At 41.4% G+C, this 144179-nt stretch overlaps 4 protein-coding genes and 1 pseudogene across 7 annotated transcripts in view; 2 read left to right on the forward strand and 3 right to left on the reverse strand.

The window, feature by feature from the left end:
• Window positions 1-1488: 1488 nt before the first annotated feature.
• LOC131893825 (E3 SUMO-protein ligase RanBP2-like) lies at window positions 1489-13391 on the reverse strand (the record flags this gene model as incomplete). Its single annotated transcript, XM_059243913.1, has 7 exons — window positions 1489-1994; window positions 2359-2693; window positions 2941-3214; window positions 5194-5339; window positions 6858-6959; window positions 9491-9692; window positions 13191-13391. Coding segments are annotated over 7 exons (1566 nt in total), but the record flags the coding sequence as incomplete, so codon positions are not given.
• A 162-nt stretch (window positions 13392-13553) lies between these two features.
• LOC131893826 (E3 SUMO-protein ligase RanBP2-like) lies at window positions 13554-55977 on the reverse strand. The gene is made up of 23 exons (XM_059243914.1): window positions 55801-55977; window positions 48476-48543; window positions 46730-46841; window positions 45194-45346; window positions 42222-42452; window positions 41737-41882; window positions 39027-39219; window positions 36536-36623; window positions 34717-34926; window positions 32618-32799; window positions 32359-32534; window positions 32079-32202; window positions 30521-30682; window positions 30165-30302; window positions 29942-30088; window positions 28489-28668; window positions 28309-28392; window positions 24739-24874; window positions 22677-22771; window positions 17059-21862; window positions 14646-14816; window positions 13659-13751; window positions 13554-13564 (listed from the first exon to the last, which is right to left on the reverse strand). Exons 1-23 carry the CDS (start codon window positions 55870-55872, stop codon window positions 13554-13556), a joined length of 7776 nt encoding a protein of 2591 aa, XP_059099897.1. The 5' UTR covers window positions 55873-55977.
• Window positions 55978-68368: 12391 nt separating this feature from the next.
• On the forward strand, window positions 68369-69440 carry LOC131893828 (BTB/POZ domain-containing protein KCTD20-like; annotated as a pseudogene).
• Window positions 69441-80331: 10891 nt separating this feature from the next.
• Lims1 (LIM zinc finger domain containing 1) overlaps window positions 80332-144179 on the reverse strand; it is a 112295-nt gene continuing 48447 nt past the window's right edge. Inside the window, exons 1-10 of one of the 4 annotated variants that reach the window (XM_059243802.1) lie at window positions 138034-138163; window positions 110500-110659; window positions 98228-98294; window positions 96451-96571; window positions 95337-95486; window positions 92905-93055; window positions 91148-91240; window positions 89221-89269; window positions 87176-87251; window positions 80332-83886 (exon numbers count right to left, since the gene is read on the reverse strand). In XM_059243802.1, coding sequence (XP_059099785.1) covers window positions 83772-83886; window positions 87176-87251; window positions 89221-89269; window positions 91148-91240; window positions 92905-93055; window positions 95337-95486; window positions 96451-96571; window positions 98228-98294; window positions 110500-110659; window positions 138034-138143 — 1092 coding nt within the window. In that variant the 5' untranslated portion in view covers window positions 138144-138163 and the 3' untranslated portion in view covers window positions 80332-83771. Of the gene's footprint in view, window positions 83887-86842; window positions 87006-87175; window positions 87252-89220; window positions 89270-91147; window positions 91241-92904; window positions 93056-95336; window positions 95487-96450; window positions 96572-98227; window positions 98295-110499; window positions 110660-115228; window positions 115589-138033; window positions 138164-144179 lie in introns of those variants that run through there. The other 3 variants (XM_059243799.1, XM_059243801.1, XM_059243800.1) reach the window with 3 other exon arrangements.
• Window positions 95806-96078, forward strand: LOC131893696 (small ribosomal subunit protein eS27-like). Its single transcript, XM_059243803.1, has one exon. The coding sequence runs from the start codon at window positions 95821-95823 to the stop codon at window positions 96076-96078; it is 258 nt and encodes an 85-aa protein (XP_059099786.1). The 5' UTR covers window positions 95806-95820.

A 144179-nucleotide genomic window follows, 5' to 3' on the forward strand; every position in this document is an offset into this window, starting at 1 on the left:
CTCTGTTATTAATGCCAACCCTGGAAAAGTTAGTTTAACACACCATTTTGTCAAGTTTTTGAAAGATCTTTAATAATCCTAATGGTCTGAAAAAGCAAAGTAAGTGTAAAGTATCTCTTAAAAAGCATTTGCTACCATGCACACTAAGTACATGCCTGTAATCCCAGTAGAGGTAGTGAGATCAAGAAGAGTTGAAAATCCAGCCTCAGCTACAAAGCAAGTTCAAGGTAATCCTGGGCTATAGGAGATGACTTTTTTAAGAAGACATTTCCATTTTACTTAGATTAAAATGATGGCATCAATTTCTCAGCTGAAAAGTTTCAATACTTTTACATGAGTTTATATTACACAGGTTTCCAAAGAAGTCACTAAATGTGCATGATTTTCTTTACAAGGCCAACTTGAGGTAGGTTTATTTCATGTACCTGGCTGTGGAATAAGCATTTCTTAGTGATGATATTCCATAATTCATTACACAAGCCATAACCTTCCTTGCCCTCTTCTAATAGTTGAACACAAGAAAATAAAAAGGACTGGAGACTCACTTGGAAAATAGAGACTTTTAAATCTAACTGGATTCCTTAGTTCTATACCGAGTAGGCCCATGAGAACATGCTGTTCCTTTAACAGTTTGCCTGTTTGACACAAACCACGTCCAAGTACATTTTCAGGTTTATCAGTGCTGGCCTTTAACAGATCTCATTTTCCATCTAATCACAGAACGAACAGACAACTTAGATGCACAAGGAATGAATGTTTTAAATGTCATGGCTGTTACCAATTATCACTTTATTTCTGCTACAAAATTCACCAGAAAAAGGTACTGCAACAATCTAATATAAAGCAAATCTTTAACCAAAGAATATGGTATAGATCTTTTAAAAATATTCATACTTTATCACAAGAACTAGAGAAAAATTCAATTCTATCATCAGGACCAAGCTGAAGTTTCTGAGGTAGTAGAGACAGGTAACAGAAAAGTGAATGGAAAGAAGGAAGAAAAAAGGAAGGGAAGATGGGAGGATGGGGGGAGGGGAGCTAGCTAAGGAAATGATCAACTTATTTATAATGTAAAAATCAATGTCTTCCAAAGGGAACTACATATCTTAAGAAAAGACAGTATTCTACTTCAAAGCTAACTGTTAACTATACAGGAGCATAAAAATTACAGAAGAGCACTTTGGTTAACTCCTATCTTCTGTGGCTCTATCCATTCAGAAATGAGTCTATACATAAATGAGCACACGGATAGTTAAGATTACCATATATATATTTCAATTCTAAAATAAAATTATCTGAGTTGTGGTCCCCTTATTCAATGGTTAAGTACCATGCAGGAAATCCAAATATCTTAACAGGAATTAAAATAAGATTGCATATATCATATTCCTTCAATAGTCTGAGAAGCTCTATTGCTTTTAACAAAATTAGTATTAGCCATTCTAATACAGATATGTCAGGAGTACATAAACACAAGTACACCTGAAATACACCAGTGTTTAAACTTTTATTTCATACCATGCAAGATCAATTATCACACATTAAAAAGTGACAACAGCTATAAGCTACAATTTTACATTTATACATTGGAAAGATCTGTTTTCAAAAGGTGAACATAATTACCATATTGCCTGTAACAAGCATCAATTCAACTGTTTATATAGATTAAATTCACTATGAAAATTACTTTATAGCTGTCCACATTCTGTGATACTAATTCTTCGACTAACAGACCCTTTAGGAGAACCAAACGATTCAATCTTTCTCACAGTATCCATGCCATCCTTAACAAATCCAAATACTACATGCTTAAAGTCCAAATGTTCTGCTTTCTTCAGTGTTATAAAAAATTGAGAATTGTTGGTATCCCGGCCCCTATTGGCCATGGATAGTAAGCCAGGACCAGTGTGTTTCACATTAAAGTTTTCATCTTCAAATTTATCTCCATAAATGGACTGTCCTCCTGTTCCATCATGTTTGGTGATATCTCCCCCCTGTAAACAAAAAAAATCTTTCGGTTAATACTGACTAAAACATTAAAATACACAGAAATCATGACAGAGTAAATCCCAAATGCCCTATTTCTTTAAAAATACACTTTGAAAACTAAGAAATACATGTTTTGAGGGGAAAAGGTTTTTCCCTCATTCTGTTTCTAGTATGTACCAAACATTAGAAATCTGGAGCCTGTCAGTCTGAATGTCTGAAAAGGAATCGAGTGTCAAGTTCAATGCCAACTACGGTGTGGGAAAGCTGAAAATTCCCAAGATGAGAATGAGGGCAAGAAGAAAACCTTCCTAAGTTGGTGTGGTCTAGTCCTAGCAGATTTAACTATGATGGATGTATAGTGATACTCACTTGGCAAACAAAATCTGGAACTACTCGGTGAAAAATAGAGTTCTTGAAACCAAAGCCCTTCTCTCCCGTGCATAATGCTCTGAAGTTCTCGGCAGTTTGAGGAACGATATCTGAAAATAATTCCATGATTATCCGTCCTAGAGGTTCACCATCCGCACAAACATCAAAGAACACCACAGGATTGGTCTCCTTTGATAATTCTGCTGCAAGGGATACTTGTCCATTTTGGAGTTTCAATATATTTTGTTGACATTCTTCAAATTTTTTCTTAAAACACTCAGTCATCTCCTTTGTTTTAAATCTCACTGCCAGCTGTTCTACTTTTGCTTCTCCGTCTATTGGGGGGAGGAAGGAAGAGAGACCTTAATACTGAAGTAACTTACAAAGCACATATATCTTATAGATTTCAGAAAAGTCAATTGTAGCATGAATCTTAAAAGGTCTTATTAATGAAAACAAACCTGGAGCCAGGTATTGGGGTGAACGCTCCCCAGATAAGTTTATTAGGATGCACAATGTATCAGGGAACACAATATCACCATAGTCAATGAAATTAAAAGGCATTTGAAGGTAGTAACTCACCAGCATAATCCGAAGCAGTCCACACTAAAGCATTATTTGAAACATTTAAAGGTTTTAACTCCATGGCTTTGGTAATAACATGGTTTGCACACACTTTAAAAACTTGGTCTCTTCTCATTAGGATCCGATAATAATTCTTCATTGTATGCCAAAGAATCTTTATATCTCCAATACCTCTCTCTTTCCACTGACTGACATCTCTATCCCATCTATAAAGTTTGGCTCTTTCTTTGAACAGAATTTCTTCATCTTCTTCTCCAGACTTCACTTCTACCTATGAAAACAAATGAGAACAGCTATTATATAAACAGCTGTTTTATAACAAATTCCATTAACCAATGCCAACAGGTTTTACAGTATCATGGTAACTAACAACACCCTAGACTAGTAATATATCTGACTTGGTTAAGCAGTAAAGATGTGATTTATCATTAAATATTTTTCTATTATATAATATCTTACTTTTTGTGAAAATAAAATGCCTTTAAAGGTCAGAAGAGGTTTCAAAAGTGCTGGTTCTTGCCGGGCGGCAGTGGCACACACCTTTAATCCCAGCACTCAGAGGCAGAGCCAGGCGGATCTCTGTGAGTTCAAGGCCAGACTGGTCTAAAGAGCGAGATCCCAAGACAGGCACCAAAACTACATGGAGAAACCCTGTCTCAAAAAACCAAAAAAAAAAAAAAAAAAAAAATAGTGCTGGTTCTTACCAAGCATGGCAGTATATACCAATAATCCTAACACTTGGGTATGGAAGCAAGAGGATCAGAAGTTCAAGGCAAGCCTGGGCTATATGAGACCAGAGGAGATGTGGTTCTTTGCATCATGTGCAGCAATCCTAGCACTCCAGAGCCTGAGAAGCAGGAAGATGACTACAAGTTGGAGGCCAGTCTAGGGTACACAGTGAATTACAGGCCAGCTAGTGCTATGTAACAACATGCTGTCTCAAGAAAAGGCCAATTCTTTCTGTTTTTATACCATTTATTTTTATTTTATGTGTACGGCTGTTTTGCCTGCATGTGTTATCTATGCACTGCATGTGTCCAATGCCCCCGGAAGCCAGAGGAGGGTATCAGATCCCTTGGAAGCAGAGTTATACACAGTTGTTAGCTACCGTATGGGTACTGGGAATTAACCATTGAGCCATCTATCCAATCCTTTTATTATTTCTTTAAAGATGTATTTTATTTTTGATTCTGTGTGTGGAGGGGGGTGGGGGGGTGGGGGCTATGTGTACGTGAATGCAGGTGCCTACAGAGGCCAAAGGCATTGGACCCCGCTGGAAATTGAGCTGCATGGCATGGGTGCTGGGAACCAACAAGAACAGAACACATTCTCTACCCCTGAGCAGATCTCTGCAGCCACAGCAATGATGATTCTTAAAGTGTAATAGTAACTACTGAGATTGAAAATGAACATGATAATTTTCCTAAAACCACACTCTTCTCTATTTTGTCCCTAAAATTATTTTATGAAGACAAACATGATCTCCTAATGGCATAATAAAAATGCTTATGGCTCAGCAGGATGGCCAGTTAGTACACATACTTGCAATCCTGACAACCTGAGTTCAAACCCTGGAAAGCTATCCTGACCTCCACATAGCACCATGGCATATACATACCTGCTTCTATTCTCTAATACTCACTGTGGTATATGCACACCTACTTCCTTTCTTCCTCCCTCCCACCCCACTATCTAAACATATACACACATAGACGCACACAAAATAAAAAAACTAAAAAGAAAAAACAAAAATATTTCTAACAACTGCATAAACAACTTACACCAAGCATCATTTACGTAAAAACTCCAGGGCAAAGCTGAGTGCACACTTGAGTGGTGTTTGCTAACATGAGCGAGCAATGGATTAAATCCCCAGTACTACACATGAAAAAATTCAAAACAATTTCTATTTAAAGTCTGGAAACCTGGGCTAGAGATATGACTCAGCAGTTAGTAGCATTGGCTGCTCTTCCAGAGGACCTGGGTTCAATTTCCAGCACCCATTTGGAAGTTCAAACCATCTGTAACTCCATCTGTATGTAACTCCAGTCCAAGGGGATATGGCCTCTGCAGACAATAGGCACACAGGGCACACAGACAGGCATGCTCACAAAAGGCTCATAAACATAAATAATAATTTTTAAAAATCCTGAACATCTCATGTTTACCTGTTCTGGGAAGAAATGTAGGCAGCAGTATTAAAAAGAGAAATGAACTCAGGGCAAACGTGTACACTTAGGCTCCACTCACCTCTGGCAGGGAGACTATGGGTTCAAAATGAATGTCTTCGCTGTGGACCACTTCCTCATCACTGCCGTCCTCATCTCCACCACCTTTACTTGTTGACTGTGTGCCAAACACAGCTGCTCCAGTATTTGCCCACTGGAAATTTTTATCTGATAAATAAATTAGGCTATTTAAACTGTGAGCTTTAATTTTTGTTTTACATTTTGTAGATTTTGTAGATTACTTTCCAATTATTTCATAGGCACATCAAGTTTTCAACAATGTCTTAAACACACCTATTTGAGTTGTTTAAGGTAATAATATTCTGACAATTTCAACAACTATGGAACACAACTGATGGCAGCACATTTACAGGATAAAATACTACTTTAAGAAAGTACAACCAGGCATAATGGTGCACACTTTAATCCCAGCACTCAGGAAGCAGAGGCAGGTGGGTCTTTGTAAGTTCAAGGCCAGCCTAGCACATAGGAGCTCTAGCCAGCGAAGGACACATAGTAAGAACCTGTTTCAAAAGACAATTACTCGGCATAAGTAAAACTATAAATTCTAACGTAAAATCCTGTCAATCATTTCTAGAAGTTTAATGTGTTTCTATAAGTAGCATGACCTGTAAAATATATAAATACATGAACTAAATTTTAAATTGTACTATTTTAGTATTCTTCAACAACTTTTCTTCTCCAAACATCTTATACAATCATTTAAATGGTGCTATATTCACAATATGAAAGATCTTATGTGTAAATATAATGAAGTCTAATGCTAATAAAACTTGAAACACGGATCTCTGTGAGTTCGAGGCCAGCCTGGGCTACCAAGTGAGTCCCAGGAAAGGCGCAAAGCTACAGAGAAACCCTGTCTCGAAAAACAAAAAAAAAACCTTGAAACAAATAGCACCCACATGGCAGCTCCCAACTAACTGTATGTATGTAACTCTAATTCTAGAGGATTTGCCCGCTAAGGGCACTGCATGCATATGGTGAAAATACATACATACATGCAAGCAAAACACACACACACACACACACACACACACACACACACACACACACACACAGAGAAATACATCTTTTTTTGTTCTTTTTTTTTGAGGCAACATTTCTCTGTGTGACTGCCCTGGCTGTCCTGGAACTCACTCTGTAGACCAGGCTAGTCTTGAATTCACAGAGATCCACCTGCCTCTACCTCCCAAGTGCTGGGATTAAAGGAGTGCACCACCAGGTCCAGCAAATAAATAAATCTTAAAAAATAAACACCACTGATAAATGAAAAAGAATACTAATTAGTAACTTACTCTAGCACAATTTACACAACCTAATACAGAGATCCAACTTGTCTTAAAAAAATACACTCACAAATCCTGAAATACTAACAAATCAAATTTAAGAACACAAACATTTAAAGGATCAGTGCTAAGTTGGGGTTATTCCAAAACTGGAAAACATACCTGTATATGAGGAAAGGAAAGGCTAACAGCATTGACTTAAGTTAATAGAAAAGCCTTATAGCTATTATCATCAGTAATAGACTGTATAAGTCTAATTACTAAAACACTAAGCAAACCAAGGACAGGGCCACCCCACTCAGTCACACCATGGAAAGGACTGCCTTTTTCAGTTACACTTGGCTGACATGATCATTAATGTCTTTCCTCTTGATCTTACCTTTAGTACCAAAAGCAAAATCCCCAGAATTGCTTGAAGCCAAGTCTGCAAATGACAGCCCTGTACCACTTCCAAATCCAAACAAAACAGTCTTACTTTCCCCTGCAAAAAGGAAAAAAAAACATTTCCTATTTAAGTTAAGATAGACTTTAAGATATACATCAAAACCTTACCTAAGACCCAGAAGTAAAAGGACTCTCTGTACTTCAAGTGAAGGGATGTTATAAACTACATTTTTAAAATTTAGTATTTATTCTTCTAAAATGCCTTCAAATTCAAGACAAATTTTTGGGTTATTTTTTACAAACTACATTTTAAGTTACAAAATACATTCAATTCTAAGCTTGTTTAATAACATTGAACTTACAGGTTCTATTCGCAATCAACAGGAATTCTAAACCAAATTCCCTCAAAAACCACCGCACTGCAGAGCTGCCCACACTGAGCTACGTAACGGGACTAAATAGTTTCTGCTTTGACAAGTTCTTCTACTCTCAAACAAGCAAAGGCAAGGTCTTCAAAGAAATCTGTACCAAACATTGTTTAAAGATTGATTATTTTTAATTATGTGTTTATGTGTGCCTGTGTGGGGGTAGATGTTCATCAGTGCAAGCTCCCGAAAAAGCCAGAGTGAGGGTACTGAATCGGCTGGCCTGGAGGTATAGGTGAGCTGCCTACCACGGGTGCTGGGAAGTGAACTCAAGTTCTCTGTAAGAGCAGTAGACACTTGTACTAAATTTTTATGTTTTCTTTACTATAAATATGCCCACAGATTTGCTCATCTGAGGTTTGGAGGCCTTCTCTGAACTCCACCAATGCAGTTTCATGATCTCTGAAAATGTAGAGGTTTTGGTTGTGAAATTACTTTTTTGTCCCAGTATATTAAGATTCTTAGGTGCCCATAAATGTACTATTGGTGACCTAAGTTGGGACTACTTCTGGAAAAAAAACAAAAACAGAAACAGGTAGTATAGATAAGGTCCACATATAAAGAAATACAATTCACATACAGTTCGATTGGCTTTGAAAATTATAAATTTATAAACTCAAGATCCATTTACTTTTGGAATACCATCTTACAAGGACTCCAATTTGCAATAAGGCTCGTTAAGGAAGGGAATGGCTCAGTTGTCTTTAGCCTACTGGCTATGGGTGGGTTAGGACTTCTGTTGGTCTTTTCTGTGTCGAACACAAAGATTGCAAGCCCAGAGCCACTTTGAGATCTTTGGCAGCAATTAACTCTGCAGCTCACACACGATTGAGCCTGTATGATAATGAGTATTCAGAGACGGGTAAGGTGACCTGTTGACGTCACATGCAACCTAAGTCAGAAGCTCATTTTCTAGTAAAAGGGGTACCTGTAGGGTCCTGGCCACTGTTTTGGGTAACTGTTGCCTTGCTTGCTGACCTTGACCTTGATATCCTCCCTATGCTAATTCCCTCCCGGGTTCCACCCTCCTGAATGCTTAAGGGAAGTCCTTGTCTGTGTATCCTGCCTAATGGGCGTTAACAGCTTAGATGCAAGATTGTAAAACATCGGTAGCGAACTTCTGCCCTCCAGGGTTTTCCCATTGTGCTGTAAGCCTGTATTTAAGACCTCCTCGCAGGGCGGTGGTGGCGCACACCTGTAATCCCAGCACTCGGGAGGCAGAGGCAGGTGGATCTCTGCGAGTTCGAGGCCAGCCTGGTCTACAGAGCTAGTCCAGGACAGGCTCCAAAGCTACAGAGAAACGCTGTCTCAAAAAACAAAAAAACAAAAAAACAAAAAAAAAAAAAAAGACCTCCTCCCTCCTTCAATAACGGCATTCGGCAGAAAAGAAAAAGAAAAAAAAAAAAAAAAGAAGAAGAAGAAGAAGAAGAAGAAGAAGAAGAAGAAGAAGAAGAAGAAGAGAAGTATACACACACTACCACCAAAAAATTAACAGGAAAAAAAGAAAAGAAATACAATTCACAAAGACACTTCTTCCAACTTAGAAAAACTGCGACACATAGTAATACAAATAGTAATTACTGTAATTGACAAATTAGTAAGTTTTGAGGCTTGTACATATTTTAATATCATAAAAATATTAAGCTCCTACTATAATGATTCATAACTAAAGCACTGTGAATATGAGTAATACTAATATAACTCAACAGTCAATTAAAAATATTATATAACACCAAGAAAATGACCATGCAAGCAAATTATTCTCTTTTATGCAGACCGGTCAATCATAAGGCTTTGTATTCCCTAATAGCTTAAAATCAGATGATAGGCTGGGTGTGGCAGTGCACACCTTTAATCCTAGCACTTGTAAGGCAAAGGCAAGTGGATTTCTGTGAGTGTAAGGCCAGCCTGGTCTGCATAGTGAGTTCCAGGCCATCCAGGGCTATACAGAGACCCTGTCTTTAAAAACAAATAATAATAATGAAATAAATAAACCAAATAATAAAAATGTTGTTATTTAGTGTTTTATTTATTGAGAAGGTAATGACTTGATTACTGTGACAAATACATTATGCCCCTATATTCACCTTAAACATTTTCAGCTAAGTTCTTAGATTCAAACCTATCTTTAAAAGTCTATTTTCTCAAACATACAGGCAGTATCTTATATATTGCAAAATATAAACACATGACCAACTCTTACCTTGGCTTGGGAATTCCGTGTCAGTTTCTTTTCTAGTACACAAATCTACAGGCTTGTCCACAGTCCCAGAAACGGGGGATGAGCTCCCAGACTTGGTGTTAGAATCAGGTTCTTCAGACTTACAGACAAAAGAGCTTGTCACGCCAGTCTCACCTGCAGACTCATTACCGACTACATCAGTCACTTTCTCACTCTGGGATTTCTGCACAGAGGAAAGAATAAAACGCTTTACCATTAAACCATCCCCTCCTCCCCACAAAAGAAACACAAACAGAAAATTAGTAAGTACTTCTATAAAGTGTGGTGTGTGTTTTTAATCTTTCCAGTAATCACTGAAAAGGAGGAAAATGAACAGTCATGAAAACTAGGAAGGGACAGGGAATCTAAAACTAATCAGTAAACTTTGACCCAATCCACCTCACTGATTAAATGAATGTCAAATGGTCTAAGCACTAGTAAAAAGATTATTCAATCAGGGTTGTTTTGTTTTTAATACAAAAACCACCAGGGGTTGGGGATTTATGTCGCTAGCAGAGTGTTTGCAGAGCAATTGCAGGGCCCTGGGTTTGGTTCCATGGAAAAGGAACACACACAGGACATTAACAGAATGATGCTCAGGGTCTAGGAGGAGGATAGGAGGTTGGAGGGATTGGGAGCCTAACAACACAGACAGATAAAAGGTTAAAAAAAGTAATATATCACACACATACACAAAAAGAAGGCTGTATCTTTATCAAACAAAGCAGATTTCAGGAAAAATTCAAGATAAAAAAAAATGATCAAGATGAAAGATCAATTTACCCTCCTAGAATGGCAGGGTACGAACCATCTCAAATATTTTTCTCCATGAAAACACAGAGAAAGATGACCAAAATGAACTCTTTCCTCTACTCTGGGAATTAACCAAAGAACCACAACAATCCAAGGAGTTCTCACCCAACTCTGACCTGGAGTTAAGGGAAGGCCAGCTTTTGTAGCACTGGCCTACTCTTGCTCCCTTTTCTGTCCACCCAACCCCTCATCTCAGGCCTGCAGCAGTTTATCAACCAAGAGCCAGACAAGCATGAAAAGACGATGTTTGCCAAGCATTTGGGCATGACAGAGGAAAGGGGCTGACTGACAGAACATAGAAGGTTTTTAAAGCAATTAAATCGTTCTGTAAGATATTAATCATTAGATATTTGTAATAATTCATAAAAAAGCACATGGAGCAATGTAATTATATAAACTATATATACTCATAGACCATAATTGAATTAAGCTATGAATCACTAAGAGAATGCTATGTACAAAGTCACCATTTTCAAATGGCATACAACTGTCTAATGCATGGGTCAAAATGAATTGCAAGTATTCTGACCTGAATAGAAATGACAACAATACACCTAACTAGTGCTTAAGGGACAAGATCATTTGTATAAACAATGAACATGCTCTGAAATCTGTACTCATGCTTCCACATCAGAGAAAAAGAAAAAGAGCAAAGTAAACCCAAGGCAAGAAAGAAATAATAAAGAGCAGAAATCAATGGAATTCAGCAAGGGGGAGAAATGAAGCCAAAGTCTATTTATACTGTGGGGGGAGGGGGTCAAGAGCCACAGAAAAGATAAAGAGCAGGAATGGGGAGAGAGCAACATAATAGAACAGAAAACAAGACAAACTCATGAAACTGATGCACTCTCTACTAGATCAATGAAGAAATAGCAAAGAAGGTAAGGTAGTTCAATACTGAACCTTCCAGCACTGGAAGGACTGACGATGGAGCTGGGTGGTGCTAGCCAACACCTGCAATGCCAGCCCTCTAAAGATGAGATGAGAAGGTCCCAGGAAGGTCAAAGCCAGTCTGTACTACAATGTGAGGTCCTGTCTCCAATACCAAAATTCATAAGCCAAAGTTTAGTCTACAAGTCTACAAATTTCAATTTGAGAATTCCTTCAAAGTCATAATCAGAACTCATTCAGTAACAGAGAGACAAATAACCTAAACAGACATTCCAAACAGAACCTTCCATTTATTCGTTTTCAAGGTCTTAAGAAAACCCCAGTCCTAGTATGGTTCCTTTAGTTAGAACTATCAAACACTTAAGGGGAAACAACATCAATCAGACAAAAATCTCTTTTAGAAAATAGTTGCACAGAAAAGTACTTCCCAACCTATTTACTATATACCATTAACTTTCTTTTTAAAGGTGAGATTATGTTGCCCTGACTGGCCTGGAATTCAGAGATCCACCTACTTCTACCTAGAATTAAAGGTGTGGATCACCACTCCCAGTCCAGTATTAAGTTTTAATTTTTACTTGCATTGTATGTGAGAGATTATGCACAAGTGAGTTCAGATACCCACAGAGGCCTGAAGAGGGTACTGAGCCCCCTGGTAGTGTTGTGTAAGCTGACTGGCGTGGATGGGTGCTTTGACTGAACTCTGTCTATCCAGCCCTGATACTAATTTTTATAAGGAAGCTAAAGTTAATACCAAAAAACTACTCCAACAGTATTTATTACCTGTGAACATTCATTGTAAAAGTAGCAACAAAATTTACACAAATAGAAACTAAATGATACAAAACTGTTCTATACCATAACCAGATGAAGTCTTTCATAGGAATGTCAGAACCATGCACAAACTGAATGAAAAGATCTGTATCACTTCAGCAAAGACAGACAGTAAGATGGCACGCCATTCATTATTCACTTAGGGTTAAAAACTCTTACTCAGAGACTCTGGAACACTCAGCCCTAAGCAGGGTGTCTCTATAAAATTCCTTCTCTCAGGGCTCAGGGAACCCTGCAGAAGAGGAAGCAGAAAAAGCCTATGAGCCAGAGGAGTGGAGGACACCAAGAAAACAAGGCCTTCTAAAGGAACAGGATCAACCCACTTAATGACCTCAGAGACTGAGACAGCATGCCCAGGGCCTGCAAGGGTCTGCACTAGGCTCTCTTGCATCTCCATTACGGCTTCCAGTTTCGTGCTCTAATGGGATTCCTGAGTTTGAACAAGTGGGTCTCTGCTGCTTGTGCCTTCTCCTGAGCTCTTTTCCTTTTGTTTGTTTTTGTCCAATTCTGATGTGTTAAGTTTTTGTTTTCTCATATTACATTTTATTTTATTACTATTCCTTAGAAGCCTGTTTGTTTTCTAACGAGAGACAGAAAGGGAGTAGATCCAGACAGGAAGTGAGTGGGGAGGAACTGGGGGGATGGTAGAAGGAGGGAAAAGAGTAATCAGGATATATTTTGTGAGAAAAAAAATTATTTTCAATAAAAGAGGAAAAAAATTGTATCAGCTATAATTTAACCATTAAAATTTATTTATTTATTTTTGTTTTTTTCGGGACAAGGTTTCTCTGTGTAGTTTTGGTGCCTGTCCTGGAACTCACTCTGTAGCCCAGGCTGGCCTCGAACTCACAGAGATCCGCCTGGCTCTGCCTCCCGAGTACTGGGATTAAAGGCGTGCGCCACCACCGCTGCCCAGCTAACTGTTAAATTTTAAACCAATTGGTTTATACAAAGAATCTTGGTGGTGTTTTAACTGTTATAATTTAATCTGGGGTTTGATACCGTAATGACTGAGTGCTCTCTCTTTATGTAACCCAACCCAGATGCTTGCCAAGGCCAATTGTTATCATTCGGGAGTAAGATTTTCAAATGTACTCCATCACAGAGGCAAGAGAAGCGAAAGGAGACGCGGAGCCAGTCTGACCTGTGCTTCATGCACTTTCTGAAGCTCTGACTGAAAGTCCTCCCCATTTCCATTGTCCTCATCTGTGTCGCTGCAGACTCCACAGAAGAACGTAGGTGGGAGCTTTAAAGTATCTGCTTTTGCTCTCTCTTCAACTGTTGGCTTCTTTTCCCAAACAATCACACATTCTCTGTCATTATCTGAAAAAGCCACACAACACAAGCAAAGACACAATCAGAAATCCAATCATTCCACGAGTGCAGTCTGAGGTTTTCAATGCAATTTAAAGACCTCCAAAACAAGGACCATGAATGCTCAGGAAGCCAGCCCACTGCCACCAAAATTAATCAGTGTTTTTCAGCTAGTGTTATTTTTTAAAATGTTTTAAATGAACACTGATTTAACACATAGATAAAACTGGCAATTACAGATCAAATCAGACTCAGAAGTACCTTTAAAAGATAGGACATCAAAAATGTATAAACATACCTGCTAGATTTTCTTCCAATGGTCTGTATTTTTCTAAGTCATCCAGATAGAGTTTTCCATTAAGCTTCTTGACAGCCATTTCAAAATCTTCATCTTCAAATGCAATTCATTATATTGAATAAGAGAACTTTAGTAGAACAAGGGTTTCCTAGCCACAAACCTAGAAATGATCTCCACTTTCTTTCCCTCTGTCTCCACAAGGTACTCAGTTCTGCCCATCACAGACCTTCACCTCCTCCCGGTTAGGTTCCACTGGGCTCCCCCCACCTTTGAACATTCTGTCACTTCAGCACAGCTCCAGTCCTCGGTCACCAGGCCCGACAACGGACATTCTACCACTGCCCAAATGACCTTACTGGGACTCTGAGGGTGTTACCTTTCTCCCTCTTTGACTTGAATACTTCTGGAATTATGATTATTTCCAATTTCCTCAAAAAATCTGCCTGGCATACAATAACTAACTTTTCAAAGGGCTTCTTTAATGAATGCCATTCTTCTGATTATTACATCCACTGAGTATTTTATATATGCAGGGTAAACACCTACCTCTAAAGACATCAGTCTAAGTTCTAAAAGTCTAGTTAGTTAGATTTTCTTTTCTTTTTTTTTTTTTAAGATTTATTTATTATGCATACAATGTTCTGTCTGTATGTATTCCTGCAGGCCAAAAGAGGGCACCAGATCTCATGATAGATGGTTGTGAGCCACCATGTGGTTGCTAGGAATTGAACTCAGGGCCTCTGGAAGAGTAGGCAGTGCTCTTAACCCCTGAGCCATCTCTCCAGCCCTTGTTTCTTTTTTAGAAAGAAAGTGTGACCCTATACTCGCCTGAAATTCCCCATGAATACAAACTCAGCCATCCTACCTGAGCCTATCAAGTGTTACAGGCACTGCCGTGTCTAACAAAAAGTCAAACTTTAAATAATTAAACTATACTCCCAATTACTAAGATTACCAGGAGTAATTTTCAGTTAACAAAAGACTTACCATCCTCCTCTTCTTCACTAACATAATCTGGCCTATTCTTATAACAAAAGAAAGTTGGAGGAAGCAGCAGTTTGTCTGCAAGAGCTTTCTGCTCAGGAGTGGGAGTGAGTTCATACACAATGAGAACATCAGTATCTGGAGTGAGATCTTCAGGTTTATTCTTCTCTTGTGCTGTAACCAAGTCAAAACAGCTGATCAGACAAGGTAACCAGACTACAGAGAACAGGAACCTTATCTATAGGTTAAAACAGCACACTGATAAAATAAGAACACATACTTTGGAACAAACCAAGTGCTTTAATGATCAGGAATTATAATTAGGAGCCTGGTTTAGTGTTCTATTAAAGACTCTTAGAAAATACAAGTTTTTTAAATCCTTTTACTAGTCATTGGAAATTATTAATTTCTGTAATATAAAAAGTATTGCTATAATCACACTCCATACACTAAACAGTACTTCAGCAAAGTATCCATGCATTTACACCTGAAAAAAATTATCTTCAGGATTATCCAACATAAAATTAGTGTACCCAGAGTCAACCTTCATTAGTTTCTATAAAGAAAGCAAAGAACTTTTAACTGCAAAGGATGGCAGGTAATAACACTGTATCCATTTTTTTGCATATTTCCAAGTGTAGAACTAGATAAAATTAAACAATCAATCTATAGTTATATTTTATGTATCAAGACAATTTCTGTGGCTAAAAACACCCCTATCCACTCCCACCAAACGAAAGGACAAAAATTTAGAGAGGAAAAAAAAAAAAAAAAGAACCCTATACAAGAAGTCTATTCTGATATATTAAAATTCTCTAGCTTGTAAGAACTGATAAACCAGTGCCTTACAGCAGTCATGAAATATGCATGTACCGGCTATAAGAGGGAAACATTCTCTAAAGCCACCATGTCTACTATGGGAGCCTACCCACATGTGACTTCCTAACACTTGCAAGGTAAACTAAACTAAGATGTGTTGGAAGTATGAACATGCACACTGGATTTTAATGCCTTGTCATAAAAAAAGAATGTAAAATACCTTCATTATTTTTAAATCCTGATTAAAAGTTTACTACATATATTTTGTACATATATAGTAAATTGAGTAGATCATTAAAAGTTATTTTCTTTTATGCCACCGATTTCTTTTAGTGTTTCATTTTCTATGTTGCTCACAGACAAATTTAGACACACAGATCACACTTTATTTCTACTGGACAGTATCACTATAGAGAACTGGTACCTACCCTTCTGCAAGGTCAAGATGCATTACTGGACACATTTCCCTCATTTGCTCTTAATGGGGCTTCTGTAAATTCTAAATACTAAACGTTCTAGTCAAGAAGCGACACATATCTAGAAATGATCGGCACTACATAAGGAACACAAGTTCCAGAATGGTAGCTGTAAAAGTGAGGTCTACTTTCAAACACAGTTTCTACCCCTAAAGAGACATGTTTTCTACACAGTCTACTGCCCTCCTATCTGGATACTGGCAGAGAGTAGTGACTAAAGTCAAAGATTAGGACACCAGGTCTCCATTAAACAGAGTTGAGAAGGATAAAGTTCAGTGAAGCAGATAGACAGACAGACAGACATTAAGCAGAGTTGAAAATGAGGCAAAGAGCTGACAAAAGCACACAGAGCACACCCAGATACATTCTAAAACGAGTATTAAAAGCTGTGTATTACACCAAAGGGATGCTCTGTAAAATGGCACTCTCTAGCACGCACACTGCAGTGTTAGGTACTTCAACTCAGCCAGCCACAACTCCTCGGCTAAGGACTACCGGCTGCTAGTCAGTCAGTCACCTCCCACCAAGAATGCTAGCTCTATACCTTGGCTCTCAGGTTGTGAGGGTGGGATGCTGGTCCAAAAGGTCATTGGATTAGATTTAAAAAGGCTAAAATTAAACCCTAGGAAAATAAAGAATATTTCATTTTTTTAACGTCTTATGAAACAAAATGAATGACTCTTTAATATATAAGAAGTCAGACCCCTCAATTTATACCAAGCTAGTTGTCTTACATACTCATTTATCCCCAAGGTCTTTCTTTGCTAATTTAATAAGAGATGGCAATACTAACTCATACAACATACATGTAACATCTCAATATCACATGCTTCAAGTGATTTTAAAACGAAACACTGAAGGATCGACATTTAAAAGACTGACTCAAGTGCATGAGTCTTTGTTCTTACTATACTAGGTTCTCTGGCTCTGCTTTATGACCCATGTCATACAATCTGTTAAGTTTGAATACTTTAATGAGTAAACTTCTTCAGGGGTTAAACTTGTCCGTTCCAATACTTCTGAATGTTCACTAACTAGTGTTTCTGAGACAACTTTGACTGAAACATCAGTTTTCTGAAGAGTCAAAGACACACACTTAACTCTAAAGACTGCGTACTCACCCTTTTCTGGTGCTTTAAATGTGTAACTCGGTGCAGACTCCTCCTGTGGACAGGCAACATTTCTGACTTTGCCATCTGAAGATTGTCTGATGTCAGTCTGTGGCTCACACTTGTCAGGTTCTACATTTCCTTCAGATCCACTCTGAACTGCTGAAGTAACTTCATCATTGCTATTTTTCAAAGGTGCATTAAAACTAAATCCAAACAAAGATCCAGTGGCTGAACTGTTGCCAAATGCAAATGGCTTTGATTTTTCGCTACTAAAAATGCTTTTAACAGACTCTGAGCCGAAGACAAACTTTGGAGGAGAAACCACTGCTTTTGGTGTTGTTTCAGAAGTGCTAGATGTTTCTCCAGGTTCGGAAGTTGCATCTACTACCTCCTCTCCCTGAGTTAAATCTGTCCTTTCTCTTGTGGTTTCTTCTAAAACAGCTACAGCAATTTTACCACATGGTGACTCTCTAGGAGTGCTTGGATGAGGAACATGAGGTGTTATCAAAGAATCTTTTTCTTGAGCTGTTTTTGCTTCATCAAAAATTTTCTTAAATGAATCTGCAACATCCTGTAGTTTAAAACGAACAGCTAAAAGTTCTATTTTTCTTTCTCCATCTGCAAAATCACATGCAGTCCATACCCACACTCTTTCCGTCCCTTTCATATTTTGCAAAGTCATATCTGGAGTTATTCTGTGATTGGCACAAAGTTTTAATACTTGGTCCCTTCTCATCACTATGCGAACTTGCTTATTATCATAATTCTGTAAAATCTTTATATCACCAATGCCTCTTTCTTTCCACTGACCAACATCTTTATCATATCTATAGAGTTTTGCTCTGTGACTAAAAACAACTTGTTCATTTTCCTCACCACTGGATACTTCAACTAGATCAGGTAAAGGTACAACAGGTTCAAAGTACTGTCCATCTCTCTCTTCTTCTTGAGTAACATCAGATTCTTCATCAGTGCCAACTGAAGTTCCACTCTGGTTCAATTTGGCAGGAGACTTAGATGGACTCAAAGCAGATTTGAAACTGAAGTTAAATCCTGTAGTTGACTCACCAAAGCGGAAGAGGTTTTTCCGCACAGGGCTGCTTGCCAATGGAGAAGCATGAACTGAGCTGCTGCTGACGCTGTCATCCAAGGCATCTTCCCGTAAGTCATAGTTATCCCATTCTAAGGTAGGCCCTGTGTTTTCAGGATTCTGCTTCACTGTTGGGTCTAAAGCACTGGAAGCATCCGCACCTGAACTTGTGTTCTCTTCATCAGTCACCTTTACTTGATCGTTTGTCAAAAACGTTTTGAAATCTTTCAGTCCACTCTTCATCTCCTCAGCTCTCTGTATTAACTTAGCAGCCCTGCCAGTATCTACAAGTTTATGGGGTGTCTGAAGTGGAATGTCTAAGAGAAGTCGCTGACACTCCTCAAATTTCTGCTTGAATTCTTCAGCTAGCTCTGGTGTTTTAAACTTTGCAGCCAGCTGCTCTAGTTTGGCATCACCATCTGAAAAGTCACTAGCTAGCCACATCCACGCTCTATCTGATCCTGAGAGCGGCTTCAGGTTCATTGTAGTGGTTATCCAATGATTGGCACAGACTTTGAGTACTTGTTCTCTCCGCATCAGCATTCTGAGTTTACCATTGACCTCATTCTTGAGGATTTTCAAGTTCCCCAAGCCCCTTTCTTTCCACTGACTTATCTCAGCATCAAATCTAAACAACTTCACCCTCTGTGAATACAAAACTTTTTCATCTTCTTCTCCTGTTACAAGCTCTACTTTTTCAGGCATCTGCACCACTGGCTCAAAATGGATGTCATCACTGTCCTCAGTCTTATAGGCATCATCATCTTTCTCAAGGTCAGAAGACGTATTTGCTTTCTCAGCCACTTTGCCACTTTGTGATGAGAATAATTTTTCTCCTGCACCTGAAAATCCCTTGAAATTAGGGTCTTTCTTGCCAAACTGGAACCCTTCCCCTGAAGTTGACTTTGCAAGGTCCGCAAAGGTGAAAGTACTGCTTGTCTGACCAAAGACCACGCCGCCGCTACCACTCTTGTGAGCACCAGCATCGGGAGCGTGCACACCAGCGTCGGGAGCGTGCACACCAGCATCATCGTTTCCACCAGGTTTTTCACTCTTCTTCTCTTGACTGCCCTGCTCCTGAATGCCAAATTTAAAACCATCAGCAGATACAGGAATGGAAAAACTAAATCCGTCCTTGATGGACTTAAATTCTGTATTAGAAGAACTCTGAAAGGCAAAGGAAGGTGTTTTTTCTTGATCCACATGCCCAAATTTAAATTTCTGCTCTGTAATGCCAAATTTAAAATTTTTTTCTGGAAAGTTACTTTTAAATTCTGTTCCCACTTGACTTCCTGCAGATTCATTTAACTGTGATTTTGAGCCCACTGTGAAAGCTGAAGGAGCTTCTACAGTAGACTTCTGAGTTGGCTTGGAGGCTACACAAGCCACACATTTTAGAGAAGAGCTCTCATTTTGTACAGAACAAACATTACACTCCCACTGTCCTTCCTTTTTGGCAAACAATCCTTCAAATCCACTCTTTGGAGATTTGCTTGTCTCTGAAGAGGCAGAAGCCGGCGCAGCAGTTGTAGGTTGATTTTGTTTATTTGGATTCTGACAAGCAATACACTGAGTAGCACTTGCTTCATTTCGGACTAAACACTGGCTGCAATCCCACTGTCCTTCCTTCTTGGCGAACATACCCTCAAATCCACTCCTGGGAGCCTTACTCATCTCTGGAGTACCAAACTTGAAAGAGGTGCTAGATGGACTCGGTTTAACGGGATTCTGACAAGCAACACATTTTATAGCATTTGCTTCATTTCTCACTGAGCATGAACTACAATCCCATTGTCCTTCTTTCTTAGCAAACATGTCCTCAAAGCCACCCTTTGGAGTTTTACTGGTATCTGAAGTACTGGCCTTAAAAGAGGCAGGTGATGAAACAGAAGACAGAGCCTGTTTTCCTGGGTTCTGACAGGCAACACATTTTGTAGAACTTCCTTCATTTCGGACCAGGCATATATCGCAATCCCACTGGCCTTCTTTTTTAGAAAAAACTGATCTGAAATCACTGTCAACAGACTTAGGAAGATTTCCCTGCCCAAATTTGAAAGAAGTTTGAACAAAAGAAGATCCATTTTTGTTAGCAGACTTTGTGTTCTGACATGCAATGCACCTAGATACAGTGGGTTCATTTCTTACTAAACAAACACTGCAATCCCAATGACCTTCCTTATTTGGAGTCATCAACGTAAATCCATCTTGAGCATTTTCTGGGCCAGTTTTAGGAGCAAAGCCATTTTCATTAATGAATGGTGGTCCTAGGAGCTCTTTACTGCTGGCTGGGTTTACATTTTGGCATGATACACATTTCTTAGCAGCTGCAGCATTCCTAAATGAGCAGCTGCTACAATGCCACCAAGACCCTTCCTTCTTTACAATTTGGAATTCAAAATTCAGATTTCCCCCATCTGATTTGCAAATATCCTTGTTATCAAGAGTTGTGGGTTCTTTTACAATTCTGAGAGTATGATTTGGTGCAGTAGACACATTTGTTCCTGAGGCTTTTAAAATGTTCTGGGCCTCTTCAAATTTACACTTAAATAGTGCTGCTTCCTCCGGAGTTTTGAATCTAATGGCAAGCTGTTCTGGTTTTGGCAACTCATCTGCATAATCAAGGGCATGCCATACAAAAGATCTATCTGAGCCAGCATTTGGTGTGAGTTTCATATCTGGGCTAATGTAATGATTTGCACAGATCTTTAATACTTGCTCTCGTCTCATCAGAAGGCGAATTTTACCAGATGTTCTATGCCTGAGTATCTTTACATTGCCTATCCCACGTTCCTTCCATTCTTTGGATTCACCGTCAAAACGGAACAACTTTGCACGATTGCAAAAGAATTCTTCTTCATCTTCCTCACCAGTTTTTACTTCTATCTTGTCAGGGAGAGGTACCACAGGCTCAAAGTGAGGGCCATCATCATCCTCATCCCCATGAGCACTTCCTCCATCTGTTTCATGACTCTTATTTGCCAGCTCTGAAGCAGGCGTGGCAAATATAGACTTTCCTGGACCATGAAAAGTAAACATATCATCACTTCGCCGAAAACCAGAACTCTTCTGCTGGTTTGGGCCCATGTTTTCTGTAAGTGTAATTCCAGACACATTTTTGCTTCCAAAACTGAATGTATTCCGAGACCCGACAGTCTGACCAGACACTGGTTTGGGTCCACTATAGCCATCTCCTTGCAAAGGTTTATCTGAAGTGAGAAGACCCAAGAGACTTTCACTATTACTATAAGGTGCTGAAGGAGGCTGTGTCACAACCTGTGGTGATGAAAATGTGAAGTCACCATCATTTGATTTGAAATTTGAGTTAAATTTAAAGGGAGTTGGCTGTGTTGCATGTGCTGGTGTTGTCAAAGGTGGCCTTATAACTTCACCCGGCATGGGCTGAACAAAATTGGTTTTTCCAAATTCCATAACCTTTGATTCTGCTGACCTTGAAGCATGAGCTACAAGTGGAGGCTTTGTGAAATACCCTGGTTCTGGCAAAGGTGGATTTGTGCTTGTCTGTTGAACATTGTAATTAAAGTAATCATCACCCCTGGGTGACAGAATTCCTGTTGCAGGAGACTCAAACCGCAAGGGAGGACCATACATCTCCTGGGAGAACATACAAGCAGATGAACTCTGCACTGGTGGTGTGTGCATCTGTTGTGAATAGGCATAAATATGCTGCTGGGGTGGGAGCCTATTCATGCCATAAACTGGTCCCTAAAAGAAAAAAATCAAAATATTTTATAGATTAACCATAAAACTATAAAGAGCTACATACAAATCAACTCTCACAAACCTCAAATTAGAGTATTTTCAGCAGATAGAACCAATGTACACAGAACATCAGGAGACACCAATGGTGCTACAAAGACACCCGCATATTTACTTGGCATGTACTGATAAGACAGCTCCTTAAAATCTACACTTACAATGACTAGAAAAAATACCTTCTTCATTCACTAAACGATGCTAATTAACAGTCATGATTATGACTAAAATTCACTGAGCATTTATTAACGTATCAACTGGGCACTGTTCTAAACATTTTAACTCATTTTAGGATCCTCAAAAACTGTATTAACTGTAATATTAGTCTCATTTTAAATTAGATAGCCTAAGAGGTACAGAGGTTAAAAAAATTTGCCCAAGTCACAATAAGCAGAGAAAGACGGGTCTAAATGCATCCCCAGCTCTCTGCCCTTAAAGTCTTCATTGTCCATTACTGTTGTAACATCTGGTTTGAGTCAAAGGGATGGCAATACACCAGGCTAGCAAAGCAGAAATCTATTAGCCCTATTCTTACCAAAATACAAGGATACAAGGGCTAAAACTACCAGTCCTCCTATATTTAAAATGTTCCAAATGTTTCGATTTACTGTTAAAACACAAAAACAAGATAACTAAGAAATGCCTGTATTGCGAAGGTCACACAATTTCCAATACGGAACTACTTACTCCTTTCAATTCCTTAAAAGAAACCGAAACATTTAAAATGTAAATGGTTATAAATGTAAAGTTTTTCCTTTGTTACCTTTGTGGGAGTAACATTAGCTGCTGGTCTGAGAAGATACTGGGAATTATATGCTGGTGACTGACTATAATACACTGAAGGGCCAGTAGTTGCAACTAAAGAAAAAAAAAAAAGAAAGAAAGAAAGAAAAAGAAAAGAAAGAAAAGAAAAAGAAAACAATGTTAAAAGTCTATTCTACAGTTCAAAATACTATCTAGACAAGAATTATAAATACAAAATAGGAATCAAAGAAAGTTTTATTCTGATTTTACATTTCTATACATTAAAGTAACCCATAAAGCAATCAATAAATAAAAAACTCAAAATAAAGTAAAAAAGCCCTATCAAACGACACAAAAAGTAAAAAGCTAACACTGCTACTGTCACCAGGAACAAGGCTTAGCAAGCACCCTACAGCAGGGCACAAGCGGTGTGTGCTACTTGTTCCCGCACGCACTCAGAAAGACAGGTAGATTCTCATGAGTTTCAGTCAAAGCTCCAGAGTGAGAGGTCCTCTCTCAAAAGAAAACCAAGAAGAAAGCAAATGGTCCATCTAAGACCAGCAGGATGGAAACACACAGAAGTGATCAACATTAGAAATAGAGCAGTCACAAAGGATTTAGTAACCAAAATGCATCTGATGGCCTCAAGTTTAAAAGAATTTCAGATTTCAGAATAGAAATACCATTTGAGGTATCTGTCAGGTAAAAGAGATCTATTTTTATTATTATTGCTAAGCACCTGGGGGCACTGTACAATAATACTGGCAAGTTGCTTCCAAGTTAGGGATGAAAATACCAGATCTATCACAGTAACTAGCTGTATAGTAAGTAATAGTGGACAAACTAACTAATCCTTCTAAAGTCATTTCCTCATCTATAAAACTGAGATTACCAATGTATTTATACCCTGGTACTATGATAAAATTATATACAAAATGTACTTTTGTACATAGCCAACCCACAATAAACACTACTGGCTCATTAGTGTTTTCTTACATAGTAAAAAAAAGACATCCCCATACCTACCTGCACATACACAAATGCTCATAGTAATTATGTGAAACAAGTATCATCTCCACATTTTAGGAGTTAAATTATATGGCTAAAATGTAAAAAAGAAAAACTTTAAAGAAAACTTACTATGGAGCCAGCTGTGGGGGTGCATGCCTATACGCTTTGCACTTCGGTGGAAGAGGCAGGTCTGGTCTTGAGTTTGAGGCCAGTCTGGTCTACACAGTGAGTTCCGAGCCTTGCAGACCTGTATACTGTATAATAAAATCCTATCTCAATTGACCAACAGATCGCTCATTCAATAGATAGATAGGTAGGATAAGATAGATAAGGTAAGATTAGAGAGAGAGAGAGAGAGAGAGAGAGAGAGAGAGAGAGAGAGAGAGAGAGAGGAGGGAGGGAGGGAGGGAGGGAGGGAGGGAGGGAGGGAGGGAGGGAGGGAGGGAGGGGATAGTAAATAAATAAATAGCAAGAGAACACTTATTATGGGCTTTCCTGTGAATAATCATGTTTCAAAAAAGGGCTAGAGATGAATTGGCCATAAAAGGCTAGGCTCACAATCAAAATAAATTAATTACTTCCTGTCTCTCTAAACATCATCAAAATAACTCTCAAGAGGTTTAAGTTCTTATTTATTAGGCACCTCTTAGTACATAACTATATTGGTCAACATGTTTCAATTTATGAAACATTTCACAGTTTAGCTATGATAATATATATATAAAACGATTTTAAAACATTCCTTGAGCTTTAATATATATGGAGTTAGGTAAGACTTATTTTGTTTCTGACTGGATTTATAAAATTTCAGTATACTAATTATAGAGTCTTGGCAAACATGGAAGTAGAGATACATTGGAATGTACAAAACCACAGACAAGTTAAATTCACAAGCTACATATTTAAAATGTTGGGGGGCAGACTGAGCTGGGGTACAGCTCAGAGATATAACACCTCTCTAGCAAGCACAGGCTCCAAGTTTAAGTCTCAGTACTACAAAAAAGGGGGAAATTTTAAAAAGTGGGGTAATATTTTATTGGGATCTAAGGGTTGTTCAGCTGCCAGCTTACCTGTTAGGGGAGCCCCGTGAAAAGTCTGTGAGCCCTGGTAGCCATCAGGAGCTGGGTCTTGTCCATAGTGCTCTGCAGGCCAGCGATGAGGGGACGCAGAGTTGTTGCTATTTAGCTTCAACTCTTGCATTTCTTTCTATTTAAGGGAAAAGTAAGGGAGGTTAAACATTTAATTATATAATGCCAGAAACAGTCTAGGTGGATGAATACTTAGCAAATATTTTAAAGTTAAATACTTGGTGGTACCTTTTAGAATATACTTTCCAGTGGAATCTGGGTACTGAAAACGTGATTCCTTAACTTGCTGAAATTTGTCTACTCTAATCATTCACTTTAACTCTAGCCCAAAGAACTAATTTCCTAAATCTCATTCCATTTCCATTCCATACTTAACTTACATTAATCTTCATAAAATTTAGTCCAGCCAAAACACTTACCTACTCAAAAAACTTAAGACCTACAGATAAACTTCCTTTTCTGATAATGACTGTCCTCAAGCCCTTCGAGTTACCTACTCAGCTTCTCATCATCTGGACAAGTCAACACTGAAGGTCACCTCTCAGTACCTAACCACATGGGAGGTTGACAACAAATTTCCAAGGTAATGACAAATTACTCACAGCAATTGAAATCACTATCTGCTCAAACTTTATCATGTATACATTCTTAGGCCATGTCATTAGTAAACAATATGACTCATACTGCAAATAGACATAGACTAGACAGAGGCAGGAAAAGACAGAACTGTTATCAGATCCAGATCCAACTCCAAATGTTTTCACACCAACTCTCTCCTGTCAGACAAGACACCAGACACACCACTGCCTTCTACATAGTTATCTTATCTCTGGTATTCTACTTAATGGCTAACACCCAACCCAACTCCAGAACTTACCAAACTTCCTCTTAAAATATGGGACTTGGGGTTGGGAATTTAGCTCAGTGGTAGAGTGCTTGCCTAGCAAGCACAAGGCCCTGGGTTCGATCCTCAGCTCAAAAAAAAAAAAAAAAAAAAAAAAAAAGGGACTTATCAATGAATTTCTTCTTTCGTTGTTTTGTTTTTTGAGACAGGGTTTCTCTGTGTAGCCTTGGCTGTCCTGGAACTCACCCTATAGACCAGGCTGGCCTCAAACTCAGATCCACCTGCCTCTGCTCCCAAGTGCTGGGATTAAAACAGGTGCACAAAACCATCTGGTTTTTTTTTTTTTGTTTTGGTTTTTTTAAAAAAACAGGCCAATTTTGAAAACAGCTTCAAAATTCTCTGCCTAGGCATCTAACCAATTTATAACAAATGAGATCAGAAAAAAACGTAGTAGTTCACATATATAATCACAACACAAGGGAAAGCGAGCAGAAAAACTACAAGTTGAGACCTTCCTATACTATAGCCAATGTCTCGAACACATAAACAAATAAATACAAGTGTTTCAAATATTTCCTTACCTCTGTTTTCAACTTAAAAATAGTCCCCACTCATCTTCTTACTCGACTGTCTAGAAGCTACACATCCACAAATAAAAAACAGCAGCACACAACTGGTATCTGGCCCATACTTCTGAAATTGATCTACAATATAATCCTAACTGTTGATATTAAAAGAACTCAGGAGACCGGGGCAATGACTCAGTCTGTGAAGTGCCTGATGCACAAGCGTGAAGATCTGAGTTCAGACTTCAGTGCCCACGTAAAAGCTGGGCCTGCTTGTGTGAACCAGACCTTGGCACTAGAGGAGGAAGACAAGGGATTCCCCAGAGCTCACCGGCCACTGGTCACTCCACATTCAATGAGAACAAACACAGGGGAATCAACAGAAGACAACAGAAGTCAGCCTCTGTGGCCTCCACACGGACCCACCTGCATGAACACCGACACACCGACAGACACACAGACACACAGACACACTCACACACACACACACACACACTTTTTTAAAGAACCAGGAGATGTGATGACAACTTTGAGAATGTTTCAACAATTCTCAAGCGTTACAAAACGTAAAACAGACAAAAGTAAGAAATCAGGGGCTAGAGAGATAGCTCAGCTGTTAGAGTACTGACTGCTCTTCCAGAGGACCCAGGTTCAATCCCAGCACCTACATGGCAGCTAACAACTGTCTGTGACTCCAGTTCCAGGGTATCTAACACCCTCACACAGACATACATGCAGGCAAAACACCAATGAGCATAAATTATATATTTTAAAAAAAGGTAAGAAATCAAATTGTTCAATAACATTAACTAGAGTCAGAGTTCTGTGTGGTACCCAGTCTCCCAGGCTCACCAACTAGTTCTCTATACATTTCCAAAGAATATAATACTGAATGACTAAAACCTGTACATTGAAAAAACTCTAATGTGTTATCATGGTTCATGTAACACAAAAATAATGGTACAAATTCAAAACTTTGGTATTTAACCAGTTATTAAAGCCAAACACTGCTGATTACACATACTATAATAATCACCACATAGCAAAATATCCTTAGTAAATAATTTAGTTCTTACCCAAAAAGTATGGGGGGAAAAAATCTGTATTTATAATTCTAAAATGAAGTCCCCTTAAATGCTACACTATAATTAAGCATTCATTTAAAGCATTTAAACAGAAAAAAACATTAAGTTCAGACAATTTTTCAATTCTTAGTAATAAACTTAACATACTTTAACGCTGTGGATATCGTTCTGTATAAATAAAACACTGATTGGCCAGTGGCCAGGCAGGAAGTATAAATGGGACAAGGAGAGAGAATTCTGGGAAGTGGAAGGTGGAGGAAGGAGACACTGCCAGCTGCCGCCATGACAAGCAGCATGTAAAGATGCCATGGGCTGTCGGGCTACCAGGGCTTGGCAGGGCCCAGAGAAAAAACTCCAGCTACACTTTAACAACAGCCACACTGAGAAATGAATCAAGAGAAAAAGGTATGATGGTGCACAGTAGTACAAGTCCATTGTGGGAGATGACAGGATCATACTAAGCTTTAGATAAAGGGTTTATCTTCAAAGATTCAAATCTCATATGGAAATAGATGTGTAAGTAATTTAGAAAATATGGTTAAGAGTCAAGAGATATGTAAAACACAATATATAACTGATTTATATAGAGTATAGTAAGGGCACATTTTTATTAACTGTAAGAAAGTAAGTAAATGAACCGAAAAAAGAAAAAAAGAAAAAAAATGTTAAAAAACTGGGCATGGGCCGGGCGGTGGTGGCACACGCCTTTAATCCCAGCACTCGGGAGGCAGAGCCAGGCGGATCTCTGTGAGTTTGAGGCCAGCCTGGGCTACCAAGTGAGTTCCAGGAAAAGGCGCAAAGCTACACAGAGAAACCCTGTCTCGAAAAACCAAAAAAACTGGGCATGGGCCAGACAATGGCATATGCCTTTAATCCCAGCACTTGGGAGGCAGAGGCAGGCAAATCTCTGAGTTCGTGACCAGCCTGGTCTACACAGTTCCAGGACAGTAGGGATGCACAGAGAAACTCTGTCAGTGGCAAGAAGTGGGGGAATAAGGAAATGATTAGAGAAAGAATCTCCGCATAGGAGTTTTATTTAGTCAAATTAAGTGGTTACCTTAATGGCCTCTACTTGCTGGCAGATCATCTTCAGTAAAGAATTTTGATCTTCTGCCCATCGAGGTGGGGTTTTTGGAGAATACTAAACATACAAATATACACAAAAATAATGTTCAGAGTGTTTACAACATTTAGAAAAGAACATCATGATACAATGATATGTTTCTTTCCTACTTGCCTTGTAACTTTTACTTGGTGATAGAGAATATTTGGTAGGAGACGGTGTAGAATGTTTTATCTCTGAATCTGCACTTCGCAAGCAACCATTTTTATAAAGAGTACCTCCTTCACTGTAGTCTTCAAGTTCCTGCATAACTGAGTTCAGCATCTCTTTTACAGACTCAAGGGGAACAGGCAACTAAAAACGAAAGGCTTTAGTTTGCAAAAATATTCCAAATAAGACCTTAACAAATGAAGGATTCTATTTTCTTACACTGTTCACTTTTTCCTCACTTCTTTATTTGTGAAGACTACATATGTACACCACAGATATTTTAACAAGCATTTTAATACATCTTAAGTTATATATACAAATGCATTGCAGAATCTAAAGTGGCTTCCATTACCTCTGTAAGTCACAGTAATAAAAGTGTACTTAGGAAGCTTTTCCATATGGACAAAGTTACCAATCCTTCTAAGATATTTTGAATAGAGTGAAATACAGATGCTAAAATGCACCATACAATATAAACCCTAATCTAAGAGCAGCAATAAAGTTAATAAACAAAATACTCAGAAGGAAAGCTAAACATAAAATCAGTATGAGTGTGAACTGCTGACAGCTAGTTCACAGGAAACAAGAAAAAATACTGATTCCCTTCACCAAAATTCATTAAGAACTAGTTATCATATTCATTTTGATTACATGCTAAAATGACAAAATTACTGTCTATATTAGAAACCACTATGTATCTAGATACCAAAGTTTTATTTTTTTAGTTAAGTTTTATGGGGTTTTTTTTGGGGGGGGGTTGTTAATATTCACATGTACATGTGCAGGAATGTGTGCACATATGCACATGTGGAAGCTAGAGTTTGATATCAAATATTTTCTTTGATTACTTCCAACCGTGTATACCAAAGCATGGTCTCTCATTGAACCTGCAGCTTCAGCTAGTCTAACTAGAAAGCTTACTCAAGGGATTGCCTATCATGACCTCCTGAGAATGGGAATCATAGGCGGGTGGTCATGAGCACTTGGAATTTGCTTGAGTGCTGGGTAGCCAATCTTGGACCCTCACGCTTGTACAATCTTCCCAGCCCCAACTGACAAGTTTTTGTTGGTGGTAGTTTTTAAGAGATACCAAACCTAAGATGAGAAAGTAAAGCATTCACACTACACACAAGCCCTGATATATCTAATAAGGGATACTGAAAGATTTAAGAGTTATCAAAAGTCAGTCGGAAGTGGTGAACGCCTTTAATCCCAGCACTCAGGAGGCAGAGCCAGGCAGATCTCTTTGAGTTCCGAGGTCGGCCTGGTCTACAGAGCAAAATCCAGGACAGCAAAATCGAAAACTACAACAGAAAAATCCTGTCTCGAAAAACCAAAAAAAAAAAAAGGTTATCAAAATATAAAACCCAGGCAGTTATCAATACCACTAAACTACAGACAACAACCAACAACTTACTTTCTGAACCACAGAAATATTTGAATCACTGTCATCTAAAATCTTTATCAGGTAGTCCCTAGTCTTTCTCAGATAATTTTTGCATTCTTCTTGTTCTTCAGGAGACAGGGCATCATTTTCAATGTCTTCAGCTTTCCTGTGAAAAATCTACACAAAATAGAATTAGATTTTCAAAGCAAGCAATCAATCAAACAAATATCAATTCAATTCCTGTATCACTTACCAATGCAAGATTCCAATAAGAAACTACATTTTTAATAGATTCAAAAGCAGTCATGGCATCTTCTATATTTCCATTAACAGCATCCAATATAGCAAAAGTTATGTGTGCGTCTTCTTCATAGTCTCCAATTTCAGATGCCTAAATACATTTAGTGACTGTTAGTTAAACTGCTTCAAGCCCAAATGATTTCCAAAGATTTTATCTAAACAAAATTAACATTTCATTAGTCATAAATTTTGTCAACTACATGATTTAGAAAGCAACACCATCACTAAACAGCAAAGCATTTTGCTTAAGTAGCTATCTATATGTGTATAAATTACATATGCAATTAATTCATTAGGGTTCATTATTACCTGAATATCCACACTATGGAAATGTTTAAACAGAGGATCGATAGGTTCAGGAATACTATTCTTCTTTCTGATCATCTTCAACAATGGTAAAACTTTCCTCCAATAATGAACACTTCTGCCTATGTATTCCCGTTGATCATAAAAAGAATTAAGACTGCTGCCCTAAAATAGAAAGTCAGAAGTCCACAACTTCATAAATAGCTTAGAGAAATAAAAATTTCAAATCAAAATTAAATGGAATATCAAAAAAAAGTTACTGCCTCTACTTGTTGTGAAGTATTATTTTAACTAGGCATTTGATTATGCTGCAGAATATTACTTTAACTATATGAAGGTGTGTTAACCCTTGTTTCTGCCTTTGTTAACAATGTAAAGATGTGTTACTTTTGTTTATGCTATAATTGTTTAATTATGTAAAGATATGTTGCATTTGTTTCACCTTGCCTGCCTAAGGCACCTGATTGGTCTGATAAAGAGCTGATCAGCCAATAGCTAGGCAGAGAAAGGACAGATGAGGCTGGTGGGCAGAGAGAATAAATAGGAGAAGTCTAGGCTCAGGAGGAACAAGAGAGGAAGGAGAGAATGTGGGATACACCTGGGGCCAGAAGACAGGCAGCCACATGATAAGTAGTGAAAGTAAGTTATACAAGAAAAGGTAAGCCGGGCGGTGGTGGCTCACGCCTTTAATCCCAGCTCTCAGGAGGCAGAGGCAGGCGGATCTCTGTGAGTTCGAGGCCAGCCTGGTCTACAGAGTGAGATCCAGGACAGGCTCCAAAGCTACACAGAGAAACCCTGTCTCGAAAAACCAAAAAAGAAAAGGTAAAAGGCCCCAAGGTAAAATGTAGATAAAGAGAAACAGGTTAAGTTAAAAAACTAGCCAGAAATGAGCCTAAGCTAAGCAGAACATTCAAAACTGTTAAGTCTCCTTGTCATGAATTGAGAGCTAGTTGGTAGCCCAAAAGAAAAAGCCTAGCACATCCACTAATGAGTTGCCCCAATCTATTTTTGAGAGCTGCCATTTTTAAAGTGGACATGTTGACACAAAACTGTAATCTTGGTACTTGGGATGCAGAGGTAATCAAATTAGTAGTTCAAGGTCTTTCTTGGCCCTTTTTCAAGTTCAAGGCTACGTGAAACCCTCTATCACATTCCATCTGCAGTTAATCCCCCTAAAACAAAACCTGCCATTTTCAAATAACCAAAATCTGCCCCTGGAAGTAACACTTGTTCAAAAAGCTAAACATCTACATCTAATCTAATACATAGCACATACTAAGTACTAGGAAGTATACTGCTAATTGCTTATGTGTAAATGCATTGACTTTATTATGCAAAAACACTTTGGTTTAAGGCAATGTTCTTCTCCCCCCCCCCCCCATAGTGTTTCTCTGTATAACAGCTCTGGCTGTCCTAGAACTCACTTCATAGACCAGACTGGCCTTGAACTCACAGAGATCTCCCTGCCTCTGCCTCCCAAGGTAAGCCAACGTTCTTAAATAAATAAATGAATGAATGAATGAATGAATGAATGAATAAAACTGCCCTTCCATGAACTCACTGTTTTCTGAAGACATTGTGCCCAGTGCACAAGTAGAGCAGGGTGAAGGCCATGCTTTTCCTGGCCTCTCAGAGTGTTTATTTCATGCTGAACTAGAAGTCGCAATTTTGCTGACGTTCCAGGTCTAAAACAGTTGAACAGAACTACTTTAAGAAATGCAGTTCAACAAGACTTAACATACATGCATGCTGTTACATGACAAATGAAACCTTCCCATGAAAATTTAATTAAATCCCTAGTAAAACACAGGCCGTGTTTAAAGGATTATTGTTGTACTTACACTGCCTTTCTGTGAATCAGAGTACAAACTGCATCCCACCAGGATTTCTGTCTTTCTGTACAAAGTTGTCTGCAGACAGGAAGTGGCAAACACAGTGGCTGATAGGAAGTGTGATGAGAATTACACTTCTCCTTTAACTGTAAGTGGCTAGTATATATAACTCCAAGTAAGAATACCTGTTTTATTTTTAAAAAACAGTGAGTTAGAAAAACAAATTACAAAGACTCAAAATATTTAATTAATTATAATCATTGCTTACTTCAAGATCTAAAATACATATTGATTCAGGTGCATTTGTTTCAAGCCTTGAGGTTTCCTGAGGCAAATGATGAAAGAGCTGTTTTAGCCATTTTCGAACTGCTGGTAAGGTAGGAAGTGAATTCCATTGTAAGCCAAGCCAGGTAAGGTGCTGAAGACTCCCATTATGTGCTCGAATGGCACCTGAAACAAAGGGGAAAAACTGACCATCTACAGTACATTTTCTTTGGGTCTTTAGTTTACCAAAACTTAAACAATTAAGGTAACATTAAATTTAATTGGGGGGGGGGGCGTGGGAGCGGGACAGTGGTGGCACATGCCTTTAATCCCAGCACTTGTGAGGCAGAGCCAGGCGGATCTCTACGAGTTCAAGGCCAGCCTGGTCTACAGAGTGAGATCCAGGACAGGCACCAAAACTACACAGAGAAACCTTGTCTCAAAAAAAACAAAAATAAATACATAAATTTAATTACAAGCTGCTTTTGTTTCAAAATTGAGAAATAGAATAGCAAAAATTTCACATTTTTATTGAATACATTCACACTTTATAAATTGTTTATTTTTGTTTGTTTGGGTTTTTCTTTCTTCTTCTCTACCCCTCCCCCAACCCCGCAAGACAAGGTAACAGTCCTGGAACTCACTTTGTAGACCAGGCTGGCCTTGAACTCACAGAGATCCTAAAGGTATATGCTACCACTGTCCAGCTTGTTTGGGTTTAGCCCCAGCTGTCCTGGAACTTGCTCTGTGGCCTTGAACTCAAGAGATCCACCTGCCTCTGCCTCCTGAGTGCTGAGATTAAAGGAATGTGCCACCATGCCCATATACACTTTATAAATTCTAATAAGAAAATGTGTAAATGAGAAAGTTCTTTCCAGGCCATCTGAAAATAAAACTCATCAATCAATCAATCATTTTAAAAAACAATAAAACAAATCTGACAGAACAATAATGTCTTCTTTATAAAAATTTTGATAAGATTCTCCTTCCAATAAAGGAGTCATTAAGTAACAATGGAATAGAATACCATTATATTAACTCATGAGCATTGCAAAAAGCATTTTTTTTCTTCTATAAGAAATTTAATACTGAAAAGCATATGGGCTTCTGGAAGTAAAGAAAACCAAGTTTTCTAGAAATGCTAGCATTTTGGCAATCTGCAAGAGACAAAGCTAGTAAGTACTTCTCTGACTCAGTAATTTCAGTTAGGAGTTAATTTTTAAAATATATACTATCTATTAATGAAGTTCTCTCACACTCTTCCCTTTTGGGATCGTCACTGCATATCTATAAAGACGAAGTACTTCAGGTTGTACAAGGACACTAAAAAGATCAGCAGGTCATCTACAGTGACTGGGTACAGCGACAAAAGGCTAATGGTACAACTGTTCATATGGGTATTCACTCCAGCAAGGTGGCTGTCACTGGGCTAAAGCTGGACAATGATCACAAAATATCCTACAACATTAAGTCAAATCTCACCAAGTAGGAAGACAAGGGCAAATACAAGGAAGAAAACAATCGGGAAGATGCAGGAACAGAACCTCACATACATACCACTTTCAATAAAACGTGGCGAAATGAGGCCGGCATGGTGGAGAACACCTTTAATCTCAGCATTTAAGAGGCAGAGGCAGATGAATCTCTATAAATTCAAGGCCATCTTGTCTACATAGCTAATTCTAGGCCAGGCCAGGCCAAGCAAGACTACATAGTGAGACTGTGTCTCAAAGCAAAACAAAACAAAAAAATCCTGTTTAAATAAAAAGGTCTCAGCATCATTGTATTAATAGTACAAAAAAAAAAAAATCAAAACTGTAAAATTGGAAGCTGAATAATACAAAGTACCAGACAAAAATACATACGTATGTAACGATAAATACATAACATACTATAGGATAGAAAATTCACAAAAGAAGCAAGACATATATAATATAAATAACAATTTCAAAGAAAAGATATGTGTCGTCTACACTCATACTCTTTAACTTCCATCTCCTGACAAAACAAACCTGGGAAGAATTCAATAAAGTATTAAGACTGTGCCTTCCTGGTATAAATGAATTATAATGAAGAATATTTCCTTTGGAAAAGACAACTTACCAGTATCATATCTAGCCAAGTCTTCAGGGTCTGGTACTTGTCCATCAAGGTTTCCAATATCATCATTACCAAGGAAAGATCTATCCTTGGATGATGGACTAGAAAACAGAGCATCACAGAGAGCAGACTGGCCACTTTTATTAGCAAAAGATTCCACAACCTCCTTTAAAAAGTCTTGCTTGCCACGACTTAAATTTAGCAACATGTGCCCTGAAAAACAAAAATATTTCCATCATCTTATGATGAAACACCAACTTTATTTACCCCATTGTCTCTTAATCATTGCATTGAAACACCCAAGAAGGAAACAACACAGTTATCTCAAATCTCGTTTTCTAGCCCCTGAATCACAGATGGTCAACAAAAATGGTATTTTATATAGAAAACAAACAAAACTCAGGTTTCACAGTATCTGTGTCTACATAAAGTAAAACAAAAGGGAGGAGACAAAACACATAAAAAATGCTGAAGGAATTAGTGTTTTAGAGAAGTATAGGATTTAAGTGCCCCCTGGAGAACAGCAAGAGCATGCCCTAATCCTCTGATCTGACTCAATGATGGATAAAACTGGCTTCTCAGATCCTCGCTGTTTTTAAGCAATTTTAAAGGAAGTACCTATTTCCAGGCTCGACTGATAGAAATTATTTATTCCATAAGTTTGGAGTAATGATTTGTTTCAAGGGCTGGAGAGATAGATGTCTCAGTGGTTAAGAGCACTAGCTGCCAGGCCCAACAGTGGTGGCGCACGCCTTTAATCCCAGCACTTGGGAGGCAGAGCCAGGCAGATCTCTGAGAGTTCAAGGCCAGCCTGGTCTACAGAGTGAGATCCAGGACAGGCTCTACACAGAGAAACCCTGTCTCACAGAAAAACCAAAAAGAGAGTGAGAGAGCGAGAGCGAGAGCGAGAGAGAGAAAGTGCAAGCACACTGGCTGCTCTTCCATGGGTCCTCAGTTCAATTCCCAGCAACCACAGGGTGGCTCACAACCATCTATAATGGGATCTGATGCCCTCTTCTGACACGCAGGCAAACATGAAAATAAAGCACTCATACACATAAAATAAATAAATTAATTTAAATAAAAAAAGGATTTGCTTCATGCCACTGCTTGCATTAAGTACTATTATATACTACACCATGAATGATGAACCTTTAAAAACATACTTTGGAAAATACATATTCACAAAAAACCCACATTTTAAGTAATTCCATTTAGGCAATTAAAGACTCCATCCCTATACAGCAGTTGTTTATAAGCAGTGGTGTTAAATGGTCATTGTGTTTACACACTCAAGATGAATGCTCTAGCACCTAGAGAGAGAGGTTATCTCCACTGGGAAGCTAAGTTAAGTAGGTTCTTATTTAAAGAATGCAATGGGGATTGGGTTTAACTCAGTGGTAGAGTGCTTGCCCATCAAGAACCAGGTTCAGTCCTCACCCCCTCCCCCATATAATTTTTTTTCCTAGTCCCTGCCATGCCTACTACCTTTATCTAATATGGCAAAAATAACAAGTAATTATGAAAGATTACCTCTGGATACTAGGAAAGCTTTAACCTAAGAAGCCTAGTAAAAGTTCAGATCTTGGAATGGCAAGATGGCTCAGCTGTTCAGTTAAGGGCACTTGCCACCAAGCCTGAGAACCTAAGTTCAATCCCCAGAGCCCGCACGGTAGAAGAATCAGCTCCCGTGTGATTACAGTATGGGTGCACTATGAGTGAGCACACACACAACTCATACACACATGAATAAAACATACATAACAAATGTTTTTAAGTTTTGGCCATTTTAGGATATAATCAGTTAAAATATTATTGTTACCTGATTGGCTAAGTCGATCATGGGCCATCATTTCCAATAGATTTTGTCCAGCTTCTCCTTTTATTAATTTAACCTTTGGTCTTGGAATCTGACAATTTTAAAATAAAAATAATATAATTCAATGACAGTCATATTTCTAACAGTCAGATGTTTCTTTCCATACTATTTTTAAATATTGGCCAGTTAATGATTAAATTTGATTGGAAAACAGCTAACAAGCAAGAGATTTATGTAATCTATTTAAAAAAAAAATAAACAGTACAAAGATTATTTTTATTAGTGTACAGTAGATACAGCAGAAGAACCCGCTGTGAGTTCAAGGCCTGCCTGGGCTACACATGGACTTCCAAGCACATCAGGGCTATAAAAGATCTTGTCAAATACCTACAACCCATTGAACATGGAGACGCCGAGCTGGTGCCTAACTAGAGCCTTCACCCTATGGACTGATATTCATGGTACTAGAAGATACTCTTCACAATTCCTTAAGGAGAACAGTAAACACCAACGCAGCGGCAAACCCTTCCATCTACAATGGTGACCTGCCTGCCTGCAGGATGCACTGGTGCAGCAGTGGCTCAAAGCTGGTGGGAGTGACCAGCCAACACCTGATTTGACTTAAGGCCCACTCCATGAGTTGGACCCATGTCCAGTGCTGCTTGGATAGCCAAAAACCTGAGATTAAATAGGCCAATGACCTAGGAAAAAAACAAATCCTACTGTTCTGCTAAAGAAATAGTACAATAAAATGACTCCTAACAACATTTTGCTATACTCATAAATCCTTCCTTGCATGGCTCTACTAACAGAGAAGCCATCTCCTACAGCAGATAGGAACAAACAGAGACCCACAGCCAGACAATATACAGTAAGTCAAAGACCTAGGAACAAAAGAGATGTCTCCATCAAATCTCTTCCCTCAGGACTCAGGGAACTCTGTGGAAGGAGTCAAAAAGAATATAAGAGCCAGATGTGACGAAGGAATCCAAGGAATCAAGGCCTTCTAGACACAACAGGGTTGGTGTACATATGAACTCAGAGACTGTGATACATGCACAGGGCCTGCATGGGTCTGCACCACACAGGAGCCTAGATCTGAGGTGGGCAAACATCCCATTCCTGAGCCAGAAGCTAGCTTCAATTGACTGACACTTATTTGCAAATGAAAAATTAGTTTCCTCCAAGGGAATCTCACTGGAGAAACAAATCACTTTTTCCCCCTTTCTAAGACAGGGTTTCTCTGTGTAGGCCTGGCTGTCCTCAAACTCAGATCTACCTCCTGAGTGCTGGGATTAAGGGCTACCCACCACTCAGCAAAACAAACCGCTGTTAAGGGTAGGCCCCATGCCCAGCAGTACGCACAAAAGAAACTCCAGAGCATCTCTGGAGGATATTTGTCTCGTAATATTAAGTCAGAGCAGTTTTTCGTTTCTTTTTCTACCTTACAGGTCCTTTGCATATATATATATAAAATGGCTTCCAGCTGGGGATTCCTAAGTGTGCAAATGCGTGTCTCCACATTTATACATGTTTCTTATGCTTTTTCTTTGGCTCTTTTTCACTTGGTTTTATCATATTCCAATGTTTTTGTTTTATCTTACTATTATTCCTTAGATGCCTGTTTGCTTTCTAACAAAGACAGAAAGTGTGTGGATCAAGAAGGGAAGGAAGATAGGGAGGGACTGGGAAGAGTAGGGAGAGGGGAACTGTAATCAGAATATATTGTATGAAAAATATTTTCAATAAAAGAAAAAAAGACTCTGTCAAAAGAAAACAGAGAGATGGAGGGGGGAAGAGGAGAGAAAGTGAAGACAGGAGCAAGGGGGGAGGGAATATATGGAGGAAGAGGGAGGTGGAAAAGGAGAGGAAGGGAAGGAGGGAAGAAGAGAAAGTGGGAAGAGGGGGGAGGGAGGCTATCTGGCCCATGGTAACTTTTTGAATCAACCTTGACCCACATTTAAAATTTCATCTTTAGGGGCTGGAGAGATGATTCAGTGGTTCAGAGCACTGGCTGTTCTTCTTGAGGATCTGGATTCAATTTCCAGCATCCACATGGCAGCTCTCAACTGTCTGTAACTCTAGTTCCAAGGGATTCGACATACTCATACAGACATACATGTTAAGCAAAACACCAGTGCACATGAAATAAAAATAAATCATTAATAAGAGTAATATAAATAAAACTTCATCTTTAATATTTTGTTCCTGGATATGGCCAAGCTTATAGATCAAACTCCTCAAAATAGTCTCCAAATAAGTAAGCCCAATATAGACTGTCCACAAGACTGCATCAACACCCAACACCCCGGCTTCACCAGCCTAAACAGTCTGTTCACCTTGTTATAGTTATTCATCAGACTGACTTTCATCTTAATTTTAACACAATGTTTACTCACATACTTTTATTATCAACTGTGGCATCATACCTCTATGAGAAACACAAGAAAGTCTTTCTGAAATGACCGCTGCCCCGAAAACTGGAAAGGCTTACCTGAAACGCTATGAGATAGCACAATGCAGCCAGCTCAGAGAGAGCTCGCCATTGGATGTCGCTGTGCTGACCCATCTTCAGAAGCAGAGAGCCAACATGCATGTAGAAATGGCCTTTAGTTTCTAGGAAAGTAGCTGACAGTTCATCATTTCCACCAACAGAAGATTTCACAGACAGAAGAGCACTATCAAAACTGTAAGATTAAAAGCATAAACAGGTACTCTTCACTTAATACACTGTGACTAATCAGTTTTATAACTGAATTCGAAACAAATTACTAAGGCTTATTTTAAACTTCACCTTCCACATTCACACTCCTATTACCCTTCATAGATGAAGCACCCTAGAGGTTAATCACAGATCAAACACTAGTGGGAATTTTCATCCAGCTGTTACAATACTTCAATCTTAAATGATATCCTACTCCAAAATAGCTATTAATCACAAAAGACATAATTCAAATGAACACTGATAAAATATGAATATTTAACAGTAAATGAGGACAAGACCCAGATCAGAAATTATTTTCATTTTATATTCTAATTAACATTTTGAAATCTAATGATTAATCTCTAGAAGCCTACCACTGTGTAAGGATTACTCTAAAGCAGCTTATCAAAGAAATCAGGGCAACAGATTTCCTGGCAAATCTGGTCTGAAGATTTCTATGGATTCTCAAGACCTCTTAGGAGTATCCCTAAGCTTAAACCTATTTTTGTAGTAATATTAAGAAACAAGAAACGCTTTGCCCTTTATACTCATTTTCTCACACATGTACAAATGAATTTTTTCAGAGACTTCAACATACGAAACAACATACAGAACGACATAGTTGAGAATCTAGTTGTGTTCAATTAAGGCCTGTTAGATTACAAAAATGTAAAACAATACCTCATTTTCTCAAGCTTTGTTGCTTAAGAAACTCTTATGTTTCATGAACAATGTTATTGTTATGAGCTTATCTGCTTTCATTAATTAAGTATTTTTCAACAACCCTTTACTTTCAGTTTATTTTTGTTTTTGTTAAGTTGTTTTTTTTTTGGGGGGGGGGAAGGACTTTTCAAGGCAGAGTTTCTCTGTGTAGCCCTGGCTGAACTGTAGACCAGGCTGGCCTCAAACTCAGAGATCCTCCTGCTTCTGCCTCCCAATCCACAAAGACCCAACAATCCCTTTTTTTTTTTTTTTTTTTGCTTTTCAAGACAAGCGTTTTTTTTTGTGTAGTCCTGGTCATCCTGGAACTCGATCTGTAGTATAGGCTGGCCTGAACTTCTGCCTGCCTCTGCCTCCCGAGTGCTGGGACTAAAGGCATAAGCCCACCACCACCTAGCCAATCCTCAAGAAGTGGTCCATATTTGGCCCATAAACTCCTATCAGCCCCTGTCCCTATACAAATCCAAGTGATGTTTTTATAATATGAAATTTGGTCTTAAAAAAAAAAAAAAAAAGTCTCGGGCAGTGCTGGGACACACCTTTAATCCCAGCACTCAGGAGGCAGAGGCAGGCAGATCTTTGTGAGTTCCAGGACAGCCAGGACTGTTACTCAGAGAAACTCTGTCTCAAAAAACCAAAAGAGAGAGAGAGAGAGAGAGAGAGAGAGAGAGAGAGAGAGAGAGAGAGAGAGAGGGAGGGAGGGAGGGAGGGAGAGAGGGAGGGAGGGAGGGAGGGAGGGAGGGAGGGAAAGTTTATTCATTATATTTGAATTACTTTGTCCCTAAGCGAAAATAATGTTTTCTGAAGTAGTAGTGATACTAAATGCTTATACTAGCAAGTCTGAACCTGGCCACTGAACAACAAAGAACTTTGTTACATGGTTTTTACTCAAAATTATCACATTAAAAATAAAATGTGGCCAAGCGGTGGTGGCACACTCCTTTAATCCCAGCACTCGGGGGGCAGAGCCAAGTAGATTTCTGTGAGTTCGAGGCCAGCCTGGTCTACAGAGTGAGATCCAGGACAGGCACCAAAACTACAGAGAAACCCTGTCTCAAAAAAAATAAATAAATAAATAAAATAAATAAATAAATAAATAAATAAATAAATAAATAAATAAATAAAATGTGATACACAACAACATTCATTTTGATGTACTATTAAGCATATCAAAACAAAATATTAAGCTGGAAGGCTAATTTTAAGAGAGGTACTGTAAGAATTTTCTAGGGCCGGGCAGTGGTGGCGCACGCCTTTAATCCCAGCACTCGGGAGGCAGAGCCAGGCGGATCTCTGTGAGTTCGAGGCCAGCCTGGGCTACAGAGTGAGATCCAGGACAGGCACCAAAAAACTACACAGAGAAACCCTGTCTCGAAAAACCAAAAAAAAAAAAATTTTCTAGGGAGGGCAATACAAGTCAGAAGGTAAAGGCATTTATAGCAAAGTCTGATGAGCTCATTCCCCAGGACCCATAAAAATGGAAGGACAGAACTAAGTTATCCTCTGACATGCACTATGGTATGTGACACCACATACATAAGACAATGTAATTTTAAAATTACAAAAAAAAAATCCAATTCTCTAAAAATAAGTTGCATATAATTATGTAACACTCCCATAAAAGTAATATTCTTCCAAGTGCTTTATTTTATCAACATAGGTAAATTAGAGGAATGCTAATGATGTAAAGAAACCTAGACCAATTATTGCAAAAAGGAAAATCTATCATTTGGCTATGTGTGTTCCTGGGCACACTCACACTCTCTCAACACCAACATACCTTTCCAGTAGTTCTCTACTTTCCTGCACATCTCTGGTGGAAAGTGTAAGAAGCATAAGGTTGGCATAGGCTAGGAGTAAGTCTTTAGTGGTTGCTCTCCAAGTACTTTTGTCAGAATCCAAACACTGCAGAGACTCCAAATACTCCTAATGTTTAGAAAAACACAGTAAGTTAGAAAACTTTAACAGACTCTGAGAAACTGACCATTGTATGCCTACAAATTCCTTGGCCCATTCTTATTACAACTGTGTAGAAATGACAATTTTTACACTAGCCTTATAAATAAAAACACCAAATACACACAGAGAGAGACACACACCAAATTTATTCTCCCAATCTATCCATTTAAATTGAGCTTGGCAAAAATTTCATTTTATAGTTGTGCTCTATCAATGGAAGAGATTTATATGTTCGAAAACATTTAAAAATGAAGAAATGTATAGCAACCATCCATCTAGAAATGTAGAGAAATAGCTTTCACCTACCTTAAGAGTCTGTACAACACATGAATTCCATTCTAAACTTGAACGTAAAGCTGTTTTCCTCTCTGCCTCATGGCAGTGGGCCACAGCATCCTTCAATCTTTTATTTGAACGATAAAGCTCTACTAGTCGGATATTCACATGAACATCATCAGGTCTTGCATAAAGCTCTGACTGAATCAAGTCAAAAAGTTTATTCCATCCATCTTCACCTTTACAATCTAAAAGCTGTTCCTATTTGGGAGAAAAGTCATTAAATGCTAGGTAATAGCTATACAATTTTACATAAGCCATGGTCCATGCATAACCTTCTACTATGATCAGCTCTAGAAAGGTACACTACATAAGTATCATCCCATACATAGTATTAACTCCTTCACAGTTATTTCCAGATATTAACAACTTTATGTGCAAAGGTGCACTCAACTACTACAGAGGCTGTGATTGTCCATATTCACCTCAGAGACTAGTAAGACTATTTATTATTGCTTCACATCCCTTTATACCTGTCACGACTAAAAGCCCAGGCCTACCCAATCAATCCTTACCACCAGGATCCTCACCTGCATGTTCTGTATCTCACAGAATGTGACTCAATCACTAAAGCCCAATATCTCACACTGTCCTGCTATCCTCATAATCTTCTCAACACAGTTTCCCCTCTTGATATTAAATGAACAGTGTTATGTCATAAGAGCCCTCACCAGCTCCTCATAACAGCTTCCTCTCCTAGCTGGGATTTACTGTTTCTTCACTCCCCAAACCACATGTTCTCCCACACTTTTTGTAATTCTGGGGGGAGTAACTTTTTCATCCCTAACAACTATCATTGTAATTAGCAAATGGAACATAACACTAAACAGGCAGTAGCTCAGTTACTCAGTTCTCTAATCATCTCATACGTGGTGATAAATGCTTCACTGTCATTGATACAAGTCTTCAAAGTCTGTTATCTGATCACTCCACTCTGGCCGTGTGTTCTTCCACTCCACTGCAGGCTCAAATACCCTCAGTGCCACATCTATGAAAAGTTCTTTCGGCACATTTATATTGCCAAGATTTAGTTATCCACAACACATGAATTTTCTTTCTTTTCCATCAAGCTAAAATGCAGTGATTCTTAATATTCTCGATTACTGCTTGTTTGCAAAAATCCCTTCACCTAATTCCCTCTATCTTTCCTATAAGGATCTCTCTACCATTTTCTCAGTACTGACACATAAACAGTTGAAACTGGAGGTAGGGCATACTGGAATTTAGGAAATGTCAAATTCAGGCTGATGTGACTTTCATGATCTCACACCTCAAACTAGTATTACCTGGAATAAAGTACTATTTTACTTCTAATAAATGCATATTCTCTATTCCCTAGAAAGACCCCATCTTCCTTCACCTCTGATTTTCAACCTATGACCCTGACTCACCCTTCACTGAGGAAGCTGAAGCTCTCCTGACATATGAACTCTAATTTACTTTACCTACATACTCATCTTCTATCTTTGCCTTCCAAACACAAAAGCCTCCAGTAGCAATCTATGTCTTTCCTAACCTCCTCCACCACTCTCTCCTTCTGGGTCATTTCCAAACACTTAGGACTAGTTTCTTTTATTTGCAAAAAGCAGCCCTGGCCTTTGATTATATATGAAATACTAAATTTTAAAAAAAAATATATTTTAACGGAACATTATGGTATCTCTTTCAAATTAAGTGAAAAAGTGTTAAAACTTCTAAAGAAACATGTAGCGGCGTAGTGGCACACACTTTTAATTGCAGCACTCAGGAGACAGAGGTAGGTGGATCTCTTGAGTCTGAGGCCAGCCTGGTCTACAATGTGAGTTCCAGGACAACCAGAGCTATACAGAGAAATCCTGTCTCCAGGGGGTGGAGGTGGGGTGGAAAACAAAAAAGCATATATAATAGTATTAAAAGGAACCAGCTAAAAATATATATATACATTTATAGTTCATTTAATATTGTACAATATATGCATATATCTCTATCTATATATGAAATATTTTCTCCAAGAGTTGCTTAGTGAGCTGTATTTTACTAAGTAAAGAATAACAAGGGGCACACCTTTAATCCTAGTACTCTGGAGGCTAAGACAGGAGGGCCATGAGTTTGGGGCCAGTCTAGGATACATAAGCAGGACTGTCAAAAACAAAACAAACAAACAAAAAAAAAAGTAACAGTCAAAGCTGGGTATAGTAATGCCCCCTTATAATCCCAGAACTAGAGGCCAGCCTGGACTTCAAACAAACCACACAAACAAAATAGAAACATGAATTTTCTAACATTTTTAGTAATTATTCTGAATAAGCTGTCTTTTTATTTTCTGTTGAAAACCTCACATTTCCAGTTTTTAGAACACATTTTTTTCTGCAGTTTTGAGACAAGGTCACATTACATAGCCTTGGCTGGCTTGAAACTTGCTATGTTATACCAGGCTAGGCTTGGAATCACAAAGATCTACACACACTCCTCTGCTTCCCAAGTGCTGGGACCAAAGACATGCACTGCCATGACAAGCTAGAACACATTTCTTTCTAGTCATTTTAAGCTTTCAACCTGTACATAATTATGTAACAAAGCAAAATTTTATGCCAGAATTTCATTTACCTTAGCTACACACACGTACACACACAAATCTTTATCTTCATTAATCACAAAATGATACACTCTACCATACCAACTACACTGTACAAAACTATGAAACTGTAAAAAATCACTAAAATATTATTCCAGGAGAGTAATTGAGATCATTTGTAAAGTATTACGCTGCCTAGTAAGACAACAAACACTCAGAAAGGTTTTAAAGGAATTATTTAAAGATTATTAAAGAAAGCATGTATGTGCCCCTCTGTTAAGTTTACTATTGAGAAATATTTAAGTACTTCATTTTAGTACTTCAAGGTACTAAAAACAGTTGTATCTCAGTTTTCTCCTTTTGTATGTTGCTTGGGTTGTGACTTTACCTTTAGCTTATAAACAGCAGGACTTCCTGGAAAAAGTTTGGCTGCTCTTTCAACCCAGTATTTTGCTCTTCCATCAGTCACGTCATTTTTACAAAGCAATTCTGCAATCTTTAACACAAGATCTTTTTGTGTTGGGTTTAATTCCACTGAACGCTGATATCAGAAAAAAAAAAATACCAAAAACAGAAATTATAAATTGTACAGAGGTAGAACTACATACAATCATCTAAAAAAATTTACTATATATATTAAATAGTATTTTCCTATTTTCAAAGATTTAAAAAAAAATTTAATGATATGTATGTGTACCTGTTGTGTGCATGTATGCACGTTCATGAATGTAGATACTCAAAGGGGGCCAAAGAAGGTGTCAGATCCCCTAAAACTTGAATTACAGGTAGTTGCAAGCTGTTCCATGTGGGTGCTGGGAACTGAGCTCAGTACAAGAGCAGTAAGCACTCTTAACCTGCACAGCTTTAAAAACCCTATTCCTAAACGACCTTATTTGAAAGCTGTTAAAGCATCAATATTCTTCATGGAGCGGACGTGGTTTCAGACACCTTTCATCTCAGCACTGAGGAGGCAGAGGCTGGAGGATCTCTGTGAGTCTGAGGCTAACCTGGTCTACACAGCAAGTTCTAGAACGCCCAGTACTATAGAAAATGCCCTCAAAAGACAAAACAAAAACAAATTTTTGTGACAGTAAATCAAATAAATTTTGCATTACTTAGGCAATTTTTTTTTTTTTTGTGGTTTTTCGAGACAGGGTTTCTCTGTGTAGCTTTGCGCCTTTCCTGGATCTCGCTCCGTAGACCAGGCTGGCCTCGAACTCACAGAGATCCGCCTGGCTCTGCCTCCCGAGTGCTGGGATTAAAGGCACGCGCCACCACCGCCCGGCCTACTTAGACAAATTTTTTAAAACTGCATGAGATCTTTCTCTCTGACCATTTTTGGGTTTTCCTTAGTTACGTTTTTTTATTTATTTTGTTTCCAGGGTTATAGGTACTCCTTTACCAGGGCACACCACTTAAAGTCATAGGACACTCCCTCTTTCCACCTTGTAGGTTGCAGGAATCAAACTCAGGTGATCAGGCTCGGGCATCTTTACCAGCTGGGTCATCTCCCCAGTCTACACTTAAATTTTATGTGGTTTAAATATTCAAAATTTTAAATGTGTTCCAAGCTAAGCCACTTAATAGTATTAATGCTTATTTTCACTGCACTGATAAAATTAATATGAATTATTTATTATATACCATGGGCATCACCTGTAAGGCTGTGCAAAAGTTATACTTTTTTTAAAAATATGTACCGGTTTTTAGCCTGCATGTATGTCTGTGTACCATGTGTGTGCCTGGTGTCCAGGGAGGCCAGAAGAGGACATCAGATCCCTTGGAAATGGAATTACAAATGGCTGTACACCACCATGTGGGTGCTGGGAATGAACCCCAGGTCCTCTGGAAGAGCAGCCCATGCTCCTCACTGCTGAGCCAGCTCTCCAGCCTCACACAGGCTGCACTTTAACCCTATAATTACCTTGTAACATTCAACAGCTTTGTCTGTGTTGTCTTCGACTTCATAAAGAAGACCCAAAAATCTGTGGGCTTTAGGGTCCCTCTCTTGCACATTAATATATGTAGAAATGTATCTGTTTTAAAATACAAGAATAATAGATTAAACATGTTTTAAAATACAAGATTAATCTTCAGAACATTAAACTTACAACACTACTGAAATACTGACGGAAGAGTGCATCCTAAACCAAGCAACCATCCAATTATTCTATTGTAGTTCAATTACCGGCTACTATTGTTTATTTACCATGGAGTCCAAAATAGTCACTGCAAAGCAGCAAACAATGAGACAGAGCTAACAACATATTTACTCTTTTTACAATTTTACTCAAGATGTGTTTACTTGTCGTCTGCAGGAGCAGCTGAGTACTCTTAACCAATAAAGTCATCTCTCTAGCCCCTCATTACTAGAAAGTGCTACATTTGCCAAATGATTTTTCTTCTGCTACCTACAAGAAATGAATGCATAAACTGTTTTTTCTTCCTGATCGTTTAAAGCACTAAAGAGTTTCACATAAAAATAAGCAAAATGATTATAATCTACAAACTGCAATGCAAATTTTTAAAGTGTGAATGTTTAACATTAAAATTTTCCCAAACGAAAAGAGTATATTTACCTTTTAAACAAGAAAATCCTCTCTAAGTACTATAGTCAGCCAAATCTGAGCAGAAGAAAAACTGACTTGACTAACCAAACAGAACTAATTCTCTTCTTTTTCCATCCTTCACTGGGGAGGGAATGTGGATACTGTGGTGGACACATGGAAGTGAAGGGACAATTTGTAGTTGGTTCTCTCCTTCTACCATATGGGTTTCAGGAGTCCAGCTGAGGCCATCACCCTGGTGGCGAGCTCCTTTACCCACTAAGACATCTCACCAGCCCCTAATTTCTACTTCTTGTGTCAAGCAATATTAAATCAAGTAATGAAAAAAAATAAGTTATCGTCTAGGTGCGTTAACAATGTGAGAGAAATAGACCAAAGACCAAAAGTAAGGAAGAAAACAAATTAACAAGAACAACAGTTAACAGCCTCAGTGCTGCAGCCAACAGAAGGTATTACCGACACCCCCACCCACCCACCCCCACCCCGCGCACGCACTTTCCTTCTGGGGGAGAGGCTGCTCGGGAGAGACCCAGAGGCCCTGCTCATATATCAAATCCAGAGACAAATGACTGAATGTGATTCTCTCAAGAACTGTCTAGGAAAACCAGGGTTATAGCCTTTCTCACTAGCAGTGCCCTATTCCCATCACTGCTTCTGATAATCTGTATCCCTTTTAACTTCCTCCTCTAAGCTACTCTGAGTAAGGAAATTAGACCCAGCCAGTCTTCTGTCTTGCTGGTAAGACAGCAACTACTGAGCTGTTAGGCTGGCTCTTTCCTGGCCACATTAAGTCTGTGCTTGTTGCTTCTCTCCAGCTAACTGAAGCACCAGACATTTAACCAGGAAGAAATCGACATACAGAAATGATCTCTTTCATTCTACCCAAAGGCAATTTTAGAAAGTGTTTTAAGACAAGTAATTCTGCACTAGATATAAACAGAAGATGTAAATGGGTAAGAAATACTCATTAGAGGTTCAATCTAACAAGTGTCTCAGAGCGATAAATCCCTTATACCAGACACACTTAAATAAAAATGTATTCTTTAGCAGTTCTTCCTATTACAAGGATGAAAAATTAAAACCTATTTCCAGATGGTACTTACTTTTTAGCAAGATCATATTCTTTAGCTTCATAGTACAGCTTTGCAAAATAGAATCCTTTCATTGACTTCTAAAAAGGAATTGAGTGGTTTTACTGTTCACATTTTGAAATATTGCACAACTTTTTCAAAGGACAAAAAAATGCCCTAAAAGTTTAATATTAATTTTTTCATATAAAAGTAAAAATGTTGTCTGAACATGCACATATATTCTAAGAGTTAATGAATGGCTCCAAATTTTATCAATTTCATAAAAAATGAATTCAAGAATATTTAAAACAGACATCAGAAGTTACAATTCAAAGCAGGCGATGTAGTTCACGCCTACAGTCCCAAGCACTCAGGAAGTAGAAGCAAGAGGATCCTGAGTTCAAGGCCATCCTAAGCTATATCACACTCACACATTGAGCTACATCTCTCTCTCTCTCACACACACACACAGCCTGAACTACAACACACACACACACACACACACACACACACACACACACACACACACACACGGAAAAAAAGTTTACTCAGAAGCTGGGGACAACTTAGCCATGTGTTACCCAGCATACTATGTGCTGCTTTCCTGGCATTACTTTACAGGTAAGTACACAGAAACCAGCTTTGCTGGGGAAAGGACATACACTAGAAACCTCCTTGGGAAAGCCCATTAAGGTTCTGGACATTCCTGGTCAATGTACTATTTTCTTTAAAGACCAGTATTTCAAAGGCTGAAATAAAATTTGATATTTTGTTTTGTTTTTGGAAACAGGGTTAGCCTCAGCTGGCCTGGTACACGATATGTAGAACCAGGACAGCCTCAATGTCCACTTGCCTCTGCCTCCCAAGTGCTGGGATTACAGGTGTGTGCCACACCTGACTTTGAAGTAAATCTGAATTCTTCAAATAAACCCATTTCATACCCTGGATATTTACTACCATCAACTGCCAAGTCCAGAATACAGCTTCCCACTATATATGGTCTAGAAGCAATGGCTGAGTGGCTAAGATCAGCACCCACATGGCAGCTCTCCACCTCTGTCACTCCAGTTCCGGGGATCCACCCTCTTCTGACTTCCAAAGGCACCAACCAAGCACATGAGTGGTATAGACATATATGTGAGCAAAACACTCATACACATAAACTAAAAGAAGCCAGTGGCTTAGGACATTCAATATTCCCGGAGACTTTTGTTTTGAAGGGGGAGGCGATCTTCCTGTGTTTGTTCTTCCTCTTTCTGTGACGGATAATTTAGCTCTCTTTGGACTGTTACTAACAGAACTGGTTCAGACATTCGTGAGACCAATTAGCTTTACTCTGCTACTGACAAGCTGTTTTGGTAATTATCCTTCAAAAAGTGGGTTTGGGAACTAAACTGAAGTTTCTGGTGTCTGAGCTAACAAACTTAAACCAGTATAAATTCTGATACTTAGAATGCTAGTATCAGAACATTCTAGCAGAAGGCGTCAAAGAACACCTAGGACACAGCACTATTTCACACAGTGAGTCTCCCTTGGTCTTCTGACTCAGGCAGGACACTGCCACTGTAACTACCACAGTATCTGCTGCTGTCCTTAATAGCAGTGATCAAAGTCCTAACTGTTCTTATTGTTTCTGTACGTGTTTCTCTACCCCTTCAAGCGTAGGGTACATTTAGGTAGGATCCTCATTGCTAGACTCCAACCACTGAACCGAGCGAGGGTGGTAGGTACTCAATATATATTGAAGTACAAATCTGCAGTCATGGTTTCCTTAGGGTGAATTTCGAAAACAGTTTAAAAATTATAAAAATGAGCCGGGCAGTGGTGGCGCACGCCTTTAATCCCAGCACTCGGGAGGCAGAGGCAGGCGGATCTCTGTGAGTTCGAGGCCAGCCTGGTCTACAGAGTGAGTTCCAGGAAAGGCGCAAAGCTACACAGAGAAACCCTGTCTCGAAAAACCAAAAAAAAAAAAAAAAAATGTTTAAAAAAAAAATTATAAAAATGGCCGGGCGGTGGTGGCGCACCCCTTTAATCCCAGCACTCGGGAGGCAGAGCCAGGCAGATCTCTGAGTTCAAGGCCAACCTGGGCTACGGAGTGAATTCCAGGAAAGGCACAAAGCTACACAGAGAAACCCTGTCTTGAAAAAAAAAATTATAAAAATATATTATTTTCCTTATATTATCTACTTTCCTCCATAAAGTTTGTAACCATTTGTTCTATCCAGTATTAGAATGTCTAAGAACAGCCGGGCGGTGGTGGCACACGCCTTTAATCCCAGCACTCGGGAGGCAGAGCCAGGTGGATCTCTGTGAGTTCGAGGCCAGCCTGGGCTACCAAGTGAGTTCCAGGAGAGGAGCAAAGCTACACAGAGAAACCCTGTCTCGAAAAACCAAAAAAAAAAAAGAATGTCTAAGAACTGAGGTTTTTTTTTTTTCATTTCTTTAATCTCTGCTTATTTAGCATGCAGAAAGGGATCACCTCTTGTATTAAAACCACTTTTTTTTTTTGGTTTTTGAGGCATAATCAAACATTAAATAGTATACATTCTCAATAAACTTTCATCATCACCAGTTTTGTAGCAGGAAAATGATATGAACTAATCCTTAAGGATTTTGGGGGGGAGGGGAGAAATAAACCTTGAACTGCTGATCCTTCTGCCTCTCCCTCCTCCTGGATGCTGAGATCGCAAGTGTGGGCTACTATGACCAATCTTAGTTGGTTTTTGGCAACCAAAGCCAGGGCTTCATGATGCTGGACAAGCATTCTTAGAACTTAGTTACACCCCACACCCTTCCTTAGGGACTCTTTAACCCCACTGATACTTAAGTTTATCTTGAAATGTTTCCAGTTGTCATTTGTTTCAGTGTTCAATGTATTTATGAAACAAGACTGATTGTTTAAGTAATGTTTTCTTTGCTGTTTACTCTTTAGTGGTTACATGCTAAAAAAGGCCATTCTCACTTGAGATTCATAAAATCTTCATCCCTATATTCTTTCAGTTTTTCTAAAATTACTTTGAAACCTAACGCTTATTTTTGTAAGCAGTATACATTGGACCCTTTATTTCTAAAAAGTCATTAACCAACTATTAATTTTCGAGCAATACCTATTAAATAACCCACCCATTAAACACCCAATCCTGTTCTTCATCCATTGGAAAGTAACACAATTTCTATGTGTGATAGAATCTGGTTTGTTTTTAAGCCATGTTCTCACTCTAGCACAAGCTGACCAGAAATGCTACTGTAGCCCAGGCTGCAGATGAACTCAATGATTCTCCTAGCTAAGCTTCCAAAGTTCTGGGATTAAAAATATGAGCCACTGGGGCTGGGGAGATGGCTCAGGGGTCAAGAGCACCAGTTGCTCTTCCATAGGACCCTGGTTCGATTCCCAGCACCCATATGGCAGCTCACAACTGTAACTTGGGGATCTGATGCCTTCTTCTGGATTCTACAGGCACTAAATACACATGCTGCACAGACATACATGCAGGCAAAACACCCACACATATAAAATAAATAATAATTTTTTTAAAAGGTATGAGCCATCATGCCCAGCTTTTATGTATTATAGTCTTAATTTTAATACCTTTCTGCTACTCCATTTTACAAGGATTTACAAGATATTTGAAATTTGAGCACAAGACAGTAGCAAGCTAAATATTACTTTCAAATTATTTTTATGATTTATTTATTCATTTTATATGTAGGAGTGTTTCTTCTGCATATAGGTTATGTACACCACATACATGAATAATGCTGGAGGTCAGAAAAGGGTGTTGTGCTGAGTAGTGGTGGAGCACGCCTTTAATCCCAGCACTCAGGAGGCAGAGCCAGGTGGATCTCTGTGAGTTCGAGGCCAGCCTGGGGTACCAAGTGAGTTCCAGGAAAGGTGCAAAGGTATACAGAGAAATCCTGTCTCGAAAAACCAAAAAAAAAAAAAGAAAAGAAAAAAAGAAAAAGGTGTTGTATCCCCTGGAACTCAAATTATGAGGACACCATGTGGTTAACTGCACTTAACCTGGGTCCTCTGCAAGAGCAATAAGTGCCCTTAACCTCTAAGCCTTCTCTATAGCCCCTTAAATTCTTAACTAAGTCAGACTAAGTTATAATTCAGTATTATCTTTAGTTATTCAAAAAACATACAACACAGCCGGGCGGTGGTGGCACACGCCTTTGATCTCGGCACTCGGGAGGCAGAGGCAGGCAGATCTTTGTGAGTTCAAGGCCAGCCTGGTCTACAGAGCGAGATCCAGGAAAGGTGCAAAGCTACACAGAGAAACCCTGTCTCGAAAAACAAAAAAACATACAACACTATACAACCGATGTGTGTGTGTGACAGGTAGTGCTTTAGCAAGTTCATTAGAAGGACATGTAGAGGAGATATGTTGCTAATATAAATTTGTACATGAGCATAATATCGAAGATAACTGGGGCTGGAGAAATGGCTCAGTGGTTAAGAGCTCTCTGGCTACTCTTTCAAAGGATCTAGGTTTGACTCCCAGTATCCACATGGCGGCTCACAACCATCTGTAACTCCAGTGCCAGGGGATCTGATGCCTTCTTCTGGCCTCCTCAGGCACAGGCACACACATGATACACAGACATAGGCAAAATACCGATACACATAAAAATAAACTTTAAAACTGTTTAAAGATTGAAGACAATTAGAGCTGGCAACATGGCTTCAGTGGGTAAAGGCACCTTGCCATCAAGCCCAAAGACTTAAATTCCATCCCTAGGCCCCACATGGTAGAAGAGAACCAACTCTAGCAAACTTTCCTTTGACTTCCACAAGTGCACTTAAACACACACACACACACACACACACACACACATACTCATGCCCACAAAATGAAATAAGATAATAAGTTTAAACCATTAGTAAAAAACATAGAAAATGAAACCCCATAAACTGACAGCAGGAATCTAAGTACAGTCACTATAGAAAATAGTTTGAGATTTCCTCAGAAAACACCAATTAACATATAGCCTAATAATTATTTCTTGGTGTAAGCAAGCACTAAAATATTTTGACGTCATTGTCTGCTGCATTGTAGTATTGGGCAAAAGATATAAACAACCTAAGTGTCAATCAACAGTAAATGAATAAACAAAATGTGGCATACCTAAGATACATACATACTACTACTCAGCCATTAAAAAGGGATAAGACTCTTTAACACCTGTTACAACATGGATGACCCTGAAAAGACACTTAGTGAAATGAACTAGACACAAAAGGGCAAATATAATATCCTACAAACATGAAATAACAATAATGACCAAATTTGTAAAATACAGGTCACCAGGAGCACAGGAAAGAAGGGCCTGTGGCATTATTTCTTACTGGGTACAGAACTTGCTTGGCATAATTTTTTTAAAAATCCAAAAGGTTTGGGAGTAAGGGTTTTGGTTGAACAACACACAGTGAATGTTAATGCCACAAAAGTGAACAATGAATGAAACTAGTTAAAATGACAAACTTTCTTATAGCTGTTATTATCCAAGTTGGTCACTAACCAACCCAAACAATCTTAGATCAAAAAGTATTTTTAAAAAAATATGTTGGCAGCTGGGCATGGAGCACACACCTTCAATCCCAGCACTCAGGAGGATCTGTGAGTTCCAGGCCAGCCTGGTCTACATAGTCCCAGGACAGCCAGTGCTACATAATAGAGACCCTGCCTCGAAAACTAAACAAACAAGCAAACAAAAAAAATCGGAACTGAATACAGAGACTTTTAGTAACATAATTTAACAACTACTTACATAGTGTTAAGTACTATTAGTTGAGTATGCCTTATCTGAAATGCTTAGCATTTTTAGATTTCAGGGTCTTTGGATTTGAGTTTTTGGGGTTTTGTTGTTATTGTTCTCAGATTTTTAAATATTTTCAAGCATATGAGATATCCTGGTGACAAGACTCAAATCTAAATATAAATACATTTGTTTAATGCAAACCTTACACACAGAAACCTGAAGGTACTTTCATTAGATAATTTTTGTGCTCTGGAATTTTGATCTTGACCCATCAAATTTCCCACTTGTGGCATACTAGCACTAAATGAACTAGAAATTTTTTAAGATCACTTTCGATTCTCATTTTGGGGGGTTAGATTTATTGAACTGGATTATTTAACCCATTCAACTATCTAAGAAAAGATTTAAAGCAACAAAAAACTATTCCATTTACATAAGGGACCTGTACATCCATGAATTTTTGTATATATGATCATAAAAATCTTTAGAGACAACTCAATTTTTTAGAATTTTAAAAAATAGCTGAATTGAAGCCGGGCAGTGGTGGCGCACGCCTTTGATCCCAGCACTCGGAGGCAGAGCCAGGTGGATCTCTGTGAGTTCAAGGCCAGCCTGGTCTACAGAGCGAGATCCAGGACAGGCACCAAAACTATACAGAGAAACCCTGTCTCGAAAAATCAAAAAAAAAAAAAAAAAAAAAGCTGAATTGTACATCTGCAATAGATAAAATTGAGGCTCACTGTATTTCAAGCTTTGCCCTAAATGTTTAACATGAATCAAAACTACGTTTTTATTGATGAAGTCTACACCATACCGAATTCAGACTTACAAATGGCAGAACTTGACTGTTCAAGCCCAGAAAAACTGACTCTAGATCCTCTGTACATCCCTCTCCACCGGCAAACACTCTTGAAGAATCCAAAATAAATATAACACAATAATGACTTCAAAATTAGAAAGAAAAAAAAAACCACAAAACATGTTTTGGGAAAAACGCTGGCAATGTTAACGCATAGCAATTACTATCTGTAAGAAATTGTAAATTCCTGACCTTCTGCCTTTAAAAAAAAAAAAAAAAAAAAAAAAAAAAAACTTTAATAAGAGAGCCGAGAATAGCAGCTTCCAAAAGAGGTTTGGGGAAGGGAACGTAAAGAGTGGGGCACAGCAAGAGAAGACTCAAATTAAGGGCCTTCCGTGTGATCTGTGCTGACGCGCCCTTGCGAATGTGGCTGTTCGTCCGCTCCACGTCCACGGAGCCACCACCCACACAACGGTAAAAAGCCCACCGCCGAGCGGCGTCCACCTCCCGGGGAGACACGGCCTCCGGCGCAGGATCGAGCCATCCCGGAGACCCACAGCGCCTGCCGGACGAGCCCCGCACAGCGCGCCCCAAGCCGGCCTCTCACGCCGAGACCGAGGAAACCAGGCCCGAGTGGGCCCCGCGGCCCGCCATGAAGAGGAAACGCAGGCGGCCGCGGTCCCCCCACGCCTCCGGGGCTCAGCAGCGCCACGCCACGCCGCCCGCGGCCGCCTCCGCTCCCGCCGGAGCCGAGGCCGCAGGGAGCCATGACGCCGGCCTGGCCGGACTTGCTCACCTCTCGGGGCGACGGGGCGGAGCCCTGCACCGAGGCAATGTACCGCTCCACCTCGGCCTTGCTGCGCCTCATCGCGCCGCCGACCAGGCTCCCCCGGAGCGGGAAGCCAGCTCGAGGGGCCTAGAGCCGCCACTGTCTCCAGGAGGTGAAGCACCGAACACCGGTGACGCAGCTCCGTCGCGAGCGGGCGGGGGGCGGCGCGTGCGACCCGCGTCATCACTGGGCGCCACGCCGCGGCCTGACGCTCCTGTCCGCTGCCTCCCGCCTTCGGACTACGTTACCTTTTTTTTTTTTCCCCCACCTAAACGAATGTGACTAACTCCCTTCCCCAGAAAAAAAATCTTTATATATTTCATTAGTGGTACGTCGTAAAGCGGACCCCAAATGGCGGTGCTGCTGGCAGTGCCCTCAGAATCCGACCTTTTTGGTGCTTCCTGTAGTCAAAAGCTTGAAAGTTGATTTCCTTTAAACAGACAAAACTTCATCATTGCCTCTGGTTTCAGTAGAATAATGGTTAATACTGGACCATGACTTTATGCTTGGATACACCGGACGTGAAATATTAGCGTTACACGGTGAGATGCACTGTGCCCGGGGTAATTGACCGTTAGAGGCAGAGAAGGGAAGTGGCTTTCCTGACAAACAGAAACCAAGCATAATGAGGTTTCTGAAGAATGCTGAATTTAGGTTTCTGTTTCCCGGGAAAGAATCTAGGCAGCGGGCCATCTAAGACATTGTGAGCAGCACTGCCGTTTTGGGGGTCCTGTTTTGTGACTTAACAATTAGCAGAACAGGTTTGTTAGCATATATAATAATCTCTTCGTACTGGAGAGATGGCTCTGAAGTCGGGAGCGCTTGCTGCTCCTAGGAAGGACCAAAGTTCAGCACCAAGCACCCGCATCTGGCTGCTGACAACCACCCCGAACTCCAGTTCCAACGAATCTGAATCTCTGACCTCGGAAGAATCCTAGCACACACACGTGCTCAGATACACACACACATTAAAAAAAAAAAAAAAAAAAAAAAAAAGGTAATAGTCTCAAGATTGTGAATAAAGAGTTGTAAATGAGTATTCCTGAAAAGAAACTGTGTCTGCAAAGACTGATTAAAACTGCCGTGATGCCGTGAGGTTAGAATGTTGCACATCTAAAGGATAGTTACCTTATTGTCAGGTCCAAAGTGTACCCCACCCCATCCCCAAAATGGGTTGACCCACTAACTCCAAAATTGAGTCTAGACCTAGGCTCAACCTGGGTTTTGTGGAGGTTAGATAGAAGCCAACATTCCTCAAGAGTTTGTGAAACAGTCCTACTGATCAAAAGGAGTCTTTCCCCTTCCCTCTGGCAGAAAGGGACATATGGTTATGCAGTTGGCATATGCCTGTGGCACCTATGGGCATATCAAACTCTATGCTACCCTCCAGGCTCCCTCGGGCCCTGCTCACAGTACTTGTTTACATTTCAAAGCCCCCATGCCCAGCGTCCTGGCCCTTCTCTCCCCTCTCCTCCAGTTCTTAGGATCCCCTCCTCCCCAGACACCCACTCCCACACCTCCCTTCTCTCTGCTTTCCCAGAAACAGCCTTGTCTGTTAGAAATAAACTTTACCTTTTGGGGGATGGAGAGATGGCTCAGGGTTTAAGAATGCTGCCTGTTCTTCCAGAGGTCCTAAGTTCAATTCCCAACAACAACATGTTGGCTCACAACCATCTATAATGAGATTTGATGCCATCTTCTGGTGTGCAGGCACACACGCATGCAGAATACTGCATATGTGATAAGTAAATCTAAAAAAAAAAAAAACAAAAAAAAAAGCTTTACCTTTTCCACCCACAGAGCAGACATTTCAATTTCTTTACTGTGCCCCTCTCCCCTTGCATACACCTATCATGGGCTAGGTTAGACCATAGCAGAGCCTCTTACCCACTTCTGTGTCAGAACTAGCATCCTCTAACTCTAGATAAAAAAATTAAAAAAAATAAAATAAAAAAGCCTTTGGAATCTATTAGCTTAGCATACTACTAGCTTCCACCAACCCAAAAGCCCAAAATGTCATCAGATACCATCTTGGGCCTAAAGAAAAGCTTCCCTCATCTTACTGTTACTCCTCTCTGGTATACCAGAATGTATTTGTAAGCTTGTGTGTGACTTTTTTTTTTATCCTGTAAAACTACAAAACTGCTTCATGTTCGAAGATGGAGTTGAGGGTAACCTAAATCTGGGTTCCTGGGTTATGGTCACTCAAAATGACTCCAAAATAAACTCTTATTCCCTTTAAGATGAGAGTTCTGTTTTTGTTGGTTGTTGCTGTTTTTACATTGACATTCTGTTTTCTAAACTTTTAAAAATATCTCCTTTGAGGCCTGTGAGATAGCCCAGTGGGTAAAGGCACTCACCAGGCAAATGTGGGGGGCTGAGTTCTAGCCTCTTGAATTCATATAAAAGGGTGGAAAGACAGAACAAAATTGTTCTGATCTCCACACATGTGCTGTGACATGAGTGCCTAATTACCTACACACACAAACACACACACACACACACACACACACACACACACACACAAGTTGGGGCTGGAGAAATGGTTCGGTGGTTAAGAGCATTCACTGTTCTTGAAGAGGACCTGAGTTTGGTTTCCAACACCCATATGGCAACTCACAACCTCCAATAACTCCAGGTCCAGGGGATATGATGCTGTCTTCTGACCTCTGAGGGATCTTGCCTGTACATGGTATACATAAATATCCTCAAGCATGCACCAATATATAAATAAATGCATTTTTAAAAAAACGTTTTAGAATTATATGGGATGTAAATAACAGAAAAGAAAACCATAATTCTGATAGTGAAGGTGTCTTGAATTGTCACTGGAATCTGAGAGCCTTAGTTGCCCACCACATTGTGAGATCTGTGATGTACGTGGACGTCATGAGCCCTAGGTGACAAGTGAAACCATGAGGTTGGTTTGGAAATGTGTTACTTAAAATAGCCATGACTAAGAAGTAAGCACTTGCTGCCTTGGGCTCTTAGTATGTCACATGAGCTCATGGACTTTCCCCAGTTACTGTGAGGATGACATTATATCAGTTCCTATTTCTGCATGAATTAGGAACGATGACGTGTTTTACTTCACTTTGCACAATGCTTTTTGTAAGGCACTGAACTTCCTTTTGTATTATTAGGTTTTGGGGAGTTCTTTTTGCTTGTTTTTGTTTTTTTGAGATTGGTTCTCACTGTATGGTCCTAGCTGGCCTGAAACTCGATTTGTAGCCCAGGCTAGCTTTGAACTCACAGATACCTGTCTGACTCTGCATCCCTGGTGCTGGAATTAAAGGCATGCACCACCACACCCAGGCATTTTCATTATCCTTCACTGACCTGAAAGTAGGGATCTGGGACTTAGATTTATTCACTTTATGATGATGTGAAAGCGACACACATCCAGTAGAAACATGATTTTTTTTTTTCAAGACAGGCTTTCTATGTGTAGCCATAGCTGTCCTAGAACTCGCTGTGTAGACCAGGCTGGCCTTGAACTCAGAGATCCACCTGCCTCTGCCTCCAGATTGCTGGGATTAAAGGAGTGCACCACCACTGCCCAGTTTATTTATGGAACTTTTTAAGTTCCACTGTTATGCCCAGATCTCAGGGACCCCCAAAAGACCATCAGGGAGGAAACCGAATCCTGCATGGAAAAGCAAAGAGCCTTTATTATCTTCAAGCTCTGAGTTTGGTCTCTCAGTTTGTCTGATGCGGCGGTGAGAGCAGGGAGCCCAGAGCCCAGGCAGGGTGGGGTTTTTATTGTAACAGAGGTTGGGGTGAGGGGGTTTCCAGGGCTCAGGACCCTGATTGGCTGACATTTGTCTAGGCGTATAGGGAATGTTTGGAATGTCAGGTATTTCCTCTTAGGTGCAGGCTCCACTAGGCGGGGCCAGCTTATGGCTCTCCCTGGGTCCAGGTGTTGCCTGCCAGAAGTTGTGTCTGGGCCTCTAAGCCTGTCATGGCAGCTGTGTAATCAGGCTGATTTGGGACCACCCACACCACATGTAAGCAAATTCATGAAATCTTTCTGTATCTGATTAATTTGTTAAGCATGGTCTCCAAGTTCAGCTGTATTGTGACAAGTGACAAGACTAAGTAATACTAAAGGCACCTTTTAAAAGTTGAGTGAGTGTGTATGTGTGCATACCATATTCTCTTTCTCCTACAGCTGATGATCACCTTCAGTAATATGGCAGGATACAAGATTAACTCAAAAAAAATCAGTAGCCCTCCTATATACAAATGATAAATGGGCTGAGAAAGAAATCAGAGAAACATCACCCTTTACAATAGCCACCAACAATATAAAATACCTTAGGGTAACTCTAACTAAGCAAGTGAAGGGTCTGTATTATAAGAACTTTAAGTCTCTGAAAAAAAAGAAATTAAAGAAGATATCAGAAAATGGAAAGATCTCCCATGCTCATGGATAGGTAGGATTAACATACTAAAAATGGCAATCTTACCAAAAGCAATCTACAGATTCAATGCAGTCCCCATCAAAATCCCAACACAATTCTTCACAGACTTAGAAAGAACAATTCTCAACTTCATATGGAAAAACAAAAAACCCAGGATAGCTAAAAGAATCCTGTAAAACAGAGCCGCCTCTGGAGATATCACCATCCCTGACTTCAAGCTCTACTATAGAGCTATAGTAATAAAAACAGCTTGGTACTGGCATAAAAACCAACATGTGGACCAATGGAATCGAATTGAAGACTCTGACATTACTATGCACACGTATGAACACCTGATTTTGTTTTCTTTTCTTTTTTTAACATTTCCTTTTGTTGAATTTGAAGATGCAACCCCAACCCAGGACAGAAAAATCCCACTTTGTGATACTTGGCCAGAAACAACAACCATCTCTTGATAGCATATTTTGATATGAAACTGATGGGCCTTGGGTCTTATTTTCATGACCTCCCTTCCAGCTAGAGTCAGGTCAGGACTAGGCTGTGGATGGCATACAATTGCCCTAGGCTTTGAATCCCAATCCAATGCAGTTTTCTATTACCAGGCCTTCCCGTTTGGGCCTGCTAGTCATTGTGAATGCACCACATTTGCCCAGATCTCAGAGAGACGCTATCAATGAAGGGCAAGTGGAGAGAGCAGCAGTGCAACCAGAGTTCATGTGGCCAATGGGAACACCTGATTTTCGACAAAGAAGCCAAAGCTATACAATGGAAAAAAGAAAGCATCTTCAACAAATGGTGTTGGCATAACAGATGTCAACATGTAGAAGGTTGGAAATAGATCCATGTCTGTCACCATGCACAAAACTTAAGCCCAAGTGGATCAAAGACCTCAACATAAATCCAGTTACTCTGAACCTGACAGAAGAGAAAGTAGGAAGTAGTCTTGAACACATTGGCACTGGAGATCACTTCCTAAATATAACACCAGTAGCACAGACACTGAGAGCAACAATTAATAAATGGGACCTCTTGAAACTGAGAAGCTTTTGTAGGGCAAAGGATGCAGTCAATAAGGCAAAATGACAGCCTACAGAATGGAAAAACATCTTCACCAACCCTACATCTGACAGAGGGTTGATCTCCAGAATATATAAAGAACTCAAGGAACTAGACATCAAAATACCTAACAATCCAATTTAAAAATGGGCTACAGAGCTAAACAGAGAATTCTCAACAGAAGAACCTCAAATGGCTGAAGGACATTTAAGGAATTGCTCAACATCCCTAGTTATCAGGGAAATGCAAATCAAAACAACTCTGAGAGACCATCTTACACCTGTCAGAATGGCTGAGACCAAAAACACTGAAGACAGCTTATGTTGGAGAGGATGTGGAGCAAGGGGAATATTCCTACACTGTTGGTGGGAATGCAAACTTTCACAGCCACTTTGGAAATCAGTATGGCGGTTTCTCAGAAAATGGGGAATCAATCTTCCTCAAGACACAACTATACCACTCTTGGGCATATACCCAAGGTATGCTCAATCATACCACAAGGACACATGCTCAATTATGTTCATAGCAGCATCATTCATAATAGCCAGAACCTGGAAATAACCTAAATGCCCCTAAACTGAAGAATGGATAAAGAAAATGTGGTACATATACACAGTGGAGTACTACTCAGCACAGAAAAACAATGACATTAAGAAATTTGCAGGCAAATGGATAGAACTAGAAAATATCATCCTGAGTGAAGTAACCCAGACTCAGAAGGACAAACATGGTATGTACCCACTCATAAGTGGATAGTAGATGTAAAGCCAAGTATAACCAGACTGCAACCCACAGCTCCAGGGAGGCTAGCTAGCAGGGAGGACCCTAGGAAGGACGCATGGATTGCCCAGAGAAGGAGAAATAAATGAGACCTACATGAGCAAACTGGGGGTGACGGGGGTATTGGCAGGCAAGGGATGGGTAATGAGAACATAGGGGAACGGGAGGTTTGAGCTGGAACAGGGACAGAGTGGGAGAGCAAGGAAAGAGATACCATGATAAATGAAGACACCATAGGAATAGGGAGAAACAGAGTGCTAGGGAAGTTCACAGGAATCCACAAGGATGACCCTACTATAAACTACTGTGTAGTCCTGGCTGTCCTGGATCTCGCTCTGTAGACCAAGCTGACCTCAAACTTTACAGAGATCTGCCTGCCTCTGCTTCCTAAGTGCTGGGATTAAAGGCGTGTACCACCACTGCCCACTGCCCAGCTGTTACCTCATTTTCTTTTTCTTTTTCTTTCTTTTTTTTTTTTTGTTTTGTTTTGTTTCCAGACAGGTTTTCTCTGTGTAGCTTTGCACCTTTCCTGGAACTCGCTCTGTAGCCCAGGGTGGCCTCTAATTCACAGAGATCTGCCTACCTCCCAAGTGCTGGGATTAAAGGCGTGTGCCACCACTGCCCGGCTGTTACCTCATTTTCTACATGTCCTGATTCCTCAGTGGCTGGCTGGGATCTCCCCGACTCTGCCCTATTCCCATCATTCTCCTAGTTTGGTTGTCCTGCCTATAATTCCGGCCTGGCTACTGGCCAGTCAGCTTTTTATTAAACCAATACAAGTGAAAAATCTTCACAGTGTACAAGAGGATTATTCTACAACAGGTGTGGCCTTGTTAGAGGAAATATGTCATTGGGGGTGGGCTTTGAGGTTTCAATGCTCAAGCCAGGCCCAGTGTCTCTCTCTCTCTCTTCCTGCTGCCTGCCAATCCAAATGTAGAACTCTGTTTCTTCTCTAGCACCATGTCTGCCTGAATGCTGCCATGCTTCCTGCTATGACAATAATGGATTAAACCTCTGAACTTGTATCCCAGCTCCAATTAAATGCTTTCCTTTGTAAGAGTTGCCGTAGTCATAGTATCTCTTCAAAGCTATGGAAACTCTAACTAAGACAATGGATCAGGATCAGACCTTGAATATCAATGGTTTCAGCAGCCACTCCACCACATGGAGTCCTGCCTCCCTGGATAACTACCATTCCAGTCACAACAATGGAGTCACGCAAGAAAAGAAATCCTTGTGGATTCCTGTGAACTTCCCTAGCACTCTGTTTCTCCCTATTCTTATGGTGTCTTCATTTATCATGGTATCTCTTTCCTTGCTCTCCCACTCTGTCCCTGTTCCAGCTAGAAACCCTAATCTAAGCAGTGAAGATAGAGACACAGGCAGATCTCTGAGTTCAAGACCAGCCTGTTCTACATAATGAGTTCCAGATCAGTCAGAGCTATATGGTGAGACCTAGTTTAAGAAAAAATCATCTGGGGTGGTGCCTCTTATCTGTAATCTCAGCACTCAGGAGGTTGAGAGGGGAAGATCACTGAGAGTTTGAGGCCATCTTGGACTACATATGATATGTTTGTTGGTTTGAACAAGAATGCTGCCCATTGGTGCATAAAGTTGTATGCTTAGTCCCCAGCTGGTAGGCTATTTGGGAATGATTAGGAGGTGTGGCCTTTTTGGAGGAAGTGTGCCAGTGGGTGTAGGCTTTGAGGTTCCAAAAGCCCATGCCAGGTCCAGTGTCTCTCTTTCTCTGTCTGTTCCCTGTGGAGCAGGATGCAAAGCTCTCAGCTACTACACCAGCACCATGTCTGCCTACATGCCACCATACAAAATGGACTAGCCCTCTGAAACTGTAAGCAAGCCCTCAATTAAGTGCTTTCTTTTATAAGAGTTGCCTTTCGGATCTCTGTGAGTTCGAGGCCAGCCTGGGCTACCAAGTGAGTTCCAGAAAAAGGCGCAAAGCTACACAGAGAAACCCTGTCTCGAAAAACCAAAAAAAAAAAAAAAAGAGTTGCCTTTGTCATAGTGTCTCTTCACAGCAATAGAACAGTGACTAAGACATACGACTTAAAAAAAAAAAAATTCAGGCCGGGCAGTGGTGGTGCACGCCTTTAATCCCAGCACTCAGGAGGCAGAGGCAGGCAGATCTCAGCGTTTGAAGCCAGCCTGGTCTCCAGAGCTAGTTCCAGGGCAGTCAGGAAAACACAGAGACCCCGTGTCTTGGAAAAAACAAAAACAAAACACACACACACAAAAAAAAATCCAAAACAACCTCCCCCAAAAAAAGAAAACTCCAAAAGTAACTCGTTTTAAGTTGTAGAAATTATTGAGGAACGTAAGTAACCTCACACTGCCCATCCATATCCATCCAATCCAGGACATGAGCTGTCCCTAGGTTGTGTGTACCCCACTGGGGATGCTGCCCATCCAGTAGCCAGATTGGCTATCACAGCATCACAGCCTGTGATTAAGTAGCTCTCTTACTGTCTTTAACAATGTCTCCCAAGTGCAGGTGCAGGAGCAGCAATGCAAGGCTGTAAACAATGAAGGCCAGACTAACTGATGCCATCTGGCAACAACAAGGCGCGGGCCTGCGCGTGCTGATCAATTCCATCAATTCCCAGCAGATATCAACTGACTGTCTTTAATGTGTCAGGCACCGTACTAGGCATGATTTTTGTTGTTGTTGTTGTTGTTGTGTTTGTTTGTTTTGATTTTTCAAGATAGGGTTTCTTTGTCTGGCCTTGGCTGTCCTGGAACTTACTCTGTAGACCAGGCTAGCCTCAAACTCACAGAGATCTGCCTGCCTCTGTCTGCCAGTGCTGGGATTAAAAACATGCACTACCATTGCCTATCTTCTAGGCATTTTTTTTTTTTTTTGAGACAGGGTTTCTCTGTGTAGCTTTGGAGCTTGTCCTGGAACTCGCTCTGTAGACCAGGCTGGCCTTGAACTCACAGAGATCTGCTTGCCTCTGCCTCCGGAGTGCTGGGATTAAAGGTATGCGTCACCACCGCCGGGCCTCTAGACATGTTTTTACAGGACAGATCCATTGTACATCTTATTGGTCCCCCCTCCCCCCCAAGGGGAAGTCCTCAGAGTCACAGATCATGCCAGGCTCTTGTGTGGGTATTTCATTTGGAGACCCCAGTGAGATTCTACACTCTATACAGAACTCAGCCTCACTCTGGGCCATGGGGAAGCTGCAGAAGAGGTGCCCCCTGAAGATGTTCAAGGGGTTCATGCCTCCTGCTGAGGTCTGGAAAGACTGCTGTGTTCCTGGACAGGAATCTCAAGCTGATAAGAATCCTTGTGGTTCCCCTGGGAGGTAAGTCTGGGCTCTGAATTCGGTTCTGGATAGTAGGAAGGACACTCTGGTTGAGTTTTCCCTGGGTTGGGAAGGTCATCCCTTACCGGAGGAGTCTCCCCTGTACTTTCTCTTTACATCGGAACACCGATTGTGAGCGACCTGGTTGGCTACGTTAGAACTCTTTGTAAAGTACAAGTGAGTCTTCCATAAAGATAAGTTCTATAAGATTAACTAAGTAAATAGGCTCAAGATAAAGGTCTAGGGGAGGATCTGGTGTGGCCTCGGTCATACAGAGAGCGCAAAGGTCACCAAGCTATTAACCACTTCAGCTCCTAGCCTTCTGGGCGGAAAACAGGTTGTATATTTCTCCCTGTGAGCAGACAACCTTGTGTGTTTAAGGTTTGTTTTTTTTTTTTTTTTTTTTTTTTGGTTCCCCTAGTGCTTATCTGTGAGCCTAAGGACCTCCTTCCTCCTATACTCCTGTCCCGCCTCCGCTTCCCTGTCCCCACTTCATGGGTCTCACTTGGAGCTGCCTCCTCTTCTTGTTACCATCTTCAGTTTGGTCCCTTTAAAGAGGAGGAGACAGCCGGGCGGGCGGTGGTGGCGCACGCCTTTAATCCCAGCACTCGGGAGGCAGAGCAAGGCGGATCTCTGTGAGTTCGAGGCCAGCCTGGGCTACAAAGCAATATCCAGGACAGGCTCCAAAGCTACACAGAGAAACCCTGTCTTGAAAAACCAAAAAAAAAAAAAAAAAAAAGAAGAGGAGACAACTCCCACCTCCTCACTTCCCCCCTCCCTTTCCCACCTCTTAGCTCCCTGCTTATGATCTCGTGAAAGCTTGAAACTAGTCAATTCCCACTCCCCATCCTTCCCTCCTTCTCCCAAAGGGCAGAAGGGAGACAGTTGGGAGAGTGGACCTGAGGAATGTGGGAGCCACAGTGCAGGAGCAGAGCGGCCCTTACCCAAACTTCTTTGCCCCTGCGGAGACCCCAGGCATATTGCAGACTTGCCAGCCAATGCGTCCAGGCCCCCATCTCAGAGTGACCAAGGGCTATGTGACCGTTTTTTTCTGTGTGCGAAGTTCCTTAGCTGCACCTGTTGGGCGGAGGACTGGAAAGAGAAGCTATGCAGGGTTTTTTTTTTTTTTTTTTTTTTTTTTTTGTGTGTGTGTGTGTGTGTGTGTGTGTGTGTGTGTGTGTGTGTGTGTGTTGGGGGGGGATGTTAGGTTCTTTCTTTCAATTCTCTAAGCCTGCTCCCTCCAACTGAGACAGGATAGTCCTTCTGTTCTCAGAACTCCTTTGCCCCATGCACACGTGGTCTGCCTGAGTTCTGCACCACCTGGGTACCCTTGCTTTCTTTCTACTTTTCAATTATAAAGACAGACAAAGTTGGGGGAAAAATAACCCGATGCCACTATTTTCTGAGTGCCTTAGATGTCTGGTTTTCTTTCTAACGGTCTCTAGGTTACAGTACCTGTAAGTTTAAAAGAGCCAAATATATACAATTGGCCCACACAGGAGCCTAGATCTCCCTGCCTCATAGAATCATTCTATCATCCTACAACTTGATGTCTTTATGAAAGGGTTATCTGCCCCCATATACACCCACCCACATACTGGTTATGGATATATGACTAGGTTCAGTCTTAGAGAAAAACAAATCCTGGCTGTTCTTGCAGAGGATCCGGGTTCACAATCATCTGTTACGCCAGTTCCAGGAGATCCAACACCCTCTTCTGGCCTCCAAGGGCACCAGGCATGCATGTGGTACACAGACATACATGCAAATAAAATACATGTACACATAAAATAAATAAGTACAAATTTTTAAAAAAAGAAAGAAAAATAAACTCCTTTAGGGTATGGGTAAGATTTTTTTTTAATTGTCATACGTTGTTTGAGCTCAATGAAAAGCATGTTTGACTCTAAGTTCCCTCCAAAGCCCCCATCCTGGGTCAGGCAGGCCTCCTGACTCTGTGACGGGGGAAGGAGAATGGAACATCCTAGGAAAAGGCGTTGTGTGCTTGAGAGCAGCTAAGAGGTAAACTATTTCCAATAGAGGCTACTATCATTTATTTCATAGTGTAAAGGCATCTATGATAAAACCAGCTAACGAGATGCTCATACACGGATAGGATAAGAGGTGCCCTCTGCCTAAAAATTTTCAAAAATAACCCAGTATCATAGTCAGCTAAATTCTGTTAGATTTTTTTGTTTGTTTGTTTTTGTTTTTTGAGACAGGGTTTCTCTGTGTAGCTTTGCGCCTTTCCTGGGACTCACTTGGTAGCCCAGGCTGGCCTCGAACTCACAGAGGTCCGCCTGGCTCTGCCTCCCGAGTGCTGGGATTAAAGGCATGCGCCACCACCGCCCAGCTAAATTCTGTTAGATTTTTTTTTTTTTTTTTTTTTTTTAAGATTTATTTATTTATTATGTATACAGTATTCTGCCTGTATGTATCTCTGCAGGCCCAAAGAGGGCACCAGATCTCATTACAGATGGTTGTGAGCCACCATGTGGTTGCTGGGAATTGAACTCAGGACCTTTGGAAGAACAGCCAGTGCTCTTAACCTCTGAGCCATCTCTCCAGCCCCTCTGTTAGATTTTATAACATCAACTTAATAAAAATGATAAAGCTGTATTACCCAGAAACTTACATGTCCTAATGGTTTGCCAGTGTGTACACAGGGCATACTAATTTATTACATTACCTCACTGAATAATTGGGTCCATCCTTCTTTTTTTGTTTTTTTGTTTTTTTTTTTTTTGGTTTTTCGAGACAGGGTTTCTCTGTGTAGCTTTGCGCCTTTCCTGGGACTCACTTGGTAGTCCAGGCTGGCCTCGAACTCACAGAGATCCGCCTGGCTCTGCCTCCCGAGTGCTGGGATTAAAGGCGTGCGCCACCACCACCCGGCCATCCTTCTTTTATTAAGCCCACTTTGCATTTGACTATGCCCCTCAGCCAGCAAGCCTTCCATATCCTCGCATAATGCCACTTCTCGAAGACAGCAAGGCCTCGTGCTTCCAGAGTGGAAGCAGGCGGAGCCACAAGCCCTTCATCATTGTTTCAGAGAGATTTGGAAACAGCGGCCTAGGCTTTGGAGGTAGCTCTCACCCCCAGGCCCCAGAGAAAGTGACACTTCTTGTAGATGGCACACGTTTTGTGGTAAATCCTCAGATTTTCACCGCTCATCTGGATACCATGTTGGGAAGAATGTTTGGACCAGGAAGAGAATACAACTTCACAAGGCCCAGTGAAACGGGGGAGTATGAGACTGCAGAAGGCCTCAGTGCCACGGTGTCCCGCACAGTGCTGTATTATTACAAAGCTGGCATCATCAACTGTCCCGATGGCATCTCTATCCCAGATCTGAGGGACACGTGTGACTATCTCTGCGTTAACTTTGACTTCAACACTATCCGATGTCAAGACCTGAGTGCTTTACTTCACCAGCTGTCCAACGATGGTGCCCACAAGCAGTTTGATCACTACCTCGAGGAACTGATTCTGCCCATCGTGGTGGGCTGTGCCAAGAAAGGGGAGCGAGAATGCCACATTGTTGTGCTGACAGATGAGGATTCTGTGGACTGGGATGAAGACCACCCCCCCCCCACCCACGGGGAAAGAGTATTCCCAAATTCTCTACAGCTCCAAGCTCTACAGGTTCTTCAGGTATATCGAGAATCAAGATATTGCTAAAACAGCGTTAAAAAACAACGGGGCCTGAAGAACATTCACATTGGAATTGATGGCTACCCTACCTGTAAAGAAAAGATCAAGAGGAGACCTGGTGGGAGGTCTGAAGTGATCTACAATTACGTGCTATGCCCCTTTATCCAGATGTCATGGGAAAGGAGGAAGGAAAGAGTCGGCCATGTGTATTTCCAGTGGGTTCGCAGCAAATCCCTCACTAACTTGGTGGCTGCTGGAGAGGACGTCATGGAAGACCAGGAGATAATAATGCACCACCCACCACAAAGTCGATGAACTTGACCGCTTAAATGCTCCACTCTCTCAGATGGCTCCTAATGATTTCCAAGATTAGGGACAAAAGGGATCTGCCCTTGCCAGAGCTCTAATCTATGTGGGTACCCCCAACCTGGCTTCCCTGTCCTCCTGTGGGTCCTCACCCCGAGGAGATGCTTCCTCCTATTCCCATCCCCTCTCAGTTATTAACGTGCCCTTTTCTGAGTCTGCCTCTGGCCGGGTGGAGAAGCTCTCTGGTAAATAGGCCACCAGCTTAGCCAGTCCTGGTAAACAACCATTTTGAGTCTGGTGCTGTTGTTGGAGTCTTGTACAACTGCAGGAGAGGAAGTGGACTCCTGTCGCCTCATGGTTGGCACAGTGGCCCACACCCTTTACGGCTGGTGGGTGGGTTTTGCATCAGACAAATGGCTTAAGAGCCAAAGGACCAAATGTCAAAGGAAACAGTCTGTGTGCTGGGGCAGGTGTGCCCCGCTGAGGAGGTGTGCCTGGGTGGATGAAAGGCAGTTCCTGGGTGCTGCACCCAGATGCCATCTGGATAGAATGGCTGAAAGGAACCCCCAAGAGCTGAGGCTCCTCAGCTCTGCTTTTCATTAGCACGGGAATAATCTGACACATGAGACAGGGGCCGCAGCAGGAAGATCCTTGACCCTTTGGCCTCAGGATTCCGAGCCCAAACTGACGCTTCATTTGGAAGCAAAACTTGGAAATTGGGTGGCAGAAAGACTCCAGATCAGGCCAGCGGGACCTGTACCCTGGGACAGCGAGGTGCTGTGGGTGTGGTGGGAAACCTGGTACTTTCCTGTGAGCTCCAGGGAGGAGGGTTGTGGTGAGCTGGACGGAAATCATCACCTGGGCAAGTGCCGCTCCAGAGTTCTCACACCAATACATTCACATTCTTTCTTTCTTTCTTTCTTTTTTTTTTTTTTTAAGTAGCTCATAAGCTGCTCAAACATGGTAAGAAAATGATACTACTGTTCTCCCCAGGGTTAGGTCCAGGCTTTGTTATTTGGTTTGATCTGTTCACTCTTACATGTGTGGTAGATGGCAATCCAAATCAGTCCTCAGCCCCTTCCTCTGACATTTCCATGGCTGTTTGCAGAGTCAAGAGTCAGACAGCCGTGTGTCTGGGATTATCTTACTTCCTGGTAGAAGTTGACCTTTGAGTCGGTCCTCCACCCTGGGCATTTTCCCATCATAGGTGGTGCATGTAAGCTGTTTCCTTCAAGTTCCTTAGAGAACATGGTTGGTTGTTGAAGTCCGCTCCCATTAGGAACCGTATAGTATACTATTTGATGGCAGTAAAGTCAGGCTTGGGAAGCCCCTCTCCAGGACTGAAGAGCAAGAATGTTCTTCAAAGGGTGTTTACTGTGTTGTGCAGCATCACAGTGGGAGTTGGTGAGAGATCTTCCTTGCTCAGAAAAGAACTGAAGGGTAACTAAGCAGCCCCAGTCTTTGTGGGGATCCTTGGTGTCTTGGTGAGGTTGAATATGGGTTAAGGTTATCTGCGTCCAGAAGTTACTTCTGGGAAGTTGATTGCCTCGTGTTTGAGGTCAGGTTTGGCCTTGACTCTGTTGGTGCTACATGGTTGCCCACTAGCAGCTGACTGGCCCAGGCACTGGTTCTGTGGTGTTTCCTCTGTGCTAATCAATGGCCACTGGAGTGTGATTGTGTATGTGTGTGTGAGAGATGTGTGCAGTGTTGAGGTGTGAACACAGTCCTTGTCCTTTGGAGTTGGTCACTGCCTTTTATGAACTAGGTCTTACCCTGCACCCCAAATAAGTTAATGTGCTGTGGCTCCAGCCCCTGGGGTTTGAGTAGGGGGCAGATCTAGGCTGATGGGGGGACTGGATGACAGTGACTAAAGGCTGAGACACAGGTTGTGGAGAGGAGGCTTCTTTAGCACCCTCAGCCCCATCCTTGCACCCCTTTACCTAAATTTCACTGTCACTGTAGTTTGGTGCCTCCCCTCCAGTCTCTCCTGCTGTCCCAGAGTTGGGACATTCTTCAGTGGTCCTTGCAGGATCAAGGGCTGGGGCACAATCGTCGTCTCTGGAGTTGGTTACTGGCTATATGAGTGAGAGGACTTCTCTAATAAAAGGATGGATTTGGGGCTCATGTGTCTTTTGTAAGTGCCTGAATACATAAGCTGGGCTGTGCACAGGCATGGTCACATGAGACAAGGGACTTTCCCCGGAGACTCAGAGCATCTTAGCAAGACAAAAGATAACCCGAACTTGAGGCTTGACTGTTCAGCGTATCCTTGTAGCCTGTGTAGTTGACAAGAAACACCTGCCAGTAAGGAGTTGGAGAACGGGGACACAGTTATCAGAATGTCAAAAATGACATGGCTCTCCCTGGTGGGAAAAGGTGACGGCAGAAGTCAAAGAAGACTGAAGAGATTGGTACAGTCGCCAAAGTCACTTTACCCGCCCCTCAATAGAGTGTGCAGGAGGGGGCATCCTCTCAGTCAGAGGATGTGTCTTAGGGAGAAGGAGTGTTCAGAGCACAGGCTTCAACCCAAACTGTGTGCTGAGTTGATTTTTTTTTTGTTATTTTGTCTTTTTGTTTTGTTTTGTTTCCGGAGCTGAGGACCGAACCCAGGGTTTTGCGCTTGCTAGGCAAGCGCTCTACCACTGAGCTAAATCCCCAACCCCCAGAGTTGATTTTTTAAGTTTAGTGCTGCACTCGCTGCAACCTGCTGCCACCCTCAGCTTCTGAGGCAGGTGCAGGGAGCACAGCAGGACATGCCACCTTCCCAGGAGGCAGAGTCACATTTGTGTCTGGATGGGATCAGTTCCGAGAAAATTACATTTTTTCCCAATGGCAAAAATTGCCTGTAGGTTTTGCCTTTTACTCTGTATTGACTTTTGATGTTGCACTTGTTCACCCACCAGTGTTTATGGATCCTGTGTACGGGATGCTTTTTCTATAATAAAGTATTTTTTATATTTATTTATTTATTTATTTATTTTTCTGGAGCTGAGGACCGAACCCAGGGTTTTGCGCTTGCTAGGCAAGCGCTCTACCACTGAGCTAAATCCCCAACCCCATAAAGTATTTTTTAAAATGTATTCTTTAATCTTTTATTTTTATGTGGAAGGGTGTTCTGCCTGCATGTGTGTCTGTGTACCACAGTGCTCTTGGGGGCCAGAAATGGCTGTCGGATCTCCCATGACTGCAGTTACAGATGCTGGGATTTGAACTCAGATCCTCTGGATGAGCAGTCAGTGCTCTTAACCAGTGAGCCATCTCTCCAGCCCCAATAAAGTATTTTTATTTGTTAAAAAAACAAACAAACAAACAAAAAACCCACAGATGCTGCTGCACAGTATCTTCTAGGTCGAACAACTGCCATCTTCGACTCTTGCTGTGTCTGCTCAAAGCAGTCACCCCTGGGCTTGCTAAGGTCGGTATGCCTCTAAGTGGGAGGGGTCATGGAACCCTCACAGAAGTCACCGGACACTCCTCCCAGCAATGAGGCCCTAATGACATAAGGTTTTCTGGAGAAAGGAAATGATATACAGGCCAAAAGCTAAAATCAGGGGTACAGGGTCACCTATGCAGCTATGGGAAAGCCGCTATACATGCTGGGTAAAGCCTCAATGAAAACAGATATCGCTTGCCTAACACCCCCCCATTAGGAAAAATTTCCTACAGCAAATAGAAACTATTTATTAATGTTATTATGTCTCATGGTAAGCCAGACCAGGAAAACCTCTTCCTTATCTATAAAAAAGATGTATTGCTCCCCATGTCTCACACGGCAGGGGGATGGATCTCTCGCCCGGTGGAAGATCTTAAAGTGTTAGCACCCACTCTCAAGGAAGGACAAGGCAAGTACCAATGACAGCCCTCGGTGTCTCCCGCATGGACATATGTGGATGCCGTGAATAGGGAACCTTGTACATACCTGACAACTGGTATGGGACCTGCACGCTAGTACACTTGGACGTGCCTTCTAGCCTGGCTTTCAATTCTCCTCTTAGCAAAAGCTAATTCCAGGGCTCAGAGGCAACTGATTACCTGATTCTGTAAAAAGTTCCCGAGAGAGTGTTAAATAAATAAGAGAGAGGCTCTGCCCCGGGGCCAGTCAGCACAACAGGCTTAGCCCTGGGCACTCATTTAAACACTAGGTCACAGGTGTCACCCCGTGGATCCAACACAGTCAGGGGAAAAGAATCCACTACCACCTGAGGAGGAAGAGCCCTTCCAGTCACCTTCCAGAAATGATGGGGACCAGCTCTTCAACCCTGCTCCCATTACAAACCTGGAAGCCAATGGGTCTACACACACACACACACACACACCACAGTCAAAGCTTGAGGAATGCATAGTAGACATTTAGAGATAGGGATCACCATGTCCTTGCTTCCTTATGGACTCATGGTAATAATAATGCTTCCTATACAGTTAGCCCCAATGGCTACCCAGGGCTGGACTCTGACACACAAAATTTGTTTTTACTAGTTCTGCTGCTTCTAAAAATTATATATATATAATATATATAAATTGTCTAATGTCTTTAGTGAGTTATGCCTGACTATGCATCCAAATAACAGCTGGTCCTTATAGATGACATATTTTCCTAAAAATCAATTTCTGATTCTAAGGCTGGTTTGATCGCAATTATAGGTGACCACCTTACTCATGGGTCTCCCAGGTCTTCATGTCCCTCTCTTCTAGGTTTAATGTCATGCCCTGCTTAACTAACTGGTTGTTGAATGTGGCCAAACAATGAACAGCCTCTGTTAAATTCAGGTACCTGAGGACACAATACAACTCCTTTTATAACAAGTCAATGGTTTGACTTTCCCTAAGACCAGTGGGGAATGAAATGCCCCAGAAATAACTCCCTAATATCCTAGTCTTCCCCAGCTGCTCCCCGGCAGCTGAGCACATCCTACAGAGCCCAGCAGAATATTCTCAGGCAGCTGCACCTGCGGCTTCTGAAGGTCGATTGTTTTACAACATTCAACAGATGATTTTAATCAACTGGACTGAAAATGCCGAAACCTCTTGCTCCTCCCCCCACCCATTCTGGTGTGATGTGATTGTGGGGTTTGGTTTTATAAACCCTACCCTGCTTCACTTCAGGGGAAGTGTTCTTTATGGCAGGAGCCTGCTCTTATTTGTAGGCTTGAAAAAAGCACTCTGAAATGGCCTTTTATATTCATGGAGGTCTGTAATCTACTCCTGTGGGTATTTCATAGGCCCACAGGGGAAGGCCTGGCCTCTCCTGTGAATCAATTTACATCCAACACTGAGGAGAGGGAAATCCAAGTGAGAGCTTCAGAAATAAATAGATATTAACTGGAAAGCAGCATAATTTGGAAGCAGTATAAATAGTTTTCAAATTAATGACATCTTTTCTCAACATACACTTTTTTGGGTTCATTAGGATGCTGAACATTGTGTGACAAAAGGATACCCTTTTAGTATGTTGTTCTTTTTTAAATCTCTTGATTATTTATTTATTTATATTTTTTAAAGATTTACTTACTATTTATACAGTGTTCTGTCTGCATGCATGCCTGCAGGCCAGAAGAGGGCACCAGACCTCACTACAGTCATATGGTTACTGGGAATTGAACTCAGGACCTCTGGAAGAGCAGCCAGTACTCTTAACCTCTGAGCCATCTCTGCAACTCCCCCTCCCTCTGTAGATCAGACTGTCCCTGCCTCCCGAGTGCTGGGATTAAAGGCGTGTGTCACCACTGCTTGGCTGAAAAAGCTTTTTTCACCCTTGTGCTACACACTGAACCATGGCCTTCTCAGGCCTGGTCAGGCTGGTGCTTAACCACTAGGCTAACCTCCCAACACCATAACAGAACTATAGTACCAAAGGATTAAGTAACTTTCCACTTAGTGAATGTCAACATCTTTTTTTTTTTTTTTTTTTTTTTGGTTTTCCCGAAACTCACTTGGTAGCCCAGGCTGGCCTCGAACTCACAGAGATCCGCCTGCCTCTGCCTCTCGAGTGCTGGGATTAAAGGCGTGCGCCACCATTGCCTGACTGAATGTCAACATCTTTACTGTGAAGTGCAATCAGCTTCTGGCAGGGTGACTGTCTCATTGAGTTTTACTTTCAGCTCTAACTCTGAACTTGTATTAACTGAGATGGGAACTCATTTGGCTTACTATGGCTCTATCTATGGGGAAATGCTTGTCAACGGTTGTGGCATCACTAATGGAGGACAGACATTTAAACCATTTACCAAAACATCACCTAGCATTTCCACTATTACAGCTCAGCATCTATTTTGGCAATCTAAAGCCCATTAGCTGTGTAGAGTCCCTCCACTGCCCAAAGTCCCTTTAGACAAAAGCTTGAAAAACCACCTTGATAAATATATTTGTGTATTTTCAGATATATGTATATATACACACAGAGACACACATTTTTGTTTTCTTTAAAAGATAGTCTCTGTCGGCCTAGTTAGCCTAGAAGTCACTATCTAGACCAGGCTGGCCTTGAACTCAGAGATCCTTCTGCTTCTTCCTCTGCCTCCAGAGTGCTGGGATTAAAGGTGAGTCATTTTAAATTATTCCTTTTTTTTTTTTGGTTTTTCGAGACAGGGTTTCTCTGTGTGTTGCTTTGCGCCTTTCCTGGAACTCACTCTGTAGACCAGGCTGGCCTCGAACTCACAGAGATCTGCCTGCCTCTGCCTCCCGAGTGCTGGGATTAAAGGTGTGCGCCACCACCGCCCGGCAAATTATTCCTTTTTTAAAAAAATGTGCATTGGTGTTTTGTCTACATGTATGTCTGTGTGAGGGCATCAGATTCCTTGGAACTGGACTGACAGTTGTGAGCTACCATGTGGGTGCTGAGAATTGAACCTGGGTCTGGGTCCTCTGGGAGAGCAGCCCCCACAGCTCATTAAAAAAAAAAACATCAAAAAACATTTCGTGTGTGTGTGTGTGTGTGTGTGTGTGTGTGTGTGTGTGTGTGCGCGCGCGCGCGCGCGCGCGCACCAGTGCTCATGTGAAGGTCAGAGGAAAACTTGCCAAGGTCAGCATGTAGGCCTCAGGGATCAAACTCAGGTTGTCACGCTTGGTGGCCAGCACCTTTACCCACTGAGTCATCTCACAGGTCCTATCCTCCTCTTCAAAATAAGCCTTGTTGTACAAATAGGACTTACTTGGAACCTGCTTTTGATATGGATTATATGGATTTCCCAAGTATATGTATGTTTAAAGGAAGGGATAGAATTTGTGTTTTTAGACGGAAATAAATTTGAGTCAGCATCTATTACATTCTGTTCAAAAATTGAGTAATTAAGGTGGGTGCAGTGCACATCTTTAATACTAGCACTCAGTACCACACAGTGAGACCCTGTCTCAAACACAACAAAACACAAAAAAATTGAATAATTTCCCGAACATTTAAAAATGCTATAGCTGTCTTGCATTATAAACTGAAATATTTTAAAAGATTTTTAAGGCCGGGAGGTGGTGGCGCACGCCTTTAATCCCAGCACTTGGGAGGCAGAGGCAGGCGGATCTCTGTGAGTTCGAGGCCAGCCTGGACTACCAAGTGAGTTCCAGGAAAGGCGCAAAGCTACACAGAGAAACCCTGTCTCGAAAAACCAAAACAAAACAAAAAAAAAAAAAAAAAAGGTTTTTAAAAAGATTTATTATGTATACAGTGTGCTTGCAGGCCAGAAGAGGGTGCCAGATCTCATTACAGATGGTTGTGAGTCACCATATGGGTGATGGGAATTGAACTCAGGTCCTCTGGAAGAGCAGCCAATGCTCTTAATCACTGAGCCACCTCTCCAGCCCTAACTAAAATATTTTAAATCATTACATCTTGTAGGTAATTAAGCCTCATATAGAGCCTCTGAACTTAACATGTTCTACTGTTCTGAAAAGATAAAGTAACTAGAAAACATTGATCAAGGCACTTTGTGCAATTAAGAGTGCATATTCTGAGCAGCTAAATGCCAGTTCCACAGCACTGGCCTCTGGCCTGTCAGTCATCTCAGACCTTGCTTGTTCACTCCAGTAAATGTAATGCTCCTTCCTGGACAGCCTTCCCTGCCAAGGCGTCAGATTCTGCTTTTCAGTAACTGTTACCTGACATCAGTTCACAGGTTTTTTTTGGTTTTCGAGACAGGGTTTCTCTGTGTAATTTTGGAGCCTGTCCTGAATCTCACTCTGTAGACCAGGCTGGCCTCGAACTCACAGAGATCTGCCTGGCTTTGCCTTCCCGAGTGCTGGGATTAAAGACGTGTGCCACCACCGCCCGTGAGTCAGGTATATCAGGGCATTTGTAGTTCCAGGGTCTCAGTCCAGGCAGTAAACAGGACTGCTTGAACCTAGGATTTCAAGGTCAGCTTGGGTGATACAGGTGACCTCATTACAAAACAAACAAAAATGGCACCAAGACCATAGTCAGGATATTGTCTCCACTTGCCTGTTGTACTTAACCTCTGTCCTCTGTTTTAAAACAGGTTATTGCCAGGCAGTGGTGGCACACAACTTTAATCCCAGCACTCAGGCAGAGGCAGGTGGATCTCTGTGAGTTTGAGGCAAGCCTGGTCTCCAAAGTGAGATCCAGGAAAGGCGCAAAGCTACACCAAGAAACTGTCTCGGAAAAAGAAAACAACAAAAAACAATAAACAGGTTATCATGCCTGTGTTGTGTAGACTGCCCGGGGAACTGCTCATTCTGGAAGTGGGTGGCACTGCCAGGGACAGAGGACAAGTCTCATGGTATCTCTCCACAGCGGGGTGATGAATTTTGGAGTGGGGAGATGAGGGGGCAGCTGGACTGTCTGTAGTTAACTTGTTAGCTTGGGAGTCTAGGTGGATGCTGGCGTAGGAGATGGCGTAAATGGAGGGTATGGGAGGTCCACTGCTGGCTTCCTTGCTAGCAAGCTCCTGTTTCTCAGACCATCCAGCTTCTAGGAAGCCTCCCCTTTCCAGCAGTCCTGCCACTGTGCCTGATCTATTACAAGTGCCCTATGGAGGCATCTGCCCAGTCATCTTAGAGTGAGGAAGAGGAATGCATGGCTCAACTCAAGAGCCCTAGGGATCTCCCAAGTTTAGCAAATTTAAAGCAGTCTTGCCAAGGAAAGTTTGAATACTGGAAGAGAAATGCCTTGCCTGTGGGCATCTTCCTAACATGCATGGTGCAGGTGGCTAGATTTTATATTCAGATATATGTCAAGACATTTAAAAAAAAAGGGGGGGGGGAGCCAGGTGGTGGTGATGGTGCATGCCTTTAATCCCAGCACTCGGGAGGCAGAGGCAGGCGGATCTCTGTGAGTCCGAGGCCAGCCTGGTCTACAGAGCAAGATCCAGGACAGGCACCAAAACAACACAGAGAAACCCTGTCTCAAAAACAAAAGCAAAAACAAAAACAAAAGAATGAACAAATAAAATAAAATGGGGGCTGGAGAAATGGCTCAGTGATTAAGAGCACGTATTGCTCTTACAGCTGTGTCCTAGGTTCAGTTCCCAGAAGCTAACTGGTGGCTCACTGCCATCCAGTTCCTAGGGTGTTATATGGTAACTCCTTTTCAGGAGCCAATGATACACATGATGTCCATATAAACATAGTCAAAACACTCATACACATAAAATAAAAAAAAGACATGAAAAATATCAGTTCAGTGGCAGATTGCTTACTGAGTGTCATGGTTTGAGTACTATCTCCACAGGGCACCAGTGGGTGGGTCTTAGGGGTTATAGTCTAGACCCGATTCCAGCTGAGGCTTCTACTTCCTGATCTGCTCAGATGTGAGCAAGCTGACTCATGCTTCCTCCTGACCAGAGAGCCTTCATCCCACAGATGTAAGCTGACTCATGCTTCCTCCTGACCAGAGCCTTCATCCCACAGATGTGAGTAAGCTGACTCATGCTTCCTCCTGACCAGAGAGCCTTCATCCCTTACATTGCTCATTGTCAGGCATTTGGTCAACGTGAAAATGAATTGGTATATCTAGCAAACACAAGGCCAGGCCTGGGATGGGTTCCCAGAACTGAAAAATATTAGCCTTTATTCTGACATCCAACACTTTCTGTGGCATTGTGGAATGTTATCCTTGGAGTAAAACATCAAGTACCATCTTAATCATAGCTGCCAATTACCCGCAGGAGGCCCTGAAGAAGACAGGCTGCTGTTTCCTCACAGAAGGCCTGTGGGGGAGGTCATTAGGCCTTACCCGAGATATCAGCACAGTGCACCCCCAGAGGCACGTGATTCTACCCCAGTGGCACACGATTTTGAGAGGCGCTGGAGTATACAGGAGGAAAGGTAACTGCGGGTAGAACGCCATTTCTGCAGCTTTGGGGAGGCTCTCCCACTGCTGAAGCACAGCTTTGCTGTGATACAGCTGTTGTGGAGTTACCCACACTCTTGTATGGCGCCTTCACCCATGCTCCTGGAAAGCGTCCACTCAAGTCACCAAGTCAGCAAGCTACTAGGGTAAAATGGTTCTCTGAGATGAGCAGACATTGATCCACGTTGCCCCAGGAAAAGTTAATATAAAAGGTGCAAATAATTGTGATAGGGATGCTGAAGTGTAGCTCTTCACAGTTGATGGATTCTGGTGGGGCGGGGGGAGGACTGGTTTTCTTTAAGGGGCTGCCCACTGGGAGTTTGATCATGATCCAGTGAGTATATGGGCAACACAAATTGGATTTGGTATTTTGGTTTTTTTTTTCCCCTCTTTTGTTTTGGGGGAGGTCACAAGGGTGGGGAGTGGACCTGGGAGAACCGGGAAGAAAATGTGATCAGGGTGCATGATGTGAAATGTCCAAATAATCAATAAAAATATGTTATGTATATAAAAAGATTACCCCCCCCCAAAAAAGGTGCTAAAACTTGTCATATAAACAATACCCAGGACATTTTCTTTTATTCACATATATGAGTGTTTCTACTATATTACATTAAATATTTGAGTCTTCAAAAAGAGGTCAAACTAAATGACACATAACACATTATGAATAATTATGAACATTTATTAAGCACCAAAGGTATACAGCAATGGTTGGTACATAAAAAGCACAGTTATTGATATAATTTCCTGCCATTAAGCTTACAATCTAAAATAAAATACAAGAATATTGTCAGCCTACATCAAAGTTTCCTAAACTTGGAATTGGCTACTTTGGCAAATGGATGAGGCAAAATGACCTATTTCAGGCAAAGTGTTAATAAGGCTTTGAACATGACACAAAAATATTTTATGTGTATCCGTTTTCCCCATTACATTAGGATAACTAAGGACAAAAAGAGCACTTAGAAATCTGATGAGCACAAAGAATTATTTCAGATTGCCCCTAAAACTCAAACAGAGATGTTCACTGGCAATGCCAGCAGCCAGCAAAACCCAACAACAAACAGGAACTAGACCACGTCTTTGTCTTTGCTCCACTTAAACCTCCCCATCTTCTTCCACACTAAGGGCTCCAATGACACCCACCACAGAGAGAAGCACCTTCTCTTGATTATGTATCATATAATTACCAAGTCAAACTTGCAGGAAGAGTCCTGTCTGAAGCGGACTGAGCAAAGATGGCAGTGGGGACTGGCTATGCGATGACATGTAAGACGTGTAAGCAAAGGCTCAGGCCATACATCTCCAAAGCGATGAGGGAAGCATGTGCACGCCTGCTTTTCTGCTCCCTATTTCTAGTGAGGTACCTAAGAACTTAGCAGCGAGACCCTAGACTACAAATTCTACTTGCCTAAGCGCATGGATAATACTTCATAAATACTTTTAAGGTGTTCACTGCTTGTCATCATTAGCTGGCAAAGGCACACTGAAGATATTTTGGTTCTTATTGTCAAACACAATTTTAAACTGCTAAACAAACACAAAGCATGTATTGTTTTTAATCACTTAGTTTTCTTAATCACAAAAGAATATTAAAAAATAAAAGAACTGGTTACAAGTTAGTTATCTGAAAACAGAAATGTATTCTATAATGTGCACAACCAAGTATTTGAAAAAAGTCATGGTTACAAACATTTGAATGGCAGAGTAATAGAATCCTGAGATACACTTTTTTGTGTATATGTGTTAGTATATATTTCTGAATGTGTGCATAAGTGTGTGTATGTGGAGACCAGATGTCCATCTTGGGGTGTCTGTCAGTCCTCAGGAACCATCCACTTTGCTTCTTTTGAGACAGATATTCCCCTTGGATCTGGGGCTCACCAGTTAGGCTGGGTTGGCTACCCAGTGAGTCCAGAAATCTGTTCACCTCCAGGTTCAAACTCAGGTCCTCAGACTGGTATGACAAGTACTTTACCAACTGAGCTCTTTCCTAGGCCCCTGAGATAGCCTTTATGGCAAAGCAATATACTAGTGTTTTTGTTTATGGGGATGTCTTGGGGGACAGCATCACAGACTAGGATTGGACTCCAAATCATATCAACCTTCCTGCTTTAGCTCCCAAGTGCTGAGACTACAATGTGAGTCACTATACCCAGCAATGTTGGCTATATATATCTTGGTAACTTAGAAAAAAAAGGCAACACGTTAGCAGCAGAAACATTTTTAAAATGCTCATACTGTTGCATATTGAGTTTATAAAAAAAAAATGGTCCAGACATTTCAGGATAAAAATTTTTATGAAATAGAACCGATTTTTACCTAAAGTTAATATTCTTACTACCTTCTTTCAATCTAAAGGTATCATTTATAACTTTTTACTATCTTATAGTAGATAAAACCAAATTATTACATTTGAAATGAAAAAAAAAAAAAACTAAAACATATATCACCATCATTCTAATAAGAGGACAGGGATTAATTTCCATTGGCTTCCTGAGAAAAGAATTTTTAAAAAAGTTTATATCAGTGGTGAATGATTCTAAATTTATAAATCTCAGTCCAAGTATTTTTATTTGGTATTATATGAAACATCTAGAATTCTTGATTAGGGAATGAAGTTTTCTTTTCTTTTCTCTATTTTGTTTTTGTTTTTTTGAGACAGGGTTTCTCTGTGTAGTTTTGGTGCCTGTCCTGGATCTCGCTCTGTAGACCAGGCTGTCCTCGAACTCACAGAGATCTGCCTTGGCTCTGCCTCCCCAGAGCTGGAATTAAAGGCGTGCGCCATTGCTGCATGGCGGGAATGCAGTTTTCTAAGGCAAGGCAAGTTAGATTATGTCTGAAGCATAAATATTAGCACACAGGTAATATGACCTACACAGTCACTTTTTTTGAAACAATGTTTCAATATGCAGCCTTAGCTGGCCTAGGACTCCCAAGAGATCTGTAAGAGATCTGTCCGCCTGTGCATCCAGAGTGCAGGGATTAAAGACCAGGGCTGCCATCCCTGGCTCACACCCACTTTTCAAAGTATACATTCCAAGCTGCATAATATTTCATCTCATGTCCTATTTGAATACTATATATTTTACATTAAGCTTAAAAGCATAATTGTGTAATATATTTTTTAAATGCTTCATTTTCCCAATATCACAAAGTGTGCAGTATTTTCAAGATAACTGGCATAGTTTTTTTGTTTGTTTTGCTCAAGACTGTAAAAGACATATTAGTAGCTACAGCAACTTTATTAAGTAACTGTATGAAGAAAAAAGTTCATAAGAACAAAATAGAAAACTAAGCATAGTGATTTAACAAAAATTCAAGTCATTCTGAAACATTTTTGCTTCTTAGCATGTTCCTTTTACAACACTAGCTGGATAAATACACTAAGACTGCATAGGAATTATTTTGGTAGTTTACTTATCTTTCTTATATCCTTCTCCAGTATATGAGTGAGAAATTATTTTCTTATGATATAAAATAAAGTCTGGAGTCTTTTAAAATCTGAGTCATGTAAAAGCTCACTATATAAATCCCAGTCAAACTATTTATTTTTATTTGGTATTATATAGCATTCCTGATTAGGGAATGCAGTTTTCTAAGGCAAGCAAGGCAAGTTAGATTAGGTATGAAGCATAGGTATCAGCACACAGGTAATATGACGTACACAGCCACTTTTCTTTCTTTGAAACAAGGTTTCAATATGCAGCTGTGGCTGGCCTAGGACTGTGGAGGAAGTGGGTTCTCTTTCCACCCGGACCCAGCGTTGATTTGCAGAGCACAGTGCTTAATGTTGAAGAGTTAAATTTATTGATTGGAGGACAAGGCTTAATCAAAATTACCCTTTAACATGTTTTTTTTTTTTTTTTCTTTTCTTTCTTTTCTCTTTTTTTTTTCTAAACAGTCCACAGACTGCTAAGGCTAAAGTCTTGATTTCATCTGTGTTTTACATCGGAATAGATATGTTTTCTTTTTAAATCAGAAAAGGGAAGTGAAGAAAAGCATTCTCTCTAATGCTTTGATCCACCTTTAGATAAGGGTGGGTCAACTTAAGTACTATTGGTTAGAAGACAGAACAGAACAAAACAAACCAACTAGAAGTTACTTCCTCCCTAAAGTCTCAGCCAGTTTCTTAAGTCTTTTCTTCAGTTCCAGTGGGAATTTCTCATAGCACTTCTTACAGACTGGCTTCATGTCAAACTCCACAAATTTATTCCTAAAGATAATTATATACAAAAAAGAAATTAGTGGAAATATATCGAGTACACACACACACACACACACACACACACACACACACACACACACGATAAGGTGACATAAATTCACTAAACTATATATAAATAAAGACACCAATATAACATACAATATAAAATATCTACATTCACGTCAGTAAAGAACTGTAATTTTAATCTCAGTTCTTTTTATGATAAATGTATAGAATGATTGGTAAGCCGGGCAGTGGTGGTACACGCCTTTAATCCCAGTACTTGGGAGACAGAGGTAGGCAGATCTCTGCGAGTTCAAGGCCAGCCTGGTCTACAAAGAGAGTTCCAGAGCAGCAAGGGCTACACAAAGAAACCCTGTCTCAAAGAAACAAACAAACAACAACAACAACAAGACACAAAAGAAAAGAAATAAAAAAGAATGATTGGTATCAGTTAAAAAAATATACTTATATAATGGTTCTGTACACCTATATTTAGAACATGAAATGTTTATTAAATCTTACTAAGTGTTCCAGGAAATCTAATGTATATAATATAATTTAGATAAAGTCAATCAAATTTAATTTTTTATATTTATTTATGTGTATGAGTATTCTGCTTGCACATGTGTCTGTGCACTACCTGGTGTTCATGGAGGTCAGAAGAGGGTGTTGGATCTCTGGGACTGGAGTTAGAGATGGTTGTGAGCTGCCATGTCTGTGCTTAGAATTGAACCTGGGTCCTCTGAAAGAGCAGCAAGTGCTCTTAACCACTGAGCTGTCTCTTCAGCCCAAGTACAGTCAATCACATTTTAAAGTATGAGGCTAATGCTTTCTTCTTGTCTGCTTCCTACCCGATAGTTGGTGGAGACAGTCTCACTCTGGAGCCCAGGCTGGCCTAGAACTCATGGTGAGTTTTCCATCTTAGCCTCTCCAATGTTGGGACTAGAAGTGTGAACCACCATGCCTGTCACCAATTCATTTATTCCAACAGTAAGTTTATTTAAAGCAAAGAATTAGTTTTTATAATGTGAGTGACTTACTGTTTGAAAGTAAAAAGATCTTACTATTTAGTATTTTAAATTAGGCAGCTGTATGATTTCATTTTTCCTGTACAAATTATTTTCCTTCTATCTCCTAATTTAAAAAATTACCTTAGCCGGGCAGTGGTGGCGCACGCCTTTAATCCCAGCACTCGGGAGGCAGAGCCAGGCGGATCTCTGTGAGTTCGAGGCCAGCCTGGGCTACCAAGTGAGTTCCAGGAAAGGCGCAAAGCTACACAGAGAAACCCTGTCTCGAAAAACCAAAAAAAAAAAAAAAAAAAAAAAAAAAAAAAAAAAATTACCTTAAATTGTTAAAAAAAAAAAAAAAAAAAAAAAAAAAAAAGAGCTTAAATCCTAATAGGTTATTTTAGCTATTGGGACAAAACGGCTGCTATCATTCTTGAGCAGTAAGGTAACAGCACCACCGTAAGTATCCCTTAAGTGGCAGTTCAGTGGAAAACCTGATTCTTCTTTTAAAGCTAGAACAACACATAGTATCACTCTACTCATGAACAGCTCTAGAGAAAACAACTCTTAGATGGTCTTCATCTCCAATGCACCCACATAGCAATTGCAGGAGCTTCTTATTATCGAATTCCAAGGTCTGCAATTATGAGTTAGTATATAACTTTGTAATTTGTTCATCTGCTGTGAAGTTATACTTCGGAAGCATTTGTAGAACAAGCCTAGTGGTACACTGTTATGAATGACAATAATTACAAAATGTGCTAAAATCTTAATGCATCTTAAAGCACATTAAATTGAAAACTACTTGTTTTGAGGTAATTTTGTTTGTTTGAGCTCTCTATACAGACCAGGCTGGCCTCGAACTCAGAGATCTGCCTGTCTCTGCTTCCTGAGTGCTGGATTAAAGGTATGTACCATCACATCTAGCACTGAAGTGACTTTAAAGAACAATGTTAATAGTAAGAATAATTCCTACTTACATATTTAAAAATATTTTTCTATTTTTTATAGTACTATAATTACATATAGTTCAGGGTGGCCTTGAACTCAAGACAATCCTCCTGTTTCAGCCTCCCAAGTGCTGGGGTGACAGTTGTGGGCCTGGGTTTCCATCTATTTTTCACGAGAAACTAATGTGGACACCAATTCAAATGTTAAATGTTGCCAAGCAGCAAACCAAATATTTGAGGGGCAGTTTAGTTTAAATGGTGGTGAGATCAGGCTTGTGCACATGCCTGCTTCATCTGTGGGCTCAGCTCAGCTGTTCTGTCACAGTGTGGCAAGGACACCTTTTCTCTGTGATCTTTAAACGGTGCTGGGCTCTTACTCTTGGTTTGTATGGAATGTGTTTCAATATTTGACACTCTGTTGAATTACTGACAGGATTGTTTCATTTTTTTCCTCATGGTTTTTGGAACTCTAAAAAAAATTTTGTTTTTATTTCCTTTTGTTAAAGAATTAGAAGGGAAATATAAACTTCAAACAAGAGAACTGGTTAGTCTGTTTAAAGCAGGAATTTTTTTTTTTTTTTTTGGAGACAGGATTTCTCTGTGTAGCTCTGGCTGTCCTGAAACTCGCTTTGTAGACCAGGCTGGCCTTGAACTCACAGAGATCTTTCTGCCTCTGCCTCCCCAGTGCTGGGATTAAAGGCGTGCATCACGACTGCCTGGCTACAGCAGGCATATTTAAACTTTTGCCCACAAAATAGCTTTTGTTCTAAGGAAACATTGGGAAAACAGCACAGACAAGGCAGGCATGTGCATGGAAGCCAGTGTTCAGTATGGTCTCATTAAGTTTTATACCTGTAATAGGCGAAGGAACCAACTCTACACAGGACAAGTACATTTCAATCTCTGATGGCCACAAAAACATGCAAAAAAAGAAAAGGACAGAAAGACAAGCAGAAAGAAAGGCATCCCGAAGACTGACCACAGGAGCAGCAGTGGGAACGGCCTGGAAGGGACAGAACGTTACAGACACACTGGCTTTCTCTTTCTCTGCTTGTCCTTATCCTTTGCTTCTCTCTCCCGTTTGGCAAGTCGCCTCTTAAACTCTTCTGGCATTTTCTCATAACAGTATTTGCAGACTGGCTTTAGATCAATTTCAACAAACTTATCCCTTTGAGCAGAACAAAGAAGAAGGGACAGAACAGAACAGTTAAAGAAGAACATTTACATCAGAGGACTCAGGAGAAAGAAGACAAAGGCAGCAGTCACTCCCCTTCTTAGAGTCTAAATGGCATCTGAAACCTAGCTTTAGCAGTCACGCTGGGCCGACCAAGGACTTACTTGAGTGTTAACTTGGTATTGCAGGTGGAACAGGCAAAGCAGCTCACACACCAGGCCTTGTTGAGGGCAGAGACCACTGGGGAAAAAAGAGATCCAGTCACACGGGGCATTTCACTGTGGGAAGAGGGGCTTGTTTCCAACCCTGAAGAACAAAGAAGGCTGTTCCCAAGTGCCTTCTTTCTTGAGAGGTTCCTTCATTTTTGATACAGAGTCCTACTCTGTAGCCCAGGCTGGACTGAGCTCCTGATCTCCCTACCTTAGCCTCCCTGATTCTGTAATTATATATGTGCATCACCATGCCTGATAAGAGGTCTTTTTTTTCTTGCAAAAACACAGTTAAAAAACTCAATGCTATTAATATGCTTCCAACAAATCTATTTTTTAATTATGGCTATTTTTTTTTTCATTCTTTTGTTTGTTTTTTGAGGCAGGGTCTCACTGTGTAGCTCTTGGCCAGCCTGGACTCACTATATATGGACCAGGCTGGCCTCAAACTCATAGAGATTTGCCTGTGTCTATCTCCTGAATGCCGGGATTAAAGGCATGTACCACCAAGCCTGGCTTTTTTCACATTATTAAAAAAAATAGGCAGGTGGTGGGTGGTGCTCACCTTTAATCCCAGCACTCGGGAGGCAGAGCCAGGCAGATCTGAGTTTGAGGCCAGCCTGGTCTACTGAGCGAGTTCCAGGACAGGCTCCAAAAGCTACACAGAGAAACCCTGGCTTGAAAAACCAAAAAACAAACAAACAAACAAAAAAACCCACAAAGTTTCAATTTAAGCAAGAGTATTTCTATCTTTTAATTTTCTTCTTTTCCGCACTTGTCTTTGTGCATGGGTGCATGTATGTATCTATGTGACGAGAAGTCTGAGACTGATATGGGAATTTTCTTTGACCACTCTCAATCTCATTACTCGAGGAAAGGTCTCTTAGTTGAACTCAGAGCAGCCACTACAGCTAGTCGGGTTGGCAGCTTGCTCTGGGGAGCTCTGCCTCACTGGAAAGACAGGCAGGCGGCACTGAGCAGGTAGCACTTACAGTGCTAAGGCCAGAGCGCTGGTCCTCATGTTACCCAAGCACTTACCCTCTGACCTACCTCCCTAGCCCTGTCTTGCCCTTTTTAGATATTAAGTTTTCTCTACTTACAAATCAGAGACACCAACTACGATTCCTTCTCAGCACTGTGGGCAATAGCCAGCCTGTCTCGTGTTGCTCAGATGAGCTTTTCTGACAAGGCTTGAAGACCAACAGCTCTTTGCTGTGTTTCTGTCTCTACTGCTGTTGGCCCACTGAAGAAATAGGAATCAGATACAATATTTTTTTGAACTCCAGACTTTATCTGACTGTGAGGGGATTTCTTTCAAAGATGACACTAAGAATCTAACTTCCTTTGTCTTTTCAACTGTCTCCCGCAGTTAAGTTGATTTGTTACGGCCCTAAAGATGGTTCCTGGACTAACCTTGCTACTAACTGCAGTCTTCCACAAAGCATTTCCTGATTAGGTGATGTCTGCTGAGAACCATAAAGCATCTTGTAAACAGTGTTGTTTAGAACTGTCAGGAAATTTCTGGCAGGGTTGGTTAGTGACCATTAGCAAACACAGCTGCTTTCCCATGTTGTAGCCAATCTGTCCTGCCTGTCCTGGTTAGCCCACGCACTAAGTCCTAGCGACTCGGTACACAGCTTACAGCAGCTGTCCTGCCTTGTTAGTCCGTTCACTAAGTCCTTGTGACTCGGTACACAGCTTACAGCAGCTGTGCTGCCCGGTTAGTCTGTTCACTAAGTCCTTGTGACTCGGTACACAGCTTACAGCAGCTGTGCTGCCCGGTTAGTCCGTTCACTAAGTCCTTGTGACTCGGTACACAGCTTACAGCAGCTGTCCTGCCTGGTTAGCCCATCGCTCCACTGTGGAGCACCTGAGAAGCACACCAAGAGGAAATAAGGGATAATGACCACATCACGGCCATAGAAGCGGTCAGCGCCTTTCACTTTCCATACCACAAGCGTCCTTATGCCGAAGTGGCCTCATCCACCCCAGATACCTACCATCCCCTTCTATGACACGGTTGCAGTGGAAACAGACATCACCAAACAGCTGAGGATGAAGACAAGAAACAAGTGGTAAGAGCTCAAGGTGTGCTGGAATTTAGTTCTTTACAATAAATATCTCTATGATCTCTGTCCTTTCTGTTTACCACTGAAAAACAAGTGGCTGGCAACTAAAGTTTAGAATTTATCCTTTCTAGAGAAAAGTAGTAATCGATTAGTTACAATGAAAATCGTTCACTTTTCATCACTTTAACATTTCCTGGTGACAATCTGAGCACCAAAATAATTAATAAAAAATACAAGTCCTTCCAGATAAGAAATGGACAGACAAGCAACCCTATGCCCAGGAGGGAGGATGGCGGCTGTTCAAGCAGAGTGCCGACAGCCAACTGAGGATGGACGGCATTAAACCAGGTAACTATCATTTCCACCCAGAACAGCAGCATTATTGCACGTCAGCAAATCTCAGCAGGAGGACATTTACACAGTCAGAAAGTGACTGTTCACAGGTTGCTATTGGATACAAGGGAAGGGGGAAACAGCAATTCACAGTGCAGATATAGCCAACACCAAGCCTGCATGGGCACCAAGGGAGGAGCAATGAACACAGAGGAGAGTCTCTGAGAGGACATGCCACTACCTGTTCAGTATTCTAGCCAAAACCCCTGAGTCCTCACTGAGGAGGAGCTAGGACAGTTGATGGCTTCTGGGGGAAGGAGAGTCAACCTTCCTTAAGAGTAGAGCTCCTGACCCACTCCAGATGGCTCAGTGGTTACGAGCACTGACTGCTCTTCTAAGGGTCCTGGGTTCAATTCCCAGCAACCACATGGTGGCTCACAACCATCTATAGTGGGATCTGATGCCCTCTTCTGTCATGCAGGCATACATGCAAGTAGAGCATTCATAAACATACATAAACAAATAAATCTTTTTTTAAAAAAAGAGTGTAGCTCCTGTAAACTGACCATGCTTCAGTGCACAGCCCCATACCCAGATGTAAATGGGAGCACAAACTGGAGTAGATGGGTTATTTAAAAAAACAAAAACAAAAACAAAAAAAACTGGGGGGTTATAAGAAGGTAGGGTGGGGCTGGAGAGATAGCTCAGAGGTTAAGAGCACTGACTGCTCTTCCAGAGGTTCTGAGTTCAATTCCCAGCAACCACATGGTGGCTCACAACCACCTATAATGAGATCTGGTGATCTGGTGCCCTCTTCTGGCCTGCAGGAAGAACACTGTATACATAATAAGTAAATAAATCTTAAAAAAAAAAAAAATAAAGTAGGGTGTAGGAAGGTCAGGTAAATCTGGGAGGAGTTAGAGTGAGACAGGCGTGAACATGATTAAAACACACTGTATGAAATTCTCAAAGAACTACTACAAATATTTTTTAAAAAAATCTATTCATGGGCTGCGGAGGCATCTCAGTAGTTAAGAGCACTGGCTGCTCTTCCAGAGGACCCAGGCTCAATTCCCAGCATCCATGTAGTAGCTCACAACTATTTATAATTTCAGTCCCAGGGGATCCAATGCCCTTTTCTGGCCTCTATAGACACTGCATACATAGGGTGAACAGACACACAATTGGGCAAACACATAAAATGAAAAAAAATCTCAAAACAAAAACAAAAAAACTATGGACTGAAATGCACATATATAACTGTACATGAAGATATGTGTATTGATATAACAGTCTATTTTTATATAGTAAAATCAAATGCATCCAGGGGAAGCAAATGCAGATTATGGGAAAAGGTAGATAAATAGATATTATTTGTATGTTATTTATGAAGTATTCCAAGACTCAATGATTTAAAATACATCTCTGTAGACCAATGCACATTTTCCAAGAGCTTTCTCTACAGCTGAAACATTGATGAGTTTCAATTTGCATGTATCAAATATCTAGTAAGTACAATCATTACCTGATTATAGTGAGTTTCACAATAGGCCAAGCCCTTCCTCTCATAATGGCGATGTCCAAGAAATGGCTTTTCACATTTTGCACAAACAAAATGCTGGAAAAACATTGAATAGATTATTTTTGAGATGCTGTTATTTGATTTAGCTAACAAAGTAACCTCAAAGTTAACTAATTCTTAGAAAAGATAGTAAGATCAATAACCAGATCCCCCCTTTTTTGGGGGTGATAGCGCCTCACTATGTAGATCTGATAGCTCTGTCTGATGTAAAATTTGCTGTGTAGACCAGGGTGGCCTGGAATTCACAGATATCCATCTGCCTCTGCTTCGTGAATGCTGGGTTTAAAGGTGTGTGCCACCATACCTGGCAAGCCCAGCTACTTTTATGGTCTCAATTCTTGTGTCTATGAGGCTCTAATGGGTTACCTTAGCCAGGTGGTGGCTGCGCACGCCTTTAACCCCAGCACTGGGGAGGCAGAGGCAGGTGTGAGTTGAAGGTCAACCTGGTCCACATAGTGAGTTCCAGGAAAGCCAGGGCTACACAGAGAAACCTTGTTTTGTAAAACCAAAAAGATAACTGCTCAGCAGTTGGAAGCACCTCCAGCTCTGGATTAGGATGTGGGTTTGGTTTCCAGCATCAGTACGGCAACTTATGACTATCCATAACTCCAGTTCCGGGGGATCTGATGGCCTTGTCTGACTTTCACAGGCACCAGACACACACATGCAGGGAAAACACTCATACACATACAATCAAATCATCTTAAAAATACAAACTATTAAATAAGACATATGGAAGGAGATGGGCATCCCAGTGTTCACAGGCACCAGACACACACATGCAGGGAAAACACTCATATACATACAATCAAATCATCTTAAAAATACAAACTATTAAATAAGACATATGGAAGGAGATGGGCATCCCAGTGTATCTGTAACTGAGAATAACTAATTATTACAACTGTGACACTTGTCCTCAAGAAGGAATTAAGAACAAAGTACACACCCTGCAGTATGCTGTCATGTTACAACATTCTAGATTTTTTTTTTAATTTATTATTAAGTTGTGCTGGTTAGCTTTGGTCAACTTGATACAAAGTAGTCTATAACTCTAGGTGTTGCCTCCACCAGATTGGCCTGTGGACATGTCTGTGGGGTATTTTCCTGCTTGCTAATAGATGTGGGTGGGCCCAGCCCACTGTGGGAGGTGCCGTCCCTGGGCCGGTTAACCTGGGCTGTGTAAGAAAAGTGGCTAGCTGACAATGAGCCTGGAAGGGAGCCAATGAGCAGCATTTCTCCTTGCTCTTGGCTCCAGTTCCTGCATCCAGGTATCTGACTTGAATTCCCGACTTGGCTTCGCTTCATGATGGAAATAACCTGTAAACCATGATAAACTCTTTCTTCTCCCAAGCTGCTTTTGGCCAGTTGTTGTTGTTTGTTTTGTTTTGTTTTTGAGACAGGGTCTCTCTATGTAGTCCTGGTTGAGCTGGAACTTATGATCTAGCCTGGGACTCATGGAGAGGCTCCTGGTTCTGCTCCCAAGTGCTGGGATTAAAGGAGTGAGCCACCACACTTGGCTTGGTCAGTTTTTTGTTTGTTTGTTTTTTAAATCACAGTGATAGAGAAACAAATTAGGACAAAAGTCAACTGTTTTGAAAAACATGCCAACACTTAGTCTTTAAACGTTCTTATCTTGCTACCATACCTGAGGCATAGAAACTGAAAGTACTGGCTATCTTTGGCCAGGGTGTACTTACCTCCACATGCCATTGCTTGCCCATGGCATTCACTACTCGCCCTTCAATGGGCCTCCGACAAGCACCACAGATAGGGACCCCCATCTTATCATGACATGGCAGACAGTACAGCTCCCCTTTCAGCTCCCGGGCATCAGCAGTTAGCTCCTTCCTGTCCACCAAAAGACATTCAACTAAATACTACTGTACAGCTGAACAGGTACCCAACAGAGGTAGCAGAATTTTTTATAAGATTTTAAAAGATAAAATCACATCAAGCCCTGACAACTTCTATTTTCCCCTCATAAACCTGAATTAAGGGACTTGTCTGGGTTTCAGGTTGTTACCAGTATCTTGTATTAATGGTGAGATACAAGAAAAGGTCAGACACACGCCACTCAGTCCTGTTCATCATTGCTGTCCCACAGTAACATGTCACATTTCAGTCCATTTGTCTTCCTTAAAACTCACAGTGCTGGGTCCAGGAATAGTAGTCCACATTTGTAATCCCAACACTTGGGAAGCTGAGGAAGGAGGATTGTGAGTTTGCAGACAGCCTGGGATACACAGGTGTGCATTATTATAAAATATAAATTATATTGAGTGAGGGGCACAGTAGGCCCCACCCTTAGCTGAGGAGCTCTTGGCAGTCAATGGCTATTGGCAGAAGGGGAATCATTTGCCTTCAGGGGTGTAGCCACTGGTAAGGTGTCCATGATCTAGGAAATAACTCCACAGCCATGTACTTGCAAGCAACCCTAATTAAACTCAGTGGACTATAAAAAAAAAAAAAAAAAAAGATAAAAGAGGAGAATGGGTGTGACTTTCATTAAAACATGTTATATACACATGGAATTGTCAAAGAATAAACTATTAAGACAAAAAATAATAAGAAAAGAAATTATATTGGTAAATCATTATGGGCCTTAAAATTTTTTTATGTGTATAGGTACTTCGTATGTATGCCTGTGCATTAAATGTGTGCTTGGTGCCTGAGAAGGCCAGAAGAGAGCATTAGATGCCCTGGAACTAAAGTTACAGAGGGTTGCATATTGCCATGTGGGTGCTAGGAACTGTGCCTGGGTACCCTGGAAGAGGAGCCAGTGCTCTTAACTACTGAACCATCTCTCCAGCTCTATCATATGCTACTTAAGCTTACTAAAAAGTTGGCTGTGGATTTGGGGTAGACTCCTTATCCCAGAGTCCAGCATATTTAATTCAAGTATCCTTCAAGACTCCCTGTTCTGGGGCAGGGTGGCCCTCAGGTGCTATAGAATGGAGGAAGGACAGCAAACAATGAAGGTTTTTAAAAGACTCTAGCCTTGAGAATAATGGATGGTGAACCATTTCCAACGGAGGGTCCCATGGTTCAGCCACTAGTATAAGCATGCCTGTGATGGGAACGGGAAGCCAGAAGCTCATCCATGCAGAGATCATCTGCTCTGTCTAGAAATCTCTCAATCGAGAACTCAAACGAGAGCTGGAGAGATGGCTCAGTGGTTAAGGTTACTGGTTGCAGAGGACCTGGGTTCAATTCCAGCATCCATGTGGTAGATGACAACCATTTTTAATTCTAGTTCCAGAAGATGTAATTCCCCATCATGACTTCCATGGACACCAGGCACATATGTAGTGCACATACTTCATGCAAGCAAAACATCAAGACAGATAAAAAATAACTCAAGCCGGGCAGTGGTGGCGCACGCCTTTAATCCCAGCACTCGGGAGGCAGAGCCAGGCGGATTTCTGTGAGTTCGAGGCCAACCTGGTCTCCAAAGAGAGTTCCAGGAAAGGCGCAAAGCTACACAGAGAAACCCTGTCTTGAAAAAACCAAAAAAAAAAAAAAAAAAAAAAAAAAAAAAAAAAAAAAACTCAAGCATGACTGTTTCAGCAGTCTACTCATTTCTGCTGGATGATATAAGTGCCTAATTTGATGACACTATTTCTACCTGCTCTCTCAATTAGGCTACTCTAGTAATTTCTGTTGGATGTTTTAAGCACCTGATTTGGTGATAATATGTTACCTGTGCTTCTTATGTGAGGTCTGCTAATTGTTCTTTTACTTTGCTTCCTACCTGGTTGGTTATAAACTCACTCATTCAACACTGAATAACCAGCTATCACAGATCATTACCTGAAGAGTAGAGCCTTTATATAATGCTCTTGGTCCCTCTATGGTCTAACACTAAAAGTGGGAGAACTAAGGGTTTAACTCCATGCACACCATTTGCCTAGCACACACAAGACTACAGGTGTACACGTGTACACACACACACACACACACACACACACACACACACCCCAAATAAAATAAAATAAAATAAAATAAAATAAAATAAAAGCTTGAAGAAGACAAGTGAACTGGTCTGTTGCAGTAACAGAAATATAGGTAACTTTGCTCCTTCACTTGAATGCTACTGTTTTGCACGATGTCAGGAAAAATACTGTAATACCCGCAGTTGGCACAGTTGAAGTGGTCTGGATGGTAAGGGTCATTCTTGAAGATCAGAGGCTGTTCATCAATGATGGCATGGCATTTCTGGCAGATGTATTTTCCAAGGCCTCTGGCCTTTTCACGATTATGACATGGACGACACAGGTGTCTATACAGGGCCAAAATGGAAATTTAAAATTTTAAGTTCTTTTTAATCATTAGAAATAAACTTCTTCTTCTTCTTTTTTTTTTTTTTGGTTTTTCGAGACAGGGTTTCTCTGTGTAGCTTTGCGCCTTTCCTGGAACTCACTCTGTAGTCCAGGCTGGCCTCGAACTTACAGAGATCCGCCTGCCTCTGCCTCCCGAGTGCTGGGATTAAAGGCGTGTGCCACCAACACCCGGCTCAGAAATAAACTTCTTGTATCTCTGAGCAGAAATAAGAGAAACCATTTTTTAGAAAACTATTTCCACCTTTTCGGTGGTGACGACCTCCCTATGAGAACATGCCTCTCGCAAAGGATCTCCTTCATCCCTCTCCAGAAGAGGAAAAGAGGAAACACAAGAAAAAGCGCCTGGTGCAGAGCCCCAATTCCTACTTTACGGATGTGAAATGCCCAGGATGCTGTAAGATCACCACGGTCTTTAGCCATGCACAGACGGTAGCCTTGTGTGTCGTCGGCTGCTCCACTGTCCTCTGTCAGCCCACAGGCAGAAAAGCAAGGTGGACAGAAGGATGCTCCTTTAGGAGGAAGCAGCACTGAAAAGCACCTGATTCAAGATGAGTGTGAACCATCCCAATAAAACACATTTTAGATTAAAAAAAGAAGAAGAAAACCATCTCCTGTGCTTAGTAGAGCAGACTCGAAGTGCAGGAAAAATCTGTTCCACTAATAACCCACAGATGAGCATGGACTTCATCAATGCCCATATCTCACCGGCAGAATAGGAGGCGTGCAGGAACAGACCCCGTGACTAAGCTCTGGGGTCATTTCCCAGGATACTAAGCAATTCAGTGCATGGTTAGTTCTACATTCTCATCCCTAGAGCAGTACCTCATACTCCATAGGGAAAATGGATGAGTCTTGAACAATCCCATTGGCCACCCACATCCCGCAAGGATGGTAAAGTCCTACCTGCCAGCATTCTTGACAAACCCTATGTCTGCCAGCACTTCCTGGCAGAGGTCACATCGAAAGCATTCAGGATGCCAGCTGTTGTTCATGGCTTTAATAACCCGACCAATGATGAATTCACCTACGGGAAAGGAAAACACGGAGAATGCATGAGATGTCTTATTTGCTATAGATAGAAGGGGCATGTGTTTAAGGAGGGCTTACTAGGGACTGACTAGTGCTCCTCAATGCTAAGCCACTGCTTTACCCGGGTTACAGCCAGCTCCAGCCCTCTGATTCTTTCCTTTTAATTTCTGATACAGGGCCTCAAGTGAATTGTTCATGCTGCCCTTAAACTTGAAATCCTCCTGCCTCAGCCTCCCATGTATCTAGGATTACAGGTCTGTATTACCAGCCTAATTTAAAGAAGACCTTTTACTCTGTGTCTGTTGGAGCAAGAGAGCACACAAATGATCATTCTTTCATCTGAGTCCCCATTTTTTATTTTTTTTTTTTAAATTCTTTTTTTTTTTTTTTTTGTTAAATTTATTTGTTTAGTATGTATACAGTATTCCGTCTGCATGTATACAGTATACCTGCAGGCCAGAAGAGGGTGCCAGATCTCATTACAGATGGTTGTGAGCCACCATGTGGTTGCTGTGATTGAACTCAGGACCTCTGGAAGAACAGTCAGTGATCTAAACCGCTGAGCCATCTCTCCAGCCCATTTTTTATTTTGTAGCCACATTTTAAAGGTGTCTTTTGTCTATCTCTGAATCTGGCTTTCCTTTCCAAACGTCCTTCCAGTGCCTCGTGGTTGTTTACGGTCACTGTTGACACAGACAACGGAAACCTATACACTTTTTCCTTTGATTCTCACTGCCCTGCTCAGTGGTAGGGATCAAACCAAAGGTCTTTTGAATGCTAAGCGTTTTTTACCATTGAGTATTATTACTTCAGTCTCTACAACGCATTTTCTGTTTTTTGTTCTTGCTGTGTTTTTCAGACAGGGTCTCAATATGCACCCTGGACTGGCCTGAAACTTGCTCTGGCTGCATCAGACTCAGAGGTCCTCCTGCATGTTTCACAGAGTTCCGGGATCATGCCTGGCTTGCCACTTTTCTCATAATTCACACTGACTTCCTTCACTGAGCATTTTATTTATTTATTTATTTATTTTTATTTTTTATTTATTTGGATTTTCGAGACAGGGTTTGTGTAGTTTTGGAGCCTGTCCTGGAACTCACTCTGTAGACCAGGCTGGCCTCCAACTCAGAGATCCTCCTGTCTCTGCCTCCCGAGTGCTGGGATTAAAGGCGTGGCCACCTCTGCCCGGCTTACTGAGCATTTTAAACACTGAATTCAGGGTCTCCAATCCCTAGAAATGTTCTAGTTGAGCCACCACTGAGGTGGCTACAGTAAGTGAGTCAAGTACATAAGCACCTTTATCCACTCAGCTGAAATAGTCTGTCTCTTCTCTGGCCAGACCACAAGCACGCTGGCAAAGGCTATGTGCAGAGGGGAAGCACTGCAGAAAGCCCACCAATACAGAGCAGTAGCTGAGTTTAAGTCTGCTGGCAAACCAGCAAGCTGTTTCTCCACGGCTTCTGCTTCAAGCTCCTGCCCTGATTTCCCTCAGTGACAGACTGTGACCTGGAGTACAAGATGAAATAAATAAGGCCTTCCTCCCTGAAGCTGCTTTCAGTCAGTGTTTGGTCACAGCACCAGAGACAAACTACAACAGTGACTGAAATGTTGTGAAACTTATTTTGTACTTATATTCAGCAGTAAAACTTACCACACTGGTGGCAGCAGGGAGCAAAGAGCATCTGGAAATCATGCTCACAGTACTTCCTTCCTTCAAACTGGAAGAAAAAGTACAAGGGCCATCAGCTTACACATATGAAACCACCAGAGGGCAATGATTCCATGAAAAGACAAACAAAAGTGGCTTCTGCTGTTGTCTTATGGTGTGTGTGTGTGTGTGTGTGTGTGTGTGTGTGTGTGTGTGTGTGTATGTTGCCTAACATTCACAAATCAACTATCCCAGTCCTCACCAAAGGAGTTTTTTTTTTTTTTTTTTTAAAGATTTATTTATTATGTATACAGCATGTATGACTGCAGGCCAGAAGAGGGCACCAGATCTCATTACAGATGGTTGTGAGCCACCATGTGGTTGCTGGGAATTGAACTCAGGACCTCTGGAAGAGCAGTCAGTGCTCTTAACCTCTGAGCCATCTCTCCAGCCCCCATAATTTTATGCATATGATGTACAACATAATGTTTTTTCTTTTTTTTTCCAGAGCTGAGGCCGGAACCCAGGGCCTTGCGCTTGCTAGGCAAGCGCTCTACCACTGAGCTAAATCCCCAACCCCAAGGAGGTTTTGTTTTTTGTTTTTTCTTTTTGTTTGGAGACAGGGTCTCATCATGTAGCCTTGGCTGGCCTGGAATTTGCTATGGAGACTTGATTGACCTTGAATTCACAGAGATCTGCCTGCCTCTGCCTCTGGAGTGCTGTCATTAAAGGTGTACACAACATGCCTGGCTAACTTTGGGACATTCTTCTATGCTGGTACAAGGACTAATCTGACGTTGGATGGTCTAACACCCACATAAAAGTTGGAAATAGATGTGTGTGCTTGTAACCTGTCCTGGGGAAGGGGACACAGTGACAGGTGGACAAAGCTCATTGGCCAGACAGCCCAGGCTAACGGATGAATTTTAGGTTCAGTGAGAAACACTGTCTCAAAATATAAAGTGGAGGATAATCAAGGAAAACCACCTCAGCTTTCTCATGTCCAGGTACACATGTTGCACTCCCATGCACACACAGAGAGCACACTCAGAAGCTGTACAAGGTGAGAACAGAGCAAACAGCTGGTCTCACCCCGGACTGTGCTTAGTTATTTTTGCCGTACATACTCTAAGGTTTTTAAAAAATATTTATCTTTATTTTATGTATATGGGTGTTTTGTCTTCATGCATGTCTGTGCACCGTGTGTGTCTGTCTGATGTCCATGAGGACCAGATGAGAGCATGAGCTCTCCTGGAACTATAATTATAGATGGTTGTTAGCTAACATGGGGGTGCTTGGAACTGAGTCTGGATCATACTGAAAGGCAGCCAGTGCCCTTAACCACTAAGTCATCTCTCCAGCCTTATTTACCTTTATGAACTGGACGAAAGCTACAGACCCTTCAACCCAGATAATTCGTATATACGTAAAATCCCCTCCCCTCATTATTTTAGGTCAGTATCTAAAAATTTTCACTGTAAGACTAAATATTTACAAGGGGTACATATTCTAGCATAATTTTTAGAAAAAAAAAATTTTTTTTCAAGACAGGGTTTCTCTGTAATTTTGGTGCCTGTCCTGGATCTCGCTCTGTAGACCAGGCTAGCCTCGAACTCACAGAGATATGCCTGGCTCTGCCTCCCGAGTGCTGGGATTAAAGATGTGCGCCACCACTGCCCAACTAGAAATGATTTTTATTTATGTGTGTGGTGTTTTACCTGAATATATGTCTGCACCCCCCTGCATGTCTGTTGCCCATGGAGGCAGAAGGCCGCACCGGATCCCCTGGAACTGGACTTAAAGACAACTGTGAGCTCTCATGTGGATTGTGAAAATCAAACTTGGGCCCTCTAGATGAGCAGCCAGTGCTCTTAACCACTGAGCCATCTCTTCAGCTTCTTCGCTTTTTTTGTTTGTTTTTGAGACAGGGTCAATATGTAGTTCTGGCTGGCCTGAAACTCTATGTAAACCAGATTGACCTTGTACTCTGAAAGGTCCACCTGCCTCTGCCTCCTAAGTGCTGGGATTAAAGGTGTGCAACACCATGCCTGGCTTACTAGCAATATTTTTAAGTGACCAATGCAGATTTGAAAACTAAACATCCAGGTGTAGTGGTTTACATACCTGTAATCCAAGATATTTGAGGCAGGAAGATTGTGAGTCTGAGGCCATAGGGAAACCCTGTCTCAACAAAACAAACGCTCAGCCCCAAACAAAACCACAATTATATTCCTTAGAAAGCAAGCATTGTAGAGATGAACATGGCAGCCCTTTCCTTCCAAGTACTTTTCATGGGCCCATGCCAAATATAGCTTACCAGAAATCAGGGTACAACTTTTTCTTAGTTGGATATTTTTTAAAATAAATATACATGTGCCAACTTTTTATAGAAATAAATTCTAAGAAGTAAGACATCACAGAAATTAAGAACACAAACTATAGCTCCAGGCTGTAGGTATTCAAATGCTACTACAACCTCATTGGCTTGCTGAGTGACCATGGTGTGAGTGTAAGTGTGTGTGTGTGTGTGTGTGTGTGTGTGTGTGTATCCTCTTGGTGTCTCCTGGGAGTCAAACCTCTATTGCTTTGGCTGTTTATTTAAGCTCATAGCATATGATTATGTTTATAACTTCTTTTATTTGGAGAAACAATTCATATTATTAATCTGTATGAGAGTAATCCAAATTCTTTTAAAAAAATTCATTCACACGCCGGGCAATGGTAGCGCACGCCTTTAATCCCAGCACTCGGGAGGCAGAGGCAGGTGGATCTCTGTGAGTTTGAGCGAGTTCCAGGAAAGGCACAAAGCTACACAGAGAAACCTTGCCTCGAAAAACCAAAAATTCATTCACTTATTTTAAAGTTTTATTTGTGTGTGTGTGTGTGAGCAGATGCCCATAGAAGCTAGAAGAAGTCATTGGAACTGGAGTCAGAGGCAGTAGTAAGCCCAAGTTACATGGGTCCTGGGACCCAAGCCCAGGTCTTCTGTAAGAGCAGCAAATTCTCTTAACCACTGAATCCTCTCCAAACTCTTTTTTGTTTTGTTTTTTGGTTTTTGAGACAGGGTTTCTCTGTGTAGCTTTGGAACATGTCCAGGCTGGTCTCCAACTCACAGAGATCCGCCTGCCTCTGCCTCCTGAGTGCTGGGATTAAAGGCGTGCACCACCACCGCCTGGTCCCCAAACTCTTTCTTGATAACATAGTAAGATACTTGAAACATACTACAAAGAACTTGGTATTAATTCATTGAATTATAACATTCTAGAAAGATAACCATGCTTATAGCTTAAAAAGATTCATCTTTTTATTTAACATGTAAGTATGTCGGAGGAAGTATGTACCATACACGTGTTGGTTATGTGTGTGGCAGTTGTGAACTGCCTCACATTGGTGCTGAGAACCAAACTTAGGTGTTCTTAACAACTGAGACATCTTTCCAGTCCTACTCAGAACTTCTTGCTAAAGCTCTATGTTGGCCTCACAGGGACTGTGTGTGTGTTGGGGGTGGGGGTGTTGAGGGGGTACAGCACCTAAGTGCAAGCCATAGCAGACAGTAGAGGTCAGAGGATGGATGAACTTGGTTATCAGTCTTTGTTTTTCACCTTATTTGAGAAGGGTCTCTTGTTCACTGCTGCAAACGGTCGTCTATAAGCTCTCAAGAATTCTCAAAACAAAAAAATTCTCCTGTCTGTACCTCCCATCTTCCCACGGTATGCACTACTGCATCTGGCTTTTTAAAGGCACCCCCAGGCTCTTTATTCAACAGCAGCCTGGGGTTGATGTGCTCACTCTCTGAGGGCGCTTCCCTTCTCACTCTATTTCACGTCTCATATACTTTGGTCCTTTGCAGGATACAGCTTGATGCAAGAGTTACACAGGACCCTTAGAAAAGTGTGATAGCAGAATCTCACTGTAGTCCACAAACGATGGTGATACTGTGTTCCCCAAAATATTATGCACCCTAATAAACTTATCCGGGGTCAGAGAACAGAACAGCCACTAGATAGACACAGAGGCCAGAAAATGGTGGCACAAACACCTTTAAGATCCCTCTGGATCTCTGTGAGTTCAATGTCACACTGGAAACAGCCAGGCATGGTGACACACGCCTTTAATCCCAGGAAGTGATGGCAGGAAGCAGAAAGGTATATAAGGCATGAGGACCAGGAACTAGAGCCTGGTTAAGCTTTTAGGCTTTTGAGCAGTAGTTCAGCTGAGATCCATTTGGATAAGGACTCAGAGGCTTCCAGTCTGAGGAAACAGGATCAGCTGAGGAATTGGTGAGGTGAGTAAGCTGTGGCTTGTTCTGCTTCTCTGATCTTCCAGCATTCACCCCAATATCTGGCCTCAGGTTTGATTTTATTAATAAGACCTTCTAACAATTCATGCTACAACAAATATTTAGAATTTGTGTGCTGACAGCTGTGTCAGGAACAGGGCACAGATATCCACTTGGTTGGCCTGGTGCTTCAGGACAATTTAGTCAGCCAGCAACCCAGAAAGGTGCCCAGCAAGGACTTGTGAAGAAAAATATCCTCCACTGTTTGAACTACAGCATGGTCCAGGTTACCCATCCAGGTTACCCATGTGCAGTGACAGCTGCCCCTTCCACTGGGTGATGGAACATGGAGTGTGTACTTTCTCATAGGTCACTAGCTTGTCCCCCTTGCCCTCAAGGACTAGTACAGCTCAGTTCTTGGTGCAGAGCTTATAAGTGAACAGGGTGTGCCAGGCATCCTAGCTGCAGGCAGGCCCCTGTGGCCCTGCTGGATATGCAACCATCTTGGGTAAGAAGAGTTCAGGGCATGCCAGAATCTAGCTTTTATGTGAGTTTTGAGGATCTGAATTTAGGTCTTTGATGCTTTCAAGGCAAGTACTCTGCCCATAGAGCTATCTTTTCAGGTTATTCACAGGAACATAAAAAAAGTTTTGACATTCATCAGAGGTGCACAAGGCAAAACCTTAAATGGAATGATGTCATGACTACTCTCTACAACTCCAAACTCACAACGTACCAGAATACAGAACATCAACATAGTTCCCCAAGCCAAGCTTCATCCTAAATGAGAAAATACATGGGGCAGGAAAAGTTGGGAGGCTTTAAAGGCTAAAAGATTCCATTTGAGAGGTGTCCTGGAGCAAGCCATCGTAACAAGGTTGAGATTCTTTTCTTTTATAAACTGGGAGAAGCAAGTACTATTGTGTATACAAATATATCAGCAGTCAAATCAGAAAGGACTCAGAAGAGTTTGAGACGAGACCAAGCTATACCACAGTGAGATCCTATCTCAAAACCAAAACAAACAAACAAACAAACAAGACAGACAAAAAAAACCCACAAAGAAGCCCCCCAAAAGCAAGCAACAACAACAACAACCAAACCCAAAACAACAATAATAAAACACCAACAAACAAAACAAAACAAAAAAACTCCTCAAGAAACGGTTCCAGGACTAAGGAACAGATTCTGCTGCAACCATTTGCATTTCAGACAGACCCTGTGCCCCTCTGTGTGCAAGACTTAGCATTAGGACTACAATTCCTACTGCAAGAGTTTTCTGCTATAATGAGCTGCCTCTTTTCCATACGCTGTAGAGACCATGAAGCATAAAAGGTCTCAATTAAGAGCCTGGGAATCCAGAAGTTGATCCAAAGTAAAAGCCTAGGATATAAAATGAAGAAAAACCAGACACCATAAATTTTGAAGAATCAGATTTCCATAAATACTACCTTTTAGATAACTCCATTAACCCCCAGATCAATTTAAAACAGGAATGCACTGACTGAATTAGTTACCTTCTGTTGCTGTGATGAAACTCTGGCCCAAAGCAATTAAGGAAGAAAGGGTTAGTTAAGGGTTTTCAGTTCCAGAGGATAGTGTTCATCACAGCAGGGAAGACGTGACCTAGTGGCAGGAGCAGGAAGCTGGCTGATCACATTTTTATTCACACACAGGAAAGAGAGAGAGAAAAAGAAAGCAGGAAGTGGGGTGAGGTACTCCCCAAACAGTACCACCACCAGGGAACCACATGTGCAACTGAAGGAGGCCACGGAGAATATTTCCCATTGATACCACCACAAATACAATAAGCCTGTAAGAGACATTATGCTCCAAATTACAACTGTTTATGTGAGTGCCTAAGAATTCTGGTCCCTTCTACCCACGGGGACAGAGATTACTCGGTGTGGGAGATGATGAACTCTAGCAGCACCAGCTCTGTGAAGATTCCTATCAGAGAGGTGTGGGAGAGGCTGCTGCTTTAAAGCCAACAATTGGAAACTTAGCTGATGGCCTTATTTCAGGAATGTGCAGGCGCTGGGCATTCACCTAGTGATTTATACATGTGTCATGAACTGCTCTGAAACAAGTGGGTCAGGAGATAAGCAGAGGGGCTGGCTTCGGAGTTTCCTCCCTTCAGCCTTCCCTTCTCAGTCCCAGCCTTCCTGAATAATCAGGATACAGTATTAGAGGAAATGAGTGAAGAAACTCTTTGTTAATCATTGTTCCATTACAGCATTCATTACCAACAGGTCTTTCCTGTTAATACAGTCTGTGACGGGGAGAAAGGCACACACTGGGGAAACCACACAAGGGGGAGAAACGTCTGAAGCATTAAAGAGGGAACTCAGCCCTAGGCATGCTGACTGCATCTGCAGCATACCCCTGCCTAAGGCCCTGGTTCTTGGTTCAGTCTATGCCAGTTTGAAAGATCTCTGGAATTGTATCCATCTGTAACTGTTTGCTTTAGCTTACTTCGAAAAAGACTTCAAGAGAAAAAAAAATATTCCTTTTAGTGGAGATAACCAAGGTATCACAAAACTATATTTAGGAACCATTAACTGCTGGTGTTTGGGCCTGTTTAAATGGGCATTTCCTCCAGAAAACAGCATTTAATCAGTCTAAGCCACCACTGAATTGGGAGATTTATAAAATAATGGCTTACATGCATTAGAAGACGAATGAACATACTGAAATCTTTTTTTTTTTTTTTTTTTTTTTTTGGTTTTTCGAGACAGGGTTTCTCCGTGTAGCTTTGCGCTTTTCCTGGAACTCACTTGGTAGCCCAGGCCGGCCTCGAACTCACAGAGATCCGCCTGGCTCTGCCTCCCGAGTGCTGGGATTAAAGGCGTGCGCCACCACCGCCCGGCTACATACTGAAATCTTATGGAAAGCCAGCACTGATTCTTTTTACTTTTGAGACAGGGTCTCCAGTTGCTGTGTAGTCAGGGATGGCTTTGAGTCTTGAACTTTCTTTCCGTTTCCCAAGTGCTGGGATTACAGTTATGTGTTAGAGATATCAGAGCAATGTGGACAGTTTGTGCCAGAGGTATTCAAGGTTAAATGAGAAGACAAGGATAGGAATAAACAGCCATAATGAGATGTAACAGCACTCACTCCATGTTAAAGATGGATGAAGCACTCTGTGGACTCAAAAAAGATGTGGAATGAAACAGAGGGCATGGGACTGGAAACAACAGTAATGATGTTTTATAATAAATCTCTTGGCAGATGCCTTGGGTAAATCAGTTCTTTTTGGTGAACAAAGCTGCAAAACACCTTTAGGGACCACATCTGGGTAGTATTCCTTGCAGGAGAAAGGGTCACTGTGTGAGGAGGGACCACATCCGGGTAGTATTCCTAGCAGCTGCTATGTCATTATTTTGTTGTTCTGTTTTTCTTTTGAGACAAGTTTTAGACTTTTAAAAATGTTTATTTGTGCTGGGCGGTGGTGGCGCACGCCTTTAATCCCAGCACTTGGGAGGCAGAGGCAGGTGGATCTCTGTGAGTTCAAGACTAACCTGGTCTAAAGAGTGAGTTCCAGTACAGCCAGGACTGTTACAAAGAGAAACCCTGTCTTGAAAAAACAACAACAACAACAACAAAAAAAACCTAAAACAAAACAAAAATGTTCATTTATTTTTCTGTTATGGGTGTTTTGCCTGCATGTATGTCTGTTCATCATACGTGTTCCTGGTGCTGAAAATGGTCAAAAGAGGGCATGAGGTCCCATGGCACTGGAGCTATAGATGGTTGTGAGCCACCATGTGGGTGCTGGGAATTCCTGATTCTTCTGCCTCTCCCAAGTGCTGGGATTATAAGCGTATGCATTCATATCCAGCCACACCATGCTTAAGAGAAGTACAGATTCACCAGAAATGCTTGTGTCTAGTGAATGGGTAGTGAACGAGGGTATGGTTCCAGACTTAATTTTGTGGCTAGAGGGATGAATATCCTAGTCATCTAACCCAACATATCACGAAGTTCTACAGAGAAAAGTGAATCATGTTTTGAAGTAAGTAAACAAAACTTTTCTTCCTCCTCCTCCTCTTCTTCTTCTTTTTTTTTTTTTTAATTTGAGACAGGGTCTTACTAAGCAGAGCAGGCTGGCCTTGAGCTTGCAAATCTCCTGTCTCAGGCACCCAAATGATGGGATAACAGGTGTGTGCCACCACACTTGGTTATCTTTAAGCCTTCATAGCTAGTGTCCAAGGGAAAAGAAAGAGTAAGGAGTGTGGAAATAAGGGGAGGAGAATGCTTTGGCAAAAAATAAAAGCAATAGCAAAGGTATGGACTGGAGAAGATACGCTCTCCTGACTGTCTAACTTCTGAAGTGCTGGGGACTGACCCTAGGGCTTCCTGAAAGGTAAGCAAGCACACTCTATCACCAACCCACATGTCCTGCCCTGCATGTTTCATTACACAAACGTTGTATAACACTCTTAGATGGGGATAGCTTTTTCTGTAATGTGTCATTTAACCAAATGTAAAGTTCTTGTTTTCCACAGGCAGTTTACAGATCCCTGGCTAAAAAAAAGACCTTAAGCAGTAAACATTGTAGTTACAGTAGTTTTCTTCCTTAGGACCCAGAGGGCAACAACCCATTAATAGCCCAACTCTGGGATCTGTAACATCTTTTGGAATAATACTAGGGAGGCTATTTATAGGCCCGAAGTGAAGAGCAGTAAGAAGCAGACAGGAGGATGAGTGTGAGTCATGGTTTATTCTGTCTGCCGAAGGCTGTCTCCCTCTGACAAACACAAGTGGCTTTGCAGCTGATAGGAGCACATGGAGAAGCAGGTGCATAGGAGGAGCTACTGCTGGCTAAGGAAGATAGTGCAGATAATACCGAAATGGCAGGCAAAGGACAGTCCTGGAGAAAAGGCATGAAGAGGGACTGGTGCTCCATGATGCTCTCCGAGGGCAGATCAGGAGGAGGACGAAGTGCTGGGCAGAACAGAACTGGCTTCTCCCTCTGAGTTTCCGACTCCTCGCTAAACGGCTTTTTCAGTAACATTTCCTCAGTCCTAAGAAGCCTGCACAGATGCTAGGGTCGAAGTGGGTTCTAACGCCCGTCACACCACCAGCTGGTTCCTGCTGTACTGTCAGGTCCTCACCTCTCAGGGTCACGAGGGAAAGGAAGGCAGGGATTAAAGGAGACTTACACAGTGTGAATAGCAGTGCTCCCTCTGTTTTTGCTTTTTGGTGTGTATGTATCTAGACATGTTCCTTTGTCTGTGTGTATGTATGTGTGCATACATGCATATGTGTGTATGATCATGTGGAGGACAGAGACTGATGTCTAGTGTCTTCCTCAGTTGTTGTCCATCTTATTTTGGAGACAGGAGCTCCATCGACCTTAATCTCAGATTGCAGCTGGAGCCCAGGCAGCACGTCCTGGGTGGCACTACCTCCTTAGCTGTGCTACTACAGGCATGGCAAGCACTTTACTGACTGAACAAGCCATCCCCGCATTTCTGGGACCTCTGTGTATGCTGTGGGACTCTGTCACAAGTGTCTATGGTGACATGCTGACCTCTGTGTACACTGTGGGACTCCGTCACAAGTGTCTATGGTGACCTGCTGACCTCTGTGTATGCTGTGGGACTCCGTCACAAGTGTCTATGGTGACCTGCTGACCTCTGTGTATGCTGTGGGACTCCGTCACAAGTGTCTATGGTGACCTGCTGACCTCTGTGTATGCTGTGGGACTCCGTCACAAGTGTCTATGGTGACCTGCTGACCTCTGTGTATGCTGTGGGACTCCGTCACAAGTGTCTATGGTGACCTGCTGACCTCTGTGTATGCTGTGGGACTCCGTCACGAGTGTCTATAGTGATCTGCTGACCTCTGTGTATGCTGTGGGACTCCGTCATGAGTGTCTGTGGTGACCTGCTGCTTTGGCATCCACTGTGAACAGAAGTTATACTTCCTCATACCATAGGTAGGGTTCAGTCACCCTAACTGCCTCCAGTTATGTGCCTCCCAGCTCCTCAGTGTGACGTCTGTCATACATCACTGTTCCCTGACAACCTCCTCCTGAGTGGCTGGGCTGACTGCCATACCCAGCATGGACTGTACAGACACAGATGTCACAGCACAGCCACCTGAAACTTGTGCCTACTTGCTTTAAATCTACTAGTGAAAAACTCTTCACAGGAGACCTATTTGGATGCTGATATCCAGTAAAGCTTTGGCTCATGGATCCTGTTTCTCTACCCCTGTCTATACTTTCCTAACCTATGTGTATTGACTTCTAGGTGTGAGTAATAAAAACTTCATATTTATCTTATGCCTTCCCTAATTCACCATAAAGATCTTAAAATCAAAACAGTATTATGTGGCTGAATTTGCGATTTCAGAGCCTTTTGTCAACTTCTGAGAAGAGTTTTCTAAGTTGGTGACAGCAGTTCCAGCCACAACCTTCCTCCCATGCTGTCACAGCACCTAGGGACCTAACTTGTACTTCTCTGTACCAGTCACAGCCATTCAGACTCAGGAGAGCAGCCCACCACCACCATCTCTATGTCCTGGGAACTCCCTCCATCTTCTTCTCTGCTCCTGCAGCTGGACTCTGACCTCTCCTGCTCCTCTTCTTCCATGAATGTCACTTCACAGTCCCAGGGCCATCGTTCCTGATTCCCAGAGGAATAAAAGAGAAAAGAGTACCTCCCCACTACTAAGGTTTTGTTTGTTTGTTTGTTTGCTTGTTTTTTTCCCTGAGATGTGTGAACTCAAGTATAGTATGTGTACCACAGAATAAATTTCATTCTGTGACTATATATTCAATGCTATTTCCTCGAGTTACATTAATACAGACAATTTACAAATGAACGTTTGGTTTTTTAAGCATATATGAGGGACAAATGATGTTTTCCAAGGTGGCCCGGGAATTTCATTTTCCAGAGGAGTGGGAAAACGTCTCAGTGGTAATAATCAGATAAGTAATGACCATTACAAACTACCTTTTCTTCCTCAAGCATGGAGACAGGAAAATCTAAGTCTGGTAGGAGAAAAGGGGGGAAAAAAAATCAAAGGGGCTGGAGAGATGGCTCAGCAGTTCAAAGAGCACTGGCTGCTCTTCCAGATGACCTGGGTTCAGTTCCTATAACCAATTAGCAGCATACAACCCTCTTTAAATCCAGGTCCAATGGATCTCACAACCTCTTCTGGCTTCCAAGGGCACCGGGTATGCATATGGTGCACAGACATATATTCAGGCCAAACACACATACACATAAATAATAAAATAATCATTAAAAAGAAATCAAAGAACAGATATTTTAGCTGTATCCTAATTCTATACATATATACTGTCATATAGAAATACACATACTTGCAGATACGTTGAGTGGTGTGGCAGCAAAACGAACTGCTCAAGTCATCACTCTCTTCTTCACTCAGGAGGTGGGAGGTGGGCCTCCCAGGTCACCCCACAGTACAGGTCTACTGCGATAAAAGGGTCCAATAATGGGGGACGCACAGACCATTTGATGATACCAAGAAAAACAAGTGTTTAGAAAGAATCAAGACACACAGAAGGGCTAAACCCAGTGTGGTTCCTGCAATGTTCAAGACACTCTTTAGAAAACACATGCATGGAAATCTTCAGAGTGTGGTTTGGAAATCAGGATGGAGGTGACACAGGTTCCCCTTCAGGAGGACATCCAATGGTATCCTGATAAAGGAAGACACAGGGATGGGGTAGGAAGATTCCATGTAGGAGCAAGCACTGGGGGGAGGCCAGAGATGCTTCTGCTGCAGGCCTTGTGAAAGGATTCTGTACTTGGAGTAGAAGTACTTAGTGTGATAGGCAGTCACAAGATACTGTAGATTCTGGAATAAGATGAACCAATGGATATGAATGTAGGTAGCTATGCACAGGCATCCTATTTAGGTTGTGACCTACATGTTCCATATGCATTTCATCATGGACCTCCCACGTACTAATCTTTGGTAATGCATATGAAAGTAAAGGACAGCTCAGCTGACCCACCTCATAGAAGAGTCCTTCTGGGAATTGCTGGAAGCACTGAGCACACACGAAGCACTGTTCATGGTACAGCTCGCCATTACTGTTCACGATCTTCTCGGCAGGTGCAAAGCCTCCCTTGCAGCGCTCACAGGTGGCGCTGGCCAAGGCATTGGCCATGTTGCTAAAACACACAAAGGACAAGATGCAGATTGTTAACTGGTAATTAGGCTTAGAAGCTGATGGCATCGCTGGGCGGTGGTGGCTCACGCCTTTAATCCCAGCACTTGGGAGGCAGAGCCAGGCGGATCTCTGTGAGTTCGAGGCCAGCCTGGGCTACCAAGTGAGTTCCAGGAAAAGGCACAAAGCTACACAGAGAAACCCTGTCTCAAAAAATCAAAAAAAAAAAAAAAAAAAAAAAAAAAAAAAAAAAAGCTGATGGCATCAAGAAACAAGGAGCAAATTCTATCTGGACATAAAACTCATATTTTATCCATAAAACCAGGTTTCACAAATACTCTAACTTAAAACGACTCAGGCTCATTAACTAGGCACTCGGGTTTCTACAGTTGGGTTTCTGCTTTGCTTTTGTTTGACTTTAACATTTTTAGCATTCTTGTAAGCAGTGTTAGATACTAAGAACACAGACCAAAGCCAAGAGTTCCCTCAGCTGGTGCAGTGGGATACACCTGTAGTTCCAGCCTTTAAGGAGGTAGAGGAAGGAAGGTTGCTTGAACCCAGAAGTTCAAGAACAGCCTAGGCCATATAGCCACAGTGAGACTCTGTCTCAAATAAATAATCAATGAATAAATGTTTCCCTCAAGGAACTCAGGCTTATAGCTGGATAAGTAACTTCAACTAAAATATCCATGAGATAACATCTTTTAAAAAAATTGTTCTTTGCTATGAATACACCTCCTTGCCTCCAGTTCCTCTAGGGCGCTCCATTCCACATCGCCCTCCCAACTTCATGTCTCCTCCTCCCCTCATAACACACTGAGTCCAATTAGTGCTACCGTATGTGCACAGATAGGGCTCCAACCACTGGAGACAGACAACCTACAGTGGGCCACACTGCCAAAGAAAACTGCTTCTCCCTCACTAGGCCAATGGCTTCTTAGCTGGGGGCGAGGAGGGGCTCATGAGTTCCTTCCCTCTGTGAGATAACATTTTAAAGCCAATTTCTTTCCTTTTTAAGAACAAAATCTAAACGTCATGTAACTGAACATCATCCCATAACCTAAATTCAGATTATACCTTTGATTGGATTCTATTGAAAACAACTGCTTAAAACCTCTGAAAACTAGACAAGATGCCTCAGTTCTATCAAACAGTACATAAGACAAACACCGAGTACTAACAGTATAAAATAGATCTTAAAAATCACAGAATTCTATGTAATAAAGATCATTTTCCAGATAGAGAAATAGGTTCAGAACTAGCTTCTTTTTTTTTTTTTTCCCCGAGACAGGGTTTCTCCATGTCGTTTTGGTACCTGTCCTGGATCTTGCTCTGTAGACCAGGCTGGCCTCGAACTCACAGAGATCCGCCTGCCTCTGCCTCCCGAGTGCTGGGTAAAAAGGTGTGCACCACTGCCGCCCGGCCTGAACTAGCTTCTTAGTTAATGAGTGACACAGGAGTAGAACCCGTGTTCCCTGCTTACAGGAATCTTATCCATCAGAGATCAGAACCCTATTGCAAACTCTGAAGACTTCATGGTAGGGATGCAATCATATTTTGCAGGTCAAGAAAATAAAGCCAGTCAGTAGCTAACATTGAGTGACTCTGACACAGGATGTAGTCAATGAATATTCTCAGTTTTCTCTAACCACTGGTGCTTCAGAAGAAAGGCAGCATGGTTGAGGCAAAGAATTAGGTGAGAATTTCACATAAATAGTATTTTGTTTCTGAAAGTTCTAGAAATGGAGAAGGTTCCCTATGCTGATTTTACAGGTTGCTTTTTTGTTTGTTTTGGCTTGTTTTTTGTTTTCAGAGGCCTCTACCATAAACAAGCCTGTCCACTTCTGACCTTTCAGGTATTTGTCTCCCACCACCAATGCCAGGAGACAGACGGTGTGGGTGTGGGTGTGGGTGTGGGTGTGGAGAGCCTCTAACTCCACAGCTACTTCAACCAGCTGCCTTGCTCCTACCTCTTTCCAAGTTTGGCTGTTTCCATAGCAAAAGCGGCAATAGTTATTCTCCACTCCACCCCAACGGAGGACAACTCTACATTTACCTTCTCCCCTCAAATGTTTCAAGGCAATTCTATGTTCTAACGTGCCATAAGAAACTGTTTTGAATTTCTACATTCACCATTTCAGACCAATCAAAACTCAGATTTAATGAGTAAGCTAAATATAAAATAGGAATGTCACAAAAAAAAGAAAGAAAAAAGAAAGAAAGAAAGAAAGAAAGAAAGAAAGAAAGAAAGAAAGAAAGAAAGAAAGAAAAAGAAAAACTGGGGCCAGTGAGATGGCTGGCCCAGCAATTAAGAGTGCTCATTGCCAGCCAGAGACTTGAGTTTGAGCCCTGAAACTCACATAGTACAAGAACAAAACTGACCCCAGCAAGTTATCTTCGACCTCTTCATGTGTGTAAACAAGACTTCCACTTTGTCATCTCAGAATTAATGTGACATGAGAAGATCCATATAGTTCCTTCTACCCAGATCAATGGTGACAGTTTTAATGAAGTTCTGGAGAGATCTGTGCACCATTATCATTATCATTCTAAATCCTCTCAAGGATACCCCAAAGCTCAGTAATCTTTTTTATTTTTTGGGTTTTGTTTGTTTGTTTGTTTCTCTAGACAGGGTTTCTCTGTGTAACTGCCTTGGCTGTCCTGGAACTCTCTCTCTGTAGTCCAGGCTGGCCTCAAACTCACAGAGATCTGTCTGTGATTAAAGACTGTGCCACCGCCACCAGGCTAAACCTCAGTAATTTTAATGGACCTCCCCAGGAGCTGGAGAGCATTCTGAAATGTCCTGATCCACTACCACTTAACTCAGTGGTTCTCAAGGTATGGGGTGACTGGTTCTCTGGAAGTACCTTTTCTCAGCCACATCTCTGTGCAGAAGCAGATTGTAAGGAAGGAGCTTGCATCAAGAAAAACATTAACAAAATGTGCAAAAAGGTAAGGCAATGGCATTCTTTCCTCTATATTATTAACATGTAGAGTTACTTTTCACTGAACTTATAATAAATACAAGTTCTCATACAACAAGTTCTAGATTTCAATCCTTTTTGCTTTTTTGTTTTTTCAAGACAGGGTTTCTCTATGTATCTCTGGCTGTCCTGAAACTTGCTCTGTAGATGAGGCTGGCCTTGAACTCACAGAAATCCACCTGCCTCTGTCTCCCAAGTGCTGGGATTAAGGGCCTGTGCCACCACCAAGCTCCTTTTTTTGGTGGTGCTGAGACAGTATAAAGAAGTCCTTGGTTGCACCTTTAATCCCAGCACTCGGGAGGCAGAGGCAGTTGGATCTCTGTGAGTTTGAGGCCAGCCTAGGCTACAGAGTGAGTTCCAGAAAAAGGTTCCAAAGCTACACAGAGAAACCCTGTCTCAAAACCAAAACCAAAAAAAAAGTCCTTGGATAAAAAATGCTATTACCACTGACTTTTTCATATTCACTCTGTTACAGACTTTATTTATGTTTGAACATTCCAGTAGAATTGGCAAAATGGGCTGAGAGATTAATGTAATATATATATTGTAACACACACACACACACACACACACACACACACACACACACACGAATTCTTTTAGTAACAAAGGAGGAACAGGAAACAGCAATCACTTGTCTCCCGACTAACTTCATGTTTCCCTTTCCTCTATCTTCTTGTTTGTTGGCTGGCTGATTTTTTTTTTTTGAGACAGGGTCTTATGTAGCCCAGGCTGGTCTCAAATTCCTGACCCTCAACACCTTCCAAGTGTTGGGATTGCATGCTCAGTTCCTCTCTCGCCTGACTCTCCAGTACTATTCATATTTTTTTAATATCTGACAATATTTAATACAACATATGACAGAAATTATTTTTAAGAGACAAGTCATTAGACTGGTTATACCTAATTGCTTAATTTTCCAGAAAATGTTTTTCACTAAAAAGTGTTGATGACAAAGAAAATATGGGAGTAGGGAGAATGTGCTTCTATAAAAACCCAGCCTTTAGGATAGAGTCCTGACTCGCCAGCCAGGACTGATGTTATGGACCTACCTCTACAGGCCGGCTGCTCAGGAAACCACAATCAAGCCTTCCAATTTCTCACATCTTATTTATCACTACATGTAAAACAAATATTCTGCTCTTAAAATACAACAATGTGCAAAATTCTGTTATTACATATCTTGAGAGTTTACTAGCCACCTCAAATATTGGTTATGGAATAATTCCTCAGCAAAGTGTTTATCAATTAAAGTTTTAGTTTCATCTTTGAGAACTTTCAGAGTATATTTTTTCTTGTTATAGATCCTGATCACACAAAGTGCCAACTTCTCTCATGAAAATGTACCATTATTAGAAAGATGAGAGCTTTCTATTTTTCCCAGGAAGGTGGCATTTTTTTTGACATCTGTTATGTCCTCTGGTAGAAGTTTATACGACAAGGCAATCTGTGAACCACCCCAAGCTCTCAGTACACCCTGGAAAAGCCATGCTAAATTAAAACACATTAGCTGGATCAAATGGCTAGGGAATGCAGAGATGAAGAGCTGGAGATTTGAAAGCCGGCATTCCGGGAGGGGAGAGACTCACAATTTCGCATAAAAGTCACAAAATTCCTTGTAGACTTTGACATCACTGTGCCTTCGCTGCAGCTTGGATACAGCCCTCTCGTCTTCATTCCCATTAGCCTCGGGGACACTGTTAAGGACTGTCGGGGGGATTTCTTCATTCTCTGGGATGGTGCACGGGCGTGATCGGCCGGGGAAGGCCATTGTACAGGCTTGCGAGTTCAGAGTCCTGTGATTCCGAGCAGGATACAGAGAAGAGAAACAATATCCAGGCCTCCTGTTTCCCAGCCAGGGTCACTCCCACTGTTCCCACATGCGTCACCCAGCTGCCAGGGTCGCTACTGACTTTCATGTTAAGAGCTCGGCAGCATAGCAGTCTGAATCTATTACAACTTTCTAGAAGCTTTCAAAAACAATTTCACGTGGCAGTGACACTCTGTTTCTGAGCAGTTCTCCATTTGGGTGTGCAAAGAATCTTTTGGAAAGCTTGATAAGCTCCAGCTGAGGATCTGTGAGTTCCTGAAATGAAGCTCTATGTAGTCTTCTATTATCTTTGCTCTTCATATAAAAACAACTTAGTGGCCAGGCAGTAGTGGCACATGCCTTTAATCCCAGCACTCGGGAGGCAGAGCCAGGCGGATCTTTGTGAGTTCGAGGCCAGCCTGGTCTACAGAGCGGGCTCTAGAACAGGCACCAAAGCTACAGAGAAACCCCGTCTCAAAAAAACCAAAAAAAGAAACTACTTGGTAGGGGCTTCAATGAATGGGTGCAGTGTAAATTAGAAAGAGCTAGAGTTCAATTGTAACTCTTCTATTTCATTCCAGCTAACCCTGTAACAGGAGTCAAAGATTCTTCATGGTGTTCCTGCTATATTTAGTTCAAATGACTGTCGTAATTGTGTTTGTTGTGATAATAACAACAGCAAAGTATGAAGCCACACAAGGGTTTAGGTTTCTTTCTGTTTTTAACTTTTCATTGATTCTTTGTGGATTTCACGTCATGCATCCCAATCCCATTTATCTCCCTGCCCCCTTGCTTCCGCCCTCTGTCCTTGCAACTCCCCCCCACAAAACAAAATTTAAAAGTAAAAACAAACAATTTTTGGGCCCCCCCCCCCAAAAAAAATCTCATCGTGGAAGTGGTAGTGTGGCCTAGTGAGTCCATACATCTTTACTTGTAAGTGTTCACTGCAATGAGTCATTTCAGGTTCGAGGCCTCTGGCTTCTGCTGCAGCCTCAATACTGGGTCCTCACTGGGACTTCTCTTAGATATCTGTTGTTGCCCTGTGTCATGGAGATCCTGGAGCTTTGGGTCTGCAGGACTGGCAACTTCACATGCTCCAGCAGTTCACAGATGAGCTCAGTACTTCTAGGCCTGGGCTGGCTTGAGGAGGACAGCCACAGCTCTAGGCCAGGGTTTAGGGGTTTTCTGTGGTTCCACTCTTTGTTCCAGGAAGCCATCCTACCCAAAGCAGGGATCCCAAGGAACTTGTGAGCAGGCATAGTGCTGGGCACCTCAGGTCATACTTGTAACAGGAGAGTCATGAGGCCAACACACAAGCAACATACACGTGAGACCTGAGTAACAGTGAATGATGATACAGAAGAGTTAGCAAGTGTCTTCGGTCACACCACATCCTCTGTGAAATGTTAGTCACAAGTAAAAAAACCAAGGCCACAAAGAGACTGAATAAGTAAGTGGCGGGGTCAAGACTTAAACCTAGGGACTATGCTATCACTTCTATGAGAGAAAATGGCTCAACAGAATTACTGGGAAATAAAACAGGTGAACTCTCAATCGGTATGTGGCGGGTACAGGATGGGACGAGAAGCAGGAAATGAGACCACATTTCTCTACTTTGAACCTAAGGCTATCAGAATGATGAGGAACTCAAAGACTGCGGCCTTAGACCTACTGAGACCCAAAGCTTCGGGATGATAGACCAGGGGACTCACTAGTTTTACATAGTAAAGAAACAGCTTTATGGTGTAAATGCCATTCTTTCTATTTATCTCTATGCCCTCATTGTTGGTTTCTTTCTTTCTTTTTTTTTTTTTTTCTTTTTTTCTTTTTTTTAACAAGGGCAAAGTAAAACAGAGGAAGGACAGAATCAATCAATTTCAGGCTGACGAGCATATGCCACTCCATCAGGTTTCTCGCTGAGAGCTTGACAGTAACATAGCTGTTCTAGTGCCACTGAGTATGTAGCTACTGTGGCCACCAATCAAGCAGGACAGTGCTTTCCGCCCATAGGAATCTCTTTACTGCCCTACGTGCCTTATTTGTTTTTTACCCGGGTAAACCGTCATTTGTGGAACTCTGTCACATGTCATGGCTGAAGGCTGGCTTTGTTTAAGTCAGTATTATGCCACTGAGATCTGTCCAGGCTGCAAACACATATGCAGTTTGCTCTTGTGTTGCTGCATAATATCCAGCAGTATTAAAGTATGTATGGTCAAACCATTCACCCACGGAAAGAGAACTGTTGAGCTGTATTCCAATTACACTTTAACTTGAAATAACTACTAGGAGTGGTGGTACATGCCAGTAATACTAGCACCCGGGAGGCTGAGGCAGAAGGATTTAAAGCCAACATGGGGCTACCCAGAGATGAAGGGCAGCCTGCACGGAAGAGTCTATCTAAACAAAACAAAGACCAACCTTTTATTTGACAGGGCTGGGGGTGTAGCTCAGTGGTAGGTCACTTGCCTACCATGAATGAACAAGGGTTCAACCTCTTCCACTGAAAAACAAACAACAAACAAAGGTCCTCCACTCAGTTATTCCTACGTACCCTAAGAGAACTTGTGATCTGTAGAGAGATATCATGACCACACGGGCTGTACAAGGACCTAAAATGCCCCCTTCTCACAATCTAGCCAATAAACAACCTCTCATTCCCTCCTGTAAATTCTCCTACCACCAACCTGGAGGGAGGCAGAGCTGACACATAGCTCAGGGCCTCCGAGCTAGCAAACCGTGCAGCAAAACATCTCTTTGCAAAAACTGGATGCTATAGAATTAGCCTCTAGGCATGTGAGATAGTCAATGGAGGCTGGCCTTGACTCCCAATCTTTCTGCTTCTACATCCAACTTTTCTTTCTTTTTTTTTTTTTTTTTGGTTTTTTGAGACAGGGTTTCTCTGTGTAGCTTTGCACCTTTCCTGGAACTCACTTGGTAGTCCAGGCTGGCCTCGAACTCACAGAGATCCACCTGGCTCTGCCTCCTGAGTGCTGGGATTAAAGGCATGTGCCACCACCACCCGGCTGCTTCTACATCCTAAAAGCTGAGATTATAGGTATGTACAACTATGCCCAGTTTAAAGAGAACATTCTTTTGTTAGGTTTTTTTTTTCTGTTTGTTTGTTTTTGACAAGGTCTCATATGCTAAACTAGGCTTGCCTCAAATTTGTTCTTCTGCCTCAGTTCAAGAATGCTGGGATTATAGGCATGTGCTAAAACATCATGCATACACACTGACTTTTACTGACATAGTAATTACTCACATCAGTGTGGTGTAGCATGGCATTCACACACACACACACACACACACACACACACACACACACGAGTAAATAAATAAATACCTTTAAAGGCATTGATTTTTGTATGTGGATTTTTTGTATTTTTCAATTTTACTAATTTGTCTATCAATATTAAAAGTGTTTTTTTTGGGCTGGGCAGTGGTGGCACACGTCTTTAATCTTAACACTCGGGAGGCAGAGGCAGGCGGATCTCTGTGAGCTTGAGGCCAGCCTGTGCTGCACAGTGAGATCCAGAAAAGGCCCCAAAGCTACACAGAGAAACCCTGTCTTGAAAAAACAAAAAGAAAAAAAAAAAAAAAAAAGAAAAAGAAAAAGTGTTTTTTTTGGTGTGTGTTTGTGTGTGTAGAATCTTTAGGCTTTGCTATGCATTAAATCACATTGCTACAAACAGGTAATCCAAACCTCTTTCTTATCTGCTCATGTGTGGAGATCAGAAAACAACTTAGATAGGAGTCAGTTTTTTCCTACCACCATATGGACTCTGGGATTAAACTCTGGTCCTCAGGCTCAGCTGCAGGTGCCTCTATCTGCTGAGCCATTTCTTAAGTAGAAGTTACTTTAATATAGCTGCTTTTCTGAGCAGTGGTCTTATATGGTTTTAATCAATCAGCACAAGATTTACATGCTGTGAGGAAAATTTATGGCTGTGCCTCTTGGTTTATATTTTTCAGATCACCTTATCTGGTCGTGTCGTCCCCCCCCCCCCCCAGGGTTTCTCTATGTAGCCCTGGCTGTTCTGGAACTCACTCCATAGACCAGGCTTGCTTCTGCCTCCCAAGTGATGGGATTAAAGGTGTGCACTACCACTCCACTCTCAGCACTCAAAAATATCTTAATGTGATCCAGAGAGAAAGGAGGCAAAGGTTCTGAAGAAGAAAGGGCTAGATCATCTCAGCACACATGTGTATCAATCACATTGACCTCTTATTAGGCACTAAGACCCAACCAGTTGATTCTCAGCATAAATACAAGGCAAAGAAATTCTTTGTGAGATTTTTGTTTGTTGTTGAGACAGGGTTTCACTATGTAAATGGGAAAGGCCTCAACTCAGATACCCTCCTGCCTCTGCAGGGATTAAAGAATTAAAGGTACCACGCAATGTTTGCTTGTTGGTCTTGGTTTTTGAGACAGGGTCTCACTCGGCAGTCCAGGCTGGCCTAGAAGTCAAGAGTAGTCCTCTCAGCCTTCTTAGTGTTGGGATCCTAAGAGCCTCCACACATTGCTCCAAGGAAATTCTTTGTACCTTATGTATCTTCTTACACTGTAATAAGAGAGCCGCAGAGGGAGGATGCAAAGGAGGCTCAGGATGTGCTGTCCTCTACTGCAAAGGTGACAGCGAACAGGTTCTGGGATTCTAGGAGTGAGTAACAGCACAAAGGGTTACTTACCCCTCCTTTAGCAGCTATTCCGGCAACAACTGTACACTCATTAAACTAATTGCTCATAATCTTTTACTGTTCACATCACCACAACACACAAAACTCTTCCTATGTGCTCATGCTGCATCCTAATAAGTACATCTGTTGAATGAATAAAGAAGTGAATACAAGTCATAACCTCTGCTTCTCTGAGTATACAATGCAGGCAGGGAAACAGGACGTCAATATATCTAAATCGTTTTGTTGTAAGTAAGCAGAGAGTGAAGGCTCCGAGGTCGATGCTCATTGATCTGAATAAGGATCAGTAACCATGAGGCCAGTGAAAGGCTGGGTGGCAGTGTTCTCCCCACATGGTTACGCAGAGGTCCCTTCTCATTTTAGCCAGCGCTGAGCAGAGCAAAAAGAAGGCTGTCAACAGAGCAACTTGAGGCCAAACAAATGTTACTGCTCAAGTTTATACCTATGTCTCTTGTTTGCTGTTGTTAACTTTCCCGGCACTTACTCTCAGAATTACAGACAGTCATTTTAGATTGTGATCCTAACCCTCAGAAACTTTATCCTAAACGTCCCCAGTGAAGCTGCCACCGCCATCCCAGCAGCATCAAGTCATTAGAGTGGGAGGCTGTTTTCTCACAAATACCAAAAGCTCCCCTTTAGTGAACACAGCATCCCTTAGGTGACTTTTGTTGAAGAACTAGGGTTGTTTGAGATCCTTAAGGGTTTCTCCCAAGTTATTTAATAATCTAATTAAGCTAGCCATTCACCAAAGCTGGTATGCACATTTGGAATATCCTCTAGGTCAGGTCTAAACACAAATTTTCCTTTAAGACACTAAAAATAGAGATTTCTATTCCATGAACTCAAGACCATTTGCTGGATGCCAAACTTCATCACTTACTAGAGGATGGAGTTTGGGGCCTGGCTGGAGTCCTGGTTAGTTTTTTTGTCACCTAGACAAAAGCTGGAGTCAAATGGGAAGAGGAACTTCAACTGAAAAAATGCCTCTACCAGATGGCCTGAAGGAGCATTTTCTTGATTCATAAGGCATGTAGAAGGGCCCAAACAGGGTGCGTGGTACCAGCTCTGGGCAGGTGGTCTTGAGTGGTATAAAAAAGCAGGCTGAGCAAGCCACGGAGAGCAAGCCAGTAAGCACCATTTTCCCACAGCCTCCGCTTCATTTCCTGCCTCCAGGTTCCTGCCTTGACTTCCTGCCCTCACAGTGAAGCTGAAATAAACTCTTTCCTCCCCAAATTGCTTTGGTCATGGTGTTTAAGCACAGCAACAGAAACTTAGCTAAGACCCTGGGCATGCCTAATGTCTTGTTGAGACTAAACTATGCACTAGTGCACTCTAGTACAACATGAAGACAGCTGCAGAGCTTCTGATTCCACCAGTCTGCTAACTTCAAAGATACAAACAACCTACTTAGAGATGTCAGGCAAAGCATTACAGCTGTTCCCAGGAGCTTAGATACTTAAAATCTGGACTTATTCTTGAGCAGAGTTGCCAAAGCAGCTTTTGGGGGTGGGAGCACTGCTGGGGATTGAATCTAGGGCCTCATTAAGGCAAGGCCTTTCTATAAAGCCTAGGCTGGCCTGCTAGGCACTATGTAGCTCAGGCTAGCCTCAACCTCATGCTTTAGGCCACCAACTCAGACTAACTGGTGAGCTCCATGCTGCAGTGAGAGATCCTGTGTATGGAACGCTGTCCTCTGAGCCTGACATGACTTGACTAGTCTCTTGCACTGGCAGCAGGTGTGAGTACTTCAAAAAGACCTGCAGAAGACAACTGAGCCCATTAACTTTCTGCCATAGAAGGGAAAGAGGCTCATGAAGTCTCGCCCTTCTCCCATAAGATTTATAAGCAGGTCAGGCATGGTGGTGCACACCTTTAATCCTAGCATAGAGGCAGGCAGATCTCAAAGCCAGCCCGGTCTACATATAGTGAGTTCCAGGACAGCCAGGGTTATGAGAGACCATGTCTCAACACACACACATGCACACATGCACGCACGCACAGAGACAGACAGACACAGAGACAGATGAGAGACAGAGACAGAAAGTAAAAGTTTCTAAACAGGATTGTTAGGAGGAGGGCCTCATGAACCACCTCTCCTGCCCCCCAAAAAATTGACGATAAACTGCTGTATTAAAAAAGAGATTTTTTTTCTTCAATGGTGTAGTTGTCCATAAATTGCTCATGCTTCTGCAAGTAACCCTTCAACTATACTCTTTTAAGTAACTCTAATTAAAGTCATTATTTTACTAAGCTAGCATTTAAATGGAATCATTTCTTTGGTCTATCATTGTGTCCTATCTGGGGTAAACAGATGTTTGCTTGTCTCCTGGAGAAAGTTCACACAACAACCTGTCTCAAAAAGTCAAGGTGGGGGCTTGGAATATGGCTCATGGTTAAAGCACTTGCTAGGCAAACACTGAATCTGAAGACAGGAGTTCAGATCCCCAAACCCACATAAATGATGAGTGGTTGTGTCAGCCTGTCTGTAATTCCAGCTGCAGAATGCAGAGACAGGGGATCCCCAGTTCAAGCTGGCCAGTGAGACTAGCCACATTTAAGAGCCATATCCTGGCTCAAAGAGGATAGAGGATGATGCCCAATGTCAACCTGGGGCCTCCACATCCATGTTCAGCCACAAACACTTACATACCCATGTGCTCACATGTGTACACACAGGCAAAGAACATGAATAAAATAAATATAAAACCAAGGACAATGACTTCTGAGGAATGACATCAGAGCTGGCCATTGGCCTCCACACACTTGGGCACACATGTGTACCACCCCACCATGAACAAGCAAAAACACCTGCACATACACAAAAGAAATTGGATTTGTAGCAAAAATATAGCTTTTACATGTCATTATTCTTCCATCCATCCATAAAATAAAGCGTATCAGTGATATGTACAGCATTTACGTTGTGTTAGGTAGCACAGTATAGAGATGATTTAAAATTGAAGACTTGTACAAGTGCTGTGCAAGTATCAGGTCACTCTATAAGGGGCCTGAGCAACCACAGAGTTTGTTATCCCCTGGCTAGGATGGTAGAGGTGGAGGTGCAGAGAAGTATTCTGGAATCAATCCCCCACCCCACTGTGACTGTAGAATGGGAGAGCTAAAAGATGCTTTATTTATTCCACAAAAGATTTATAAAATCCATCACTAAACCAAGAACTTAGCAACATGTACCACTAGAATAAAGCTTCTTCAACTGCTACCAAAGATTTCTGTGTCATACTGGGGTACTAAAATCACTAATGTGGCCACTGTAATTCAACTATAAATTACCATTTGGCAAAATGAACTACTTTCCCTGTAATTCTCTATTTCACTTAAGTGGAAAATTTCATCTGATTTTCCTCGGACTACTAAAAACAAAGAACTATGACTTGTAAGTGAGACAATGGATATGGAAATTCTTTCCCATTTCCAGGTTGTAGGGCAAATGTAATATGTTTTCTTTCAAGGCAATAAGGAAGCAGATAAAGGTAAATGTAAAAAAGATGAATTTTTGGTTAATATGCCATTTTGTCTTGTCTGATAATACTGCTTCCTAATTGTATAAGGCAAACAAAATTCATGACCATGGACAAGAGTAAAAAAGTAGTTAACACATATTTTCTTAAATTAGCTTAAATAGAATAACAATGCATGTTTTTATGTGTCTGTACTAGTGTTGTTTATTGGGATTACTCAAAAGAGGTAAAAGCACTTTAAGTTTACTATATTGGGGCGGTGGTTGTTTTTTTTTTTTTTTTTTTTTTTTGGTTTTTTGAGACAGGGTTTCTCTGTGTAGCTTTGCGCCTTTCCTGGAACTCACTTTGGAGACCAGGCTGGCCTCGAACTCACGGAGATCCGCCTGGCTCTGCCTCCCGAGTGCTGGGATTAAAGGCAGGAGCCAATACCTCATGTCAACCTTACTGTATCTTAACTATATCCAGAGATAAAGTTAAAAAAATCATTTAAAAACATGAAATATTTGGATTAAAGTACCAGCTACCACCTTGCACCACTAACTCCAATCCCAGGATGCCTGGTATAAGGCTATTTACATATAATTATTACTAAGAATTGACCATGGAAATAAAACATATATAAAAAAGGAGCTATCTTGGATGTCAGAGATAGTTACATAGTACCACATACAGACCTTATGATATTTAAAGAACTATTCATAAGGAAGTGAGTGTAATGCTGTCCAATCACAGGCTAGAACTTTTCAGGAAGTAAATTAGTAGATGCACACTTTGTCCTAAAACCATCAATTCAAATACAGTAAATGTAGCACCAGCAGGTGAGGCAAAAACTCTTCCTCTGGTGTCTGGAGAAGAGAGAGGCCACAGGCAGGATGCATAAGGAGGCTGCCAAAGGTCTGTGACATAGGACCACATGTGCCAGCTCCACAACAGCAGGAATGTTCTGCACAATCCGGCCTAAATACTGAAAATCAATACTTCTTCAGCTCCCCAATCTTAGTCGTTTAACAAGTATTGAAAGCCTACGTTGGGGTCCATTTCTCATGAAGCATCTTGCTCTGAGTGAACTCTAAAAGTTTCTCAACATGACTCACACAACAAAAATCTATCCACCAAAGATTTATGTGTGTAAAAGATACCCTAGCTGGGGAGAGTGAAGGAGAGAGCTGGAAAGAAGCTCACTCTCTTTCTCCATGACCCTCTCTGACATTAACATTCTGAAAACCGTGTAAAGAGAAAGTAGCAGACCCCTGCTATACACACACACACACACACACACACACACACACACACACACACACACACACCCTAGCAGAGCTAACTAGCCACCAGCCCCCAGCCACCCCTTCTCTACAGTGACCCATCCTCACCGTACAGGTAACCCACTATAAAAGGAGATGAGAGGAGAACTGGGAAGCTGCCAATGTGTAGTAAAAGTCATAACCACCAATGACAGCACATTGAGACACGTCATGAAATGGCAGCCCGGGGCAGGATGAATAGCCTACACATTTCATTTTGTAAGTTGGATTGGCTCTTCCTATCACCCAACAATAATACAGTTTAGAGGAAATGTGTCGAAGAATCACTATCATTCCCCTCAGCTAGAGACTCTGCATCCCATTCAATGAGCCTGACTTCAGGAAGACTGAACACTGTGTCCTGTACCAAGTGCCTCAAAGTTGGATCGCTGAGTCTCTGTGCCCTTCACAGTGTGGAGCACCCTCTCAGTATTTCATCAATTATGCTGCTAAGAGGCAGAGGGCCAACAGTCAGGGCACCGCCCTTGCTGACACCCAGATAGTTCAAGTTCTTTAGCAACATCACACTTAGGAGACAGCTCCCTTAACTACAATCACTGCAGTGAACTCCTTAGGCCCCCACACAAAGGTCCTTTCACTGAATTTGGAGTGCTTGATTAACTTAAACAATTCTTTAAATTTCCCTCAGTGGTTAGGAGGCTTTGCTCTGATTTTTCAAATATTTTTTCTTGAAAAATATCCCGCTAGTGTTTCCCTTATTTAATTCTTATCATGATGCATTAACATGTTCTTACCCTCTAAACATCTTTTTAGAGAGATACAAAACCACATTTGAGAAAGCCCCAAATATAGAAGGAACAGTATTTTTAGCTGTGTTGACCTGAGAGATGCCCAAGTTACCAGGGAAACCTTCAGTGCATTCAGGAGCTAGCTCTTTATATGGCTATGGTGACCAGCAGCTCCAGACTGCCAGGCTCGAAGGTACATTCTTATTTTAGTTCTGACTCAGCAGAGCTTTCTCATACAACTGCCAGCTACATTGGGAAGGGAAGTCAGTGGGAGTTTTTATTCTTGACTAAGCTTAATATGAGGCCTACTTCACTGATAAGGAAAAAAGAAAATAATGAGATTTTCAGTACAGAAGGACAGAAGTAAAATACTTCATTCAGGTCAAAGATTCTTCTGGTTAAATCCATATACCTCTCATTTCCGGTTACTTTCTTGATGTAGAATATTCGTATATACATTTTTAAATATATTGGCCAGAATACAGAGAAACTGAACACTTTTTTTTTTTTTTTTTTTTTTGCTGAAATTGAAATGGTTCCTTCCCTTCAAGAGCTTTAAATTTTGTGATGTGCAGAGAAAGGTGAGGAATATTTTAGCTGCCATGACTCAGATTTTTATCATAAATGTGATAAAAGATGATGTGGAAAGGACATAACAAGACTCCAGGAGTCTGATGTTGACCAGATAGTGCAACTATACTGACCGCCAGTTCCCAGCTGGGGCTATAGCCTCTCTAAGATTCTTCAAATACCCTTTGTTCTGGACCCTGAAAGCGGGTCACATGGTTACATATGAAGGTCTTTGTTCAATTCTTTCACTCTTCTCAAGAGGACTTCTATAACCCTGGCATCTCACGTCCTTCTGGGTGGTGAAACACTGATGAAACCCTGCCTCCCTCCATCTTAGTCTCTAAAGCAGCACACAAGCCCTCTCAATAGAGGGCACTGGGGAGATGCTCCAGGGTTTGGTTCCCTGGGCCTGCAGAAAGAGCAGTCACAGATAACCAGACTCCTACAGCATGTTTGGCTTCCCCAGTGTGCAGCTGCTGCAGGGCATGGCAGCCACCAGCATTTGCAATAGCGTGTTGGGCTCCTGTGGTACAAGGAACCAGCAGTATCCATTCCTTTGGTAGTTCTACAGGATAGAAGTAGGAAAAGGGTGTGTGTGGGCTGGGGTGAAGGATGGGCTTCCCCTTGGAGACTCTTACCTAAGCCCTTGGGATAGTGACTATTTCATGGCAGCTCACTCTATTCTATTGCTACACCAATATCTATTAAGAGCTGGTCTGGACAAGAGAGCTGACCCTCCCCCTTAGCAGCTGTAGCATTCAGGAAACAGGCCTTGCCCCTTGCCTAGGCAGCACAGCAGAGCTGCCCGGTGGTCAGAGTGAGGGTGACTCAGTCTGGATGTTATGAACAAAGAAGAGCTGTCCTCATTACTCATCTAACATGTGTTAGGTAGCATGAGGGGAGGAGAGATGTCCCCACCCTGCCCCACCTCCTGCCCATCAACGCCTGAGACATGTGGAGGAGCTGGCCCCGGCTGGGGTCATAAGAGCAGAGGTTGTCCCTACCCTTCACCAGCTGCAGTACTCTGGAGAGTTGCGCCTATACCTCGCCTGGGCAACACAAGAGCTGGCCCTAATGGTACAGGTGTGGGAGAGCCAACCCTGAGGGCATGAAAGCAGGAGAACCAGCCCCCCCCCTCACTCATTGCTCCATGAGGTGATTTAGCCTGGGCAATGGAGAGCTTACCTTGGCAGTGAGGACAGGGGAGAACTGGCTGGCTGACTAACCCTATAGCTGCCCAGGCCCAGAACCAGGGTTATGACTTGGTCCACCCAAACATCTACCCCATCTATGATCTGCTGTAGCATGTGAAGGGACCTGACTGGCAGACCCAAAGCTACAGGATCTCCACAAGACAGGACAACAACAGGATATCCAGGAAGAGTCCTAGTGAGGGCCCAGCATTGATAGTGTAGTAGAAACCAGAGACCTTGAACCAGAGCAATGCCTCTTCGAAATGAACACTTGCAAGTAAAGGTACATGGACAAAGGGTCTACGGCATGACTCACTGTGCCACACTGCAGCTACCATGAGGAGATTTTTAGTTTTTTCCCTTCTTCTAATTGTAATTTTTTCCCTTTTTTTTTTTCTCTTAAATTTTGTTTTGTTTGGAGAGGTTCAGGGGCAGAGGGAGGATGGGAAGGGATGGGGAAATGAATGAGATCAGATCAAAATGATGTAAAAGACTCATAGAATTTTTTTTAAAAAAGAGCTGGTTTAGAGAGATGGTGTGAGAAAGAGTTGTTTTCTATCCAAGGTAGCTAACCTGACATGATCCCTCCCTTCTAGATGAGTAGAGGACCAGAGTTTGGTTTCCAACACCTGTATCAAGCTCCAGATCCAGGGGATCCAATGCCCTTCTTGCTTCTGTGGGCACTGCACTCACAGGGTATCCATTTGCACAGATATACATAAAATAAAACCGAAGAAGTTACTCTTCTTAGACATTAAACTTTGAAAAGCATGCATTTTCTTTCCTGATTGGACAAAGACCAACAGAGGACGCCTGTGGTCAGAACCCTGTAGTTGAAGAGTTCTCAGACTTTTGGAGGAACTTGACTCACTTAGAAACTTAAAACAGCCAGATCTGCTGCTGAAACTAGGAAGAGGTGGGAGAAGTAGGTAGGCAAGCTAAGTACAGCCCAAAAAAACAGTCAAAGAGAGTCCTCAGAAGGACAATAAAAAGACAACTGAGGAACTTGAGGTCTTCAGGGAGTTCTCTTTGCTCACAGATGAGGAAGCACCACCGCCGGAATGTACTACAGTCACCAAGACAGGGTGGCAGGAAGCCAGACCCATGCACACTACGTAAAAGACAATACAACAATGGTCTAGATTACTTCTGTTACGAAGTAAGCTTTTATGAGATGACATACCACACCTCATTCTCTTTTCTCCTTCTCAACGTCTATCTACCACTCTCTGGTTCCCATGGACATATAAATTAAATCCAACAATGGGCTGGCTGAATTAACCTGAGTCTTTAAAGAGAGCAGTTGCCTTAACAGAGCAGAATCAAACCTTGTCACCATATTTTCTTTTCTCTTTTACATGTAATTTAGCAGGAGACCCAGCCTGGAACAAGACAAGCCTACTCAAGTGTCTTCCTGAGAATTCTGTTCAGTATGCTTCCTTCTGTCCATTCTGGTATAAATCCTTGAGGATATTGCTCCTTCCTTCTATTCACAGAACTTTCTGTCCTCTGCTGCCACAGAAGTGGTGACAGCTAGCACCCAGTTCCAACCTCAACCATAAACCTGTAAGAACAGTGTACAACAGAGAATTCAGCAAACACCCAAGGAAAGAGTACTATGATAGAGCCCAGGCAGATTATTAATATTTCAGTTATTTTTGTAACTGAGCTATGAACACATACAGGTACCATGTGGGTTACATTTCTGTGTACACTTCTTAGCATTGCTTAAAGAATGCAAAAGAAAGCTGAGCGTGGAAGCTCACATCTGCAATCCCACCACTCAAGAGGCAGAAAGAGGCAGAAGGATCATTATAGGTTCAAGGCCAGCCTCATCTATATAGTCAGTTCTAGGAAAACCATGGCTATAGCAAGAGCAAGAACTGGTCTCAAAAAAAAAAAAAAACAACAAAAAAAAACCAAGTGAAATTAAATGTAAGCCTTTTATAAATGGAACTGTTATCAGGGGTTTAGTTCAAGACAACAAACACACTTCAATGGCCTGTGGCCTACCTGGTCCTCCTACCTGAAACTTGAATCAAGCATTAGTGAAAACAATCTGTGTGTGTGTGTGTGTGTGTGTGTGTGTGTGTGTGTGTGTTTGAGACAAGGTTTCTCTGTGTAGCTTTGGAGCCTGTCCTGGAATTCGCTCTGTAGACCAAGTTGGCCTCGAACTCACAGAGATCCACCTGCCTCTGCCTCCCGAGTGCTGGGATTAAAGGTGTCCACCACCACACCCGGCTGAAAACAATCTTTTTTACAGCAATTCACAGATAAGAAAGCAAGAATGTAATAAAAACTAACTTGGCACAATGTCAAATGACTATTCTGGGAAAACACAGAGAGAAGATGTATTAACTAGGGGTTCTCTTGCTGTGATAAAACATCAAGACCAAAAGCAACTTGGGAAGAAAAAGTGTTTATTCCTGCTTATCACTCAGGCCGTGCTCCATCAGTGAGGGAAGTCTGGGCAGGGACCTGGAAGCAGGAGCTGAAGCAGAGGAATGTTGCCTACGGGCTTATTTCTAGCGCTTGCTCAATTTGCTTTCTTATACACCCCAGGACCCAGAGGTAGCACTATCCACAGTGGGCTGGGACCTCTCATGTCAATCATTAATCAAGAAGACGCCACCTCAGACTTGCCTACAGGCAATCTGATGGAGGTATTTTCTCAACTGAGGTTCCCCAGACTGCTCTAGCTTATGTCAGGATGACAATAAAACCAACCAGACAGAAAAGACAAATTTTACAACAAGTTAGAAACTATCAACAAACCAAATTATGAACCATCGAGAATGGTTCAAATAAACTAATAAAATGGTATGGACTGAATGGAAATGAAAATGCTATTCCATCTCTAATGATAGGTATCTATGCTGGCTAGAGTTGCAGCTCAGTAGCAAAGGGACCCTGAATTTGGTCCCCAGCACTACAAAAGAAAAGTAGATAAGCTGGTTGTGGTGATGTATAACTATAATCACAGCACTAACTAGGAAGGCTGAGACAAGAGGAACATGAATTTGAGGCAAAACCTATGCTAAATAATGAGTTCCAGGCCAGTCAGGCTATATAGTAAGACCTTGTCTCAAAAAACAAACAAAAAATGAAACCCCTCCATAAAACTAAAACCAACCAACCAACCAAACAGTAACAACAAAACCCCAGCAAAACCTCCAAACAAATAAATGCTTTTTTAAAAGACTTTATTTATTTTGTGTGTATGAGTACTGCATGTATGCCTGCATGCCAGAAGAAAGCATCAGATCCCATTATAGATGGTTGTGCAAGAGCAGCCAGTGCTCTTAACAGCTGAGCCATTTCTCCAGCCCCAAAGTAAATGATTTTAACCCCCTTAGAAGCAGTATTCCTTTTATGGATGGCAATACTTATCCAGTGTATTAGAGCAAATGACCATATGATTGTTTTCAGAGATAACCTATCCATAAATGTTCTCTGAAATACAGGAAATCATTCTGCTAAATGAAACAATCCAGAAAGATATGCATCACATGTTTTCCCCTCATATGTGGAAAAGCCTGGATTTAAATACACACACACACACACACACACACACACACGCACAAGCACACGCACACGCACACGCGTGCCTGCCGCACAGGTCATAAAACTACAAAGGAGATCATAAGAGGGAAGGAGGGGAGCCAGCCAGTGTGTGGAAGTGCAGAGGGGAGGACAAATTAGAATAAGATACAATGACACATACGTATGAAAATGCCACAATGAAACCTATTTCTTCGTACATGAACTTCAAATTAAAAAAAAAAAAAACTTTAAAGTTTAAATTTAATTTAAATTTTCTTAAAAGGCACAAATAAAAAAATCCTATTAAAGGACTAAGAGTTAAGATGCTGGCAAAAATAAGGGAAGAAGAATAAGGAGAAGTAATTCAAAAGGGTAAAGTGTAATTTTACATTGCTGTCATGATTACACATTTAATTCCCATGTGATAAGCAAGCCTGCTTCCTGGAATGGAGGAGGGGGAAAAATCACCTCATATACTTTATTAATCTGAGCACAAATATAATCAGAAAATCAGTATTGTTATGGCTTACGTTGCAATGTCAGTGCCTCTCATCCAGAGATCAATATGTCACTAACTCTGCAGGTACAGATCACCTACAGGTACAATCTATGTACGCACAGATTTATAAACTGTTCCTATAAACAGACTTCAACAGGTCAAGTTCCCTCCCTTTATGCTTAGTCTTCCATTTGCATTGAGGCAGCATGAGCCATTGCTCACTAGTCGTATTCTGGTTCTCCAGGTGGATCTACAGTCACTCTTAACCTGGAAAGCCAAGGAGACAGAAGGAAATCAGGGGCTTTCTCCAGCTCATTCACATCACTAACTGGGTAAGGAAAGGTTTATTAGAACACACAGCTACATGCTTTCTCCCACATTCTTGCTTCTGTTGCACTAGACTAGCAGACTTGAGAAGTTAGGGCAGATGGAATGGTCTGCAAGGCCCAAAACATGGATTATCTGAACCAAAACGTAATGGCCAAACTTGGGAACCACTAGGCAATTTGTCACTCAATAACAGTAATTATTAACTCTGCTTAGACACTCCTACTATTTATCACTATGGCAGCACAGTATATTGTAATTGTTTATCTGTTTTTGTTTTTTCCCATTATTAGATAATATGTTGAGAACATATCCCCAACTCCATGGAAGTAGAAGATTTAATAAATGTAGACTGAACCAAAAGTGCCTAGACAAATGTAGAGTAAATCAGAACACTCACAACTTATAATAGCTTTTTTTACGTAGGTATTTTTTCTGGAAAAATGTCTATGAAGAACAGGTAGAAAATACTTTAAAATAATCACTCACAGGCAAAACAAAAGACTATAGGTTTCACTTTTATGTTCAATGGTAAATTTCAACTTTTAAGATATAATCAAGTACACTCAGAACTTCCATGTAACCAATCTTGTTTAAAAGATTGAGTCAAGGATCTCTCTCTGAACCTGTGAATCATGCCCCCGCCCCCCCATACTTTGGAAGCCTGAAAGCCCCGCCAATCCTCCCCCTCTGTCTCTGCCATGCTCAGAGCTGGGTTCCCAGTGCGTCAGAGATGCCTAGCTTGTTACATGGGAGCTGGGATCAACTCTGGTCCCCATGACTGTACAGAGACACCTTTAACCACTCATCACTCTCTCTCCAACCTCACAGTAACACATCTCATTTTAAAACCCAAGCAAGGGTACAGAGTCTGTTGTAAGAGCCCATCGTGAGCACAGACACTGTTGGCTGCAGCCCTAGGTTTAAACCCCAACTGCTCAAAAATGACCAGCCCTGCGTTTCTGAGTCCTCTTTTCCCCTTCTTTGTGGAAAGGGAGAAACTTGCTACAGGATTATTGTGAAGATTCAATGAGAAAGCACCTGCTTCATCATTAGAAAACAATAAATGGCATGAAAGGCTAAGCTGGTTTTAAAAATACTGAATTTACATTTCTATATATTATTATTTAATAATTATTTTGCATAGCAGTACGTATTGAACCTAGGGGCTAATACATCCAAGGCCTAGATATATGTGCTACAAATAGGTGCTTGAAGTAAAAACAACTTCATAAGGATTCAAAAAAATGCATTTAAAATCCTGGTGAGGTTATTAACAGAATAGAATTGCTGACAAAATAATTTTTGATCACTACAAGAACTGGTGGAGAATTGGAAACTCTGGAAACTTTATACACTATTGGTGTGAATCTGTTCTAAGCCAGTTCTGAAAAAATAAAATATACACTTAGCCATATAATCTAGCTAATCCAAAGTGAAACAAACATACATCATTACAAGGACGCATACACGAATTTCATTAGCAGTTTTATTTGAAATAGCCAAGGCCTGGAAATAAATCCAATGTCAAACTCAAAATAAATACTCTGTTCATAGTATAAATTACAATAATAAAATGGAATCAATTATTGATAACTGCACCAAAATGAATGCATCTCAAAATAATTATGCTGAGTTCAAGTAATCAAAACAAAACAAAAACATGGGGCAAGAGAGATGATTCAGCTGGTTAAGAGCACTTGCTGCTTTTGCAGAAGACCTGGGTTCAGTTCCCAGTATGAACATGGCAGCACACAACTGTCTGTAACACTCCAGGGCTGGGGGAGCAGATGTCCTCTTTGGGCTTCTGAGGGCACCAGACATGCATGTTGTGCACAGATATACATGCAGGCAAAACACTCAAACACATAAAATAAAAATTTAAAAACAAAGAATATAAAATTCTAAAAACTGCCCACTAATCCAGTGACAAAAACTGGATTAAAGGTTGACTAGGCATCCAGGAAAGGAGAGGGAGAAGGGGAAGAACTATAAAAAGATGTGAGGATGAGGAATACACTGTGGACTGTACTGATGTGTCATTGTACATATATTTATCAATATTGATCAAACTGGACAAGAGACTTATGTACTTTACTGAGATTCAATATAATGACTTTTTTAAAAAAAGCATGGTAGAATGACCTTTACTCCTATCTACTACTGGATGAGCTCATTGCTGTGGGCTGAACTGTGTCCCCATAAAATGTCATGTATGCTGTTCTCTGTTAACTTTACATGTCATAGGGTGGTGGTGGTTCACATCTATAACCCAGCACTTGAGAGGCCTGGGTAAAAGACTGCTGTAAGTTAGAGTCCAGCCTAGACTATATAGTGAGATCTAAGACAGTTGGGAATACATACTGTTTTGAGACAACAAGATCTTGTCTCAAAAAATTTACAAACAACAACAAAAAATACCCTTCACATATTCACTGTGCTCCTAAACTATAGGACTATGAATTTCAAATATGCTTTTTGATTCATTGCAGAGTTCTGACATATTACTGATTTTATGTATGCATACAGCTAAATGGCAGGTGGTAGGAACAAGTAGGGCAGAAGCATAATTACAGGAAAGACCTGAGATCATCTAAGCAACAGGCCAGGTGAGGACTTCTGGAAAGGGCCAGATAGGGAACTTTTGTCTTTGTGGGCCATGCCCATCTGTATCATGATGCAACTGCCAGTTTAACACAAAACCACCACAGATAGCTCACAGAAGCAAGCATGGCTGTGTCCCAGTAAACTATATACAGATATTGAAATATGAATTTCATGTTGTTTTTACATGAAGAACTATTCTTTTTTTTATTAATTTTTTAATCATTAGAAATTATAAAATACCTCTATGTTTGTAGGGCTTATAAAATTAGGCAGTGGGTCAGTTTGGTCTGAGGGTCATAGTTCACTAACACACTAAAATATGTTGGTTTTTTTTTTTTTTTTTTGTTGTTGTTGTTGTTTTTCGAGACAGGGTTTCTCTGTGTAGTTTTAGTGCCTGTCCTGGATCTCGCTCTGTAGTCCAGGCTGGCCTTGAACTTACAGAGATCTACCTGGCTCTGCCTCCTGAGTGCTGGGATTAAAGGCGTGCACCACCACCACTGCCCGGCCCTAAAACTATGTTTTAAAGTAGGTACCAAAGCATTTAATTTTGATTTGTCCCTAAATCAGTTATTTACTCATCTCTTATATTTGAGGGAAAGTAGATATGACTTTGAATATTTTAAAAACATTTGCTCAGATGTGTTGATCATTTAGGTTTCCTAAAAGCAAACATAAAAACACAGTTTGGATAGAAAAATAATTTAGAGGAAATAACAGCTAAGAAAGTATATATACATAGGGATATTATAAATGTTATTCAAGGACAATTTTTTTTTTCTGGGAAAAAGAGGTCAATGCTCTCAAATTCAGAATGACTTATACGCTTCCTGAATCTCCAGGGCTCAAATATAGTTAGGAACATTCCAGGTACAAAGTGGGCATAAAATAACTTTCAGGTGCTGGGTGTAGTGGTGCACGCCTTCAATTCTAGCACTCAGGAGGCACAGGCAAGCAGATCTACGTGTTCTAGGCCATCCTAGTCTACTGAGTAAGTCCCAGGCCAGCCAAGGCTACATAGTGACACTCTCTCAAAAAACATAACAAAACAAACAAAAAGGAACTTTTAGGTCATTTTTAATATATTAAAACAGAAATCTATAAAGCCAAATGTTATGTCACCCTTTAAATGTCTTTTATAAACAATTTCAAGTTTAAAGCTACAATTATTTTCATGTGTGTTATAGAATCCCTCAAAACTTTGTATTTTAAATTTCAGATCAGTCAGTCTTTTATTTAAAGTTAAAAGAAAAATGTTTTCTGGCAGTGGTCTTGGTCCTTTCTGGTCTAGAAAAGGAACATGGTAGCAGAAAGTTAAAAGTACCAATGGACTTTGTGCGATAGTGAGATAACACAAAAGACACTGGATATTTCATGTACTGAAACAAACATTGCTCATAGGGAAAACATCTGTTGATCCTATGCCAAAAGATGTTCCCTGTCATAGTCATCCCTGAACCTTCATTTGGCACACAGTAGGTACTCAATTAAAGTTAGATAATGATGTCTTAACCTCATGACCCTGTTATGGCTCTGTACTATCCCAAGATAATGTTTGCCTCACAGAGATGGCAAATGATATACACTGTTGGTAGTTACTTTTATCCACATTTAGAAGAACTGATGTACTGAAACTTGGGGGCACCCAACTTCTAATTCATTACTCTCCTGATGCTTCTTAGCTAAGAAAGCTGTGTTAGTACTAAAATATGACTAGAGGGAAAATTCTACCTCTTTAAACTGATTTTTACAAGTCCATGGGAAAACTGAAAATTATCTACTTTTTCTGTTTTGTTTTGTTTTGTTTTTTGTTTTTGTTTTTGTTTTTTATTTAAGATTTATTTATTTATTATGGATACAGTGTTCTGCCTACATGCATGCTTGCAGGCCAGAAGAGGGCACCAGATCCCATTGTAGATGGTTGTGAGCCACCATGTGGTTGCTGGGAATTGAACTCAGGTCCTCTGGAAGAGCAGCCAGTGCTCTTAACCACTGAGCCATCTCTCCAGCCCCTACTTTTTCTGTTTTAAGTGCATTGTAAATATGGAAAGTAATTCTCCAGTTATTAGGAGACAAAACACAAACCACTGTTGTTACCACTGAGAAACTATACCACCAGAATGGGTTGAAAAAAAATATTTTCTTTAATTTATTGGAACAAATAGCACTTAACAATTACTTCTTTTCGTTTAAATCCCAGGGGATAAAAATCTAGTTTTAAAGATCACTGTAACTATATAAAGAAACTACCTCTTAGGGCATGTAAGTAATTTTATTCACGAGTACTTTAGGTCTGAAAATAAGTATAAGAGGGTTATTTTAACATAGGTTACAGATTTTCATTTTTTTAAACAAGAAATTCTAAGAGTCTACAATCTGAAATTAAAACCTTTTTTCTTTCTTTCTTTCTTTCTTTCTTTCTTTCTTTCTTGCTGACTTCACTCTTGAATTATGAGTGTGCAAATCTGGACTAGTGGCATGGCTCATTGACTGAGTATTTGCCTAGCAAGTGTAAAGCCTGGGTTGGACTGCCCCTTTCAAAGGGAGAGATCACAAGCGAAATGTATAACATTTCAAACTCTGAAGCCTTTCAATTGTTTAGCCTGGTGAATTCCAAGTTAATACAGTAAACGTTGTAAGAATGAAAGCATGAACACCCGCTAACATCAACGACAGTTCTTCAGTGCCAAATATGCTCGTCCAAAATTGGTGAAAGTCAGTGATTTTCAAGTAAGTGCCTCTCTCTGAAAGTGCAGGTCCTGTGATACAGCTGGCCACAATAAAACACAAATCTGGAGACTTTTTAAAGCTTGTCAATTGTTCCCTGTCAGGAGAGACTATCTGTAAGGTATATATAGATAGATAAGATAGCACTCTGCCATCTAATCAGAATATACATGAATTCAAAAACAAACTAAAGCTTAGATACAGCAAAATTTTTTTCCAAACGCTTCTCTTTACCGCACTTTCTGTCAGCAGGAAAACAGGAACACTTTCTATCCAAGAAAAAGAAACTCCAAATCCTCTTTCACAGTAATACAGAGGGGCTTAATACTCTAGGGACTTTCAGAACATCAAATCTAAAAGAACCTTTTAGCAGTTACAGCAAAAAACTACAATCATGCTGGTTTTTGATAAATTAACTCAAAACCTAAAACAACTTATCTTTCGTTAACTGGTCTCCAGATGTTTGAGGTCCTTCATTCCTAAATTAGGTTCAGCAGTTCCACAACATTCCTTTGTTACAGCACTTCAATAATAAAGAATCCCAGGAACCCCTCCCAGTCCCCACACCAAACACTACACACCACCTGCCACATACTCCAAGTCAATTTCTCACAGAAATCTGCTCTCACATACCCAAACAGCTGTCTCTAACTCACAGGGAAAGTCAGTTCCTTCCTGCTGAAAAGCTACTCTGGATGCATCTAAAGATGCACCAGCAGCCCAGGTGTGGAGATGAGCTGGAGTGTACAGGCTTGTGTGGACATGAAAAGAGTGGGAAAGGACTCCAGCGCCTCAAAGAGGCTCCTTCCCTAAGAACACTGCATTCACTAGGGTGCGAAGCCCTGCTACCATCCTCAGGAACCTTGACCCTTGGGCAACCCTGACGGCACTCACCTCAGCTCTTCCTCAGGGAGCCCATTCACTCGTAGACTGTCAGGACGCTCTCGCCTTCGCCGCCGGTAGAGGCCCGACTGTGACAGCTCCTTAAGCTGTAATGCAGTCATGGTTTTCTCTGCACAGCAATCAAGGGTACTCTGGAGCGCCTATGCTGGGCGAGTGCTGCCGGCTCAGAAAGGCAGTGTCCTCTGTGGAGGACCTCAGCACACCTGACTCCGGGTTAGAAAGCTCCAGGCAAAGCAGACCAGGCCAGTCGGCTGAAACAGCTTCCTGTTTCTTTGGTACACACCCTCCCCAGCAAGACATGACTTGCCTTATCTCTGTACCTAGGGAAGGGGGAGTCAGTGACCCACGTGGCCCACGTGGTCACCAATAAGCAAATTTCTTATGAATAATCACACCAATTCCTTTATAAAATCTCTCCCAGATTTTTCCAAATTAAAGTTGGGAAAAAAAGATCTAGCAAAGTAATGCTTAAAGAAGGGTCCAGCCCTGTTTTATTTGCCAGGAAATCCATTAACATTTCACAGACAGCTGTCAGTATAGAGAAGTGCCTGGTCATCAGTAGCTCTTTGGGATATTTTCCCTAAAGAAAAAAAAAAAAAAAAAAAAAAGGCAGAATTCCAAAGGAAGCAGCAGTCCAGTTCCTTCCTCTCTCACCACTCTAAATACCCCTTAGAAGAGACGTGTCTGGTCCACCCCCTTCCCTTAAATATTACTAAAAAAATTCATACATGGGAGGAAGAGAGCTTCACCTGCTAACTTCTGTGAAATGACTTTCTGATTCTGTGCCTACTCTCTGAATAGTCACAACTTCCACAGTCACCTCTGCTAGGTAACACTTATCTCAGGTCGTCAGCCTGCAGGTGCCAATATTTCTATGTAGTTGATCTTGGCAAGGAAGGTGAAGGGGCTGCAGATGACAAGGACATGGAAATGCTGTGTCACCTGCTCCAATGTTAGCAGTACACCAGGCAGGGCGCCACCCACCAGGCCAATCAAGTCCCTCTCAGGACCAACACCACGGCACAAATACAGGCTGGCTGCTGGCTAGTTCTCAGCCAAAAGCTTGATTCATGGCTCTAGTAATTTTTCTTTGGACAATTTGTACCATTCTTTTGCTGTTAGACTCCTCTTAACAAGAGCACAGAAAAAGGGCTGGAGAGTATAATTCATTGGAGAGTGTTTTCTTAGCCCTAGGTTCAATACTAAGCACCACCCAAAAAGAAAGAAGATGTATTTCTACAGCTTGTAACCAGTAGCTTTACTTTTCAGTTTTTTTTTTTTAAAAAAAAAAAAGAAAAACTGATGCCACATGTTGACAAGGAAACAGAGCTTGGTGATTACTGAAATTTACTTGCACAGGAAACAGAACTGTGTGGGATGGATCCTGTACCGATGAATCTGTGGTTAAAAGGATGTGAAGACAGTAACAAAAAAACGTTCCAAGCCCTGTAACAAACAAGCTATGACAACTGTTGCCCTCTGACTTTTCAAATGGCTGAGCTGACAAGTAGGAATTTTAGTAAATCAATGTTTATGCTGCAATGAAATTGCTACAAGGAATAAAACTAAATTCTGAGCCTTTGCTGCCTTTTTTTTTTTTTTTTTTTTTTTTTTTTTTTTGTGGCGGGGGGAGGAGTTGGAGACAGGGGTTTCTCTGTGTAACAACCCTGGCTGCCCTGGAACTGGTTTTGTAGAGCAGGCTGGCCTTGAACTCAGAGATCTGTCCTCCTCTGCCTCCTGGGATTAAAGGCATGTGCCACCACCACCTGGCTGCTGAAGGCTCTTTAAACCACTGTCTTCATGAAGACAGACAGACAGACGAGGGAGGAAGGGAGGGAGGAAGGGAGGAAAAGGGGAAGGGAGGGGCTTTACCTTTCTCCTTCACCCCTGAAGATGCAGACCTAGGTAAGAATACACAGGCACCAACAGGGACTCCAAAACTTTGAAAGAAAATTTCACAAACTTCTGCAAAATACACTATCGACTAGCATTCAGCCTACAGCTAAGCACTGGCCCCACACCACTACCAGGTGGGAGCGTATACCCAGTGCACAGTAGAGTGGTATGGGGCAGAAGAGCTTGGATTTTTTTTTTTTAAATTTTTTGTTGTTGCTTTGTTTCTGGAGACAAGATCTTACTATGTTGGCCTTGCTGGCTTAGAACTTGCTATACAGACCAGGCTTGGCTTCAAACTCATAGAGACCTGCCTGCCTCTGCCTCCCACATGTAGGAATTAAAGTATACACCACTATGCCCAGCCCCCTTTTTATTCATTGAGACAGGGTCTCCTGTATCTTACACTGGCCCTGAACTCACTAGGTAGATGTATTTGAATGCATTATCCTCCCATCTCCATCCTCAGGTGGATTATGGAGTGTTCCAATTACTCCTAGTTCCCTGGTTTATACAATGCTGGGATGGATTCTTGCATGTTAAGCAAGCATCTTACCAGCCCCAGCCCTCAGACCTCAGCTCTACATCCCCAGATCCCAGTTCTTTTTATCCTTCAAATACACTTTTCCATAGAAAAATAGTTACCAACTGTGCCTAATTTTTTTGTTCAGATGTAGTTCAAAAGTCTTCAGTTTCAAACAACTGTCTTTGCATAACTTTTACAGTACAGAGAGGCCAAGACAAGTGCTTTTCCCTACACGACTCTAAACAGAAATCTTTCCATTTCTGCATGCTTAAGATTTTGACTGCCAGTTCAGCCTTACATTCAGTGCAGGATTTGTATCCCTGGTTTCCATGTGGCCTCACCACTGCATAATATCCATAACTGGAGACTCTGCCTATCCTTGGACACTTGGAGTAGTGATTGTTTCATAAAATTCCTAGGTCTCACCTATTCCTAGTGGTTACAAAGAACAATGGTACCCAAGTTGTTGTGGCCACATTTTCCAGCCTGCCTCTGTTCTGTGCAGCTGGTAGTTATATAAGCCTCATTACAACTTTCCATACCATTCTGTCCTTTCTAGCCTGTTGGGTTCTTGTTGATTCTGGCATGAAACAGCAATCTGCTCCAATTTAATATCAACTGCAAAGCTGATAATTTCTTTTGTAAGTTTAAAGTCCTTACTGAAATGATTAAATACTAAGGTCTGCTGAGTGCTTTGCAGGATCTTTCTCCTCTTAGGCTAACAACTACCTAACAGTTTTCTATTTTCTGGGAGTCAGGGACCTTTTGTGATTCTGATAAAGTTAATGATTCTCTCACAGAAAATGCATGTGAACACTACATTTTACAACAGTGTTACAAAACTAACAGACCCTCTTTAAAGCCCACAGATAACTCTTCAGCTCTTCCCTGAGTGCATTTGTTTTTCCCTTTTCTGAACACCTCCAACTCAGTGTGGGTATCCTAAGCTTCACTGTGTGTGCTCATCTAGATCTACCTGCTCAGCCATAGGCTATGTACTGTTTGGGAAAGTTCCTCTTGTCTGTTCTAAATTTCTCTCAGCCACCAACCTTCTAATCTATTCAACTATCTTTTAAAATGCAGGTCGATTACTTATTGACCCTTCTTAAAAACCTTCCATGGCTCCACTGCCTTTATAACCATATAAACAAAGAGAACGGGGTGTGCCATCTGGTGCCAGCAGAGCCTGCCCCAGCTCTTAGGCACCTAGCCTTCTGGATTCCAGGCAATTCTAGGACAGAATAGTCTCACTTCCTGGTTTCTGCCAATGCAGCCTGTAAGTCTAGAAGAAGATTCTTGCAGGGTTTGCTCTTAGTCACCCCACTATGTCTTGGGCAAAGACAGGATGCCTTTCTAGACCTCATGGGCCAGTCAACTCCCTTTGTTCTACGGACTCTTGTGTTCCCCTCTGTGATCAAAACAACATAGTCTCCCGACTGGCTATTTAGTCGTTTTCTTGAGATAGTCGTTTTCTTACATCATGCTATGTAGCTCGGGCAGTTCTTAAACTCATGGCAGCCTGCTTGTCTCCTTAGAGTTTTGAAGGTTTTGCTCTTAACATTCCACATTATCTAAGTGAAATTTAAAATTTTCATTTATTTTTAGTTCATGTGCATGAGTGTTTTGTCTGCATGTATATACATATTTACCACATTCATGCCTGTGCTTATGGAGACCAGAACAAGGTATCAGATCCCCTGGAACTGGAGTTAGAGGTGGTTTAAACCATCCTGTGGGTGTTGGGAACTAAACTTGGGTACTCTGTTAAGAGCTCCTAGCCAAACCATTGTTCTAGCCCCTCTGAATGAGATTTTAAAGACATACCAATTATTCTATAGTTTAATGTACTTCACGAAATCTCAGAGCTTATAAAAACTAGATTTGAAGAGAGCCTTCAGCAGCCTGTTATAAGTCATCGCTTCAGGCATAGGAGGGTAAGGAAGCCTAACTGAACCTCAACTACTAAAGTTTGTCATTAGTGTTACTGAGTCATCTAGCTCTTCTCATTATAGTTACCAAGAGCTGCAAAACTGCCTCCATGCAGAATCATAATTGACCAAGGCTCATTACCAGTATCTTTTATGCTAGGTCCAGAAGGCCTATAAACTGGATGAACAGCTGTGCAGTTTCAGGCCACTGACTTCCATATGTGATACGCAACAAGAGAAGAATTTTGTTTCATAACTAACTTTGGATTTAAAGAAAAAAGAGTCTTTTTTAGGTTGAGTTTTGTCTCATGGATAATAATTTACAGGGAAAAATACACTGAGAGCTGGAGAGATGGCACTTACTGCTCTTGCAGAGGACCATTCCCAGTTACCTCTCTGTCTCCTGTTTACAGATCAAATGTGAGCTCTCAGCTGGTCCTGCCATCATGCCTTTGCTCTGTCTTCATCAACACTGACCTCTGAAACCAGAAGCCCAATGAAACACTTTCCTTTATAAGTTGCCTTGATTATGGTGTTTTAGCACAGCAACAGGAAAGTAATAAGACATCCCTACCCCCACACATGTGCTACGGCATGTACATACACATAGACTTTCACACACAATCAAAACTAACAGTTCACATGAAATTGACTGAGTCAGAAACATGGCAATTTCTCTTAAAATCAACAATACGGGATCATCTACATTAATAAATATTCTCAAGAGCAATTTCTTGATAAATTTTCAAATAGTTCAGAATAAAATTCTAGGTTATCAAGCCAATTACACACTATTATTTGTTTATTTCATTCATTATTATTATTATTATTATTTTTGGAAACAGCTGTGGCTGTCTTGGAACTTGACTATGTAGACTGGGCTGGCTTTGAACTCACAAAGATCTGGCTGCCTCGGCCTCCCAAGTACTAGAATTAAAGCATGTTCCAGCATACCCAGCTGCAACAACAAACTTTAAACGTTGATATATTAGTGTGTGAATGTGTGGTGTGTTGCAGGTATGGATTCAGAGGACAACTCTACAGAGCTGGTTCTCTCCTCCTACTTTCACAGGGGTTCTAGGTATTGAAATGTCACCAGACTACTATGCCAAGTACCTTTAGCCAGTGAGCCATCTCATCTGGCTTCTAACCACAGATGTTTTTTAAGGAATCAAGAACACAAGATGGGTTGAATGGAAAGGTCCTGGAGAGAGCAGGTGACATTAAGATGATAGTTTCACTTCTAGAAACTTACTTGTTGTGGCTGTCCTGTAAGTACACAGGAAGTCATTTTGTTCTGGTGAAAACAGGTTAGGGTTAAAAGGAATGCTGGAGTTAAAATGATGAGATCTAGAACACATAAGAAGGGAAGTAAAAGGGCTTGTAACTGGGAAACAGATAGCCAAACTGACCGGGTAAGAGGAAGGACAAGGCTCTGGGAAAAAGAAGCCATACTGGCTTGGCAAGTTGGATCCTACGCCCACAAAACTCACCCCCTTACTGAGGAACAAGTACAAGATATCACTGTTTTTTCATATATAGCTGCTTCCAATGCAGCTAACTGAAACAGACTTATTATAGATAAGAACAGCCAGCCAGGACAAGGGACTTAGATATGAGGAAACTAAGAAAGACTGTAGCTATATCATGGTAGCCATGATAAAGGAGCTAGCTCCCCATTACAGTAAACCTACAGATGTTCATGGAAACATGAGAAGAGAGAAAGCACAGTCTAATTATTGGCTGAAAGACCCTGCCAAGGTCAGAGACCAACAACATTTGTATGTTGG

The sequence above is a fragment of the Peromyscus eremicus genome, chromosome 16_21, assembly GCF_949786415.1.
Source record: "Peromyscus eremicus chromosome 16_21, PerEre_H2_v1, whole genome shotgun sequence".
Lineage (NCBI taxonomy): Eukaryota > Metazoa > Chordata > Mammalia > Rodentia > Cricetidae > Peromyscus > Peromyscus eremicus.

Coding starts and splice junctions, on each gene's coding strand:
- LOC131893826 (XM_059243914.1), bottom strand. CDS start 55,872: ATGAGGCGCAGCAAGGCCGAGGTGGAGCGGTACATTGCCTCGGTGCAG. Junction 46,842..48,475: donor GAATATGATCTTGCTAAAAA/GTAAGTACCATC, acceptor ATTTTAAAACAG/ATACATTTCTACATATATTA. Junction 41,883..42,221: donor GTGTTGTACAGACTCTTAAG/GTAGGTGAAAGC, acceptor TCTAAACATTAG/GAGTATTTGGAGTCTCTGCA.
- LOC131893696 (XM_059243803.1), top strand. CDS start 95,821: ATGCCTCTCGCAAAGGATCTCCTTCATCCCTCTCCAGAAGAGGAAAAG.